General features: G+C 40.1%; 2 protein-coding genes and 1 non-coding gene across 6 annotated transcripts; 2 read left to right on the top strand and 1 right to left on the bottom strand.

Annotated features, from left to right (window-relative positions):
• The first annotated feature begins 6,397 nt into the window (after positions 1 to 6,397).
• LOC129511133 (cytochrome P450 1B1) lies at positions 6,398 to 14,689 on the top strand. The gene is made up of 3 exons (XM_055327666.1): positions 6,398 to 6,511; positions 6,926 to 7,969; positions 10,874 to 14,689. Exons 2-3 carry the CDS (start codon positions 6,927 to 6,929, stop codon positions 11,460 to 11,462), a joined length of 1,632 nt encoding a protein of 543 aa, XP_055183641.1. The 5' UTR covers positions 6,398 to 6,511; position 6,926; the 3' UTR covers positions 11,463 to 14,689.
• A 29,634-nt stretch (positions 14,690 to 44,323) lies between these two features.
• RMDN2 (regulator of microtubule dynamics 2) lies at positions 44,324 to 106,482 on the bottom strand. 4 transcript variants are annotated; one of them, XM_055327677.1, is made up of 11 exons: positions 106,153 to 106,286; positions 98,504 to 98,971; positions 75,379 to 75,553; positions 74,210 to 74,312; positions 70,396 to 70,456; positions 64,449 to 64,524; positions 63,503 to 63,580; positions 58,309 to 58,407; positions 52,662 to 52,715; positions 52,252 to 52,332; positions 44,324 to 44,663 (listed from the first exon to the last, which is right to left on the bottom strand). In XM_055327677.1, exons 2-11 carry the CDS (start codon positions 98,953 to 98,955, stop codon positions 44,610 to 44,612), a joined length of 1,233 nt encoding a protein of 410 aa, XP_055183652.1. In that variant the 5' UTR covers positions 98,956 to 98,971; positions 106,153 to 106,286; the 3' UTR covers positions 44,324 to 44,609. The 4 variants fall into 4 exon arrangements, with proteins under 4 accessions (XP_055183652.1, XP_055183650.1, XP_055183648.1 ...); XM_055327675.1 differs by lacking the exons at positions 44,324 to 44,663; positions 106,153 to 106,286 and adding exons at positions 51,504 to 52,006; positions 106,367 to 106,482; XM_055327673.1 differs by lacking the exon at positions 44,324 to 44,663 and adding an exon at positions 51,504 to 52,006.
• Positions 61,206 to 61,312, top strand: LOC129511208 (U6 spliceosomal RNA). The gene has a single exon (XR_008664766.1). It is a non-coding gene; the product is annotated as a U6 spliceosomal RNA (small nuclear RNA).
• Positions 106,483 to 144,179: the final 37,697 nt, after the last annotated feature.

The following is a 144,179-nucleotide window of genomic DNA, read 5'->3' as shown; positions in this document are numbered from 1 at the left end:
GACTCACAAGAGAAACTGAAGAGACAATGTAAGGTCATAACGTCAGGAAGAGATTTCTTTCTCATGCTCCTATTTTCTTTTTTTTTTTAATTTTTTTATTTATTTATGATAGTCATACAGAGAGAGAGAGTCAGAGACACAGGCAGAGGGAGAAGCAGGCTCCATGCACTGGGAGCCCGACGTGGGATTCGATCCCGGGTCTCCAGGATCGCACCCTGGGCCAAAGGCAGGCGCCAAACCGCTGCGCCACCCAGGGATCCCTCATGCTCCTATTTTCTATTCTTAGTAACTTTTAAATTTTTTTTTGAGAAGCTTTAATTTTGATACAATTTCAGACTTACAGTCACGTTGTGAGAACATCACAAGGAACTCCCATTTACCCAAATTCTCCATTTATGGACATTTTTACCATGTTTGCTTTATCATTTTCATATCTCTCTCTCTCTCCCTCCCTCCCTTCCTCTCTCTCTGTCTTTTTTCCTCGAACTATTTGAGAGTATGTTGCAAACACTAATGCCCATTGACTTCTAAATACACAAGAAAATATTCTGGCCGGAAACTGGAATAATACACTGTAACTTTGTGGTTCTCACTAATACCAGACTATATGGAAAGAGCTTAGTGGGCACTCACCTTGGAAAGAGAGGAGGGCTAAGAGACTGGGTCAATAAAATTAGCAAAATCTTCCAAAGCAACTTCTCCCCATGCTTTACATGCATCAATTGTTATATCAAATTTAAAAAATGGAAGGGGAAATGGCTTTGGTAGGTAACACTCCTGGCTCTATCTGCCTCATCTAAGAGCTCTCAGGACCACTACTATTTAAATTTTTTTAAAATTTATTTACGATAGTCATAGAGAGAGAGAGAGAGAGAGAGGCAGAGACACAGGCAGAGGGAGAAGCAGGCTCCATGCACCGGGAGCCTGATGTGGGATTCGATCCCGGGTCTCCAGGATTGCGCCCTGGGCCAAAGGCAGGCGCCAAACCGCTGCGCCACCCAGGGATCCCAGTACCACTACTATTTAATATAAAGGCAGAGAATCCAGAGGATCACTGCCAGTGTGCACAGTGCTCTGTCAATCCTAAAGCACACTTAAAATGTTAACATCTGTGAAAAGAGAATAGGTCTTATTGCTCAGTGGCATAACTACAAGTGGTAGCCCCCTGCATTTATATTAATGCATAAAATAACAGTGCAGCCCACAAATGAGAATTTCTTAGATTAGAAGAAATAAGAAAGTTTTGTTTTGTTTTTTCAACTCCGTGCTTCTTACCCTGTGTATTACCAGGGTACCAGGAAGGAAGCAGAAGTAAGTCAGGTGGGGCCAGGATGTTGGTATTACTTCCTCAGAATCCTCTCAATTCCCAGCATATCATTCATAGCTTCCTATGGCTCATCCCTCTGCCATTCTCTCAGTCACCTTAGTGTATCTCTTGATTTCTGTTTCCCTTCCCACTAGCATGGGTCTGATGACTAATTCTTGTGCATCCCACATATCAAAAACTTGCCAGGGACTGTTCCTTCTATTCCACTCTCATCTCAGTACCTGTGCCTATGTGTGCTTGGAGGGGCTTGGAAGAGCACAGCGTTCAGCCACAAAATTGACATTACACTGGAAGATTATGTTAGAGGGAAAGCCCATCAGGAAAATGGACTTCCAGCCTGATGACGGAAGTGCTGATGTTCCTGGCTATGGGCTCCAGGTGTAATGCATCTATCTGATTTGCTGATTTAAAATGATGATGAAAGGGGCACCTGGGTGGCTCAGTCGTTTATGTGTCTGACACTTGGTTTCAGCTCAGGTCATGATCTCAGGGTCATGAGATAGCGTCCCGAGTCAGGCTCCAGGCTAAGCACAGAGTCTGTTTGTCCCTCTCTCTACTCCTCTGCTCCTCCCCTACTTCTCTCAAATAAATAAATACTTAGAAAAATAAAATGATGACCATGACTATAATAATATATCCTTCAGCCCAAAAGGTAGTGATGGGCAAAAGTGAGATACACGAGGACTGAGGCAGATTTTTTTCTTTGGCTTCCTGACATGTTCTCTCTTCCTCACATCTCTCTTTTCCTCGTATCAGACCTAGACCGTTGGCCACAGGGTGGCCTGATGCTGGCTGCGGACGTCAGAGTCTAGTGTCTTGTATAGTGACCCTGGAAGAGAGATATTCTCTTTTTCTTGGGGTGGTTAATTTGAGGCTGCCAATGGCCAGCCTCTCCAGCACACAAGGAAAGTCTCCAGAACAAAGCCCAAGCAGAGATCAGCATAACAGAGACTGGGGAGAGCAGCCCCAGATCTTTCCATCCTGTAAGGTACCACATTATCCTTCCCTGCACATGAGCCAGTGCATTCTTGTTCTGCTTAAACAAGCTTAAGCTGGATTTCTGTTCTTTGGAATCAATACAAAATAAGGTATTTTAAACTTCCACTTTAAACTCTCTCTCTAGCTTAGCTGTTCTTTTGAAAGTTATTTGCATCAAACAATTCAAGTTTGGGATTTGGGAGGGCAAAATTCCCATATCCTGTGCTGTTGATTGAAAGGAGACCTTAAATACTACTGGCTTTGGTGAGAAGTTGTGTTGATAAGTAAAGAACCTGGTGTGGATTCTCACTATAGGGAGAATCTTGAACTGAGCTGGGGTTCCACAGGGCACACTGGATTTACCCTATGTCTCCATCAAGTACCAGATGGGTCCTCCAACAGAGATCTGTGCCACCAAATCTGAGAGAATCTGAGGTCTGCAAATTCTGAAGAAGTTGTTACCATAGCCAGTTATTTTGGTTTGTCATCATCAATAAGGACCTGCCCTTTTTCATATATATAATTTTTTAAAGATTATTTATTTCTTCATGAAAGACACAGAGAAAGGCAGAGACATTGGCAGAGGGAGAAGCAGCCTTCCTGCGGGGAGCCTGTTGTGGGACCGGATCCCAGGACCCCAAGATCATGACCTGAGCCAAAGGCAGACGCTCAACCACTGAGCCACCCAGGTGCCCCAGGACCTGTCTTTTTAACAGTATGGGCGCAACTGGTTACTCTGCATTTTAAACCATGTCCTAGAACAAGAACTGAGCCCATGGTATCATAGCTTGGAGGATATGCTTAAGCTATTCACTATGGCAAGAAGGTATGCATCTACTTTGTCTAAAAACTATACAGTATTATTCAGGAATTATTAACAGGAGGTCTTAGGAACAGCCTTGGGTTATACTTTTGAAAATAGTAATTTACTTGGTTTAAAGGCAACTCCCATTTGCTCTGTTTCTGGTAGAGATACTAGGTTAGAGGCTTTGAGATATGCTGATAGCTCAGAATTGGCATAAGCCCATGGACAATTCCAGTCTATTAAATTAAAAGCCTACTGAGAGATTGATGGGTGCAGCAATCTTGAACTTAATTATTAGGCAGGGGTTTTGCTAAAGCTGGACATTGTAAGGTTATGAAACTCATTTCAAAGGATGTATAGGCCAACACAATTCTGGGAAACCAAAGCTTATTCACCCCGTTGCTCAAAAACAACTTTATCATGGATTGGGGTACTCCATTATAATGTACGAAATCATTTTGGGAGAACCTCTCAAAAAGTATTGAATGGAGACTTTTACAATAAGTATTTTCTGGGACGCCTGGGTGGCTCAGTGGTTGAGCACCTGCCTTGGGCCCAGGGTGTGATCCTGGAGTCCCAGGATCGAGTCCCACCTCAGGCTCCCTGCATGGAGCCTGCTTCTCTCTCTGCCTATATCTCTGACTCTCTCTCTCTCATAAATAAATAAGTAAAATCTTAAAAAAAAAAAAGTATTTTCTTATCAGGTCAGGTATTTTGTTGGTTTCAGGCTCTCACAAAGTCTATTTTCAGACACCTCGTCATGCGTCTTTAAAATTTAACCATTCGGGGCACCTGGGTGGCTCAGTGGTTGAGTGCCTTCCACTCAGGTCCTTATCCCAGAGTCCAGGGATCAAGTCCCGCATCGGGCTCCCCATAGGGAGCCTGCTTCTCCCCCTGCTTATGTCTCTGTGTCTCTGTCTCTCATGAATAACTAAAATCTTTTTTTCTTTAATTAACCACTTATTTCAAGGTCATAGTCCCCAGGTCTCCCTCATCCAATTTTATTGCAAAAGGTGACCACTCGATTTCTGCTTTGTGATCCTCAGAGACCCCACTTCTGTAAACAAAAACAACCATTTGAAAAAAATTCTTCCAGCTGATTTTTTTTTTTTTGAAGCAGGAAAGATGGCATTTGTGCTTTTTTTTTTTTTAATCTGAGGATTTCCTTTCACAAGAACTTGTACGATGGATCTGCAATGGGACTCAGATTCTGGATTTACCTCTTGATAGCTGGTAAGAGGTGAGGAGGGGTGAAAACCATCAAACATTTCAGTTACTTCCTTGAAAAGAGGAATCATTTAAAATTATATTGTATTTTTTAATTTTTACTTTTTTAGAGAGGGAGGAAAGAAGGGCAGAGGAAGAGAGAGAGAAAAATCTCAAGCAGACTCCATGCCCAGTGGGGAGCCAGACATGGGGCTACATCTCACAACCCTGAGGTCGTGACCTCAGCCTAAATCAAGAGTCTGAGGCTTAATAGACTGAGCACCCCTGAGCCAGGCGCCCCAAGATTACCTAAGATTATATTGTATGATTGTATCATTGCAGTGTGTGTGATCTTGGTTAAGTCACATAACCCCTCTGAACACCAGTTTCCATATCTATTAGCTAAGAAACAAGTGAACAATAGAGATTCTCAGCACGAGGAAAACTCAACGCGCAGGACTGTCACGAGGTCAACGCCCAACTTTTATATGGACGCTTGAGGATCCCCGAGGCCTGGAGACACAAGTCCCTCCTGGTTAGCTACCATCCATCCCATCCTTCCGGGGCTCGCCCTTTCCCCAGCCTTCCGAGAAGACCTTTTTCTCTCCAGGGGCTTGAAAATACTTTGTACCAGCCAGTGAGGAAGGGCGCAGCCCGCGGGGGAAGGTGCCGGCCGAGCACCCCCGGCTCCCCATCTCCCGATCCGCCTACCCGCCGCGGAGTCTGGGCGTCCGCCTCGCCGGCCAGCCGGGGTGCGGCCGTGCGTGCGCCGCGGAGGGTGGTGGCGGCTCGCACCCCGCCCTGGGCCGCCGCCGCCGCCCCAGCGTGTCAGGTGCCGTGAGAAGCGCCCAAGGATATGACCAGAGCCGACGACTTTCCAGAAGCCGCGCACGCAAGGCACAGCTCCGCACGCAAGGGGGAGGCGACAGCAGAGGAAACTTCCAACCCCATAAAGTTCAGAGGCGCGAGATCGGCGCGCTGCTCCTCCTCCCCCCCCTCGGCCCTCCCCACGGGAGCATCCGAGCGTGCTCCCTCGGCTGCGAGCCCCCGCCTTAGCCCCAGCGTGGTCCCGGGCTCCGGGCCGCGGGTCCCCGACGCGGGGCGGTGGGCGGCGCCACCTGGGGGCTGCTGAGCGGGAAACCGCGACCGGCTGCGTCCCGCTGGCGCTGGCCTTTGTGTGCCGAGCGCGGCCGGGGCGCGGGGGCCGGGAGCGGCGTCCTTCGGGGACTCTCGGTCTCGCCGCACGAGGTGGAAGGAGAACCTGGCGCGCCGGGGGGCCTCATCCGAGGGGCGTGTTTGCAAGGAAGTTACAGTAAAATAAAACAGCTGGGGATGCTGTAAAGGCAAGCCGCCGCCGAGACCCGGCTGCCCGCGTTCCCCAAACGGACAGGTTCCCTCTCCGGGCCCCGGCGCCCAAGCATCCCGGGCGGGTCCATCTCGGCAACGGAGCTCAGGCACCGAGAGGGGACGGGGGGTGTCAAGCTCCCCGGGAGGGGGGCGCGCTCCCCCCCGACGGGCAGGTTCTGTTCCCAGCGCGCTTCCGGGCAGCAGCGGCTACGATGGGGAGGGACGGACTAGAGTGGTTTTCCGGGAAACGGGAAGTCCGCACTGCCGCTCGCAGCAAAGCCGCCAGCCACCGACCGAGGCCGTCGGGGAGCATCGCGGCCGCCTGGCGTGACCGCGCTAGCGCCGCGACCCGGGTCGGGTCTGAGCCCCTGGAAGCGTCCCGCAAGCCCCGCCCCCGCAAGCCCCGCCCCCCGCCAGGTTCCGCCGCCGCCTCCGCCGCAGACCTTAAAAGCCAGGGAAGCGGGATGGCGCGTTTTGACTCTGGCGTGACTGCGTGCAGGCGGGCCACGCCCCTGCGACAGCAGCTGTCAGCCGCGCGGGGTCCTGAGGCTGGGAGCTGGCTGCACTCGTCGACCCCCCGTCTCAGTGCGCACTCTGTGTGGAAACCCCCGCTTTGCCGAGGCCCCAGGTGTAGCGGGGCTCGCGGCAAAGGAGGCCCCCTCCTCGGTCCCCATCCCAATCCCAGCGCCCCTGGCTCGGAGGCTCCAGAGCGGGTGCTCTGGCTCCCAGGGCAGCAGGTGTCCAGGCGAGGCCTCCGATTTCCTGGGGACTTCTGGCCCTCCTCAAAGGCCCCAGCCCTATTACGGAGCCGTCCATCCCGCGCCGCCGGAAACCGCGCCACCTCGCAGGTCAGTCGGTCCGCGGAGCCGCCTTCCCGCGGCCTTGCGGGGCGGGGGTGGTAGGCAGTGAGAGGGAACTGCGCGCCTCCGCCTGGATGCCCTCCGGCCTGCCCCGAAGTGCTGGAACCGTTACACAGCTGGGGGTTGAGGTGGGGACGGAGAGTCCGGGTCACGGAGAGGCGGAAGCATGCTCTTTCCCTTCTCCTTTAGGGGACGGGTTTGGGATGGGAAGAAGCGTCCTCCGCTGCTTCCCCGGAGAGCCCGCCCCGCCCCGCCCTGCCCTGCCCTGCCCTGCCCTGCCCTGCGCGCGACCTCCTCGCTTGCCCACGGCTCAGCGTAGCCCGACGCCAGGGGTAGGGGCGCGGGGCGCCCGCTCCTTTCCCTGCACACCTGAGGGCCACGCCTTCGCCCCTCTCTCTCCAGCATGGCCACCAGCCTCGGGCCCGACGCCCCCCTGCAGCCGAGCGCGCTGACCGCCCAGCAGACCACGCTCCTGCTGCTGCTGTCGGTGCTGGCCGCGGTGCACGCGGGCCAGTGGCTGCTGAGGCAGCGGCGGCGGCAGCCGGGGTCCGCGCCGCCCGGCCCGTTTGCGTGGCCGCTGATCGGAAACGCCGCGGCGATGGGCCCCGCGCCGCACCTCTCGTTCGCGCGCCTGGCGCGGCGCTACGGCGACGTGTTCCAGATCCGCCTGGGCAGCTGCCCGGTGGTGGTGCTGAACGGCGAGCGCGCCATCCGCCAGGCGCTGGTGCAGCAGGGCGCCGCCTTCGCCGACCGGCCGCGCTTCGCTTCCTTTCGCGTGGTGTCGGGCGGCCGCAGCCTGGCTTTCGGCCGGTACTCGCCGCGCTGGAAGGTGCAGCGGCGCGCGGCGCACAGCACCATGCGAGCCTTCTCCACGCGCCAGCCGCGCAGCCGCCGCGTCCTCGAGGGCCACGTGCTGGCCGAGACGCGCGAGCTGGTGGCGCTGCTGGCGCGCGGCAGCGCGGGCGGCGCCTTCCTGGACCCGCGGCCGCTGACCGTGGTGGCCGTGGCCAACGTCATGAGCGCCGTGTGCTTCGGCTGCCGCTACAGCCACGATGACGCCGAGTTCCGCGAGCTGCTCAGCCACAACGAGGAGTTCGGGCGCACGGTGGGCGCGGGCAGCTTGGTGGACGTGCTGCCCTGGCTGCAGCGCTTCCCCAACCCCGTGCGCACCGCCTTCCGCGAGTTCGAGCAGCTCAACCGCAACTTCAGCAACTTTGTCCTGCACAAGTTCCTGCGGCACCGCGAAAGCCTGCAGCCCGGGGCCGCCCCCCGCGACATGATGGACGCCTTCATCCTCTCGGCGGGAACCGAGGCGGCGGAGGGCTCGGGCGACGGCGGCGCGCGGTTGGACATGGAGTACGTGCCGGCCACTGTCACCGACATCTTCGGCGCCAGCCAGGACACGCTCTCCATCGCGCTGCAGTGGCTGCTCATCCTTTTCACCAGGTAAAGCCTCCCGAAGGCGCGGGCGGGCCTTCCTTTCCTGCCGGGTAAGGGTTGGGGGGGGGGTCGCGGTAGGATATGCTGAGGTCTCCACGCACGCCCAGAGTCTGGGGTTTCGCGCCAGGTCCCCACCTCTCAAAGCTGAGGTCGCGGCGCGATAGCGGGGCTCGGGAAGGAAGGCACAGCGCGGGCCGAGAGCGCGCGCCCCCGCCCCCCGCCCTCCACCCAGCCCCAGCGGGGACCCTCCCGCCCGCATCTTTGATCTTGTGGTTCGCTACCTCTCCAAGTGGGGGACAAAGCTATGAGAACCCCCTGAAAGGCACGACCTTTTAAGTGTCCGCAGATCAGCCCCGGATCTCTGCCTCCCTGGTACAGCAGAAGCAAAATTGGCACCGTTCCGAAAGAAAGGGCAACGGGAAACAGGTTAAGTAAACCCAGCAGCCAATCGGCTGGGCCGGCCCTCGGCGCAGATCGGAGCTGCCAGCCGGCCGCGCGTCCGGGCTTTGTTCCCGGGCGCAGGGAGCGCTCGGAGGCCGGCCCCGCCGACCGTTACCGGCACGGGAGCTTTAGGAGGGCGGCCAGAGACTAGCAGGTTGCGCCGGGCGTAGGGAACCGCCGCGCTAGTTTGTTAGAAATCCCCGGGGAGAGAGCCGGAGCGCAGAGCAGCGAGCGCCTCGACAGGCGCACGGGGAACCCGGGCAGCGCGTGCGGGCGGACTCCTCTGGCGCTCGGCGCCCCGCGGAGGCGGCCTAGCCTAGCCCCCCGCGGCGCCCGCCGGGACTAAGGTCGCAGACCCTGGGAAGCTCTGCGCGCAGGGAGCGAGCGGGTTGCTGGTATAGGGTGTTGCCAGACTCAGAAAATGAAAAATAAAATGTACACAGGGCATATTCTTGCTGAAAGATTAACTATTGTTTACCAGAAATTTAGATTTAGCATAGCAGCCTACTTTTGTCTGGCAACTCTGCTCCAGGAGCAGGTGTCTCGCTGTCTTACTTCACTCACGGCAGATGTTGGTTGCCTTGAAGGACCTGGGGTCCTGCTTGTGCCGTTTCTTGGCGCAGAACGAAGTGGAGGGGGATGCCGAACTTGCTGGCAACCCAGAAATTGGAAGGCAAGGGCTGGTTCTTTTCTTATTAGAATCCTGCAACCTGTAAATATACGTCCTTAGATCCTGTGCGACTACTTTCGTAAGTCGAATTTTTGTGTATTTAAAATTGCTTTCCAGTATTAAGAGCGCAGAAACCCCATATGGGCAATGAGCAGAAATCAAATTAAAACAATTCGATAATAGATCAGGAAAAAGACATCCTTAAATGATATCAATAGGTCCTTTGCATCCCACCATGAGCTTGTCATCTTCTGAAACTTCGTTTTTTTTGTTTGTTTTGTTTTGGTTTTTTTCCCCATCAGAAACTGAACTGGCCAGCAAAAGTAAATAAAACAATTTTGGAGTCACTCTAGTCAATATAGCTGATGAATACATTTTTCTTCTTTTTAGTGAAAACACAGTATGAAGGAAGTTGGCAAATTACACTGCCCATTTTGGTATGCGTTTAAGCAAAATACAACCATGGCCATTCATTTATGTATTGTCTGTGGCCGCCTTCACAGCACAAGGCAGAGCTGAATAGCTGTGACAGAGGGAGGGTTTGGTTGGCAAAACCTAAATTTTTAGTATCTGGCCTTTCATGGAAGAGTTTGCCGACCCCTGAAATATGAGGAAGCATACTTCATGAAGTTCATGAAGAAATTTTTTAAATCACCCATAATTTTATACCATACACGCTTACATTTTTTTCAGAGATGCAATAATTGTTTACTTAAAAAAAAACTTAAGACATTTTCATTTAGTGTAATGGACATTCTCCCATCTTTTAAACTTTATTTTAGTGATTTCTGATGGCCGCCTAGTATTTTTGTTATAATAGCACCATTACGTATAATCGCTTCTTTTAACATTGTTGATTGCATTTTTAAAATTTCGGTGATTGTTGTAGTTACATATTTTTGTACCTGTTGTTTCCTGCGCATACGTTTCTAGGCGTGGATTACTGGGTTTAGAAAGTAGGGGAGAGTTACCCTTCTGCATCTTGCTTTGTACTCAGATTTTGTTTTCCAAAAGGACAATACTATTTGTATTGCCAACAGTAAAGAAGCATTACAGTTTGTACCATAATCTTTCTAACATTGGGAATTTCCTTTTAAATTTAAATTTTGAGGATTTGTAACTTTATCTATCAGGATAACCATTGTGTGCGAGAGCAGTGTGTATGCTAGAATTTATCCCAGGAGATGAGAGAAGAAAAGGGTCTGCTTTTGGGGCTGCGTTTTTGTTTTTCATGGGCCTTGGATGCTTTTGCCTCTTTAGACTCTTTGCCCCTCAGAAAATCTTAATGACATTTTATTACTACATTGGAATAAAGATAAATATGTCAAATTACATATTAAAACATTTTCTTTAACAGTTTTTTTTTTTTTTTTGGTGTATGTTCTGATTTTGAAGGAAACAAAAACATTTTCACAAGCCCCTGAAAAATTTTGCAGGTCCTTGGCATGTCTGCTGTGCCTCATGGAGAAGCTGGCCTTGTCTGTTAGGAGCTTTTTCAGGCTAGAAAACTTCAGACTGTTTTTGACTTACGATAGGAAAGAGAGCATTACCCATATGAAACTAATTACGGGAAATATAACTATTGATTTATCCATCCTGTGATTTAGTGAGAAATGAGGAAACTGTTTTGGATTTTTTTTCTTTTTGGCGGGCTGTAAGTACTAACTCATTAATGAAATAATTCATTAATTCAGTATTCATTCAGATAAAGAAAGTGGAATTAAAGTGCCATGTGCTTTCTAGATGAAAGAAGAATCGATTTCCCTTACTTATTTTCTCCTGTATTAACGACCAAACAGGTATCCACAAGTGCAGGCTCGGGTCCAGGAAGAATTGGATCAAGTCGTGGGTAGAAACCGGCTGCCCTGCCTGGATGACCAGCCCAACCTGCCCTACACCATGGCCTTTCTTTACGAAGGCATGCGTTTCTCCAGCTTTGTGCCCGTCACCATTCCCCATGCCACCACCACCAGTGCCTGTGTCTTGGGCTACCACATTCCCAAGGACACAGTGGTTTTTGTTAACCAGTGGTCCGTGAATCATGACCCAGTGAAGTGGCCTAACCCAGAGGACTTTGATCCAGCCCGGTTCTTGGACAAAGACGGCTTCATTGACAAGGACCTGGCCAGCAGCGTGATGATTTTTTCAGTGGGCAAACGGCGATGCATTGGGGAAGAGCTTTCCAAGATGCAGCTGTTTCTCTTCATTTCCATCCTGGCTCACCAGTGCAATTTCAAGGCCAATCCAGACGAACCCTCAAAAATGGATTTTAATTACGGTCTGACCATTAAACCCAAGTCATTTAGTATCAACGTCACTCTCAGAGAGTCCATGGAGCTCCTTGATACTGCCGTCCAAAAGTTACAAGCTGAGGAAGACTGCCAGTGAGAAACCAGAAGCATGCTAAAATTTTACAAGTACTCAAGTTTTGGGGGGATAGGGAGTAGAATTTTCTAGCTCCTCTGGGCCACTCTCTCAATTAGCCTCTAAAGTGAGCATGAACCAACTGATCCTCAGGTGATGTGCTTTATGCGTGTGTGCTCAGATAAGCACTAGGCTCCGAAGGAGCTCCTGGAAGAATCAAAGAATGAAAGGATCCAAAGAGTTTTTACACAATATCGAGTTCTGATAATAATGTCTTGAGGGAGCATGTACACACACAAATGACCTAATGAAGAAGAGTTTTGGTAACCATGCCTTCCTGTACGGGATCCAAGCTTGATGTTCTGCGTGCTGAAATCTGCTCCAAAGCAAATTGTAGTTAGCCAAGTTTCAGAATATATTGCTGAATATGCAAAGACAAATAATTTCCATGTAAGACATGTGATTGAGGGTAATAAGGGAAAAGGGTAAAGACCAGGAATTCCCCCTTTCTCACCTCTTCAATAAAAAATAGCTTAGTTAGGCTGAGTTATCTATGGATGGATTTATCTTTTTGCCTACTGTTACGCTTTCTTTCTTGGGGGGTAAGTCCTAAAGTCATTTACTCACAAAGAAATTAATGGTGGTTGGGTCACTGATTATAGTAGCTGTTCCAGTGATGTATTCTGAATTTTAAAAGTATAAGTTGTTAAATTGTAAAAAAATTCCAAGCCAAAGTCATATCTCTGTTGTTGCCAAAGTACAGTTTCAATGATGAGCAAAAAAAAAAAAGGAAAAAAAAAAGAAAAAGAAAAAAAAAGATTTAGCAGCCTACCTAAGCTTTATCTTATATGATTATAATGCACTGATTTCAGTCTTATAGATTAAAAAAGTCACCAAATACTATTCAATGTATTTACATATATAATTATCCATAAGCAGTATGTATTAGTTATTGTATTATTAGGTAGTATTAGTTATTTTGGTTAAGAAAAATTTGAATAAGATATTCTTTCCAAAAGAAAGACCAATCAAAAAGTAGAATTCAACCAGTTTGGGCTCAAATATGTGAAATGAGCCTATTTTGACATCATGGAAACCAAGATGAAGCAAAATCCATTCTCTCATCTGTAACTTGAATGAGAACTGAAAAATCTCAAAATTGGATCTGTAAGATGTATTCCTTATTACTTTACAACATATTTTCTAAAATGATATTCATAATCTAGATTCTTTTTATGAAATCAATGTAGTTACTATAATTCCAACCTCTTGGCATGCTTACATTTTAATTTTAAAACCATTCTGCTTGTTGAGTTCCAGTTGAAGTTACTGGAAATCTGACCAGTAGCCTATGCAAGGCAGAGAAATTTAACCTGTGTCTGCTTGATGAATAGTGAAAAATGCAATGAATTATCTGGATGCTCTCTTTATTAGAGAACCAGGGGGAGGTGGATTCCCATCATAAAAGGCCTAGTTTCTCTTTTAAGTTTTTTAAAAATAGCATTCATGTCTGTGTTTTGGAAAGTCAGAATCAGAAGGTCCTGTTGGGAGACTGTTTTGAAGATTGCACCACATTCCAGTGGAGCTGATCAGATCTGGTGTGCTGCTCAGGATGGCCGGCCCGGGAGCAGTCACTTTGCTAACTGTGAAAACATAAAGCCTGAAGGAAATACGTATGTTCCATTTATGTAAAGAGCCTGAAAACCTTAAAAACAAAAAACAAAAACAACACCACATACTGGAAGATTGCAAAAGTTCAAAGTGAAGGTTGGAGCTTTAACTTTCATTGCATGTGAACTTGCAGAGGAAGGTATACTGTATCCTGAAAGCTTACTGCTTCTTACATTCTATTAAGCTTTTGGAATCTTTTAATTAACATTATAAAGAGAGGAATGTCTGACATATGTGTGTTGGGGTGGTGAGAAAAAACAAAAAAAGAAAAGGAAGAAATATGGTTAAGCCTTTCTCCACTCATTCCAAATTAATTCATCTGAAGCACAAAATTTGAAGTATGAACACTTAGAAGAAAGATGATTTGTAGGCCGATGTTAAATCCCAAGTAGACTTTAAAAAAAAAAGATCTATTTTGTAATTTGAAATTCTTTTATTAATAAAAATTTCATATAATTTTAATCAATAAAATCTCATAGCTCTGCCTCTTAAGTATGGAGAACTGTGCCAGTATTTTTAAAGGCACTAAATCCACCTGTAGAAATCAGGCTTACCCAATACCTTAAAATTTTTTTGTCACCAGCCATTCTAAAACATGACTACCCCCCATCCCTAAGCAGGGCTGAAATAGTGATTGTTGGCTGCCCTAGCCCACTTACTCTGAGACATATGTGGTACCAAGAGTAATCATGTACCAATCTGGATGCCTCATTAAGTCAACCAAGTCCAGATGTGCTCTAATCTGTGCGAATGTGGGCTCAGTTTGCTTGGCACTTCTAGCAATGGAAAAGCTGTACTTTATAGGAGGAAGTAAGGTGGGCTCTTGGAGGTCACCTAGCTTATTTAATACAACTATTTTATGTTTTATAATCTAGTTAAAGGAAGGATAGCAAAACCAAAAACAAATTAAAACAACCAAACTTGGAGGCCACAATAATCAGGCTACTGGTTTAATCAGAAAACCTTATTTCTTCCCGAGAAAGAAGGTATTTGCTGGTCACTATTGTAGTCAGAATATCTACTCCAGATTATTGTTAACAGTTCAAGTATATCGTTTATTAAATACTTCCTTTATGTATTGAAGCTTTGACTTTGCAAGAAGATTGCTTTTTTTCCAAACAAAAAGATGTCTCAGGTTTGTTTTGTGGGTTATCTGAAAGCTTTTTTTTTTTTCTTTTTTTCCTCTGAAAGCTTTCATGTCTCAGAACTTAGCCTTCACCTGTGAAATGCTATTACGGCCTTAATATGTCCTTATTAGATCTATATTAGATCAAATAGTTGCATAGCATTTATATTAATTTTATATTTTTTAGCTATGACACACTGTGTGATACTCTGGTAGATGCTTATAGCTCAATGATAATTTTTTATTTAATCTTTTCTTATTTTTGTATTTTATCATGTGTGCTTTTAATATGTACAGAACAACTATAATACATAGTTGTAACTGAAATACATTTCAGAGGCACAGCGTTAACATGTACCTTTTACTGTTTGATATACCAGATTAAAAACATTTTGTATCTGTAATTACCTGTAACCGGACACCTTTACCAAGATAATAAAAATCACTCTTATAATCTTGTTATGGAATTTTACTTTATGTTGTAGCAAGTATGCTATATCTTTTTCAACATGCATCCATTCATTAATGTATCTATTCTTTTCAACTACCACTTAAAAGTGCTTAAATTAAAATGTTGCATTATAAACATTTTATTTGGCCATTTGACATTTTAGGTTGCTTGCTCTTTTTAAAAAATAGGCTTTCAAAAAAAAATAAAAAAAAATAAAAAATAGGCTTTCAGCATTCAGTTTCCTACCAAATTCCTAGTCTCTATATTTTTGAGTTTATGAGAACCAACACAGAAGTTAAATTTCAGTGGCAAACATCTAGAAAAGTGGGAGTTAATTTTTAATTTTGAAAAATAGACCAGATTGAGATTTTAAAGACTCTGATCTTTTACTACTGCTTCATCCAAAAAAATGCAGAACACATATTTGTCCCTCAGCAGCACATCAGTCCTTTCTGTTAGTATTTCATTCATTTATTTTAAAACTTCTGTTTATGTATGTGTGTGTGTGTGTGTGTGTGTGTGTGTGTGTGGTGGTTTTGTTGTTTTTCTTTTTTTTGAAAGCTTTTGTTTTCAGTTTGGTTGCTATACATTCATTCATTCATATTTAAGGTACGTGTGCTTTAATTAATAAATGCAACTCATGTCCAATAAAAGAAAAGAGGAGAGCATTCTGTCCTGTAGTATGTGGAAATATTTTCTGCTGACCTTTTTACCGGGTAAAAGATGTGACTTCACAGAGCCTCTGCTGTGATTCTCCAGGCTCTCACTGCCCCACCTGCACAGATGGCAGGGTGTACGGTGCCAAGGGTTCTTATTGCTTCCAGACCTAAGCTCCCATTACTGTGAAAACAGGAAAAGAAATCATGAAGTACAATCGCACACGGTGTCATTGATACTTCGGCTTGACAACATTACTTCAGCAACTAAAAGGTATGGCTATAAATTGGCTTAAGAGAATACTCACTTGTTTTCCAAATCTGCTAACAGAAGATCTTCATAATGGCCGTACAATTTTAGGATGAGTGAAATAAATTTTCCATAGGAGAAATTTTAACAAAATTATGATTAGGGTCAGGCATTTGCAAAAAACGTCAAGCAGAGTTGAATTCTACACAATCAATCCACTAAAATGGAAGGCGGGAGTGCAGGGCAGAAAATGACTGTAGCTTTAGAAAGAAGACAGCCGTGATTGCTGCAAACGCATAGGGGTTATTTCTGTAACCTCAAAGCCAGTCCATTTTTCTGCAGCAGTTCGGCTATTAACACCCCCTTATTTTGCCTCAGTGACTCACATGCTCTCTGCTTTCCAGTTCTGACCTTCTAGCTCTAATTCTTAGAGAAGGGAAGAAAGAGAAAAGAATACATTCAGAAGCAATTATTTTTAATGGGAAAGACTGGAGAAAATCCAGTTTAAATAGCTATGGGCAAGCTATAGGCAAACAACAGCTTATGCCTGTAGCTCCTAATCCACTTACAATACAAGCTGTGTGGTCTCCACTGACACTTCCCAACATGTGTCAGGTATGGGGGGAAGAAATGCAACTAGAATATGTTGAGCACTTCTTAGGTTTGAATCACCACGCTAAGCAGAATCGCACCACAGTTCTGTGCAGGAGGCAGTAATGTAATATATAACATGTCACAGTTAGACGTGGCAGTGTCTGGACGCTCCCAGAGATGAACTGACTCCAAAGCCCATTGTCCTCGTGCTGTTGTGTCACCTTCCGACCTGGCTGTGTTTGGGTGGATAGTCTGGTCTATTTTCAATCCCCATGATCCTTGGGTTTCACAGCAATGCATTTCCTTTGTCTAGGGCACATTCCACACTATAATCAGGGTGTAACTGACATTGTGAAGTGCCAGAAAGGCTCACAACATTCCTCTTTCCTGAGGAAAGCGTCCTCAAACTGCTCCTTACTAAAAAGAAAGAAAAGGAAGGAGGGACAGAGGAAGAAAGCAAAGGAAGAAAAAAGAGAGAAGGAGAGAAAGAAAGAAAGAAAGAAAGAAAGAAAGAAAGAAAGAAAGAAAGAAAGAGAAAGAGAAAGAAAAAGATCATACTTTGTTTTGTAATCTTAAAACCCCTATCCTATAAACCTCTTTTTGGGCCAGGGATCCTTGCCTGAGCCAAAGGCCATCCATAGGAAGGAACAGTTGCCTGTGAAGTGGCCTGATTCAAGAATTCTCTCTGATAGGGGTGCACCACACTGGATGTTAGCTCATGTGACCAATCAGAACATTTCGGGCTCTCAGCGAACTTGTGTAGGGTAAACAGAACCACCAGAGAAAGTACAAAACCGAGGAATGAATCAGACAGGTGTGTTGACGGGAAGCCTGCCTTTGAAAACAGTTTCCTGGAGCTACTGGAACTGGTATGGGACTACTTGAGATCCCTTTGAGCGATAGGCTAAATAAACTAACTAGCTAAATAAGTATTATACTAAATAAACAACACAATATTGCACAAATTGCACAATATAACAGCACAAACCCAACAGCCACGGAGATGCCCTTAGATCAGAGCTAAGAGTCACTCCACCAGCCTGAAAAATCTTCTAGGCTCTTTAAAAATTTTTTAATTCTGTTTTTTCTTCCTACCTGCCTATTTTTGTTTCTCTCCCTCTTTTGGTGCTAAATGGGTACTTTTTGTTTGTATGTGTTCCAGCAAATTTCGTATTATTGTTTTGTATACATGTGGTTTTAATTTATGCAAGTACTCAATCTCATCCTGTTGCTTCGTCTTCTACTAGTACGATACTTTCAATATTGTCTAATCCCATGGCTTCTCCCCACTGCCTAGTGCTTCCAGGCATTCATCCACCACATTTTCTCTATCCAAGTCTCAGAAATGGGCAACCAAGAGGCCTCTGACTTCGTGTATCCCCAAATAATGCTGCAAGGAACACTTTTGTACATGTTCCCCTGTGGACCTGTGAGAAGTCTGTAATATATACACCATAACCACGATCAGCACTGTCAGGCCAGCAAGTCTGGGTCTGTGTGATTTAGGGACTGTAAGCATGTTCTCCAGGATGCCACCCAGCCACACTCCTGTCAGCCGTGTGACGGTACCTCTACTATATGTATGCCCCTATCAACATGTGAATGACCTTATTTTTTTTACATGAATTATACCATTTAGGAAGGTATCATGCATTAAATTGATTTTTTTTTCAAAGAGACATCTACCCTCATATGTCAATACATCTTGTAGATATATTTGTAGTTCTATCACCTCTCCACTCATCCATGGTACGTTTATTAAAAGCCACCGGGTGCCAAAAATTTGCTATTGATGATAGTTTGCATGTAAAATTATGAATGAACGGAGGAATGAGTTCTATTAAACCTGCTTCTCAACACTAATGACACCATCTTTGCCCTGCCTCCATTCTCAATCCGTGCCCTTAAGTCTGACCAGGTTCTCTTCCCTGCTGTAGGGATGAGGTTGGTTAAGGTTCTTCTGAAGGTTCTTCTCGAGGTTCTCTCTGACTCACTCTAAGCAAGTAGAAATGCCAACCCTGGGTCTTCCTCCTGTGGTATGAACAGTGGCGTTCAAACATGTTTTACCGTAATCCACAGCATGAGCTATATTTTGTATTATGACTTAGTACGTACCTATTGTGTGTGACTATGTACTCACATACTTACATCAGAATAGTCTTTACCATTGTTTTCTGTGATCTGATCTGTTTTCAGATCTACTTTATTATTTTTTCATTAAAAATATGCTGTAATGAGATACCACCACAAACCTTTGATTGAGGCCAAATGATCATGACAAAATGCTAGAGACAATGTGAAGCTACAAGAGCTTTCAAACATTACTGGTGGGGAGTACAAGCTGGTACAGTGTGATCCAGCAATCCTACTCCTAGATTTTATCCTAGAGAAATGAAAATTCATTCACATAAAGGCTTTACATTAATATTTATAGCAGCTTTATTCATAACACCCCAAACCGGAAACAACCTAAGTGTGCTTCCACAGGGGACTGGCTCAACCAACCTTGGTATATCCATACAAAGGAGTGACACTCAGCAATAAAAAGCAATGAACTCAACTGATTTACACAATAGCTTGGATGAATTTGGAGGGAATACCACTGAATAAAAGAAGCCATCCTCAAATGGTTATATACTCTGTGAATCCAGTTTTGTAACAGTCTCAGAAAGACAAAAGTAAAGTGATAGAGATGGATCACAGGTTGCCAAGGGTTAGGGGCAGAGGGAAGCTGTGACTACAGAATATGGTGGAGTTTGGGGGTATTTGCTGATTGTGGCAATATAGTTACACAGAGCTATACGTGTGTTAAAATTTCTAAAACTATACTTTAAAATAGACAAGAATATTTTTGAGGGAGAGTTGGTGCAAGTGATCTTCAGTGAAGTGTGGGTTGGCAGATAGTAAAGCGGGTTCTGGCAGACAGAGTAGCACCAACAAAGAAGGTCAAGTCCAGGTGTGCAAACCAGGGTCATGGCCTGTGTTAAGTCCTTGTTGACTGAGGGGAAAGGGTGATGGCAGGCTCTCAGAGCAGAATCGGAAAGAAGGACGCTAGTGTTTGTGATGAACAACAGCAGCTAAAAGCCATGAGTTGGAAGGTGCCACTGGGTACAATTTAAATTCAATACTGTAAGTGTTAATGGAGCACCTACTGTATGGCAGGCACCGTTCTGGGCACTGCAGATATAACAGCGAGGAAGATACTTGGCTCTGAGTCCTTGAAGCTGATCTTCTGGTGGAGGGGGCATGGAGAGAAAAGAAAGAAAGAAGATTTAAGTTAGGAGTAAGTGCCCTGGTGCGGTAAAGACAATGAAACAGAGTGGGGTGTGTGTGTGTGTGTGTGTGTGTGTGTGTGTGTGTGTGTGTGTGTGTGTTGGGGGACTCGAAAATAAGTAGTCAGGGAAGCCCTTCCAAAGGAGGTGGCAAGAAGAAGTAGAATTAAAGACAAGTATCCTCTTCCTCCCACCCTATGTGAAGGAAGTAACCGGCACTGTGCTTTCAGACATAAATTAGTTACCTTAAAAAAAAAAAAAAAAGCTAGTTACAACTCATTAAATTGATTCTATGGTCACTAATGAGTCACAGGCCACAGTCAGAAATAAAATAATTTCAGCACACCCAATGACAGATGTTGTAGGCTAGCCCTTAGTCAGTTTTGGCTTTTGGTTTTGCCACATGGCATCTCTCTGGTCCACACCGTTTCCTGCCTTTGACTCCCAAGCTCATTTAGATCGTAGTCCTCTGGGAGCATTGAAACAAGTCCTGGAGCATCACCAGCGAGTAGGCTCTCTATGTATGTAAATATATAGGCGCTAACATGCTTGACAACGATGCTTTGAAAAACACAAGTTAACATGGCCTGCGGATTCTTTGACTTTACAAGCAGCGAAGGATTTCAAATGGATTCTTTGGAGCACTTAATGGGTCTTCTGGAATATTTCACAGACGCTACCTCTGGCCCTTGAAGGAAACTTTTATTGTATCTGATTGAAAAGGATTTCCACCCTAATTTCCGTGGGCTTGCTGAGAAGAGCAAGGAGTCTGTGCCCAGGATCTTGCATCCCCGGTATGGTGCCGCACATCTGGCAGTGCTTTCTTTGTGTGCCTTGCTTTGCTGTTGTATCCCTCAGTTCTGGCTGTTGTCGAGGCCCTGGGACACCAGAGCGCGGGTCACACCCAGCTTGAGAGTTTGCACAGCCCCATCGCCCACGCTTGGACAAAGTTGCTGGAGTCCCGTCGGGCTGGCAGGCTCTGTGCTGGTCTTTCTGACGCCTCCTCGGGTGCTCATCCCCCACATTTCACTGTTGCCCCACTTCAGGGAGCCACTGGGGCGCCTCGGTTCTCCTACTGCCTTCCTCTGCAATCATAATTTTATTTACTTTTATTTTTTAAAAGGTTTGTTTTATTCTTTTGAGAGAGGGACAGAGAGCACAAGCAGGAGGAGAGGCAGGCGGCGGGGGGAGGTGGGGAGCAGACTCCCTAATGAGCAGGGAGCCTGACTCAGGGTTGATCCCAGACCCCAGGATCATGACCTGAGCCGAAGGCAGAAGACGTTTAACCATCTGAGCCACCCAGGCGCCCCAGCAATCCACATTTTAATTTAAGACTCTGCTTCTGCAATTGCCACAGCCTCCGAGTAAATCCCGTTGGCCCTCTGTTTTCCTAGCACTTGGCATTGACGTTGAGGGGAAAAAACGGGGAAAAACATGCTGGACAAAGAGGTGGAAGAACAAGGTTGATTTTTTTACTGTTGTGTTTTCCAACGTGGTTTCCAGAAACTCATTGCCGCAAAAAGCGGAGCGAGCCTGCTTGCTACTTAGTTTTGATTTTTAACTTCAGGAGATGGTTCTGGAAAATACATATCAAGGCTTTGTTAACAAAATCCAACGAAAGCTATCTTCCCTTCACAGGGCCCTACCAGGCTCCTTTTCTTTGTGACTGTGTGGCTGGGGGTTCAGTCCATGATCCAGAGCTGCTACTTGGCTCTGCAGTGTCAGCTCCTTGGGCACTTTCTCTGCCCAACCTACTCCCTTGCCCCTCTCTCCAGTGAGCTCAGCCCTCAGCTGCTTGAAGAAGCCTACTTTGACCACCCACCAGACACTCTCAGCTCACCTTATCTTACTCTACTTTTCCTGTGTTTCTGTTTTTCTTTTTTTTTTTTATAGCACATATCTCCTGCTAATGTAACATAAATTTAACTTTCCTTTTGTTATGGTTGATTGTCTCTAAAAGACCTCACTCCACAGAATGTAAGGATGGGTGTCTTTATGTTGCTTGGAAAGTAGAGTATCCAACCATCTTGCTAGGTTTTCTACACAACACCCGTATGATCTGATCACTGCCCTAAATAATCCATTCACGCACACACAAAAATAGTTAATGGATGTCATATAGATATGTGCTGTCCGATAAGTTAGCCACTAGTCACGTGTGGCTATTTAAATTTAAAGTAATTAAGGTTGAAAAAAATTAAAATTCAGCTCTTCAGTCATACTAGCCATATTTCAGGTGCTCTGTTATCCATGTGTGACTAGTGGCTGCTGTTGTGGACAGCACAGATATAAAATGGTTCCGTCATAGCAGAAAGTTCTATTGGACAGCACTGCTAGAGATGAATCAGTTTGTCAATCCATTGGATTTTTTTCTATTTGAGTGGTAGATATCTATTTAGTGTCTACCTGGAGTAAGGTACCATGATAAGAAATACATGTCACTCAGGAAGAAATCAGAGAACTTGCTTCTTTCAGCAAGTGGGTCTGAAGATAAATATAATATGAAAAGAGATGTGTATCAAAAGCCTTGAGGTAGATACAAATAAAGTACTGCAGGAATTCAAAGGAAGGAGAGTTTATATTTTCCAGGTCAGGGTAGGAAATCAAGGAAGACTTCTTGGAGGAGGGGAGTCTGAAACAGAAAACTGCCCATTATTTCCATTCGAAAGCACAGAACACTCAATACCTGTGTACAGTAATAATCTGATGGGAATGTTAACTCCAAACAAGGAGGTTATTTTTCTTTTAAAGATTTTATTTATTTATTAATGAGAGACACAGAGAGAGAGGCAGAGGGAGAAGCAGAGGGAGAAGCAGGTTCCATGCAGGGAGCCTGACGTGGGACTCGATCCCGGGTCTCCAGGATCAGGCCTTGGGCTGAAGGCAACACTAAATCGCTGAGCCACCAGGGCTGCCCACAAGGAGGCTAACAGTGATAGTTCCCATGGCCTCGAATTCTACTTTTACTTCTCTCTAACCTTTGCCTCGGGACAACGAATCCCCCAGAAACAAAGGCTTCTGGTCTGGATGTCCTCTGCTCCCACAGAGCTGGGAAAAGCAGGTGAAAACAAACACTTGAATGGTTGCTTCCCTGATTCTTCCCTCTGACTGGGAGTTGCAATGCAGGGAGAATCTTCTCCTAAGGCTGCTTCCCCTTGCTGAACAAAGCTTGAAGTCTTGACCTAAAGAGCTACATTGTAGGATGATGAATGATTGAATGTAATTTTTCAGATATCTGAGATTCTCCACCTGGGCTCATTGACCCCCTCTCCTGAGCCCACAGGTACTGGTCCTATTAGCCTGGCCTTCACTCACAGGTGGAGAATCCCATACTCCTGGTGGAAAATGAACTCAGCGCAAAGGAAAAAGGCATGTGAGGAGCACAATTATTTCTACAGAAAATAAATTTCTAAGAGCTGGTATAGCTCTCTAATGCCATTAGTACAATTTGAATACTTCTCAGAGTGCTTATTCTGACATCGCTCAGATAGTGGACTCCACTGGCCACCAGTCATCTAGACAGATACCATCTTGTGTAGTTTACACCAGAAGTCAGCAAACCACAACCCATGGACCAAATCCGGCCCATGGCTTATTTTTTCCCACCTTTTGAGCTGTGACTGGCTTCTATGTTTTTAAATGGTTGGTAAATATCAAAAGAAGTATAGTATTTAGAGACACATGAACATTTTAAAAACCTTGGAATTCCGTATCTATAAATAAGGTTATGCTGGAACCAACAACACTCATTTCATTCGTTTGCTTTTTGTCTGTGACTGCTTTCCTTCCACAGAGGCAGACTTGAGAAGCTGTGACAGAGACCATGAGGCCTACAGAGCCTAAAATCTTTACTGTCAAACCCTTTACAGAAAAAGGTTGCCAATTGGGGTCTCTACCATCAACCTCTCGAGGCACCAGCAGATATTGATCGTAACTTCCTCCTGTTCCTCAAATGCTCTATGGTTGACAAAACACTTCCCCATGTACCATTTTCATTTTTGTCATCAATTGTCTTGGGCTCTGGCTTCCTGGGCTGCTGCTGCCTGTCTCACAGACAGACATGAACCCACAAAGCCAACACCCCAGGGGAGCTCATTAGGGAGCAAAAACAGGTGACAGGCATTTTTTTTTTTTAACCAAGGCAATATTCCAGATTGTCTGAAAATGTAGGCATTTAATCACAGACGAGAGAACACAAGCAGTTACATTCAGGCAACGTTCAGACCTATGCAGTGTAGTGACATCACTAAAACAAAATGAAAAACTAGATTGTGGCTTCAGGACTTGAAGATCTTTCTCAATTATTTTCCTCTCCCCAAACTATTTGGTTTCTGTAAGTTTACATAATTTGAAAGGTTGCCCTTCACAGTTTTAATGCATACCCTGAGATAATGCAGTCCAAACAAAATTCTTACTCTTATATGGTCACAGGGGATACTCTGAAGAGCGTTTTTTAGGAATTCTCCTGTTGTCTTCATGCAGAGCATAGTATTTTTAAAAAAGATTTTATTTATTTATTCATGAAAGACGCAGAGAGAAGCAGAAACACAAGCAGAGGGAGAAGCAGGCTCCATGCAGGGAGCCCGACGTGGGACTTGATCCCAGATCCCAGGATCATGCCCTGAGCCAAAGGCGGACACTCAACCACTGACCCACCCAGGCATCCCCATGCAGAGCATAGTAAATCAAGTATAATCTTATCTGAATTCAGATAATTTATTCACACCCAATGTATGCTTCTAACCATTGTTAAGCACTGTTAGCTTTTGTTATAAGAGAAAACTACTATAAAAACACATTTCCTGATTTGGTGATCGTTATTCTCTGTCCGAGGAGACACACTCAAGCACCCCAAATACCGTGGGATGGATGCGGCAACAATTTCTTCTGAAGTGCAGTGGGAATCAAAGTTAGAAAATACCTAATTCTCTTAAGGAATGTGAGGGGATGAGGGTTGGGAATGGCTCTGCAGAGGAGGCTCCATGTGAGCTGGGCCTAGAAAGATGCTTAGGGTTGACCAGAGAGACACAATACTGGGAGAGGGAGGATGAAAAGGTCCTGGATTGGCGCTGAGGTGAGGAAGGGCCCGGCGGTCTGTCTTGTTCCTGCTGGGCCTTCAGTGCTTGTGATGGTGCTGGCGCCTCGCACGTGCTCAGTACATACCCGCTGGCTGAATGAATATGATGTGCTTGGGGGTAGTGACAACCCAGATGGAGTGAGGGGTTGTTTGTATGCTTCATAATATGCTATTTGGAAACCATTGCAGAGACCTGATGAGACTGACTTTTTTTTTTTTAAAGATATTTAAAATTTATTCATGAAAGACACACACAGAGGCAGAGACATAGGCAGAGGGAGAAGCAGACTGTCTGTGGGGAGTCTGATGTGGAACTTGATCCCAGGACCTCGGGATCACAATCTGAGCTGAAGGCAGACGCTTAAACACTGAGCTACCCAGCTGCCCCAAGACCGACTTTTAATTTGACTTTGCATGTGACTTTCACGTGTCAAATCACTCATCTTGCAGCCCCTGGAAACAGCTTGTACTCTCTCTTCAGGAGCATTTTTGAAGCTTTCTTCTGTTCTGGCACATGTGGTAGACATTGTGTATGCATCTGACATTCCTGTGAAACCTCCCCAGCTGCTCAGGACACTTCAGCTAATAGTACTGAGATACCCAAATGTTAACAGTAGGCCAGTAACAGCTACCTGTGGGCTGTCTGGTCTTAGGTAAGACCGGCTGTGCATCTTTGGCAATTGTATTTGGAAGGCATTGTTCTTTCTCTCACTCAAAAAAACCTATCATGATTCAAATGAGAAAGTTTTTATTACAGCAATAATCTTAAATCAACTGCTCTCAATCAATCAACCAACCAACCAATCAATTATTTATAGCATGCCAGGGAGGGGCAGAGGGAGAGAGAGAGAGAATCCCAAGCAGGCTCCAATGTGGGGTTTGATCTTAAGGCCCTGAGATCATGACTTGAGCTGAAATCAAGAGTCAGTGGTTTAACCTAATGAGCTACACGAGTGCCCCTCACTCATTTATTTTTTTATTTTTTTTTTAAAGGTTTTTTATTTATTTATTTACGATAGTCACAGAGAGAGAGAGAGAGAGGCAGAGACACAGGCAGAGGGAGAAGCAGGCTCCATGCACCAGGAGCCCGACGTGGGATTCGATCCCGAGTCTCCAGGATCGCGCCCTGGGCCAAAGGCAGGCGCCAAACCGCTGCGCCACCCAGGGATCCCTCACTCATTTATTTTTAAGGGACATTATTATTTGTATTTGTTGGTACTTTATTTTATATGAACAAAGTTCTTTCAGTCTTTCGGTGAATTAGGATGTAGTAACAGATTGAGAACCAGTGCTTTGTATTACAAAGAGCCTTGACATTTATAGATTTGGCAGTCGTGGAGTTAGTGACAGAGGATCCATTCGATATAGTGATTTTTCTGAGGCACAAATTTGAATCCCATGGCTAGCGAGACTGGAGGATGGAAATGAATCCATTAGCTAGTGAACCCAGCCCACGGCCCACCTGCTCATGTCAAAATAGTATTAACATTTTCTACTTGACTTTAGAGTCCTGTAATTCTCGGGAACTAATTAAGAAAAAAAGTTTGTAGAAATGTCCCCAGAACAAACAACAATTGCTGGTGATGACAATAAAAATAGAAGTCATGAGACAAAGAAGGAACCTCAGGTGGGTTCGTCAGTGCTTGTGGAGAATCATTAAGAATATGAAGGTCACTCAGAATTTCCATTTCCACTTGACTGCATGGTACAGAGGGCATGTAAAACTCTGCTGCCATTCACAAACCCCTCCAGACACATCCCACCTGACCGCGAGGGGTCAGCTCTATCTTCAACACTCCCCAGCAATTTGGTTTTGCTATGAATCTGCATGACCCTGAAGAAAAGGGTTGGCAAATCAAAGATAAACATCAAACCAGACTTGGTCTAATTGCATAAATTCCAGGTTGATGAAGCCTGAGCTAATGAGGTTTCATGCCCTGAAGGAAGTCTTAATCCTTGTCACTGGGCTTGGGGATGTCTTTCCTGAAGAGGCTGACTCCCCAGGGCACAGCCGGCCTCGTGAAGTCACGTTCTAACTTGCCCTCCCTCTCTGCATATCCGATTCTGGCCCTTAAGAATAATGTGCCCTTTGTGATACTTTCCAGGTAATTCTTCCAGGTGGAAGATTCACAAAAGGAAGGGATTACCCATGAGCCTTCTTTGGATGCTGCTTCTCCTCTCATTTCCTTCTGATACATAGACATCAGCCATGGTGGGGTGGGGGATGGTTGTCTAATTTGAGTTTAAAGTTGGACGAATATCTCACAGCCAGGAAGCTAGACTCAGATTAAGAACTGCTATTCAATTTCAAAATATGATGCTTCTACTAAGCATGTTGGGAAGAAACCATAAATAACGATCCTGGGCCTAATCTCCCGAAATAAGAACTCGTTTCAGTTTCTTAAACTCAGATCTTTTAAGAAGCAGATTGATTTCGAGAGTGGTTCTAACTTTTTAAGGTCTTTTTGGATCGACTGTTTTTTTTGTTTATGTAGATCCTATAGATAACAACACAAATCACAGTAATCCAATAGAATGATGAGTTATACCAATACAGTAGATAAGGTAGTGATGGTCCTCTGGTCTTTCTTTAGGAAATATATGTGGTATTCTTGCAGAATCATGTTTTCTCTTGGTTCCAAGTTCGTAATGAGGTGACCAGGAGCTCTATTAGAAATAATTGAACCATGGGGCGATATCCAGGGTAGCCCTTCTGCCCAATTTAGAGACTAGATTGCAACCCCATTGATCAGGGCAGAGGCCCTATGGAGTTTTTCAGACTCCACGAGAACATCTGAGATCTGAAAACAATGTAATGGACTGGTCATATTGCTTGCCTTTTCAGGAAACATAGAGGAGAATCAGAGAAACTGGGGCTGTATGTGGGGATGTGTGGAAGGAGATGTATGATCAAGGGATGTGTTTTGTCAAAATAGGTAATACTTAGGCAGGTGTGTGTGCTGGCAACAGCGGTCCTACAGGAAGAGGAGAGGAATGAGGCAGGACAGAATGGAGCTGGTTGTAGGAGAGAAGTCCCTGGGAAGGCAGCAGAACACGGGGTGCCCAGCACAGGGGGACACTGGGCCAGGGACATGGAGTTCATATAAGGTGGGGCTAAGAGCTTTCATCAAATCTTGGATTCAAATCTGGTCTCTGTCAGTGTAGAAATGTGTGTGAATTTGTGCGAATTAACCTCTAGAAGTGGCCATCCCTTCATGTGTAGAATGGAGGGAGTAAGATCTCAAATTCAAGTTCCTACCCCTGAGTCATGCATGCATGCGCACAAATCACTCATCTGTGATGAAAAATGACATCCTCAATCTTTCCACAACTCACCTTCTGGTATTCTCTGTCCTCTCATCCCACCTTGGCCTTCCCCCCACTTGAAACCTCTCATTGCTACTGGCCCACTGGGCGCCAGAGGGCCAGAGTCCTCACCTGCCTGGGACACGATTGTGCTGGAAAAGCAGAGAGCCTGGCTGGGAGAAGGCTGTGGCAGGACAGCCCGAGGAGAGGAGGGCAGGCGGGGAAGTGGGGAGGGGGTAAGTGGGGCTTGCTGTGTGTTTGTCTGACACTGCGCTGGGCATGTTCACATTCCTCGTCTCATTTAATCCTCACAGCAAGGCCCGATCCCTGGTGTCCGGGGGCAGGTGGTGAAACAGGACCCATTAGGGCCTTAGGAGGGCAGGGTCAACCCCGCATCTGCCCTAACCCCTTGGGAAGCAAACACAGTTCAGCCTCAGCCAATGGACAAGTTTGTGGCAAGGCAGGAAGAGGGGTCTTCCTTCATCTGCAAACCTGATTCCTTTGTGAGTGGAGGCAGGGCCTTCTGGTTAACAAAGGGAGTGAAAGGGATGGTGAATGTTTCCATCAACACAAAAGTGATGTATCAGAGGAGCAGGGGGTGACTTAGGAGGGTCTGTGCCCTTTAAGTAAAGGAAGTCATGGCTTCTGAGGAAGAAGTGAAAAAACAGGAGTGCCTGAGGATGCTCAGGGAAAACTTTACAGACTGCGTGTCACCTGCCAGCCATGGCCAATCTATGGATTTAGGAATCAGACAGTTTTGAGTTAGAATCACATTTTTGTGACTCACTAGTTCTATGGCCTTAGAAAAGTTTGTTAGCCTCTCAGGACAATAGTTCCAGCACTTTAGAATGAGAACACTCCCAAATGACTAAAACCCTAAAGGACAATCCTAAAATGAAGATTGACTTTTCCAGGACAATTGTATGCATTAATATTATATATATATATATGTGTGTGTGTGTGTGTGTGTATATATATATATACACATATATATATGCATCTGGTTTTTAATTGTTGCTTTAAAAAATCATTACTGTATTTTCGTCACTACTTAAAAATTTCAAATCAAGTTTGAGTGCAAAAAACTGCGCTCCCTGTTTGGCTTCTAGGGGACATACCCGAACCCGAAACACGGGCCTAACCCTTCTAGTGCTGAGGGGAGTAGAACCTCTCAGGGCAGGGCTGGCAAGGGAAATGCCAAGAAATGATGCCCGGTCCTCTGATATGGACTCCAGAATCGGGTCTGGTTAGACCGAAGTGTCTGCCTCTACCTGTCCAAGGTCAGCCTGGTACTCTCAACCCTGTAGGGGTCCAAGAAGCTCCCAGTGCCCCCCAAAAGACTTTTACCAGGTGCCTACAATGTGGCAGGTTTTATTCTAGATGCTGTGGGTACAGAGACTAAAGACGTGTGGTTTCTGTGTGCTTGCACCACAGCTCAGGAAGGTGGAAGGAAGCCACCGACCATGCCCCAAATGTGGAGGCCCTTGCCCTGCAGACCCAGACGGCCCCGCGTGCGGGGAGCAGACAGCAGGCTGTAGCCCTGAGCCACGCAGGAGACAGTTCTGAACTTCCCAGAAAACAGCTTACACAACACGGAGTATCAGTTTTCTCCTTGGCTCCTTCCCCTCTGTACCGAGATAACCGAACCAGTTACACAGAACACTCAGTTTATTTGATTGTTGGGAAAAACCGAAAACACCCCAAGGGAAGGCAGGTCAAAGTGGCTTGTGCAGAGACTGGCAGCTAGTGGTGGCCTTGCTCAGATGCTCCCTGCCCGCCTGGGGACGAGGGCTGCCTCCCTGCAAGGCTCCCCCCAACAAGGCCAGGCTGAGGCCCTCCAGCGGAAAGTCCCAGAAGGCCTCCTTCTGGGTTTGGGAGACTTCTGCTGGCTAAAAGGAGCCAGTAAGCGCCTTCCATGTTCTAAGGGCGGGAAGAAATGGAAAAAAAGGAGAGGAACGACGCAGAACAGAGATGAGACAGAGAGGGAAGGTAGCCAGCGTCCTGGATGCCAGACTCGCAAGCGAGGTCAAAACTACCAGGCTCCAGAGCTCTACAGGCTCACAAAACACTGCAAAGGATTCCATTTCATCTTCGGTTAGAGTTCTCTTTCCCTAACAGCTCTTTCTGGATGCGCTGGCCTGACTCCCAGCTCAGGCCGCGAGCTCTGTCCCACAGCGGGAGTGACTTAGCCTCAGGGAGCTGGTGTTTTCTCACCTGTAAAATGGGCATAAGGACCTCGTGCGGAGAATTAAAGGACCAAAGTGTGTAAAGCATTTCACCCAGTATCTTCGGTGAATAGTTGGTGAGTTTCCTGCCTTGAGTTTCTTTCAAGCTCTCAGTAGCCAATGGGAAACTGAAAATGCTATCGAACAAAATATATGAATTCGAGAAAGACTCACCAGGATTCTGAACTATTTTTGAGTTCCAATTAAGTCAAGAAAACCGACACAGATTCCCCAGCTATGTGTGCAGCATGGTATTGGTAGTACCACCAAGGTCCTCCCCCAGGATTTGCAGACTCCTTGGATGCTGCCAGGCCCTTCTCCTGGGCTGCTGGGCAGTGAGCTCGTTGCCCGGCCTGTCTTTGTAGATATTCACTCAACAGCCAGAATCTAGAGGAGTAGTCAACAAGCATTTACCACATTCTTTTTTTTCCCAAGACTTTATTTGTTCATGAGCCACACACACACACACACACACACAGAGAGAGAGAGAGAGAGAGAGAGAGAGAGATACAGAGAGAGAGAGAGAGAGAGAGGCAGGGACACAGGCAGAAGGAGAAGCAGGCTCCATGCAGGGAGCCAGATGTGGGACCCGATCCGGATCTCCAGGACCACTCCTCGGGCTGCAGGCGGTGCTAAACCGCTGAGCCACCCAGGCTGCCCCATTGACCACATTCTTACGTACGTGGGGGCCACTTTAGTTACATGACAGGATTCTAAGCATTAAAAGCAACATGGAAACATCTAGGAGAGATGTGAATAACCGGCAGAGGCTCTGTCTCCGCAGGAAGGAAGCTGAGAAATCCTCTCCATTTCAGTATGTCAATTGTTTTACTTGCGTTTATTTGATCTTTCTCACAAAATCTTGCATCATAGGGATTTTTAGCACCATTATATGAATGAGGAAACTAAAGCTCACAGAGTTAAGTCACTCCTGCAACTTTGTGTATGGATCAAGAGCCAGGTCGGGATCTGAGTCTGATTCTGAACACAGTGCTTGTTTCTTTTTTATATCATGCCACCTTTCCCTGGAAGCCTAAGTTTAGGGGAAATAAATGAACTCTAGAGATAAAGCAGCATGTTCTTTGCTATGCAACCCTTCCTACTCTTTCTCTGGAAATAGATAATGAAGCCACCAGGACCCCCAAGGTAGCCGTGGCCAACAGCACAGTGGATTTGGGGCCTAGTTGCTTCTCATCAGACTTTTGCATATCTGCCAGGTCTGTACAGCACATCATCTCTGGCTCTGATGTTTCCCCACAGGAACCCGAGAGTCTGTCTCTGTATGTGTTATCAGACCAGCTAAAGAGTTACACATGTCAGCGCAGAAAAAGAGAGCTTTGATGTTGGCTTTCCTGGACGGAAAGCCTCACTGCTCCCCTGCTCTGGCTTGAGCTCTGCGTCTTTCATCAAGTTCCGCAAGACGCCTTGCTGCCTGCCAAGACAAAGGCAAATGAAGCAGGACGCTCACAGGGTGAACGCTCTCCCTGGGACCTGCCTTTGGACGGGGTGCTGATTATTCCATGGCTCCCAACCTTAACTTCCTTTGGGGGAGAGTATCTGAATTCTTGCTGGGTCTACATAGCCCATGGCTCCTTTAGAAATAAAAGGTGACAACAGTGAGAAGAGTGCGTATTCCAAGTAAGGCTCAACTCAAAGTGAACACTTGCCTCTGACCAGAATTTGCAATGTGTATTCACATTTGTCATTTCCATGCCCTTCTTAGGGGAACCCTATAGCTGGTCATAGCAGGAAGAAGTATCCCCAACAATGTGTACTTGGCTTGCTAATCACCCTGAGCCATGCCTCTGGGCCCCTGGTAAGAGTGTCCTGCAGGTGATGAATATTCCTGGGTGACACCTCAGATTACTCTGTGATGAGATCTCCATGGTTCTCCATCACCGGCACCTCTTTCCTTATCCTCAAGTTGGGCCTATCAACAGGGGTCCTCTGGGTGTGTGCCCAGTGAGGCTCTTTTCCCACTTGTCCTCATTCCCTCTGAATCTTGAATTGCTTCTTGGTTGGTATACTTTCCCTGCTGTGGTATTCAGGGCGAACAAGTGTCTGAACTTCACTGAGCAGTTATTGCGTGTCACTCCAGACACAGTGGTGCACGCCTGGAATGTGATGATCCCTATGACACCTGCGATGCCCAAAGTGCGGCTGTGAACAACTGTGCCATGGGAGGATGGATTTCAGGATGCTGCTGCTTCCAGCTGGGAAACAAGTTTACTGTCTTTTCCACCCATCTTTCTTCTCCATCTTTCCCACCCCTTTTTCTCCCAAGGGCTCATTTACTATAAAATCCATTTTATGTGCCCCCTTTATTGTATATTAAATTTGCATGTGTATCTGGGTGTATTTACAGCCTCTCTGTTTCACTGATCGGTTCCTGTATTCATTCAAAAATATTGCTTTAATGTGTGGAGCTTAATAACACATTTTTTCCTATCTTGTAGGTATGCTTGCCCTTCCTTTCTCAACCTTTCAGAGTCTCCACAGCTCCTCTTGCTGTTGTTTTTCCATTTGAATCTTAAGACACAAAAAGAATCTTGTTGGGAATTTTAATGGGAACTGCTAAATTTGAAGATTAACTGAGGAAGCTTTGGTAACTTTAGGATGCCGTCCTTGTAGTCAAAATACAGTAAGTCTTTCTACTTGTTCAAACCTTTGAGGTCCTTCAATTTCTGCTTGTCCATCAAGCACGGTTCCTACAGTTATTCCTAGAGATTTGAGTCTGTCTTGTAGTTATTGTACATAAGGCCTGACCTGCCATTACATCCTTGAACCAGCTACTTGTATTTGTGATGGTTTTTGATCTCTACACATTGGCTTGTTATTGCATGAGTCGTAGCAAACTCTCTCTGTTTGAAACTAGTTTTTCAGTTACTCTTCTCGGGTCTTTCATGTATACAGGCTGACTTACCTAAGTAATGATATTTATTATATTCTGTTAATATATTACTTCCAAATGGACTCTGTAATTTAAAAATTTGTCTTTTTAAATTAGAGCTAGCACCAGGGCATATTCAGTTGGTTAAGTGTCCAACTCTTGATTTCTGCCTCTGGTCATGATCTTGTGGTTGTAAGATTGAGTCCTGCATCGGGCTCTGCACTCAGCCTGGAGTCTGCTTGAGATTCTCTCTCTTTCCTCCTTCTGCCTCTACCCCTGTTCATGCTCTAGAAATAAATAAATAAATAAATAAATAAATAAATAAATAAAAAAAAATCAATCTTTAAAAAATTCAAGCTAGTACCTCTAGAACAGTATTAAATAATAGTAGTGATAATGTCGTCTTTGTCTTGTCCCTGACTTCAGAACAAATGTCTCTGAACTCTGTGTTAGCAGCATGATGAACTCAGATAAATATCTTTTATCATTTTAAGAAAGTATCTTTTTATTTCTATTTTGTTAGAAATTTCTTTTAAAACCAAGAAAGGAGGCAATCCTAAACTTTGAAAAGTTCTACATATGTGTATATTTTATCATGAATATTTTAAGAGTTTCAATATTTATAATTTATAAATAAATGAATATAAATACGTTGGAGGATGCCAACTTTTAAAAACTGAATCAAGAACACAATTGAAAAAGCTTGGAGATCAATGGGCTTACAAGATTGTATAAAATTACTTACATTAAAATATTAACATTTACCATATACAATTTAGCTTTTTGTTTTTAAATACAGAAGGCACTTGAGGATCTTGAATGCTCTAGGCTCATCATTTTGGATATTGGTTATCTTATCAGTTGATAGAGGATTGGCTAATCAAGCATCAGTCATTAGAAGGCCTTAGTTCACCTCTGAAAAAGTCTAATTTCTGCGGCCCTCTGAATGTCCTCTTCTACATAAGATGGTTTCAGTGAAGCAGCAATATGCTGGGTTTCCCCAGCCACACTGCCAGTTGTAGAGGCACCATAATATGACAGAGGAGAGATAAAGGGTGGGCCTGACTCTCTGAAGCATACCTTGGATAAATAGAGTGACCTGGTGGAAAGATGCTCTTCCTGGCAGAGGCAAGGTGGTGACACACCTATGGGCAGACCACTCAAAGGATGGGAATGAACCAGACCTCATAAAGACTCATTGCTTCAGCACAGTGGGACTTCCTGTTGGGGCCACTGCCAGAAGTCTTCTTGAGTAGAAGATTCTGACAAGTAAAGAAACACAAGTATTCTTTGTAGTCATAAAAAAGGAAAAAAATGGCTAGAGGGATAAACATCTCAACCAACAAATTCTTTTTATGGGATGTCTGGCTTTCTGCAAATTTTTACTGAACCAAGACATGTGTTCTTTTTAAATTAATACATGCAGTGCAAAAACTCAAAACAATATGCTGATTTATTCCATAAAGATAATTCCCAGGCTAACTGTGGTTTGTTTTACATTGTCAACAAGAGTAGGGAATTGGGGGAGGAATCTTGTAAAGTCCTGGAGATGAAAAGTTTGGGTCCACATGGAATGACTACTCTATAATCTAGAGTAAGTTCAACCTCAGCCTCCTTCCTTCCCTTCATGTTCCTTCCTCCCTTTCTCCCTCCCCTCTTTTCTCTCTCACTCCTTCCCCTCCCCCACCTCTCTCTATGTAACAAGCATATATGTTGAACATTGAAAATCTAATTTAACTTTACAAGTACTCATTGAGCACCATGGGAACACAGAAGCAAGATAAGATGGAGTGCCTTTTAATCTACTTAAGGAGGGGAATACATGTGTGTATAGGGTTGATAACAATTCAAAGAAATACAGATTTGAATAGCAAAATAAGAAGCATGGACTGTGTTGCAAGAGGTCAGAAAACTCATGACTGGTTGATGGGATTGTACCAGTAGGGGTTCCTGTAAGTATAGCAGGAAGTATAGCAGAGCAAGCAGGGGAAGAGGGACGTATGATTTATCTTCCTTCTCCCAGTATTGTTCCAATGTCACAGGCTCAATCTACCTGCTAAAGTTTCTATACATGGGGCTTCTGAAGATCTGTTTTGATGACCTCATCTTGGGATGAGGGGGCAAATTAGAGCTCCTGTCAGCTTTCTTATGTGCTACCAGTGTTAAGGCAAGAAGGAAAGAGTAACAACCTACCAGCAAGTGACAAGGATGCTTTTGGCTATCAGGATGCTTTTTGGCTGATTATTGAATTTAGTACCATCTGCTGGTCAGAACAATTGAGTCAAGGAAGAAGATGCCCAATGAGCACATGAAAAGATGCTCAGCCATTAGGGAAGTGCAAATTAAATCCACAATGCAATGCCGCCTTACATCCATTAGAATGGCTAAAATTAAAAACAGGCTGACAGTGCCAAGTATTGGTGAGGATATGGAACTCTCATGCATTTCTGATGGGAATGCAAAAGGATGCTGCCATTGGAAAAGCAGTATGACAGTTTCTTGTAAAGCTAACATATGCTTACCATGTGACTGACAATTCCATACCTAGGCTTTGGTCTCCACCTTCCAAATAAAAACGTGTCCTTGAAAGACTAGTATATGAATGTTCACATCAGCTTCATTCATAATAACCCCCAACTGCCAACAACCCCAAATATGTGAATTGATAAGCTATTTTTTAAAAAAAGATTTTATTTATTTATTCATGAGAGACACAGAGAGGCAGAGACATAAGCAGAGGGAGAAGCAGGCTCCATGCAGGGAGCTCAATGTGGGACTCAAACCAGAGACTCCAGTATCAATGCCTTTGGGCCAAAGGCAGATGCTCAACTGCTGAGCTACCCAGGTGTCCCTGATAAGCTATTTATGACACTCCAGTTATATGATATTACACAGCAATAAAATAGAATGAACTATTGATATATGCAATACCATGGATGAATCTCCAAAGTATGCTCAGAGGAAGAATGATTCCATTTATGTGATATTCTAAAAAACAATTAACCTATAGTGCTAGATAGCAGATTTATGGTTGCCTGAGGATGGGGTGGGGGCCAGAGATTGAGTGGGAAGGGACAACAAGGGAACTTTCTGGAGTGATGTACATATTTTATATCTTGATTGTGGTAGGGCTTAAACTGGTGTATAAATTTGCCCCACCTCATCACACTGTACACGTAAAATGAATGCATTTGGTTGTATGTAACATATACCTCAATAAAGCTGATTGAAAGAAGAAAAGGACCCCTCCTCTGATAAATGGGCTTGCGGGACAGGTGAACCCCAGTGAGGGATAGCACTCACTTCTGAGAAATACCTGGGGGGTAATGGGACAGTGAACATCTCATCCCCACATCTGCTATGGGGCTGTACAAGGATTGAGACTGAGTGGTAGGCTGGCAGTCACGGCACACAATCTCCTTGGTTGGATATTTCTTTTGAGACCCAACTCAATTAATTGGCTCCTCTCTTGAACAAGAAACTTAAGTTGGGGTCTAGCTAACTGTGGTTAAAAAAATCATTCCCCCTGGGCCCTGTGCATCCTGCAGAGGGTCCCTGCCCAGAGCATTTCCAGTCGGAAACAAGGTGAGAGATCAGAAGGAGACAGGCAGCTTTTGCATCTGTGCCCCTCACAAGTTATCCTCTCTGTAAAGAAAACTGGGTGTTAACAGGACATTGCTGAGTTTGGGAAAATCCAAATAAACTTCTTCAACCTTGAATTTTTTCGGCCAACTCAGTGAGTCACATTGGAACAGTCTAGATGTGGGGAGGGGAGATTTGCAACTGTGAGATCGATCATAATCTCCACTAAGTACATTTTGAAATGTAAATTATAGTTATGGAACAGTGAAGATTCACATAATTACATCAGAATTAAAAGGGAAACAAAGTATGAGCAGCATCTTGCAGAAAAATTACCACAACCAGATGTATGTAAATTGTTCCCTGAGTAGAATAAGGCATCTCTCCAGGACATTCCCATGAATTTCTGTTATATGGACACTGAGCTCCCTACCCAAAGCCCATCTTAATTACTATTTTCCTTTCCAATGAACCATTTCTCCCACTGTGGGAGATATGTGTGTGTCCTTGCTAAATTAACAATTACAAGAATTTCCAGAAGTCTATCTTTGTAAGATAGACTACCATAAGCACTTTTCAGTAAAAAAACAAAAATAAAAACAAAAACAAGGGAAAACGAAAGAGTTCCTAAACACATTAAATATAAAATGGTTTAAAGCTGATTATGTGGATCTGAATATGATTTCTTCCCTCACTGCACATGCCAGGGCTGGGAGTCAGGGGACATGGGGCCCATCTCCACTCTCTCATTAGCTGGATCCATGATCTCCAGCATGTCTAACCTTGTTCCGGTTTCTTCTTGGTCAAGATGCCACCATGTCCTACCAATCTCAGCAATTAAAGAGTTTGCAAGGAAATGTTACATCTAGTGTTAATACTCTGAAAAAGTGGAAGTCTGATATGAATATAAAGCAGAGATTTTTTTGCATTTAAAAGACAACTTTTAAAATGTTATAAACATATGTGCCATCACTATATGTACGTGTTATAGGATCAATCCCCAAAGCAATAAAAATCTTGTTTTCAAATTTTCCAATATGTTAGCAACAAGCATAAGGGCTAAGTGTTCTCCACGAGCAGTGCTCACTCTCACTGGGTTGTTAGGAACAGTTCTCTCTCGCTGCTCTAAATCAGTTTAAGTTCAACACTGGGGTATTGCAGGAGTTATTTTATTACTAAGTCAATAGACTGCAAAGTGAAGCCTAGAAATGGAATATGAATTAAAACTTGAAAAAGAAAAAGAAAGCGATTGGGTCATAGAAACGCCATAATGATGAAGCCTAATATATGATCCATATTCCATTTAATGCAGGTCTAGTAAAAAATAAAATGGAATGCCCAGGATCTGTGTCATTTTGGGGGGAGTAAGAGAGTACTAGGAATTTGAAGTCAAGGGCTGGTCTTGGCATTGCCTCAAGCTTACGGCCTCTGGCCAGTCCCTGAGCTGCAGGGCTGCTTCATTTCCTGCCCTGCTCTGCCTCCTGCCCTCTGCTTGCTCCCTGTCCCATCATCTCCGAGGGCAGAAATGACCCTACATTTTCTCTTTTAGGAACCCTAGGAACTGTGAAGCGCTTTTGTATTTCTTGTGTTGGTGAACACACGATAACTCAGTATATACTGCTAGACAGGCAAGTGAGTAATCCATGGTCCTTGCCCTTGCCTTGCAGGAGATCTGATGGAAGGACACAGGAAGTGCCTTGCTATTTTGAGGAAGGAGAGAGCATATTGAGTATTGAGTTATGTGCATTGGGAAGGTTTTATGGTAGAGCTTCCAACACTTGAGCCAGGCCCGGGGGGGGGGGGCGGGCGGAGATGTGCACAATGTGAGGCTAGATGGCAGGACCCTGAGAACATGACCTGAGCTGAAATCAAGAGTTGGATACTCAACCGACTGAACCACCCTGGCTCCCCTGACTGGGACTTTTTAAAAATGAGAACAGCCAATGTTGGGTTCCAGATGAATTCCATACACACTATGGTGGGACTAGTCTACCTCACTGGAAGTGGCTGGCCAACCAGGGCTCTGCTAACAGCACAGTTAAGTGACATTAATAACTCCTAATGCTGTTTCTACTTGCAATTTATAGCAGATTCTTTTCCCAGTCAGGTTTCTCAATTTTAAATTAGTTGAGTTGGGTAAATATATATTCAAGAAGGAAGAAAGGTATAATTTAATTCTTCATATCCAAACTTTGCCAAAGCTTAATAATGCTGTTTAAAAACAAACACAAATTATCTGAGTTGTAACCAAAGTCTAATTAAATAATTTCATAGTACAATTGCTCAACTTGTTTTATATTATAGAATGGAATGGGTACATCTGAACATCATAGAAACTTGTTTTAAAAAGCAATTTAATATGTTTGCATTTGTGGTATACAAAATAATGGTTTAGAGGACTGGAAAGTGCTCCAGAATTACAACTCTCTGAAGTTACAATTTCTGTTTTTCAAAATCCAAAACATGAACAAAATGTATGACCTAATTTTTTTAAAAGATTTTATTTATTTATTCATCAGAGACAGACACACACACACACAGGGAGAGAGAGAGAGAGAGAGAGAGAGAGAGAGAGAGAGAGAGGAAGAAACATAGGCAGAAGGAGAAGCAGGCTCCCCACGGAGTGTCTGATGTAGGACTTGATCCTGGGATCTGGGATCACACCCTGAGTCAAAGGCAGATGCTCAACCACTGAGCTACTAGGCATCCCAGACCCAGTGGTTTTCAAGTTATTGGACAGTAGGAAAGAAGGACAGTAATCAGTCCCTGAGAGATTGTAACAAACAAGATAAGCCCTACAATTGCTCGGGATCCCTGCCTTGAGAGACTTTCCAGGCAAAAAAGTGGAGCCTGAAAGGAGTCTCACAATCTCCTTAAGGAGCCAAATTGATCAACAAAGTCCCAATCAAAATCCTTGCTAGATTTTTTTTGAAATTTTAAAAACTGATTCTAAAATTCATATGGAAATGCAAAGAATCTAGAATAGACAAAACAAATTTGAGAAGAAATAAAGCTGGAGGAATAACAATATCTGACTTCAAGAGAATATAAAACTACAGTAATCAATACTGTCATTATCGGCATTAATATTGATAAATAAATTGATGGAAAAAATAGAAAGTACATACATACATGGAAAACGATTTTTGACAAAGGTGAAAAGGCAATTCTGTGGAGGAACTATAGTCTACAACAGATGGTACTAGAAAATTGTATATCCATATTCACAATGAATGAACTTTGATCCATACCTTACACCATATGCAAAAATTAACCCGGAATGGATCCCACATTTAAATATAAAACCTCAAATAAAAAATTTTTAGAAGAAAATATAGGAGAAAATTTTTATAATCTTGGATTAGGCAAGAGTGTTTAGATATAACACCAAAACAACATATATGAAAGTAGAAATTGATGCATCGAAATAAAAAACTTTTGTTCTGTCAAAGACATTGTTAAAGAAATTAAAAGACAAGCCACAAAGAGAAAACGTTGGCAAACTGCATATCTAATAAAGGACTTTTATCATACAGGATATATACAGAACTCTCAAAATTCAATAAAAAAGAAAACCAGTTTCTCAATTAAAATAATGGATAAAAAATTTGAATAGATACTTCACGAGAGATAATACAAATGGCAAATAAGCACATGAAAAAATGCTCATTGTAATTTGCCATTAGGGAAATGAGAATTAAAACCAAATTTAAAAAATGCAAATTAGATATTCCTACACATGTAGAGCCGTAGCTAAAAAATTATGGAGAATGACCATACCAAGTATTGTTAAGAAGGTGGAGGAAGTGGAACTCTCATTCATTGCTGGTGGGAACAAAAAACGGGATAATCACTTTGGAAAACAGTTTGACCACTTTTTAAAAAATTTAACCATAGATCTATCACATGATCCAGCCATTCTACTCTTCATGTATTTATCCAAGAGAAATGAAAGCATGTGTTCATTTGAAGAATTTATGTGAATATTCATAGATTTGTTTGTAATAATCAAATACTGGGAACTCCCCAAATGTTCATCAACAGATGAATGGTGAGAAACAACTGTGGTATATCCATGCAATAAAATATCCCCAGCAATAAAAAAGAATGAACTCAGTATACACTATGAGATGAACAAATCTCAAAATAATTTTGTTGAGTGAAAGAAATCAGACAAAAAAAGAGAGAACATAATGTATAATTTCAATTATATAAAAGTCTAGAAAATGCCATCTCTGGTGACAGAAAGCAGGTCAGTGGTTGTTTGGGGATGGGAGGTGCAGGAAGAGGCAGGAGGGAGAGGTTGCAAAAGGGTCTGAAGAATCTTTTGGGGGTCATGGAAATGTCTGGGGGTGATGGTCTCAGGGAAACATGTATATCAAAACATCAAGTTATACACCTCAAGTATGTGCATTTGGTATGCCAATGATACTTCAATAAAGCTATTTTGAAAAGTTACTGACTTTAGCCACCGAGAGCAAAATCCTGGTTTGGGAGCTGCAAGTCACGGAATCTCAAGACGTTAAGTATACTTGGTTCTAACATGTAACTTCTTTAACTGTAAAATAAAATATTCCTGTTAACTGCCCAACAATAGGCCATAAAGGCTCTACGGAGGTTCTCCCTCCACACAAATCAAATGGAACAAGTCACTGAAAGCAGATTTCACAATCTCCTCTCTCCCTCCTTCCTTATCTTGGGAAAGGAGATGATGGGAATACGAAAATAATATAAGGCAAGATACACAACAGGTTGTTGGAAATTTATGTGACATTAGAAAATGAGTATCAATATCCAAAAAATAAATACAAGGAAAAAAAATTTTTTTGCTCTCTTCTTTTCCTTCTTTCCTTACCATCTCTCTCTACCCCCATGCTCCCTCTGCCCCCCACTACCCCGGCCCCGTTTGCAGGCAGGATTGCACAGCAGTTCAGACTACAGTGTGGGACTGGAGCAGACTACCCAAGTTCAAATCTAATTAGCTGCCCTATCTGTCAATAGGGTAACACTGAAGGTTCCTTCTTATTGGGCCACTGTGAGGATTAAATGAGCTAATGTAGGGAAAGCACTTAAAAAGGTAGAACCACGGGTTAACACCATGCAAGCGTTACCATTCTCAGAGCCCCTAATCTACAACAGACATGTTGGGCTCCAATCAGTTAAATATAAAAAACCCTGGGCTCACAGAAGACGGAGGAAGGCACAAGGTCCCCGACCCCTTCCCTGTTAATTTTGCATCAGAGTTTAGACAAGGAAGTGAGAAGGCTGGTCTAGAAGACTGTCTCTGTGGTTCCATCCAGCTGTTAACACTGCTCCTTAGAATTCAAAATTACACAAATATTATCAAACGAAAAGCCTTTTGACCACTGTAAGGCACAATGGGGTCTTTTTCATGTTCCAGTGAAGATCATTCATTATTTAGTAAGAAAGATAACTAACCTTGCAAATTAAACGGACAGGACAATTGCTAAAGTTTTAGCAGAACACCGACTTCTTTAATGTGTTATGAGAAATTTTAACACACAGTTTATTATCTTCCAAAATCAAATATATTCGAAATTGTGGATCAGATCTTCTCCTTTTCAAAGCTGAGCATGAAGTCTCTTGAAAGTTTAGGAGTTTATGTACTTTGCAGTAGACGGCACACCACTAGGTTGGCTTCAGTGACCTCTCCCACCCCCCAAATCATTTCAGAAGTGCTCTGTAGCCATTGGCGTCTCCCAGGTCAGCAGCGGGAGTGGAGAGTGGAGTAACCATAGAAAGAAAGCTACAGTCAGTTCACAGGACTCACTTCATGAGAAATTCACTGGAGTAAGTGTAACAATCACATATAGTGCTGCCATCTGAGAAAAACACTCTGCTTTTAAAAGGGGGCAGATTTAATGTGGAGGCTGTCTTCAGTTGTGACCTCGCCATCAGGGCTTTAATGTTAATTTGAAGGGGGATCCAGTATAACTATGAGGAGGAGGGAGATTTCCTCTGCTAACATCCTACTGAAGAAATTGTCAAGTGTGTCAGGAATTCCTAATGCTTTAAAGAGTCAAGTAACTTTCAGGAATGTTACACTCCCAATGGGGCATGTCCTTATCCAGAAACTGGATCACTCAACCCAGGGACATCAGTCTGTCTGCTGAAGACATATTGACTACAGGGACCAAACAGGAATTTTGTTTAAACAGAGATGGATTAGATGGTCCTCATAATTCCTGGCAGAAGTCTTTGCATTGCTCTTTGCTGGGATGAGCTGCTCCCACAACATGGCTGATTTTGTCTTTTGCTGATAGTGACAATCACCTGCCTCAACTGGCCCATTCTTTTAGCTGTTTAGAGAAAACCAGAGGCATCCATAGCCTTGTGGACACTATGTATCTGTGCAAAGACCCGCCAGACTTCTGTCCTTCTAGCCAGTAGGGTCAACATTAGACCTATTGTCAAGAGTTTGGGCCAGAAGCAGTTAAACTGATTCGGGTACCTTGATGGGTCGCTGTAAACGACCAGAGGGAGGAATTAGCTTAGTTTGATTAAATGCCATCTCTAGGTCAGGGCTTGAAATTTTGAGTGTATCAATGTATGTGTGTGCCCCTGTATTTGGGATAGAAAATAGGAAATTCAAGTTTTGATCTGATTTCCAGGATGAGGTTGGTTAAAGTGTAGTGAGGAATCTTTATAGATCATTGCTAGTTAAGTTCAATAAAAAAATCCTTTTAGTTTATTAATCAGAGAGTGAGACAAACCATAAGAGACTCTTAATCATAGGAAACAAACTGAGGGTTGCTGGGGAGAGAGAGGAGGGGGGATGGGATAACTGGGTGATAGCTGTTAAGGAGGGCACGTGATGTAATGAGCACTGGGTATTATAAAAGACTGATGAGTCACTGATCTCTACCTCTGAAACCAATAATACATTATATGTTCATTAATTGAATTCAAATAAAATTAAAAAAAATTTAATTATCCATTACAATGGATAATTAAAGTATTATTTTGGTAGAGAAAAAAATGGGAAATACAAGAAATAAAACCTAACTCCACAGAAATATGAACTGCTACCAGATTAGTATCTTTCCAATAGATGTTTTTCTGCAAATATTTTCATATAGTTGAGATGCTTTGTATACACTATTTTGCCTTGTACTTGCACTTAACATGCTTTGTGCATTTCACAATTTTTGGAATTTTTTCAATGTCAAAATAATACCCTGTTGTAATTATTTATATTTTAACATGGTAAACTGCTTTTCTATTGTTGCACAGTGTTTTGCCATAATAAATAATGCTGTTATAAATATTTGTGCATAAATATACTCTTTCTCTTTAGAGCTATTTCATTGAAATCACCTTACAAGATTCATATCTCTCTATTCATATCTCTCAAGAGCTATTTCATTGAAATCACCTTACAAGATTAAAGAGTTAATACATTTTTAAGGCTCAGGATACATTTTACCAAATATTTGTGTCAAAATACCCTTCTGCCAGCTGTGGTGGAGAATGTTTCAAGTCATGGCATCATTATTAGCACTGAACATTTCTGGAAAGAAAAAAAAATTCTTGCTAATTTGATGACAAATCAGTATCCTACTGTAATTTTATTCTCATTTCTGAGTACTAGTTACAATATATTTACTCTTTTGTTTTTCCTCTTCTATCAATGACTTGTTCATGACCTTTGCCTATTTTTCCCATTTTTCATACATAGTAATTAAATTTTGTTTTAAAAAGTCTCTACTGAAGCAGAAATAAAAGAATCGCTAGGGGTCATTTTATTGAATTGATTTAAATATTTTATTTAAAGAAATATTCTGAAGACTATAGTTTATTGATAGGAAAATATAATCATACATGTTTAAAGATAATTTTGTACTGACATTATGGGAAGTTGATTTCTTCAAATAACATGATTAGTTTTGTCTACTTGTGGAATGCATTCTGAAGAAATGTGATTTTACCTTCAAATCTGAGCACATCATCCTTACATCAAAAAAGAAAAAAGGATAATAAAAAACACAACTTGGATTAGTTTGAATTTTAGTAGACCACATCTGATTTGTTGAAGAGTAAGTTCTTTTATTTACCTCTTCAAGGAAGTGCTTATTTTTTTCACTTCTTTCTGTGCATCTCTATCCTATAAAAAAATACAAATACATAATGAAATTTCACACATTGATCCTGCTACTCTGGGTACTTGGAAACAATTTTTGGAGGAGTGAGGTGATACATTCTAAAGGACCATTACAAAGAAATTACATATTTCTTAGAACCAGGCATGATTCAGATCTCTGAGAACACATATAATGTGGAGAGCTATTTCTAGGCTCTTCCTCTACCAGGTTTGGAGTGGTGGGATACAGGAAAAAGAGAGCCCTCCCTGTAGGCTGACATGCTGGATCTTACTAGTGTGCTAATGGTAACACTATTTTCTTCTTCAACTGTATCATGTGCAAGAAGTCCTAACCCTACTAGGAGAGTTTGAAGAAATGTGAGATTCCCCTGCAAGATCCAGACTAGCAAATACACATTTCATTACTGACTTTATCAAGTAGTTTATATTTAAGATGAGAAACCAAGTATATTTTATAGTACTCCACATGTATTGTTATTTCTTTAAAACAAGAGTGGAGGTTGGAAACAGTGGCGATAAATTCAGATGGCAGGGAACTCCCCTACACTTTTGCATTTGACATTTATTGAGAGGCACCTGTGTCAGTAGGTTAAGCATCTGCCTTCAGCTCAGGTCATGATCTTGGGGTCCTGGGATTGAGCCCCACATCAGGCTCCCTGCTCAGCGGGAGTCTGCTTCTCTCTCTCCCTCTGCTCCTCTCCCTTGATTGTGTGCTCTCCCTCTCTCTCTCGCTCCCTCCTCCCCCTCAAATAAATAACCTTTAGAATTTAAAAAAAAAAATACCCCTTGGTCTTTTCCCCTGCCTTTAGGAAAAAGGTACACAAGGCTCTCATCTCTTCTCTCCCTCTAGTACTCAACGTTTCAGCCATATTGTACATTTGGTTCAATGCTTTTAGGCATATTTCTCAATTCCAAGCCTTTGCTTTTAGTGTCTTATAAAGTAGGGCCTGTAAAAAAATTTAAAAAAAAATAAGTAGGGCATGTACACCACCGACATCAGTATCCTGAAATATCTGAATCACATAGCGTGTGTTTGTGTTCATGTTTCCATTCACCCTTGCCATGTAGATACATATTTCAACACTGATATAATCATTAGAACACATTATTTTGTATTCTACATTTTTCAGTTACATTTTCTGTTTGAACAAAGTCTTTGTAAATTTGTTTAGAGCTGCATAAAAAATAGAAACTAATCAGCTTTCAATAGTGATGAAACAAAGAGAAAATGGCCCAATTACTCAGCATAACATTTCATGATTGAAGACAAATGCCAGTGTATTAGATTTTCTATCAACAACTTTTATTAATCTACTGAGGAGGGACTATCTTACTGCCCATTACATTTTACCATATTCTGCATTCAACATTTCCAAGAATGCATTACAGTTCTACCTTTTTACATGACATGATCTTCAGTGTCACACCCTTTGCCAAAAGTCTAAATTATATGTTGAATTGCTAAATTGTGTTCTAAAGGGTTCTTGATCGTTTTGTTCTCCAGTAGGAGTTTTCTTACATAAATGGCAGATAAAGGCATTCCTACTTTGACTAGAAGCCTGAGGGACTCCCCCGTGTGAGAACTTGAAGGTATGTGTGATCATTGAAGACTTTCCTTCATTTGTGATACCAAGAGTGTTTTATTCAGTAAGAATCCTTACATGTCCTGGAATGTTGCTCTATGAGGAAACAGTTTCTCATGTTTATTTCATTGAATTGCTGCTCTAACATAAATTATCTGGTATTTCTCAAATGGCTTCCTCCTCCTCGTAAAGACTTGCTGTTACCCATCTTGTTTTGCTTCCAAAGCTTGAGGTTTGGCTAAAGGCTGTAGGGTGTCTCCCCTGTGGAAACTCTTGTATCTATAAAGGTTAAAGCTGAGGCTGAAGGCTCTTCTACACTCATTACATTTATAGGGTTTTTCATGATGGCTAAGGTTAGAGCATCAGCTAAGGGCTTTACCACATAGATGACATTAGGATAGTTTTTCTGCAGTGTGAATTCACTCATGCTGTTTAACAGATGAGTTGCTCCTGGAGGCATTTCCACACTGATGACAGGCCAAGGGTTCTTCTCCTGTGTGAGTTCTCTCATGTAAACAAAAGTTAGTTCTTCAGCTGAAGGGTTTGCCACATTCATTACATTTGTAGGGCTTCCTCCAGTAACACAGGCTAAGTCAGTCATAGTGGAGCTATGGCTCTTTCCCCAACCTCATTATATTCAAAGACCTCCTCTCCAGTGTGAAATCTGAGGGAAAGTAGAGCCTGCTAGAGAACTGCCTATATCCATTCATCTATTCATTTTTCTGCATATGAATTCTATGCTGATCCTTGAGTGATAATCTCCAATTAAAGTTTTTGCCACATTGGTTACACCCATATGATGCGATACTCTCCTGCATGTAAGTTTTTTCCTTCATAACATGTCAACTGCACAGCTATGTGATTAATTCTGAGGTCTTCATTATGTTTCAAGCACTCGGTATATTGGCCATTTTTGTGCAAATGTCATCTTCTAAGGATTTGGGTTATGGTTTTGAGTTCAGGTTATCCTTTCTTCCCCAGATTCAAACTACCCAAACCATTCTGTTGAGACAGCACACGTTCTCTCCATAAAACACTGCAGTTTCAGATTCTGGGAATACAAAGTTGTACACATGCATGAATCTAGGCCCTAGAGGCCACGGGCTGACATTTTCAATATCAAGTGCAGTTTGATGAGCTAAGAGCTCCCTGAAAGGGACAGAAGACATGTCACAAATAACTATCGTGCCAGAAAGAGATTTATAAACACCACAGGAAAGAAGCACATATGGGAAAATATGTCAATACTCTCTGCCAAAAACTTCAGATAAGTAGGAGAGAGAAAGACTTACTTATATTACATTGTTATACTCCTGGCATTTGGAGAATGATTATCAAACATCAATTTGATTAGACAGGGTACATGTTAAGAATGGCTGATTCCAAACCGATGCTGTGTCATCAGTTATTTTAAGAAAATTATTAAAAGGAGGTCTAAGAAACTTCTTTCAGGTGTCTTTAAGATCAACTTAAAATATACAACCACGGCCATTATATATGGAGAAAGCTCAATGAATATTCTAGAATGTCAATCAGTAAAAGATAAGAGTCCAAAGAGTAGAAATAGAGGAGTATAGACACAGTAGCACTCTCCGCCTGCAACTCATGAAAATGTCTGTTCAGAGAGTGGGAAATCTCTGTCCATCCTCTAGTGGCCTAATTAATTTCTTTTAAAATGTACCAGGAGGAATGAATTCTCAAGGCATGGATAGCACAAATGAGTTAATCTATAAGAAATAAGTTCAAAACAGAAATAGATAGGCAAATCAGAATTTCTAACAAATGGGAGACCTTGGACAACAGTGCTGGATTTCAGTAAGTGACCTGCTCATCACACTAAGCTGTGGTATTCCCTTAACAGGAAGGCAGGATGAACATCTGTGGATGAATTATATTTTATAAACTTAACTGAAAAACCAGTCTCTTAATTTAAAAATCAAATACGAGGTCTTAATTAAGACAGAAAATTAAAAGCAGGATTAGGAATTGTATTACTAAGAGTGGTTACTACTCAGAGGGATGATTCTTAATCTATGTAACAGCATGGAGATACAGCCCAGGATTTTAAACAACACATTAACTTCCAAGAACTTGCTAGGCAGGATGAAGTATTCCTAACTGTGAGCACTCTCAGAGTCCTCTTCTTCTTGGACTTGTTTCTCACATATTTTATTTACTGCCCTATAAGAGTTTGCCTTAAAAGAGCAATTAATGTCACTTTCAAATATTACAGAAATTTAAGAACAGTTTGTTTCTTTACCAGATTAGCACCTCCCTTGTCATAAAACATGATATGACATAGTACTTTTTGAGCGGAGCTTTTGCAGCATACTCCAGGTCAGTATGACTTGGACCATTCCTCCAGGCAAAACAACTCCCAGGCTGCTGGTGTGGTCATGACTTCACTCATCAAGCATTCTTACACTGCCTTAGACACAGGATCCCTTTTATTTTAAAAACGGGATGTTTCTCAGGACCTGAGATTACCTTCCTAGGGTCAAGAAAAGTCCACATGAATAATAAAATACCGCAATTTCAAGTTCTGGGAATCTAGAGCTGCTCACATGCATGAGTCTGGGCCCTAGAGCCCAAGGGCTGATGTTCCCAGTATCAAGGGCAGTGTGATGAGAGTTCCCTGGAAGGGACGGAGGACATGTTACCAGTGACTCCAATGCCAGGAAGAGGTTACAAGTGCCATGAGAAAGCAGCCTATAGGTCCTGCGAGGTCACCGGAGGGAGAGAGAGCACTGATGGCCAGGGCAAGAAGGGGTGTTCAACCATAATTTGTGGCTCTGCTAGACATTTTGGGTATGAATAGACTGGTCAGCAGAATCACTAGCCGGATATATTTCAGTCAGGAAAAGCTTACAGAGAGAAGGGGTACTACAGATAACTCTCCTCAGCCTAGTTTCTAATTGAAAAAGAAATTGAGATATTCCTGATAGGACATTTACTACTTAAAACAAAACAAAACAAAACAAAATCTCCTAGAATATACAAATGGAAACATCACTGGAAAAAAAAAGTAACATGGAAAATATTCACTACTGCTGTTTTATTACATAAATATTTCCACAGTGCCCAGCTCTCTTAGCTACATTCATAATCAGTCTTATTTATTAGCAGTACTGGCACTATTATTTTTATTTGCAGGGTATTAGTCTTCTGATTCTTCCTACCATGAATGAATGCTTATGATCTGCCAGGCATGGCAACTGGTGCTGGGAACAGAGGAGTGAATGAAACACATCTAGCTGTGACTCTCATGGAACAATCAGACAAATAACTATGCAACCACAACCCTGCTAAAAGATATGAAAGAAAAGTACAAGGTACTTTCTTGCCTGGGAGTGTCAAGGAAGTCTTTCCTAAAGAAATGACATTTGTGGTGAGGCTTGAAGGGTGAGTAGCAATAAAGGTAGTAAAGGGAGTGGAGGGCTCAGGACGGGGGCGGAGGGTATTACAGGAGGAGGCAACAGCAGGTGTAAGGCAGGGAAGAGCAGGGTGCAGAGGTGGGGAGAGCGGGGAACATACATCAGAGCCATGATGGACATGCTAAACGTTTCGGACTCTGAAGCAGCAAAGCAACATACTGAGGTTTGTTTCATCTGTTGCTTTGGCTGCTATTGAGAGCCAAGAATGACCAGGAGGGAGGAAGAAAGCTGTGAGACCAGTGGGAGGCAATGTAGTTTGGGTGAACTTGGGTGTATCCTGCTTGGAGTGGTGGAGTAGAGCAAGAAGGCAGTTGGATGACTCATGGCATGTTTTAGAAGAGGAATTCTGAGAACTTGGGGACTGGGTGGATGTCTGGGTTGAGGGCTGAGGGAAAAGGAAGTATCTAGGATGATTCCCAGCATTCCCAACTGATGAATGAACGTGCCAATTAGTAGATGGGAAGATGGAGAAAAGCAGATCTAAAGGCCTGATGATGAGTTAAGTTTGAGATATCTGCAAAACCTCCAAGTAGAGATGTTACATAGGAAGTCGGATAAATAGGTCCAGAGCTCAGAAGAGAGGTCTAGAGATACAAATCTGAAGACTCCTGGCAGGTAGATAGCATTTGAAGTCATAGAAAACAGGCTTGTGAGGTAGGGAGGAGGAAGAGTGAGAGGAGAGAAGAGACTTAGGGACCAAGGACCAATCCTTGGGGGTCATTGATATTTAGCCCTTGTGGGAGCACTCTAAATTTCATGCACAAATATTTGCATGTCAAACCAGGTATTATGCCTCATTATCATACTGTGTTCTAATCTCAAATTCTTTTTTTTACATTTTTAAAATTTAAATTCAATTTTCCAACATATAGTATAACACCCACTGCTCATCCCCTAATCTCAAATTCTAATAAGAACGCATAGGCACTCAGTTTAAAATGACTTTATGTAACCTAAACTGACATAATCTAGGAGAGGTGGAAAAGATGGTAGGGTCCCCATCACTCATATGGAGCAAGCAACCACAGGAACAAAATCTATTTTCTGCCCCCCAAATCTATAAAGCGTCTTCTGGAGAAGTGCTGCTACTGATCCTGCGCTGTTGTGCTCAGTACTGACCAACAAAACCAACTCAGGGATCTGAGTTGGAAGGATGATCGACCTTGTAGGAAATCCCAAACATAGAAGTCATCTAAGACATTGTGCAGGTGGTTGCTGGAAAGGTCCATGGCGCCTAATAAGTCCTGTGTACAGACGTGGGCACTCCTGAACCCTGAGGCTCCCGGCAGGTCTTGTCCCCCCACCACCACCGTCATCCTTATTTCCCATGACCATCCTGAAAACCCCCTCCCCTCCAGGCGAACAAATCTTTGCTTTTCCACCTCTATGCCTTTGTTCATGACCTGAGATGTACTTCACACACAACTCCACATATATCTTCAAAGCCCACCTCTGATGCTACTTGATCTTTTCTAGGTGAAAATAATTTCCATATTCACTATTTACATAACCAATTGCTTGTACCTCTCTTAGCACTTTAGGCTTTCCACCCTGAGCTACAGTTATTTGGATATATAAATTATATTCTAGGCTGTAAGTTCCTAGAGGGCTGTGGGTATGTCTTATATGTTTATATTCAAGATCACAACAAATAGTGGAGCCACTGTTGCTCCAACAGAGGGGAAGAAGGATGCTTATTTCTGAGGCATTTTTTCCTTTTTTTTTTTTTTTTAAACATAGGCTCCACACCCAGTGCAGAGCCCAACATGGGGCTTGAACTCATAACCCTGAGATCAAGACATACTTTTGAAATTAAGGGTCAGACACTTAACCAACTGAGCCACCCAGGTGCCCCTAGAGGCATTTCTTTTAGATGTGATTCAGAGGATGATAACGTTTGGTAGTATGAGAAGGGAGCAGGAAAACATTCATCTATTTTTCTTTTGTTCCCACACCACCAATATATGGCTCATAGGAACACTGAGTGGGGTGTTTACTCTGAAATTCCTAAAACAGAGCACATCCAGAATCCTGAATTAGTGAACAAAAGGACAAGAAGCAATATGATAGTTTCTTCTTCATTAGTGGTAGGTTTTCAAAGACCAACATAATGTTAATATATTATTTTAAATCCTCTTCATGGTAGAAGATAGCCACACTCTGCTGTGGGGTTGAAGTTGGAGATTGAAGATGGCAGCCATGTGGACAGTCCTCTTGCTCCAAGGTGGGCAGCCTACTTGTCCGTTGCCTATCACAGTTTAATCATTGGCTTCCCAGAATTAGGCTTTCCTCCTTCGTTCTCAGTGGGGCTTTGCCTATTCCCTGCTGGCTAACATTAAACAGACATCAGGATGTTTTAACTGCTAGCCCATGATGTGTGTGTCCCTTAAAGATACAGGGAGTCTTCTGGTAAAGGGTTACCTACAGCAACTTTAAGAACCTCATAGGATGTGTTAAATACAAAACGTTTTAGTGTGGAAGAAAAATCCAGATTTATCTAAGCCAGTTGTTCATGTTTGAAGCCAGAAAAGTACTAATAATATAACAGCCCTCATTGTCACTGTTGGGACTTACCTCTTTGGTAACACAAGGAAGCAACACTGCCAAATTACAAAACTTCACAGCGTTATCTGCTTGTTCAAGATCAATGTAACACTAGAAATGAAAAATAGTCAATATGAAACACAATCACATCTTTATGTAATGGACTCAAAGTGATCTCAAAATAGCAGGCTTCCTGGGGCGCCTGGGTGGCTCAGTAGGTAAGCCCTTGGACTCTTGGTTTTGGCTTGGGTCATGATTTTGGCATTGTGGGATTGAGCCCCATATAGGGCTTCTTTCTCAGTACAGGGTCTGCTTGAAATTCTCTCTCTCCCTCTCCCTCTGCCCTACATCCTACTCGTACTCTCTAAATAAATAAAATCTTAAAAAAACAAAACAAAACAAAAAAAACCCCAAGCACCCAAAACAGTAGTCTTTCTTACCTTGGCCAAGTACAAGTAATTGGACTTAGAAAAACCAGGGTGTAGTTCTTCAACCTGATTTTAAGAGAAAATAGAAAAGAGAATAACGAGCCAATATTGAAACAACCAGCAAAGATGATATATCTTAATAAATCAAATATTAACCAAATTGTCCTAAAAATTTAGGTTGATTATGTTACATTAGCATCATTTTATCAGTTCAATATCTTTTAGATAGAAATACAGCTTTTGAGGTTATACAGCTCATAGGGCTCATGAAACAATGAGACACAATACATTAAGATTTTGAGATTCCTTTGTATAACCTATCCTTTCTTTTCTATTCTTCTCAAAAACAAAAACAATTGGTGATACACTCTCCCAGGACAAGTCCTATACAATTCACAATCTATTTAGGAAATGAGTAGAGGATAACTGGTATCCCATGGCTAGCATCCTCCACTCCACTGCATTAGTACTTGATTTCTTAGGATTTCGACACATCTCATGAGTTGAATCATATCTGAAGTCCATCACATCAAGTATTTTGAAAGAAGAGACAGACTTGTGAAACAACCAAAGTAGCAGACCTACTTGCAGATTTTAATAAGTGGGTATTATGCAGGCACTTTACTCCTCATCTACTAAACTCTTATGCACCAGTTCCCTTTCTATATCTCTGGTGAATAAGAACTTTTTTTCAGGCATCTGGCACTGCTACCAGAAAGCACTTCTTAACCCAAGTCAATCCTCGGTCAGAGTCAGCTTCTGCTGTTGTAAGGGCCTATGCAAATAAGCTCCCAATCTGACCCTGGAACTCAATCCAGAGAGATGCAGAACCCAAGAGAAGAAGGTTTCTTTAAAAAACTTACAAAGATGGGGTTGTTTTACAAGATACAAATAATATGGACATTTTTAAAATTAAAAAGTGGAAGTTTCTTTGTACTAATTTCATCTTCAATTTCAATCTCATTCCCCAGGGGTAACCAGTATCAACAGTTTGACATGCATCCTATCAGACCTTTTATCAAGTAAACACAAATTTTTTAAAAATTCACTTTTGAAAGAAATTAATAAGGAAACATTTCTACATATTGGTCCAAAACTTTTTTCCCACAACATATCACAGACACATTTTTTTTTGTTAGCATACACAAATCTACCTCATTGTTCCTAAGAGCTGCATTTCATACACATATGCCATAATTAAATTGAGCATTCTCTATTAGAATTTTTTTTACTGTTACTAATAAGGATCAATGAACATACTTGTTCCTATATGCTTGTGCACATGTGTGATCATGTCTGTAGGACATATTTCTGGAAGTTGAATCACTGAATCAAAGGATACATACATCTTAAAGATGGAGGGGAAGCTAAGACCTAGGCATTCCTGTGCTAAGGAATGCACATCTTTAGTAAAGAACATTTATTGTCTATAAAATTCAAAAGGCAAGGATTCTAGAGGAGGTGGAGGACAAAGTCTCTTGGACTAGGGAACCACATTGGGTATAACTCTTTAGGATCAAGTAGATGAACAGTGTATGGATCTGGCCAAGAACTTGCTAGTGAGATCACAAGGCTGCCAACAGATCAAAGACATTGTCAAGTCCAGTCCTAGCCAGAGCTTTGAAAAGCCTGGAGAGTCATCCATGGTGCTGATGGATTCTGGTTCTCCTGCTCCACTCCTGTCCCATTACTTTCATCTCAACTCTTTGAGTCTAATAAGTGCATTTCTTGAGTCACTCTAATAAGAAATACCTCAATTAAACTTTGTTCAGTTGTACCTTCTATGTCTAATAGTTGCCCAGCTCTGTCCAAATCCTGTCTGGAAAATGTGCTCCAACATATGAGCATAAGCAGCTTATTTTTTTTAATGTTGGCATTTTAATTCTGCATACATACCTTAGCACTTATGTTTAATTATCTGTAAGGACTATAAATTAGAACATCTCTTTATGTGCTCATGATTTTTTTAAAAAGTCAAAGGAATATATACAAGCTACTAACAATACCAACTTCCTAAAATGGAGCAGAGTCTGAGTTTTTACCAAATGGCTTACCCGAATAACAAGGAAGGTAGTGTTGCTCAGTAGAATGTTCTAGTTAAGGAGCAGTTTCTAGCTAGGCTCTTCGAACACTCTATAATAACACTGGGCAGAGAATATTGTGGTTGTTTACTTGGTCTTGGCTGTACAAGTTCCTGGAGGGAGGAGCTGTGTTGATCATTTCTGTATCCCCTACATTTGACACCCTGGTACTAAGTATGTGCTTAAAAAGATTACTGAATAAACTAGGATTATTTTAAGAAATCTCATAACCTCAAGCAGAAGCCCTCCATTGTATCAGGACACAGATGAAGGTTCTGCAGGTGGTAAAACCACTAAGGGAGATCCAGGGATCATATGTTGCAAAGAGTGGGGGAGACCAGGGCCACCAATCCTCCAACATTGCCACACCTGTTACCTACTACACACACTCAGGTACTGGTCCTGGGCTGTCAATCATGCCATAGACTGTACAAGAAGAGCTTTAAAAACACAGATCAAGTTTTAAAAATACTTCCCTTATGACTGAACAAGTCCATTCCCAGGCACTTACCAAAGAAAATTCAAAACATATCTACATAAAAGCTTGTATATGAATGTTCATAGGAGCTATATTCATGGTAACCCCAAACTGGACACAACTGACATGTTTACCCTACCTACCAATACATAAATGCATAAGCAGACCATGGTATGTACACAAAATGCAGTATTACTAGGCAGTAAAAAGGAACTACTGATACATTGATAAAATGAATGAATCTCAAAACATGTTGAACAAAGGAAGCTGATATACACAAAGTACAAGCTCTATGATTCCATTTATATAAAATTTCAGAATAGGCTAAACTAATCTATAGTGACAGAAAGCAGATCAGTGGTTGCCTGGGGCGGGGAGTGAGGGAAATTGACAATAAAGGGGCAAAGATAACTCTTAAGGGTGATGGAAATGTTTTATATCTTAAAATGGTGATGGTTACACAAGTATATAAATTTGTCAAACTACAATGATCTGTAGACTTCAAATGGGTGCATTTTATTGTATATAAACTATACCTTAATATATTCAAAGATTCTGAAATAATTAGTCTGGGTTGTGGCCTGAACTGGCCTTTTTTAAAGCTCTCCAGATGATTCTTGTGTATAGCCAAATTTGAGAACCACTGCCTGAGGGAATCATGCCAGAATTTTGGATGAGGTGGAAAGCATGCTATAGTTTGAGAAAATTCCCACAGAGGATTCATAGATGACTCCTGGCCAAAAACCACCTCCCTAGTGGCTGTGATGCTGTGGAGGATCAGATTTCATCAGTTGGAGGAGCTATATAATAATAGCAGCTAACATTTATTTTTAGTTACTTAATGTGCTAGACCCTGAGCTAAGAAAATTTTACATATTAATTTATTTATCTTCACAAAAACCATATAAAGTAGGTATTATTATGTCTGCTTTATCGATGAAGAATTTAAGACTAGGAGAAATAAAGAAACATGGCCAGGTCATACAGATAGGAAAAGGTTCAGGTCTCAGACTGTCTGATTCTAAAGCCAGTGCTCCAGATCTCTACAAAACGGAGCTGGATGGTCTGGGGACACATTCCTGGCCCCTGTGAACCCTCTTTGGAGGGACAGAGTTGGGGACAGGAGTCCTACAGTCTGGGTTCCAAAAACATGACCTCCTGCTGGGACCACAGGTTGCAGACTCCCCTTGGGTGTGGAATCCAAGTTTCTTTCTCACCTTCCACCTCCCAGTTTTCTTACATCCTTTCAGCCTTTACCCTTAGCACTCTGGACTCCTCAGCACCCTCAGCTGTGGCAGCTGATGCAGGAAGAAGCTTTCCTGATGCCTTCTCGCTCCTTAGCAAACACCAAGAAGCACATTTTCAGATGGAATCTAAGTCATGACTGAATTGTCAGGTCCCCAAGATGGTTTGCCACGGTGTTGACAATTTCATGGAGTTAAAATTCTTACTAGGTGTGGAGTACTCTCTAAGCAATTTCCTTGCGTTTACTTATTTAATCTTCACAACACACTATATGACTCAGGTACTGTTATCTCCATATTATTGATTAAATTGAGAGAGGGGGTAAGAAACTTGTCCAATGAACTGGAAAGGGGCAGAACTGAGATTTAACCAGGTGGTCTGGTTCTAGAGGTTGTAATCCTTACCTCTACATTATTGGGCCTCTGATCATTTTTTATTTATCTGGGTAGTATTTCAGGTATACTAGCAACTTAAGAATTTCTGCGCAATGTCCTAAAAACCTGAGCCCCTGCTTATAACTTTATAATATGAATAAATGAGTTTCAAGTCCAAATGATATTTTTCCTAATTAGCTTAGTGTCTTCTATTGAACTATTTATCTTAAATATACCATGATCTTAAATTCTTATAAAATGTAAAATAAAAGAACAAATTCTCAGGGGTAGGAAAAAAGGTGAAGAAATTGGAATGATATAATCTTAGACTACATTCATATCTTTGGCCTGCCACTGTGTAACACTAAAAAAATTAAGTTCCTGAGGTACTGATTTCCTTTCATAAAACAAAAAAGATCATGTTAAATAAAAACTAAGACATGTCTGCCCCTTGTGCTTTTATACCCTGCATTCTTTTCCATTGGGCTCATACTTGATCTCAGAACACTTATTTTTTCCACAGAGCACTGGAGGTAGGCACGAACGAACCATTCACTCAGTAATGGAAAGTATAAATGAAACCTATTTGTGATCTGAGAATACATATTCTCTAAATTCCCTTTCAGTTCTATAAGATCAATCCCTAACATGCAACAGAAAAATATGAGCATGTACAGCATGTTGGATAACACAGTCTAGAGCCTGATTTTGTCTGTCTGTTGTTACAAATCTGAAATAGGTAGGTCAGGAAAGAAAAAAACATCTTAGGGTCTATAAGATTCTATAATTGCTTCCAGAGAAAGACACAGGGATGAGCCCATGAGGAAGCTGACACACACATATTACTCTTCAGAGTTTTATTAGCATAGCAATTATACATTTTAAGATAGGAATGAAAATACTGGTTTGGTCTGATTCTCCAAGAATATTCCATAAGACTATCTGCAACTTATGGGATGGCTTTTAAAATAATAACTCTTCCTTCTGGCACCTTTTAGTTCTTCAAGATTTATTAAAAAAGATTTTACTTATTTACTCATGAGAAGGCAGAGACATAGGCAGAGGGAGAGCAGGCTCCCTGCAGGGAGCCCAATGTGGGACTGGATCCCGGAACTCCGGGATCACACCGTGGTGAGCGGAAGGCAGACGCTCAACTGCTGAGCCACCCAGGTGTCCCTAGTTCTTCAAGATTAAACTGGCTCTCTAGTAGGCTAATTAGGAGTATTTGGGAACAAGTCTAATAATCACAAATGCTTTTGCGTATACTCACATGACCTGGAGAGCTGCTCTTGGATTTGGTAGTAAGGGCCATGCGGCTAGGACCCAGGGCATAGCTAGCTGCTTTGGGAAGCAGTTTGGATATGCTAAGACTAGGGTTCAACCACAGCTCCCATTAGAGAGCTATTCATGGAGAGGAGTAGGAGGGACTGGTACAGGCAGCAGCCTGTTTGATACTGAAATAATGGATAGACAAAGTATACCTTAAGGAAATTTTGCAAAGCTTCTTCCACTGTTGAGGATGGTATTTTTCCAAACAGAGTAGCAGCCATTTTTTTCTCAATCCAGCTCAGTTTGGAGACCTGTAAACACAGAGGCAACATCATTCTTAGGAATTTGTGCACATTTTGAATAAATAATCTCTCCTCAGATGTTTGGTGTATGTACGTATATGTATATATAAATATCCTTAAATAACATATATGATAGAGATCACCTTTATGACATTAATATTCTACCCTTTTTTTTAATATAGTTCTAACAAAATATGAGCTCTAAAAGCACTGGTTACCAAACTGACTTGGAACACTCATGATAAGATTTGTGTTCAATCAGAGAAAGGGATGGGGAATAATGCTGATCCTGTTTATTCAAGTGATTCAAGATTCTGGGATAACCACCCAGTATTTCTTTGCACAAAATGTAGGAGCTACTAGACCCCATCTTTGTTCCTTCCTGATTACTCTGTGCTATCAACCTGACCCAGAACACAGCATCTCAGAAATGTACATAGAACAAGGATCCTCAACCCAGAAGGAGTATAGAGTGAGGGCCCAGTATACATATTTACAATCCAGAAGAAAATTTTTTTAAACAATAACCACCAAAATTAAATTTCATATTATCATTTATTTTTTGCTTCTTTCCCCTCCCCCATTTTAATTCCAGTATAATTAACATACAGAGTTATATTTGTTTCAGGGATACAGTATAGTGCTTCAACAATTCCATATATTACTCAGTGCTCTACAAGATAAGTGGACTCATAATCCCCTTCATCTATCCCCTTAATCCCCCACCCACCTCACCTCTGATAACCATCTGTTTGTTCTCTATAGATAAGATTCTGTTTTCTGGGTTGTCTCTTTTTTAGTTCTCTTGTTCATTTATTTTGTTTTCTAAATTCCACATATGAGTGAAATCATATGGTATCTGCCTTTCTCTGACTGACTTATTTCACCTAGCACTATAGTCTAGATCCATCCATGTTGCTGCAAATGGCAAGATTTCATTTTTTATGGCTGAATAATATTCCATTGTATGGTATAATATACCACTTCTTCTTTATTCATTTATTGATGGACACTTTGGTTGCTTTCATAATTTGGCTATTGAAAATAATGCTAAAATAAACAATGGGGCACATGTATCCCTTTGAATTAAAGTTTCTGTATTCCTTGGGTACTCAGCAGTGTGATTACTGGATCATAGGGTGATTCTATTTTTTAATTTTTTGAGGAACCTCCATATTATCTTCCACAGTATCTGCACCAATTTGCATTCCAACCAACAGTGTATGAGGGTACCTATTTTTCTACATCCTCACCAACACTTGTTATTTTTTGTGTTTTTGATGTTAGCCATTCTGATAGAATATCAGAAGTGATATTTCAATGTGGTTTTGATTTGTGTTTCCCTCGTGATGCTGAGCATCTTTTCAAATGTATCCGTTGGTCCTGTGTACTTCTTTGGAGACGTGTCTCTTTATGCATTCTGTCCATTTTTAAACTGGATTATTTAAGTTTTTGAGTGTTGAGTTGTATCAGTTCTTTATGTTTTTTGGGTACTACTGATATGTCATTTGCAAATATCTTCCCCATTCAGGAGATTGTTTTTTAGTTTTGTTGGTTGTTTCCATTGCTGTGCACTTTTTATTTTAATGTATATCCAATAGTTTATGTTTGCTTCTGTTTCCCTTGCCTCAGGAGATATATCTAGAAAGATGTTGTTATGGCCAATGTCAGAGAAATTACTGTCTGTACTCCCTTCTGGAATTTTTATGGTTTCAGGCCTCACATTTAGGTCTTTAGTCCATTTTGAGGGTTTTGTTTTGTTTTTTTGGTGTATGATGTAAGAATGTGGTCCAGTTTCATTCTTCTGCATGTAACTGTCCAGTTTTCCCAACACTGTTTGTTGAAGAGACTTTTTCCCATTGCAAATTCTTCTCTCCTTTGTCAAAGATTAATTGACTATGCAATTGTGGGTTTACTTCTGGGATTTCTATTCTGTTCTATTGATCTGTGTCTATTTTTGTGCCAATATCATACTGTTTTGATCACTACAGCTTTGTAATATAACTTGAAATCTGGAATTGTGATACTGCCAGTTTTGTTTTGATTTTTCAAGAATGCTTTGGCTACTCAGGTGGTTCTATACAAATTTTACGATTGTTTATTCTAGTTCTGTGAAAAATGCTATTGGTATTTTGATAGAAATTGAATTAAGTCTATAGAATGCTTTAAGTAGTATAGACAGTTTGACAATATTTGTTCTTTCAATCCATAAGCATGGAATGTCTTCTCATTTCTTTGGGTCATCTTTAATTTCTTTCATCAACTTTTTATGGTTTTCAGAGTACAGGTCTTTTACCACTTTGGTTAAGTTTATTCCTAGATATTTTATTATTTTTGTAATTATAAATAGGATTGTTTTCTTACTTTCTCTCTCGTCTTTTTAGAGATATAATGGATTTTAGAAATGCAACAGGATTTTGTATCCTGTGACCTTACTGAATTCATTCATCAGTTCTAGTAATTTTTTGGCAGAGTCCTTAGGGTTTTCTATATATAATATCATTTCATCTGTGAATAGTGAAAGTTTTGCTTCTTCCCTACCAAACTGGAAGCCTTTTATTTCCTTCTCTCGTCTGACTGCTGTGGCTAGGACGTCCAGTTGAATAAAAGTAATGACAGTGGACATCCTTGTCCTGTTTTTGATCTTAGGGGAAAAATCTCTCAGTTTTTCACCACTGAGTATAACATTAGCTGTGGATTTTTCATATAAGGCCTTTGTTATGTTAATGTATGTTCTCTCTAAACTAACTTTGTTGAGGGTTTTATCAAGAACGGATATGGTAAAAAAAAAAAAAATAACGGATATGGTGCCTGCTTCGGCAGCACATATACTAAAACTGGAATGATACAGAGAAGGTAAGCAAGGCCCCTGCGCAAGGATGACATGCAAATTCGTGAAGTGTTCATACTTTTATATATAAAAAAAAGAATGGATATGTACTCTGTCAAATTCTTTTACTGGATCTGTTGAGTTGATCATATGGTTTTTATCTTTTCTCTTAATAACAGGATGTACCACACTGCTTGATCTGCAAATACTGAACCAACCTTGCATTCCAGGAATAAATCCCATTGATCATGGTCAAAGATTTTTTGAATGTATTGTTGGATTTGTTTTGCTAATATTTTGTCAAGGATTTTTGCATCTATGTTTATCAGAGATACTAGTCTGTAGCTCTTTTTTATTGTCTATAACTGGTTTTGGAATCAGGATAATGCTGACCTATTAGAATGAATTTGGAAGTTTTCCTTCCTATTTTACTTTTTGGAAAAGTTTGAGAAGAATAGGTGTTAACTCTTCTTTAAATATATGGTGGAGGGGATCCCTGGGTGGCTCAGCAGTTTGGTGCCTGCCTTCGGCCCAGGGCATGGTCCTGGAGTCCTGGGATCGAGTTCCGCATTGGGCTCCCTCCATGGAGCCTGCTTCTCCCTCTGCCTGTGTCTCTGCCTCTCTCTCCCTTTCTCTGTGTATCTCATGAATAAATAAATAAAATCTTTTAAAAAATATATGGTGGAATTCACCTGTGAATACATCTAAACTTTTTTTTGTTAGAAGTTTCTGGATTACTGATTCAATTTCATTGCTGGTAATTGGTCTGTCAAAATTTTCTATTTTTTCTTGCTTCAGTTTGGGTATTTGGGTAGTTTATATGTTTCTAGGCATTTATCCATCTCTTCTAAATTGTCCAGTTTGTTGGCATATACTTTTTCATAATATTCTCTTATAATCCTTTGTATTTCTGTGGTGTCAGTTGTTATTTCTCCTCTTTTGTTTCTGATTTTGTTTATTTGAGTCCTCTTTTTTTTTTTTGATGAGTTTGAGGTTTATCAATTTTATTGATCTGTTCAAAGAACCATTTCTGGTTTCACTGATCTGTTCTATTTTTTTCTTTTTTTTAGTTTCTATATCATTTATTTCTGCTCTAATCTCTATTATTTCTTTCCTTCTCCTGGATGTGGGTTTTGTTTGTTCTTCTTTTTCTAGTTCTTTAGGTGTAATATTAAGTTGTTTGAGATTTTTCTTGCTCCTTGAGGTAGGCCTCAGTTGCTATATACTTCCCGCTTAGAATCACTTTTGCTGCATCTCAAAGATTTTGGATCATTGTGTTTTCATTTTCACTTGTTTCTGTGTATTTTTTTTATTTCTTCTTTGATTTCTTGGTTGATCCATTCATTGTTTAGTAGCATGTTATTTAACCTCCATGTAGTTGTGGTCTTTCCAGATTTCTTTTTTTAGGAAAGAAATCTAAACAAATAATGCACATCCAAGCCCCAGACTCCTGTGATGTTGGGTCAATCGTTTTTAAGCCTGAGGGGTCTCCTACCTTAATGAAGATTCATATTCTTAATATTTAAAACTGGCATAATAAAAATTGCTTACAGAGCTGTTTCAAGGGTTAAAGGACATAAGAAATAAAAAGTATAAACTGCACATTTGTTACATAGCAGGTGTTTAGTAAAAAAGCTTCCTTCTCCATTCCTAATCCTCAAACCTCAATTAAAAACTTCCTCTTTTGCTTATGCTAATTTTCGCATTCAGAAATAGCATTTCTCTTCAGCATAATTTTTTCATGCATCTCTTAAGATAGATTTTCACATTCTGTTAATTTTCTATAAACTAACATCATTTAAGACACCGGATTTTACACTCGCCAGCTGCCTTGATTTATTTCTATAGATTTCATGTGCCTTTCTAAATTCAGTTCTTTGAAGACAAGAACAGTGGGCATGTAATTTATGCTCAGTATACTCTGATAAATGAAAAAGTCCTCTCATAAAACAAATAGTAATGTGCCAATATAGGACACATGCATGTAGATGATTGGTCACCACCTGAGAGCACGAAGGAGACAAGTGATTGCTGCAAGGGGAAATAGAGAGATGGTAAAGGGAAAAAATTATATACTGTATGTAACACAGTACAGAAAACACAGTAACACAGTACAGAAAGAAATCAATCATAAACTCATAAAATATGTATGGATTTTACCATTTTCCTTATAGTAGGCACTAAGTAAAACACTTAAAGAATAAGGCACTGAAAATATATCACGTAATCATAGTGTATTTAAATAAGACTTATAGATAAAAATATTCAACTCACAGTATAACAGTATCTTCCTTTGAGGTAATACAAAAAGGGTTCTTCAGGTAAAAATTGGATTGCTTTATCTAGATGTTCCTGAAAGAAAATTCAAAATAAGTATCATCTCTCAGATTTCAAGCAGTGTTGAATGGAAGTGTACCTAGTAAGTTCAAGGGGCTTTACATGTTGTTTGGTCCTCCTCCTCAATCCCTATCATTAATACAAGTAAGTCTTACCAATAATTCAATTATCAAAAATGATTGCTCACAAGTAGAACCAGACTTTGACTATGATTTAATTAAGCTATGGATAATTTAAAGCCAAATGTGACTATGAAAATAGAAAATATCTGGCTGACATTTTTGTCTGCCCATGCCTTGCCTAGCTAATACTTACTATTAGGAAGCATGCTTGCAAATATCAAATGATTAGGATATAATGGAGGAAAGAATAGCAGAACTAGGTGGTGGAGGAATCTACTCCCCTGACATTATTAAATGGTTTTAGAGAGCTGGAAAACAGATTCTGACCATTTATATTGAGTTATCAAAGCTAACGGCACATTATAAATGATGTACACATACATTACTTATTTTATTCACTTATCATGTTAAGTTTAAGCCTTAGATTGGATTCTATTCCTTCCACCAAATCAATATGCAAGAAATGTTAACTAATTAGTCCTAGTCATGTTTATGATGTTGGTGAGCTCATGACCAAAAGACTAATCCCCCATCTTTGAAAAAGTAATACTCATCTACTATGTGACTTCTTTCACGATCCAGAATAATTATCTTCAATCTCCCAAATAGTTTTATTCTTTTTGCACAGTACTATGTAAAGACTGTCACTTCATTTAAATAAAAAAGATAAATTCCTTGAGATTAAATTGTTGAATAACTTGATTTATATATTTAAGGGGAACATACAGCTATATTAAAATATTTTTAATTTTAAGAAATACCTTGAAGCGATGTCCATAGTTGATTTTGTTTTGTAAGCCCTCAAACTCAGATACATAGCCACACAAAACTGCATACCTGAAAAGGATAAAGACAGTGGATAGTGTGTGAACTTTTAATCAAATACCACCAAATATAACATTTAAAAAAATATCTCTAAACCATTCATTAACACTTGACAGAAGTATTCATATAGAGGCAAGGGTCCTAAAAATAAAAAAATACTTGACACTACATGAGGCCAGTTTCCTCATCTGTAACTGGGGATACTGACACCATCCATCTCACGTGTATGCTGTGAGGGCAAAACACTTCAAACACACAAAATTGCTTAGAGGACTACCTGGCACAGAGTGAATTCCAAGAAATATGAGCTGCCGCTAACACCAATATTGACATCAAAGTCACAAAGAGGCTCTCTGAAAAAGCCTAGTCACACAAGTAATAAATTGAAAAATATATTGCATCATCATATCCCTATTCCTCCTTAATAAAAAAAAATTTCACAGCCTCCCTTAACGTCATTTGAAAACAAAAATAAATATCATGACTAAAACAAAGTCAAAGGTGACTTCAGAACACATTTTTCTGAAAAATTCCCTTCAATTCCTTTAATCCTGCCTTGTTAGCACTGCATACTAGAACAGGGCATCCCATGAACTGTTTACTTTTTTTTTCCACTGAGAATACAAAAAGTTACATTAATAATTCTTTGACATACATTCTGTACAATATTTGTTCAGCAATTTGCTCACTCCAAAATCGGGGGATATGTTATTTTTATATCCAGAATGTTTCTGTCTGTGCCAAGTCTCCAGAGTATTTCAGAGTGTTTCTGTCTGAGGAAAAATATTCATTTACCTAAGTATTTCAAGAGTAAGTATTAATTATTACTTTCATTGTCATAGCTGAAATGGAAGATGTAATTTTGGGTATTTATCTCATCATTTCTGTGGATAAGCATAACTTTCAAGAACAAAAATGAAGTGAACAATTTTATTTAGGACAGTAAGACCATTCCTGAACACAAAAGATCACATAATTCACACAACTTAGGACAACCAATAAAACAGTCACTTTTCAGTGCTGACTTGTGTGACCTCTGAATTTTCAGTTTCTATATAATCAACCAAATCTGCTACAGTAGAAACAAGAGTGAAGACCAAATCAACCTATCAAAAGTGGTCTGAGAACATAACTAGAGTAGGAGATATCACAAATTCTATGATCAGACTACTTTACACACACATCTCTACACCCATCAGAGATTGAGCATGTAGGAAAGGATTACTGGAAAAACACTTGTGAATTCCCTTGTAGAAATGCTATGATCACCATGTTCTCTTGACGTTCTCTCTCTCATTTTGTTCTATCATTCCTCCTAGGGAGTTCCAGAAAATAGAACAAAATTCCATACAACTACATCCCCACATTCCCCCATTTCTGTTATGGGCATTATCATTTTCCAACTTATTCAGACTTAAAGCCTTAGGTCATCTTTTTTTTTTTAATAAGCTTTTATTTTAAAATAGCTTGAGATTTATAGAATAGTTGCAAAGATGGCACAGATGGTTCCTATATATGCATATTCAGTTTTCTCTACTGTTCTCATCTTACATTACTAGAGTACATTTATCACAAGTGTACTGATACTATCAAACAATACTGATACCTAATTTTTACAATGTACCAATATTAATATATTATTAACTAAACTCCATGCTTCATTCAAATTTTCATCTATTTTTCCCTAACTTAAATTTTGATGCTTTTCTCTCTATCCCTCCTTCCACATTTATCCGTATTATCCGTATGTGAAGATATTTGGAATTACTATTGTCATTTATCATACACTCTGTTCCTCCTAATTTTATGTTACTTGCAACTTTCATAAACATACGTGTTATATCTTTACCAACTGACAATTTTACACAACATACCAGTGTCTATAATGAAGACCTGGAGCCCTAGAATCACCTCCAGATTGACAAAAATGTTGCCAACAGTTACTCTGTTGAATAGCTGAGGCTTGAACCCTCCTCTCTATACAGGTAACCCAGAGACTTGCCCACATTTCTACATCTTGTCCACAGGAATGTTACACATAAACTTACCTTAATGCCTTGTTTAAATCCAGATATACTAGCTCACTTGCCCTATTCTATATGCTGACAAAGAAATAAAAAACAAATCACGCCACATTTTTAGAAAAATTTGTTGGATCTTTTTGAACTTCCTCCTCCAGAGACTTATGGAGCAACCCAAATATTTGTGCTGGAATCAAAAGAAAGGAATCTATGTTTGCCAATCTAGAATGGTGGGATCAATCATCTATTTCCCAAACATTAGCATCAGAACGACTTAGTGCACACCACTAGGTATATACAGTGCTCTCTCAGCACACTCTCTTCAAGCTATTCTGAGTGAGGAAAAAAAAGGAAAAAAAACCCTATGACTTATGAATTCCATTATATGAAATATGTACATTTTCCTTGTAAATAATATCATACAGTTTTATGCTTTTCATATTTTTTTTGAAGTCTGTTTTTTATTTTTATGTTTTTTGAGCTAAGATCAAGAGTTGGATGTTTAACTGAGCCACCCAGGCACCACTTGAAGTCTGTTTCTTTAAAGTTTAAAATATAAAAAAATAATAATAATAAAGTTTAAAATATTATTTATCTTCCCACATACCCTAGTTCAAAGTTCACCTAATCAGTTTTTCTCAAAGGATCATCACTTCTTTTCTGGCAATTAGTTCCACTTATGTCTCTCTCTGTGTGTGTGTGCATGTGTGTGTGTTCTTTTATGCTGTTCATCTTTTAAAACGTAATTTAAAATTTTATTTCATAAACCATCGCAAGTGGATGGGAACGCTAAAGTATGTTATTTCACAATATGGTCTATTAACTCCATCTAGAGGTCATTCTCATCATACATGCTTTGACAAAATCTCTGTGTTTTCTTTGCATTGATATTGAATATATCTTTAATAAATGACCAACACTTCTGTTTCCACAACTATCAAAATAACTCCATTAGTTTATTATTTTATACTATGAGAAAGCAGTAGAAAAATAATGTAATAGAAGAATTACTGAGTATCTAAGAATAAAAAACCTGGTTTTTGTTTTTCTATTTATTGTGTGACTCTTGCTTACTATTCAGCATGACTCCCCCACCCTCACCACACACACCCTAGGCATACTACCTTGCTCATCCTTATCTATAAAATGGAAACAGGTTGTTCTGTGAATCATGTGCTGCAAGGCATATGGATATAATTTGTGAACAGTAGAGCTCAACAAATATGTAAGACATTATTTGTAATTAAGGTCAGGCCTATTCAGCTGAAAAACTGCAAATCCACAGTGACTTTACTCTTTTGATTCTGGAAGTATTTGAGGCTGAGTATAACAAAAACAACAGAATTTGTAGCAAACATTTTCAGCTTTGAGGTCAGATAGTCAAGGTTGCAACTATTCAACATCATTGCTAGGCACAAATCCATGGGAGTGGCTGTGCACCAATAAAACTATTTATGAAAATAGGCAGTTGGCCCAGGGCCATAGATTGTCATTTATGCTGAATGAATGAGAAAATGTCTTAAATACTGAAAAAGACTTTTTGATGATATTTTCTTACAATTAATTATGGAATCAGTTAACCTAAATTTTAACCATGGCTCCTCAAGTCAGTTTTAATTTCTCTTTTTTCATTATGCGAAACCTCTACTATTTAAATGAATGAGAACTCTTGTATTTATTACATATAATACATTCTAAGAACAAAGATAAAATTGCCATTTGGATTTATTAAATTTTATCAACTGATTAATTTTAATATTCTTTAAATTAAAAACTGATACTGAATAAGAAATCATGTGTAACACAACTGATCATTACTCTGTGTGTGTATGTGTGGGTGTGAGTGGGGTTGTGTGGGTGTCCATAAGATTTAAACTTGGAGTTAAATAACATAGTTATAAACAAGGCAAATCCATTCACAACAAAAAGTGAAAGAAGATGAACAAAAGAAAAGTAGTCAGATTAGTGCAGGCCAACTCGGTTACCTACCAGGGCAGAGTTACATATACTTTCTTCTTAAAAAATGGATTTTAAGGTACTTGTGAAGCCTCCAAAGAAGACTTAACATTGTTCCTCTATGAAAATTTCAAGTTTACACAGATAAATGCCCCCAGATTGAGGCTTAAAATCAATTGTACATTTTAAATGTGATTCTTCATGGATGCAGATGTATGTATGGGAGAAGGAAGAGAGCAACAGAGGAAGAGCAATGCAGCGGGAGGGTGAGGAGGAGCAGCTCAGAGTTAAAAGTAGGGATTGGGAATTCTTTCTGCATGTAAATCTGACCAACCAGCTCCCAAACACCTCCAATATCAAAGGAGATGAGGAGTGTGTGGTTTGATCAGTACAAATTCATTGCAGTTACAACTAAAAGTAGAACAACAGAAGTACCTGAATGCATACATATATTAATTTATTAATACTAATGTGCAAAGTAGATGAGAAGGTATATTTGGCTGTAGAAATAACAGCCAAGACTGTTGCATACTGGGAAAATGATCTTAAAGATATGTACTAGGATGTTAACTACAAATTTACCTTTCTCCTAAAGTTGTGGTAGAAGCCCCAAGGGCATAGAAGAATACTCTATTAGGTGCTTCAATTCCTAAAGCAAGATGCTCTTGCATGCTCTTGTATGATATGCTAAGGAAATGATCCACAGGTCTTGCCAGGCTTAGCCCTTTACCCTTCTCCAGGCTATAGAAGAAGAAGGTAAAGAAGGATTCCTGTAGATAAAATTGTTAGGGGACTGTGGATTCCACCTCCCACCTTCTCAGGGGAGGGGCAGAAGGAAGGCTTGCGCCTCATCTTAAGCCAAAACGAGGGCAGATCAAAAGATCTGGTTTTATTTTGGCTTGTGTCCATTAGGGGACAGAAAATAGGTTACTTGACTCCTAAGCAGAAAAGCTTTCAGATAAGAGTGTGAGTGGAGCTCCCCCTGCTGGTGGTACAGTAAAGAAACTGGTCTGCTTTGGGAAAATTGGTTTGCATTTCAGAGTCAGCTGGTGGAATGAAAATGAATTTCCTGTGGGGCAAATGTGGACCAGCAGTATGGGAGCCATTCTGAGAGAGACTGTGCCTAAAAGTGCTCCAGAAGAATAACAAGAATCCTGAGAAGGGGTGGATTTCCAGAAACCTAGGTCTGAGAGAAGGGTCATAAATTAACTTATCATTATCTTCCTAGCACCTAACGTACCTGTATTGCTGTAAGGAACTAAAAGATGTTGTAAAAACGCAACCACAGGATGTTAATTTAAAATGATATCTTTCTTTTTATTTGTGTTTTATAATTCTAAACACAAAAAGGATCCAAAACAAAACATATTCAAGAATAAATTTGTTTCCCCAAGGATCCTCACCTACCAAATGAATTCCCTGTGTTTGAGCTTTCTTATATACCATTATATTTCTTATATTAAAAATGGCTTCTCAAAAAAAATGGCTTCTCTTTGACCTATAGAATTTGTACACATGGACTCATTAAGGTATAAGAAATGAGTGACGTGCTTTTATTCTTTGAAGCATTCTTCCTATATTTCATTTAGAAACAGGACATCACTTCAGTATTTGTTTTCAAACAAGATGTTAAATTATATTTAATTAGAATTTAACATGTTCAAAGGCACTGCGCTTGCTAGATTCACTTATGAAATCTTCAATGAAAGTTTACTTTGGATATATTTAGAATATGCATACTGCAAAACACATGAGAATAAGAATAGTTACTGTGCTATCTATTAAATATACTTTTCAGTGAACATGACAGACAGGTTAAATGGGTCAATAATATCTTAAAAATCAATTGTAACTTAGGTTGAGGCCTATGAGAATTTAAAAGACTGGATAAGTTCTTTGTACTTACCACAAGTGACAATGTCCATTCGTGGGTGCTCTAGTAATAGCTCTTTCTCCTAATGTCTTTCCTAAGAAGACAAATGTACTTATGTTTAGTACTTTCATGTGAGTTGGTGGGGAGGAGGTGGATTATTGAATTAAGTCAGTGGTTCCCAAAATATGGTCCTAAGACCAGAAGCATCATCTGGGAACTTGTTAGAAAAGCAGATTTTGGGCTCCAAGGGAGACTCATTCCATAACAAGGTTTGGTCTCAGCAATCTGTTTTAACTAGCCTCTAGAGATTCTGCTGTATGCTCAAGTTTTAAGCTCACTGGACTAAGTGATGTAACCAAGTGCAAGAAAAGTCATTCAGTCATTATTTAAAAGTATTAATTTAAGAGATTGTTTTGTAATTAACCCAACCAACATCTACCACATGCTTTGTACGTGCCATATAACCTCTAGGAATAAAAAGTCAAATTAAGACACAGTTTTTGACTTCCAAGGTTCACGTTTTAGTAGAAAGTAGGTATATAAGCAAATAAAACACATGCAAAAACTAAAAGCAAGATGAAAAAAGAGAAAGCATGGCAGAGAAGAGAGTGACTAACTCCATCTAAAGGGAAGGCTTCCCAGAGAAGTGCTTACCTAATCATGCACTATTAATAATGAACAGGTTCTGTACATAAATAATCTTCCCAAATCATTTCACTTAGTTTTAGGATAACTTTCATAATGTCATAATTACTTTGGATAGAGGTTTGTCTATTTTCCTGAAAAGTCAAAATTCTTGCAACAAAACTGAACATTCTGAAAATCCTTCTCAAAAAGGGGCTGCTTTGTTTTATGCTATCTCCTTTTACCTTGTTCCATTTTTTTGTTGTTGCCTTGAAGAGAACATCCATTGATCTGTAAAAATGTTCTTCTAAATAAGTGGTTGAGACAATCTTTATAAATAAAGATCTTTTATTCTAAACTATATTATTTGTTAATTTGTTAAGGTGGTACACTCTGTATTTTATAGCTCTATCCATTAAGAGAACCATTCTGTGTAGAAATCTATCTGAACTGGAAAAAATTAAAAAGTGAAGTGTTTTCATACTGATATTACATTGTAGACCTATATTAAAAGGGTATCTTTTAAGTAAATGACTGAAAAACAGTTTAAAATGTACATTTAAATATTAAAAACAAAAAAATAGATACATATTAAAAACATAACCAACATTTTAGCTGCTTTGCCAAAGGAACAAAAATAGCTTTTAGTGCACTACCACAAGCCTAACATAGAGGAGAGTCCACTACCCTGAGAATGTAAAAGGAAGCTGGGTAGTATATAGACTGGTTTGGCAGTCTCATTTTTGCAGCTGAAGTCTGAAAGGAAAGCTGTTTTCTGTACAAAATTATACTTTGTGATCTATTTGAGGCACTTGTATTGATTATTTAATTCTGGAAATTATAATAATATTCCTTTAGATATAATATTCATATTTTATTTGGAATACAAATCATGATCAGAGTACTTCAAAAGATGCACTGCACCCCAGCTACACCCCAGCTTGAGGACTCTGAAAGAATTCTGCGCTCCCCAGTGATCACATCTGCCCTTAGTATAACAATTTTAAATATGCTATTATGGGGAATAACATTTAGCACTTCGTCCTCCCTCACGCCGAGTTCCAGTGTCCTCTAACACTGGTCTCAGCTCAGTGCACTCTGTCATCACTTTTCCCAAGAACTTACGACCTGAACCCTTAAGTATGATGGGCTGTCTCCATGAAGATCTATCTAGTAAGTTCCTTAGCATAGCATCCTCTTAATCACATTCACCTCCCTCCTCTCTCCCTTCTCTTTCCCTCCACTTCCTCATTTTAACATTGTTCCTGGACACACTAATTTCACATAAATATTTCTTAAATGTACAAAAAATATTTTTAATATATTTCAATATCTGAACAAATGCATTTGAGGCTTTCACTCTTTTTTCTTGATATTTTAAATGTTTCTCTCTTCAAAATATATCATATTCCAATCTATGCTCCATTTTGTCCCTTGATTCCTTCCAGCTCATTTCTTTTTTCAATTTTATCACCTCATACATTAACTCAATTAAACTTCTATTCCATTTAAAAATAGAGATCCCAAGTAATATCACCTATGTGAAACTCTTACTTCCCCAGGAAAGACTCCTGGCCCCTGCCATCACATTCTTTCTGTTATTACTCTTAGCATCCTGCATTCTCTTTTACTCATGGTGGGTTTCCATCTGCTTCTTTAAGTGTATGGTTACTTCTATAATACTGCTCCCCTCACAGAGCTATCAGTTCATCCAGAGTCTGAGAACATGTGATTTTGCTATCATTTCTACCTCCTATCACACACAGGAGGAGCCCTGATGCCTGGGGTAGGAGAGGTGCTTATGGGAAATAAAAAGAACTTAATACTGATACTGTGATTTTCTCAGTAGATACGAACATAAGCCAGTTTTTTCTCTTTGTGCAAAAAAAGAAAATCTACAAGTAGAAGGAATATAATTACAAGGAGTTTGAAGATACTACCTTCCTTCTTGGAAATAAAAATGACAGGGAATGAGATTGGAATGAAGTCTGTAGTATCATCATGTTTTGCTGTTTCTTCCTTGTGCTACCTTAGAGAAAGTAAGCTTGGAAAAGGGGAAGTTTGGAATAAAAGAAGAATTAAATAAGTTTTGATGTCAGATTACTCTGCTAAAACTCAGAGAAATGGCAGCTAAGGGGATTTTTGCAAGAAAGAGTTTTGATATTAGGTGAGAGTCAAGGTGAGATATATATGCGTAAGAGATTTAACGTTCTGGATGTTTTTCTTTTGTTGTTACTATGGAGAATTTCAAAAATACACAAAAAAGTATAAAAGACAGTATAATGAAATGCCATGTACTGTATCCTTTAGTTTAACTGATGATCAACTCAAGGCTAATTTTGTTTTATCAAGATAAATTAAAAAAAAAAAGCACTGAAGTCTGAGTAGTTATTTCTCTGCAGCAAATAAAGTTCTACCTTATGGAATCAAGGAGGGTTATTTTTATTTTTTTTTAAATATTTTATTATTCATGAGCGACAGAGAGAGAGAAGCAGAGACACAGGCAGAGGGAGAAACAGGCTCCATGCAGGGAGCCTAATGTGGGACTCGATCCCAGGACTCCGGGATCATGCCCTGGGCCGAAGGCAGCTGTTCAACCACTGAGCCACCCAGGCATCCCTCAACCGCTGAACCACCCAGGCATCCCAAGGAGGGTTATTTTAATTCTGCTGAAGACAGCTATCCTCTGCCTCTTATTGCTCCTCATATATTATCTCTTAAATGTTTTGCCTTTCTGTGATTTTATAAACTTTAATATCTGAAATTTGAGTTTTTCAGTTGCCTATTCTAATATGCTCAAACATTTTTAAAGAATGTATACTTCTGGGGTGCCTGAGTGGCTCAGTTGTTTAAGTAAGCATCTGCCTTTGGCTCAGGTCATGGTCCCAGCGTCCTGGGATCAAGCCCTGCTTGGGCTCCCTGCTTAGTGGGGAGTCTGCTTCCTCTCCCTCTGTCTCTGTGTGCTCTCTCTGTCTGTCTCTTCCTCTCAAATAAATAGAATATTTTTTTTTTAAAAAAGAATATATATATATATATATATCTTAGTCCTAAAAAAACCTTTCTGTCCTTAGGCTTTGTATATTTTTCAGTACTAGGATATATTAAAATAGATAAAACATATTGGTTTTAGCTAAGATAATTTAAATTTAATTAAAATTCATTAATAGGTTATTATAGATAATGATTGTCATTTGAGGATAATCAATCTTTACAAAATACTTACCAATATTGGCAAAATGTTTCTTTTCTTGTGCATTAGTAGATAGCTCATACATGTCTCCATAAGCACGAGTTAATCGCCAAGTAAACTCTATTTCATCTCTAAACTGAAAAGAAAAGATAGAACTGTATATTAGATTAACTCAGTAACTTGGCCAGGCTATATGAATGTTTTACAGTACAACTTCTAAAAAATTTAGGCTGGTGAACTGGAATTTATAGATGACTGAATCTACTCATGTGCATATAACATTTTAAATTCAAATATTCATGACTACAAAATATGATTTAATATAGAGTTACATTTGGATCTTAAAACTAATGAATGTTATCCAGATACTACCTCTACAACATGGAAGAGAATTGATAGGTGCCAGAATCTTTAAGTTTTTCCTGGGTTGTAGTCTCTTCTTATTTTCCTTTCTAAATTACTACCTTCAATATAATGCCCCAGTGAGCATTATAGATCACATATAGTCAAAAGAGCAGTCACATTTCTAACCTAAATTACCTATAATCATAATCTTTGTATTTAGAGTTGCTAAATCCTCACGCAAAGGGTTTAAGACTTAAATTGCTCATAGGAAGGAAAGATTCATTGCTCAGTGGGATACTGAGAACCTCCTTCCTTCTTTCCTTCCTTCCTTCCTTCCCTCATTCTCTCTCTCTCACTCTCTTTCTTTTTGGTGGTAGTAGTGGGAGGGATGGGCTTTCCCAATTCAGCCCAACGTTAAATGCTAAAAAATGATCATTAGTAGAAATACACTGAAATACTGATGGCTTATTAGTTACACTATAACTATAAGGCAGAAAATTTATTTTTTTTTGTTTTTTTTTAAGGCAGAAAATTTAATATGTAGCTTTTCCTGTCCCAACAGAAGCAGTAGGTCTTACTCTTTATGCTATAAACTATGTATTAAATATGGCAAATTAATAAGAATCAAATAAAGATAGATGTGTATAATCATACATCTGGTTCTCATTTTCATGATCTTAGGGCCTAATAAATTCCTATAACTTACTTTTTAAAGATTTCAGTCAGATTATAGAAATATTTTGCATCAACTATTTAGCTTGTGTAAACTGTAACACAGTTGTTAACAGTCATAACATGAATGGGATAGCAGATTAAAAATTAAAACTATATAAACATTATTGTCTCATATCTCTTACCTTTTCTTTGTGATCACAAAGTAGTTCAAAACTCTCCATCTTGCCACATTCATTCATACGTAAATTATCAGCCTTTTGAAGAAGGACATCTAAATTTAATTCCTCTATGTGTGTATTAAATGCCTTAGAGACTGGAAAACTCTGTTCTTCTGTGTCAGTATTAGCTGTAATATACCTAAAATTGCAGAAATAATAATAATCAAATCTCTTGAAAGTTACAAAATAACCAGAGTAATTCTTTTAAAATATAAGCCAATATCTATGAGTATAAGAACAGATGAGTGACTGATGAAATAAAAGAGGCCAGAGGCAGATCCAAACATATATGGAAATGTGTATGATGGAGTTGGCATATCATATCACTGGAAAGAAAAGTAAAGGAATGGGCTGGAAAAAAAATTCCTATGGAAAACAATGAAATTGAATCTCTACCATATAATATAAAAATAACTGTGGAAGGAATTAAGTATTAAAATTTTCTAAACCCTAAATAGAAACTATAGGTGAATACCTTAGTCTTTGGAGTAAAAAAATTTTCTTAACCAATATATGAAAACATTAACTATAAAAGATTATTAATTATGAATGATTAAGAAGTTTGGCTATATTAAAATGAAAAACTGCTGCTAATCAAAAGACACTCTCAAAAATATAAGAACACAAATTGAAAACCAGGAATAGATGTTTTGAAACACACACAACTAGAGAACACTGATACAAAGAACACAAATTCTTTCCTAAAATTAGATGATAAAAACACAGTGAACTCAACAGAAATATGCTTGAGAGATATAAATATATTGGTTTCCCAAATGAGAAAATACATACAGTTAATAAGCATAAGAGAAGATGTTCAATGTTCACTAGCAATTAGAGAAATACAAATAAAGACCACAAAGAAATATTGACAAAATGTAAAAAGTCTGACAATAGCAAATGCTGGGGACTGTTAATCCACAGGATCTGATTTGAATACAAACTGGTGCAGCCAATTGAGAAAGCACTTTGTAGTTATCTTCTAATATTGAACTTTCACATACCCTAGGACCCAGTAACCTGGTCTTTTGCAGATGTGAAAAAAAAAAAAAAGGTATGTATAATAGAGACAGTAGTACTTTCAAATAGCAAACACCAGGAAACAACCTATATGCCCATCAAAGAGTGGATGAATACTACACAAAAATCAAAATGAAAGAAATACACTGATGTGCAAAATATGGAGGAATATTAACAAATTTATTATTAAGTGGAAAAATAAGCTCTTAAAACTATACACAACACAATCCCCTTTCAAAAAAAATCAAAATTAAATGTGCATCTTAAGGCATATACATATACATGCAATAAAATGGTATATTAAAAAAGGAAGCAACAAACAGTATAGATTATACATTCAGGATAATAGTTACCTTCAGGTGAGGGAAGAAATGTGTATATATGTTTATCCAATCATAATAGTCCATAACTGGAAAGTACCAAATGCCTGTTAGGAATAGGAAGCTTATATATTGTGGTAAAGTAACACAATGGAAGAGCATTTAGTAGTGAGAATAAATGGACTACAACCACACACAACAAAATGGATGAATATCACAAGATAATGTCAACTGAAAGATGCTAAACACAAATAAGTATGTAGTGTGTTATTTATATTAAGTAGAAACATAATTTTAACTAATGTATGCATTTAGAAATCAAGGTGGATTATACTGTTGGTGCCAGGGAGTGACTGAATGAAAGAATGTTGGGAATATGTGAGGTACTGATAGTATTCTGTCTCTAACTATGGGTTCTGACTTTACCATTGTATTCAGTTTGAAATTCTACCTGTGTACTTGTTGTTTGTATGCTTTTCCACATGTACTCTGTATTTCATAAAGTTTTAAAAGAATTTAAAAAAATACACCTCACATGTAAAAGAATGTAAAAAAAAGAAAAAAAGCAGAAGTCATCATAAACACCATCAGGAATGAAACAAAGAACCATTGTTACTACAAATAGAGCATGGATTTACATAGCAGACTACCATGAACAATTTTATGCTAATAAATTTAAACTTTGAAATGAAAGGCAATCATCTAGAAAAATGTAGTTGGCTAAAACTGTTCAAGAAAAAAAATCAATTTGTTCAGAAATAAAAGGTGCTCACATTGAAAAGAAGTAATCTCTAATCACAGATGATATCATCTTGTTCATATAGAATCCTAATGAATCCATAAAAAGTTATCAGAACTAATAACAAGTTCAATTGGTTTGTAAAATACAAGATCAACTTATAAAAGTCAATTGTATTCCTATACATCTAGCAATGAACAATCCAAAAATGAAATGAAGAAAACAATTTCACTTACAACATTATTAAAAAGAATAAAATTCTGGGGCACCTGGGTAGCTCAGTCACTTGAGTGTCTGACTCGTGATTTCAGCTCAGTTCATGATCTAATGGGTGGTAGACTGAGCCCCACATTGGGTTCTGCACTTAATGGGGATTCTGCTTGAGATTCTCTCCCTCTGCCTGCCCCCAAATAAATAAATAACCTTTTTTAAAAAAATGGATAAAGTTCTTAGGATTGAATTTTTTTTTAATTTTTTTTTAATTTTTTTTTTTTTAATTTATGATAGTCACACACACACGGAGAGAGAGAGAGAGAGGCAGAGACACAGGCAGAGGGAGAAGCAGGCTCCATGCACCGGGAGCCCGACGTGGGACTCGATCCCGGGTCTCCAGGATCGCGCCCTGGGCCAAAGGCAGGCGCCAAACTGCTGCACCACCCAGGGATCCCCTTAGGATTGAATTTAAGAAACTATGTGCAAGACTTGTATACTGTAAACTATCAAACAATTGTTGAAATTAAAGAATAGGATCTAAGTACATGAAAAGAAATATAATGCTCATGAACCAGAAGATTTTGTTATGATGACAGCATTCCCCAAATTCATCTACAGATTCAAAGTAACTTCTATTAAATCTCAGCTGACAATATTTTCCCCCCAAAGCTGACAAGCTGATCCTAAATTCCATATGGAAATCCAAGGGACCCAATATAGTCAAAATAATGCTGTAAAAGAATAATTAAGTTAGAGAATTCACACTTCCAGGTTTCAAAATTTATTAGAAAGCCACAGTAGTCAAGACAGTATTGGCATAAGGATGATAGACATATGGAATAGAATAGAGATTAAGGAAGGGCCTATTAAAAATTAAGAGTCCAGAAATAAACCTTTATGATTATGGTCAATTTGTTTTGACAAAAGCATTAAGACAACTTAGTGGAGTATACAATTTTATTTTCAACAAATGGTACTAGGACAAATAGATACCCACATGTAGAAGAATGAAGTTGACACTTTACCCCACACCATATATAAGTATTGACTCAAAATGTATCAAAAACCTAAATGTAAGAGCTAAAATTATAAAACTCTTAGAAGGAAACAAATATTTGTGACCAGGCACTAGGCAATCGTCTAGCACAAGTGACAAAAGAAAACATAGACAAAAGAGATTTTACAAAATTTAAAACTAATGTGCTTCAAAGGAAATTTTCTTCATCAAGAAAATGAAAGGATAATTCACAAAATGGAAGAAAATACAAAATGATATATTTGATATAAAAAATATAAAGAACCTTTACAACTCAATAATAAGAGACAAATAATTCAATTTAAAATGGAAAAAAGGACTTAATAGATATTTCATCAAAAGATAATAACAAATGGCCAAAGAACACATGAAGAGATGCTCAATATCATTAGTCATTAGGGAAATGCAAATCAAAAGCACAGTGAAATATCACTTCAAACCTCCTAGGTCAATGACTGTTGACAAAGATGTAGAAAAACTGGAATCCTCCTACATTTCTTGTGGGATTGTAAAATGGTACATCAAGTTTGGAAAACAATTCAGTAGTTCCTTAAAATGTTTAACATGAGTTATCATATGACTCAGCAATTACACTTCTAAGTACACAGCCAAATGAACTCAAAGCATATGTCCACACAAAAACCTGTATAGGAATGTACATAGAAACTTTATTCCTAATAGCCAAAAAATGAAAACAATCCAAATGCCCATCATAGGACAAATGGGTAAACAAAATGAGTAAACAATGGAATGTTATTTGGTAATATAAAGGAATGAAGTACTAGTGCATGATACATGAATGGACTTTGAACACATTATGCCTACTGAAAGGCCTGCCACATATGGTAAGATTCCACTTCATGAAATGTACATATTAAGCAAAGCCATGGAAACAGAGAGTAAGAATAATGGTTGACAGGGCCTGGGGATGAGGGGAGATAGACAATGTGTGGATACAGGGTACATAGCCTTTTTTTTTTTTACTGATGAAAGTGTTTGGATATTAGTCAGGATGGCCTTACAACTCTATGAATAAACTAACCCCCCACCAAATTGTATACTTTAAAAGGGTGAATTCTACAGTATATGAATATATCTCAATAAAAATTTTATTTTTATAAGAAAAAATCCCAAAAGGTGTGAGTATTCCTGCAGCCATTAAATAAATTAAGCCAGATTCTATATATTATTTCAACACACACACACACACACACACACACACACACGGAAAGAGGGAGACAGAGACAGAGATTGAGAGAGAAAGAGAGAGGGTCAGTTTCTTTCATGGGGAATTTTACCAAATATCCAAAGAATTAGATTTACTCATATTCTTCTAAGGAATTCAAAAAGAGGGAAGGAACACCACTTAGCTTATTTTTTGAAGCTGGTAAACCTGACACCAAAATCCAACCCGGACAAGAGCAGAGATGAAAATTATAGACCAATTTCATATATAAATATAGATGTAAAAATATCAAAGACATCAAAAATATCAAAAAACTGTAACAAACATGAAAGAATGCATCATAACCAAAATGGATTTCTCCCAGGAATTACAAGCACAGTTTAACCCTAGAACATTTCTTTAGCACAACAGGATGTGAAAAATTGCATGATCATTTCAGTGGTTACCAATTTTTTTTTCAACAAATTCTGTTCTATTTTAGGACAAAGAAATACCAAAGCCATAAACGGAGTAGAAGGGGACTTCTGAACAAAAAGTTATATGCCAAAACTATAATACATTTCACACTTAATGGTGAAACATTAGAAGCATTCTTAAAATAAGAAATAAAGAAGAATGTTTAATATTGCTTCTATTCAACAATGTACTACAGGTCCTGTTAGCACAATATTAGAAGAAAACAAAAATTATAAGAATTGAGAGAGAAGAAACAGAACTATTATTATTCGGAGTTTATGGAATAGAATACAAAACCCATCAGAATTTACAGATAAGTAAATAAAACTAATCAACATTTATGATCAATTTTTGAAAATCAATTATGTCCCTATATCTATAAAACAAGTTAGAGAATCTAATTTCATAAAACATTTACAGGAAAAATATAAAGTACCTAAGAAAAAAATTCCACATAGTTTTTTTTCACTTTTCTATATAAAATTACAAAAATATTATCTGAGGGCAATAAAGAATATCTAAGTAAATGGACAAAGATACCATATCCATGGATAAGAGAAGTTAACATTAAACCAATTTCATATGGCCCCAAATTTAACTATACTTTAATGCAATTCCAATCAAAACCACAATGGGGGCAGCCCCAGTGATGCAGCAGTTTAGTGCCGCCTTCAGTCCAGAGTGTAATCCTGAAGACCCGGGATTGAGTCCCACATCAGGCTCCTTGCATGGAGTCTGCTTCTCCCTCTGCCTGTGTTTCTGCCTCTCTCTCTCTGTGTGCGTCTGTCATGAATAAATAAATAAAATCTAAAAAAATAAAAACCCCACCAAAATGGTTTTTCCTATGGAACTTACCTGATTCTAAAATCAATATGGAAGGGCAAGTGCAAGAAGAGCAAAGACACTTTTAAATAACAGCTATCAGGACTACAGTATATAAAAGATAAAGCTGTAAGAATTCAACATGGTATTGGTATTAACAATAGACAAACTGACCAATAAAACAAAAGAGAACATTAAGTTAGTCTTTTCTCCACATTTAGAAACACTCAAGTGTTTTCCTCCTTTGCACAAGAATCTTCTACTTATTACTGAGCATTTATCAAAAATTATAAGAAAGTTTTAAAAGCAAATTTAAAAAATAGGGCATATCTAAATAGGCTTGGGAAAATTCAAACATATGTATTAATTTGGGGTTAGAGCTTAGATTTGTAGTAGGGCAAAAAAAAAAAAAAAAAAAGGCAGTTCATAGCCTATCTGATGTCAAACAGAATTTTCCCACAGTCTTTAAGCAGGTCTGGAGAGATTCATCCTTAAATGTTAAAATTACTCACAAGCATTTGGAATTTCGTATACTTTTCTGGCCCTATTTTCTGCTCCCAATTTGAATAAGTACTATGCCATTTCCCTTATCCTTTCATTTCTTCTGCATAATCAATTGCTTACTTCAATGGCAACAACAGCATCTCTGAAGGTATCACTGCACAATTTAAAGGGAAGATGACATTATTTTCTATGAAAATAAGGTGGTGTGTTTACAAAATCAATCTGTGTTGCATCAGAATAGGCCTACCTACAGTACTGTGCCATTTCTCTATATCAGGCACCCTGATCTAGTACCTTTTGCTCAGCTTTACCCGATACCTCATTTCCCAATTTTTTAAAAATATAGATGCCAAGGGAGACTGAAGTCAGCAAGATAGCACAGAGGAAGCTCTAGGCCCTCATTTCTACATGGAAACACTAGATGAACAATAGACAGATTGAAACAGCTTTGTGGGAGATTTAGAAGCCAGTCAAGGATTTGCAGCAACCAAGAGAATGCCAAATCAAGAAAAAGCCATACTCAAAAGGTAGGAAACTTCATAGTATTTTTGTTTATCCTTGCCTCACCTCTGGCATCATATTACATAGATGGAAAGTTTCCAATTCCCAGCTCCTCCCCTGGGACAGAAGGAAAAGAGTGGAACTTGTTTGCAATGTTTTAGCATGTCTAACCGCTTCCTGAAAGACTGTTTTCTGTTTTGCTTGCCTCAGAGCTCAGACAGAAATGAAGGCATCATTTCAATATCAGATTGAAGGTGGTTGAAAGCAGTAGCAGGTACTGTGGCATATGAGAACTACAAAGGGTCCTACAAACTCATGGGTGACTCCATGCAAGACATTATGGGGAGAAGAATACAAGAGATTATACGGAGAGAGATACAATGAGACATCTAAAAACAGGGGTAAGACTCACTGAAATTAAGATATTTTAAAACAGTCATGTATATGGGATAATTAGGGAGGGAAAAAACCACACACACACAGGTCCAGGGAAAACTAGTGCCTAGAAAAGACCTGAGAACACTGGGCTAATTAGCAAGGGTCTTCTGCTGCATGGAGCCAATCAACATAGGCTAGGATATATGGCTGTTTTTCCAAATGTGCAATTTTCTTTTCTTTCTTAAAGTAGGCTCCATGCTGAAGCCCCACTGTGGAGTTTGAACTCATGACCCCAAAATCAAAACCTGAACTAACGTCAAGAGTTGGACGCTTAACCAACTGAGCTATGCAGGCACTCCAAAATGTGCAATTTTCAACAAAAGATCACAAACCATACAAAGAAATAGGATAGGAGGGACAATTTAAATGAATAAAATAAATTTCCAGAAACTGACTCTAAAGAAATACAGGCTTTAGACTTATTAAGACAATAATTTTAAAATAATACTTGTAAGTGTACTCAAAGAGCTAAAGGAAAACATGGAGAGGGAGCAAAAAAGAAATCAGAAAAACAATATATGAACAAAATGAGAATACCAACAAAGAACTAGAAATTATTTTTTAGAATCAAACAGAAACTCTGGAGCTTAAAAAATAAGTTGAAAAATTCACTAGAGGGAATTAACATACTCAAACAAGCATTATAAAGAATTGGCAAACTTGGAGACAGATTTTAAGTTCTTGAATCTGAAAAGCCAAGAAAAAAAAAAAAGAAAGAAATGAAGAAAAGTGAACAGAGCCTAAGAAACTCTGTGGAATAACATAAACGACCAACATACATATTATTAGAATACCAAAAGAAGAAGAGAGGAAGGGGTTGAGAGCTTATTTTGGGGATAATACCTAAAAACTCCCCCAAATTTGAGGAAAATATGGATATACAAATGTAAGAAGCTCAGTGAATTCCACGTAGGATAAATTCAAAGAAATCTACAACAAAGACACACCTTCAAACTGTAGAAAGTTAAAGACAAATCTTAAAAATCTTGAAAGCATCAAAAGAAAAACTACTCATTACATATAAGGGATCTCCAGTAAGATTATCAATGGATTTCTTAGCAAAAAAAACTTCTGGCATGAAGGCAGTGGGATAATATATTTAAAGTGCTGAAAGGAAAAAAAAAAAGTCAACCAAGAATTCTATATCCAGCAAAACTGTCTTTCAAGAATAAGAGAAAAATTAAGACAATGCCAGTTAAACAAAGCTGTGGCAGTTCTTTATCTTTAGATCTGTTCTCCAAGAAATGATAAAGAGAGTCCTTCATGTTGAAATGAAAGGATATTGGCAGCAACTTGAAGTCATATGAAAAAATATGAAGTTTTTTGCTGTAGCTAAATACATGGATAAATATAAATACCAGTATTATTATAATTTTGGTTCAGAACTCCATTTTTTATTCTCTTACCTTATTTAAAATAGAAAACCATAAAATAATAATAAATTTATCATTATACATATTTAATATATAAAGATATAATTTGTGACATCGATAACTAAATGAGTAGAGCTGTTAAATGAGAAGTTTTTCTATGCAATTGAAGTTATGTTGGTAGCTGTTTAAAACAGATTGTTATAACTTTAGGATGCTACATGCAATGCCCATGGTAAACACATGGAAAATATCTACAGAAGACACATAAAAGGAAATCAGAAGGGAATCAAAATGTGTCATTACAAAAAAATCAAGTAAATACCAAGGAAGGCAGTAACAGGAAATGAAGGCCAAAAGCATATAATACATACAGAAAATAGTAAAATAGCAAAAGTGAATTATTCTTTTTTTAAAAGATTTTACTTATTCATGAGAGACACAGAGAGAGAGAGAGGCAGCGACAGAGGCAGAGGGGGAAGCAGGCTCCCTGCAGGGAGCCCAATATGAGACTCAATCTAGGGACTCCAGGATCATGCCCTGAGTCGAATGCAGATGTTCAACCACTGAGCCACCCAGGTGTCCCAAGTTATTCTCTATTAATCAATTTAAATTAATAATTTTGGGGGTGCACATGGATGGCTCAGTTGGTTAAGCATCTGACTCTTCATTTCAGCTCAGATCATGACCTCAAGATACTGAGATTCAGCCCCACATTGGACTCTGCATTCAGTGGGAAGTATGCTTGAGACTCTTTCCCTCCACTCATACTACTCTCTCTCTCTCAAATAAACGAATCTTAAAAAAAAAAACAAAATAAATTAATAACCATTTGGTAATTCATTTAAATTACTAATTAACTAATTTGTAATTAATTTAATAAATGGATTAAATTCCCCAATAAAAAAACACAGGTTGGTAGAATAGATTTTTAAAAATCAGGATCAACTACATGTTGTCTATAAGAGACTCACTTTAGAACTGAAGACACATATGAGTTGGGCATAAAAAGATGAAAAAGATGATTCATGTAAATAATAAAATAAAATAGGGTTGGCTATACTAACATCAAACAAAATGACTTTAAGTCAGAAACTTACACGAGACAAAGGAGAAGATTACATAATATAAAAGACTCAATCTGCCAAGAGTATGTAATGATAATAAACATATATGCACTAAATACTAGCCATTCTAAATATGTGAAGCAAACACTGACAGAATTGAAGAAATCAACAGTAACATAGTAACAGTAGACTCTCAATCTCTCTCTTTTAATGATGGATAGAACAACTCCATAGAAAAAAATCAATAAGCAGGGATCCCTGGGTGGCGCAGCGGTTTGGCGCCTGCCTTTGGCCCAGGGCACGATCCTGGAGACCCGGGATCGAATCCCACATCGGGCTCCCGGTGCATGGAGCCTGCTTCTCCATCTGCCTATCTCTCTGCCTCTCTCTCTTTCTCTCTCTGTGACTATCATAAATAAATAAAAATTAAAAAAAAAAAGAAAAAATCAATAAGCAAACAGAGGTCTTGAATATCATTATTGATCAATTTGACCTAATAGACATATATGGAATACTCTACTCAACAATAGAAGAATACACATTCTTCTCAAGTAAACACGGAACATTTTCCAGCATACATCATATATTAAACCACAAAAGAAGCCTTCATGAATTTTAAAAGCTTAAAATCATACAAAGCCTCTTTTCTCATTGCAATGAAATGAAAGAAGACATCAATAGCAGAAGGAAAACCAGAAAATCTACAAATATGTGGAAATTAAACAACACACTTAAACAACAAAGGAGTCAAAGAAGAAATCACAAGGGAAATTAGAAAATATCTTGAGTGAAAAGAAAGTGAAACACAGCATACCAAAATGTACAGGATTCAGTGAAAGAAGTAGTAAGGGGGGAATTCATAGTTATAAATGCTTTCATTAAAAAGAAATATATCAAATCAACAACCTAAATTTATAGCTTAAGAAACTAAGAAAAGAGCAAACTAAACCCAAAGCTAGCAAAAGAAAGGAAATTAAAAGATTAAAGCAGAAATGAACATAATACAGAATTTTTTAAAAAAAGAAAATCAATGAAACTAACAGTTCTTCAAAAAGATCAACAAAATTGACAAACCTTTAGCTAGACTATGAAAAAAGAACAGAAAATCAAATAACTAAAATCAGAAATGAGAACTATCACTATCAATTTTACAGAAATAAAAAAAGTTATAGGAGAGTATAATGAAAGATAATATGCCAACAAATTGGATAACCTAGATAAAATGGACAAATTCTTAGAAACATACAACCTACCAAGACTGAATTAAGAAACAGAAAATCTGAACAGATCTATAACTAGTAAAGAGACTGAGTTAGTAATCAAAAATCTAACAAAAGATCACAGAACCCATGACCACATGGCTTCACCGTTAAGTTCCACCAAACAGTTAAGGAATTAACCAGTATTCCTCAAATTCCCTAAAAAAATTGAAGAGAAGGGAATATTTCCTAACTCAATCTATTAGGTCATTATTACCCTGATCCTAAACCTGTATAAATACAGAATAAGAAAACTAGACCAAAATCTTTGATGGCTATTGATGCAAAAATCCTCAAAAAAATGTTAGCAAACAGAATTTGAAAACAATTAAAATGATTATACACCATGACCAAGTGGAAATGCAAGGATGGCTCAACATATGGAAATCAATGTGATACACCACATTAACAGAATTAGGGCAAAAAAAAAAAAAAACCCACATGACCATCTTAACTGGCACAGAAAAAAAAAACACTTGGCAATATTCGACACTCTTTCATGATGAAGATGTGTAACAAACTGGGCTCCATGCTAGGTGTGGAGCCTACTTAAAACAAACAAAAATGTGTAACAAACCAGCAACAGAAAGAAACAACCTCAATATTAAATAGAGGCCATATGTGAGAAGCCCATAGCTAACATCATACTCAATGGTGAAAGACTGAAAGCTTTTCCTCTAACATCAGTAATAAGACAAGAGTGCCTGCCTTTGCCAGTACTATTCAATACAGTACTAAGAGTCCTAGCCAGAGAAATTAGACAAAAAGAAGAAATAAAAGACATCTAAATCAAAAGTTGGAAATAAAATCTCTTAGCAAATGACATGATCTTCTATGTAGAAAATCCTAAAGATTTCTCTCTCTCTCCTCTCTCTCTCTCTCTCTCTCACTCTCACACACACACACACACAAACTGTAAGAATTAATAAAGTTAGCAAAGTTTCAGAATATAAATCAACTTGTAAACTCAGTTGTTTTGTTTCTATAAATTAACAAGAAGCAATCTTAAAAACAAAGAAAATGACTCTATAATAGTATCAAAAGGAATAAAATACCTAGGAGTAAACTTAACAAAGGAGATGAAAGATTTGTATACTTAAAACTATAAAACATTGATGAAATAAATTAAAGAAGACACAATTAGAAATCCCATACCATGGATTTGGAGACAAATATTGTGAAGATGTCAATACTACCCAAAGCAATTGATAAATTCAGTGCAATCCTTCTCAAAATCTCAACAATGTTTTGTGTTAAGAGAAAAATCCATTCTAAAATTCATGTGGAAGCTAAAAGGACCCTGAATAGCCTATACAACTTTGAAAAAGAATAAAGGTAAAAGTCTCACACTTCCTGATTTTAAAACTTATCACAAAGCTACATCAAAACAATGTGGACTGACATAAAATCAGATATATTCATCAATGGAATAGAATAGAAAGCCCAGAAGTACTCTCACATATATGGTCAAATAATTATTGACAGGGGTGCTAAGACCATTCAATGGAGAAAGGGTAGTCTCTTCAACAAGTGGTGCTGGGAAAACTGGATATTTACATTCAAAAGAATGACACTGGACCCCCTCTATACAAAAATTAAAAACTAACTCAAAATGGATCATTTACTAAATGTAAAATCTAAAATTATAAAACTCTTAGAAGAAAGCATAGAGGAAAAGCTTCATGACATTGTTTCTGGTAATGATTTCTTGGATGTGACAACAAAAGCATAGGCAACAGAAACGACATAGATAAACTAGGCACCAAAATTAAAATAGAGAATTTAGACATCAAAATTAAAATGAAAGCTTGTGCATCAAAGGACATAATCACAGAGTGAAAGACAGCCCACAATGGTGGGAGAACAGATTTGTAAATCATATATCTGATAAAGAGCTAACATCCAGGATATGTAAAGAACTCCTGTAACTTGACAACAAAAAGCAAGCAACCCAATTAAAAAAATGGGTAAAGAACTTGAGTAGACATTTTTCCAAAGAAGATATACAAAAGGCCAATAAGCACAATACTCAATGTCACTAATTATTAGGGAAATGCAAACCACAACGGGATACCACCTTGCACCAATTAGGATGGTTACTGTCAAAAAAAAAAAAACAGAAAAGAACAAGTGTAGGCGTTCATGTGGAAAAACTGGAATCCCTGTGAACTCTTGGGGGAACATAAAATAGTGCAGCTGCTCCTGAAAAAAATGGCAGTACCTCAAAAAAATTAAAAATAGAATTACCATATGATCCAGTAATTCCATTTCTGAATATACAAGCAAAGAATTGAAAGCAGGGTCTTGAAGAGATATTTGTACACCCATGTTCATAGCAGCATTATTCACAATAGCTAAAAGGTAGAAGCAACAAAAGTGTCCATCAACAGATGAATAAATAAGTACAATGGGATATATACATACAAAGTAATACTATTTAACCTCGAAAAAGAAGGAAACTCTGACATAAACTACAACATGGATGAACGTTGAGAACATTATGCTAAGTGAAACAGAGAAAAGACAAGACATTACGAAAAGACAAATACACATAATTCCATTTCTTTTAAAGTACCTAGAGGACTCAAATTCACATAGAAAGTAGAAAAGGGGTGGCCAGAGGCTCGGGGGATGGGGGAGGGGAATGATTGTTTAATGGGTCGAGAATTCAGTTTGGAAGATGAAAAAAGTTCTAGAGACAAATAATGATAATGGTTGCATAACAATATGAATGTAATTAACGCAACTAAACTTAAAAATGGTTAAGATAGTAAATTTTATGTGATCTGTATTTCACTACAATTTAAAACACTGAAGTAGAAAAAAATTTAAGACACATGCTAAAAGGTGGAAAAAGCACAAAAGTAAAAGTAACATCTTAGCCCAATGATACAGGTTTAGGGGGCATTTTATCATGATAAATAATTGAAAATAATGCCAATTTCTTCCTTCTACAAGGACCAACTATATACTAATGTAAGTACTTTTAATTGTTTATATGCATTTTTCCTTCATTATTTGTTCTGAGAAATATCTGTGTAAACTTTAATGTAATAGAAAAAATTGAAAGATATTTATGCAAAAATAAAATTTTGGGAGACACTTTTTAAAATAAAAATTTTATTTAAAAGTTTTTTAAAGTAAAAATTTTGGAGAAAAACTGAAAAATATTCACTCTGAAAAATAACGACTAATATATGAATTTATTACCTCTGATCTCAGAGTTCTCTGAAGTCTCAGACGTGCACATACAAATGTGCATTAAAATTTTTTAGTTAAAATACCAATTTTAACTATATTACATTTCAAATATTCTACAATATATTCTACATATTTCAACTATAATATTTTTTTATTTATAATTTGATCCTTGTATTAGTAAAAATATCTGTCAGTGGGCTATCTGTACCAACAAGGCCAATATAAATGAAAATTTGTGCATTACTTAATATAGCTCTATAGATGACATAGGAATACTGTCTGTAATGACTAGAGTAGGATAAAAGAAGATGCAAAAACTCTCAGAGAATGTGGCACATGTAGAAGACTTCTATATCAGTGCTTGATGTTATTTTCAGACCACCAAAATATTACAATAGTCATCCAGAAATTTGAGACAGGTCAACCTGTCAGCAGTCAATCTGTTAAAAGCCTGAAACAGATTAATAATCTGTGACTTCCAAATTCCAGTGATGTCAATAAGCTATCTTTCAAAAAAAAATACAGCAATTAAAATTAAATTTAGACTGCAAAGTGGAAGTCTTTTTTTTCGAAAAGGCAGTGAAACTTAGTGAGATAGGAGACTTCTAGGAGGGCTGAGCCATGACTTCTACAGTGTGTCTGGTGGAAAAATTTCTGATTTGAGCTACCCTTCTAAGAGAGGGGAAAGTCTGAGGTGACCTTATTTTAGGAATTGCAATAGATGAAGATCTGTCTTCATTTTGAGATGAAATAGCAATGTTTTCATCTTCAAAGGAATCTGAAGCAACATCATTCTGAGGTGGAATAAAGCGAGTAGCATTTTTATAAAGTGAAGAAAATCCAACATTACACAAAACAAAACAGGGGAAGTTACTCTTTGAGAGGGATGCTGCTGAATCACAGGTAGAGAATGATCTGTACGGTGACTTTGAGAACCAGGATGAAAGGAAACTTTCCTTAATTGGCCTCTTTCTTCAATGTTGGTGGCAGTTTCATTTTGTTGACAGGAATAGGAAATAATAGCTGGAAGAGAAAGGATGGTTGCTGTGCTGTGTTGACAGGTGTTTCCACCAATGGTGTTCGGAAAGGTTGAAGGATTAGCTTTTGCTCCCAAACTCATAAAATGTGTAATATTATATCCAGGAGAATGAGAGCTTAGGTATTTTTCAGCACCACTAATACTTGAGTTTTTAGAAACTATTTCATCTGGATTAAAGATGTTATGCCCACTTGATTGAAGATCAAAAAAACCAGCAATATCATAACAGGAGATTATACTTAGTTTAGGGGCAAAGAAAAGTCTTTGGGATCTAAGGCCAGGATAGTTTGAGGACGATTTCGAATCACCGGAGTTTCTTTTTTCTTGAAAGTCAAAGTTAGCTCTACCTTGTTGATGGTCAGGGAAAATATTGCTTTTCTGTAATTTGGCAAATAAAGAATGTCTTCTTCCAAAGAAAGATGTATTTGATGGAGAACATAAATTTTTACTTTCTCTACGTGAACTGACATTAAATACTGCAGATAGATGAGCTCTTTTAGGATCAAGAGATAGAGTTCGATGAGTAAAAGAGGTTCCATGGTGCAGGGAATCTGAAGGAACTTGATCTGCAGGATAATTTAGTCGGTAGTTCTCATCCTCTTTGTAGTGGCTAGAGTGAAAAAAGTGTCAAATGAGGAAAAAATAGGGAGCAGAGGTGGAGACCTGCCAAGACTCCTGAAGAGTAATATGCACTTTATCAATATGGAAACAATAGGGAATGAGAAAATTATGGCAGCTGAATTGATGGTCACACAGATGTATCCCCCCAAAATGCCCTAATCTAAAAGATTATCTCTACCTACACAGTACCTGCCCAAACAATTAAACCTTAGGAAGATCATTTAAAGATTCAGGGAACTACTATATTTAAAGGAGTGAAGTAGAATAAATTTATGCCCTGTTGACTAATACATTTTAAAATATTAACCATGGATAAAGCAGACCTCTCTGGAGAGAATACTTCAGATAAATATCCATAGTCCAGATATTCAGTTACTGTAGGAAACTAAAGAAAGCATTAAAGCTTGATTTCTGAACATGTCCATGTTCTCGCTATTAGCACATGAAACATGGGAAGAGGGGGGTGTTCTTTTCTTTTCTTTTTAAAGGCTTACCTTAAGCATTTTCCCATATTGAATTTAATCCAAATTAAATCTCTCCTTTCCTTCCTAAGCCATCATCCTTAAGCCATAAAATGCCCTGTGTAGGTGGAACAGGTCAGAAGACTGAACACTTAAGTTGCAGTGTAATTAACACGGCAACAGCACAGAATGTCATGACAGCAGACTCTAGAATCTCATGACATCAGGTTTAGATAAAATTGTTCTGTGGCTTGCCTTTCTGAGAAGCTACGAGTCACATGATGGGGGAATGTATATTCTAACCTCACCATGTTCAAGGAGTCAGCCAATAAATCAAGGGACAAGAAAACAGGATGAAGGCAGTAACATATATAATATCTACATGATCTTTTGCTTGGGACTGTCTCTCTCACTAGCCGCCCTACACACCCCTGGCCTACTAATTCATTCTACCTTCACACCAACACTATTCACACCAGTTTTTTATACCCTTCAGTGATATGGAAAAGTCACCAATACAAACTTTGGTCCAAAAATATATGGAGAAGGAAAACAAAACAAAATCATACCTGATCAACATCACTGCCCCCAGAATGAAGTAAGCTTCATCTTCATCGGCAATAAAGCATGCCATCTGATCGTGTGGGCCACATGCACAGATTATGGAGATTGGCTATACTACTGTTTCTAACCCCACCCCTTAAAACAACTCCTACTCATTTAAAGACAAGGGTAACAGAGTTATCTGGAAAGAAATATTGCTCTCTCCTTTTCCAAACCAACTTGGAGCACTATCCATATAATAGGTATGTGTGTCAAGTCACTGATGACATAAAACACTGCCTCGAATATAAACTTTTTTTACTTCTCAATGTCCTGAATACCCACTACCACCTTGTGATTTTGTTCCCTTCCTAACAATCTGCTTTGGGAAACCTTTGAACAAATCATTCTTCAAAGGCCTAACGCTCTCTCTTTTTCATCATATAATTGTCAGTTTGGTAATCTGATTTCACCCTACATATAAGTTAATACATTAATCGGTTAATGTCTCACACACGGTTCTTAGGTCAGAGGGAGAGGACTTTATTATGCACAACAAATCCAGCAGTAAGATCGCTGGCATATTTGAGCTGGTTTTCCCAGACCCCAGTTCCCACAAGGGCAATGCAGAGGGCCCCGGAGACTCTTGCATTTACACTGACCCATTCTTTTCTTTGAATGCTGAACTTAGGGAACCCACTACTTTTACCCCAACCAGTAAGAAAATTTGCTAAATGTGCTTTTGGTTCTGGAGGGGACCATCACATCATTCCTCACGGTTTCTCCCCACAATCCTGTCATATGGCCTAGACAAAGGGTGTTTGGTCATGCAGACCTTACACCCTTCACAAACATGAACTCAAAATGGAACAAAGACTTACATATAAAATGCAAAACTATAAAACTGCTAGAAGATCACGCAGGAGAAAACCTAGATAAATTTGGGTCTGGCAATGACTTCTTAAATAGAACACTGAAGGCCTGCTCCCACTTCCTTGATCATCAGTCTTCTGTCTTTCCTTAAAGGCTCACCCACCTCTGCCCTCTCCCTTAGTACTGGTTCCAAAAGGCTCTGCACTCCACCATTTCACTCTTCTCATGCAACATATTCTACCTAAGTAATGCTATCCATTTCTATAGCACTCTGCATCATACACATACTGGTGGGATGCCCAGCAAAGGAACAACTTCCCCTGAAGAAATGCTTCTTTTGCCCTTCATCGGCTTCCTTTCACAGGCTACCAGTGAGTGCATGCTCATGCTGGCGATGGCTTCCATCTTTTGGCAAGTCCTGCCCAGGAAGGTTTAGAATGCAAGAGGACTTGGCCCTTAACTGATCTGTTCTTGGCTTTTGGGGCTCTGGTTAAAGCTAGAACACAACATCTCTCTTTAACATTTTGTTAGTTTTTTGTTTTGTTTTTTTTTTTAATCTGTTTGACTTGAAAGACTTTCTTTTGTTTCCTAATGTACATGGAGAGCCTACACAGTGCCTGGCACAGAGTGAACACACTCATTGAATGAATAAAGAGGACACCAACTGTTAGTGTTACCTTCCTCTATTGATTCATTTTTAAAAGAAATTTATAGATGAGGAGACCAAAATGCAAATGAACTATGAAGAGATGCCCAATCTTACTAGTGCTTGGGGAAATGCAAACTGAAATAATAATTAGTTACTACTTCATCTCCATCAAGTTGCCTAAAATTAAAAAGTCTAACTATAAGAATTTGTATGGAAAATAAGAATTCTCAAATACTAGAACACCCTGAAGAGTAGTTTAGTAATACAAAATAACACTATACTTGGCCGATAATTCTGCCTCCACTTCTAAGTATATACTTTAAAATTATTCCACACGTGCCTAAGGAAAAATGAAGGCATTGTTTAGAAGAACCAAAAAATGGTGACCTAAATAAACATCCATCCACAGGGAAATAAATTAAGGCATATTCATACAATGGAATGCAGCATAGCAATTGAAAAGAATGAAATAAATTTACTTACATCAATCGGAAAAACCTCAAAGAAACATTTGATGCAAAAATGAGTTACAAAATGTTATATACCATATATCACCATTTATGTAAATTTTAAGAACCAAACATGATTTATTCATTTCTGATGTAAACATACACATATAGGAGAAAAATCCAAACTTTCAAAGGAAGACTCTACCAACTTTAAGATAATGGCTACCTCTGAGAGAAAGGACTACAAAAAAGGATTTCAACTATGTGGTAATATTTCATTTTTGAAAATTCTAAACCAAAAACAATTTTTTGTATACAAATGTGCTCTTCTACAACATGAAAGAATACCAAAGCACCACATCATGAATACCTGAATTTGTCTTTCTCTCAAGGCCTTGAGAAATTGAAGTCCAACAGTAAAACTGACTTGGCAGAAGTAATAGAATAAAAAAAATGTAAATGAATAAAAAGCAAAGACTATATTTGGCTCATGAAATGAAAATTTAAGTTTTTTCTTTTTTAAGAATTATTTATTTGAGAGAGAGAGCGTATGGGTGTGTAAGTGACCAAGGGAAGGGGCAGAGGGAGAGAGAGAATCCCAAGCAGACTCCCTGTTGATCATGGAGCCCAATGTGGGGCTTGGTCTCACAACCCCAAGATCATGAACTGAGCTGAAGTCAAGAGTTGGACACTTAACCAACTGAGCCACCGGCACCCTAAGAATTTAAGTAGTTTTAAATAAAATCTCAAAAACCTGTTTCTGTCTGTGGTCTTGCTGGCATCACCATCCTCTATTATTTGTAGAGTAATATCTAAGGTTCTAGGTATTGTGGCTTGTATTATAGCTTGGTGCTCTTTTGGTGGTAGATTTACGGGGTTTTTCTTTTCAAATAATCCTAATTGTGCCTGTTGACACTATCTGAAGCTATCATATGAACTAAACACTATAAGGAAAATACCACAGTAAAAAAAAAAAGAAACAGAAGGCCCATAGGGTCACTATACAACCCTGATTTTCCTAATAGAAGTGTCTCATTTTGAAACACATCTATTCTTTGTAAAGCTCACTTAGAATGAAGAACTATGAGTTTATCATGGGATATGACTTTAATATAAAATGGAATAAGATGGAACTTTTGAAAGAGAGGTCTCTAAAGCTTTACATAACATTGTCATATAATAACTTTTTAAGCTCGTGGTTTGATAGAACAATACAGATAAAAGCTGACAGAGAAAAAGCAGTGAGCAGCTTGAGAAAGAAAATGAGCTAAAAAAGTTTTCAGAAATAAGGAAGGGCTTCCATTTAAGCTGAAAACACTGATGTGAACTTATAACCTTGAAAATATTTAGAACAATTTTTCTTTACCCTGACCTAAAATGGGCCCAAACAAGCTCTCGTATCACCCTGCCATGTCTACACACCAAGATGCTGCTGTCTAGTACTATTTGTCACTGAAAGGAACCAACGCTGCCAAGGCAGTGACTGACTCCAAGTCATGGAGCAGGGGAGAAAAAAATCAGTTGAAACATAATATTATCAAGAAGCACAGATGCTTTCCAAGACATTCACACTAGTGCTAAGAAAAAAAAGGCCCTCTGATGGCCACAGTATAGGAATCTAAGCCTCAGGCACCATCACCCCCACAACCAAGATAAAATTAGCTAGGTCTAAAAAGGCATAAATCCCTTTGTCCCTAATGATACTGTGTACTAAGACAGGCATGCAGAAGATACTGTTTGCAGAAAATGCATTCTACTGATCTATCCACTCAAGTTTTTGACACTACCTAAGGACATAATTCATTTTCTCCCCTTTTCTTATATAGAACAGTGTTGGCAAATTGTGACTGTCATCTTCTTTACTAAGAGAAGTCAAAAGCTCCAGAAACCTTTATCAAAAGTTAAATCTAATGTATGGAACATGCAATTATCATTTGATGTTTTAATTTTGCTGCAAGGACACTGTTGTATCAAGGATACATCTTACGTTAAATATGCTAATGGGGCTAAGACTGTATCTTACCATGACCAGTCACTTTGTACTGTGGGAGGTTTATCAGGACAGGCAATATAAAATTTACACAAATATACTTTATAAAGACCTTGTTTTTAAAAAGTACATTATTTATTTTAAAAGTTTGTCTCTAGGTTTTTATTTAGAAAGAGGGTATTAAATCTTTGTGTCTTATTCCTCTCTCTCAAAAAAAAAAAATCCACAGTAGGTGTTGGTTTGCTTGTTTTGTTTATTTTATTGAAGTATAGCTAAATAGGAAAGTTTCCCTCTATTAAGAGCCATTTACTATAATCTAGTCCAAGTCATGAGGGCTCCCTTGCCTCAATTCTAGTATTCTATTGCTAACAAAGGCACCCAGGATTGAGCAAGAAGGGGCAATGATGTAGGCAACAACCTACATCAATCTTAAAGTTTTTCTTATTAGCTGTCTGTGACTATTATTCACAAATTTCACAAATCCTTCCTGAACTCACATAAACAATTTATGCCTATACTATTACTTGAAGTTAACTAAGTCCCACAGTTATCTTCTTTTCATTTGTCCCAAACATCTTAAACTTATCAAAGGTTGCCTCTCTTCCTAGAATTTTAGAATTTCTTGAACAAGCCTGTGCTCACCCTAACCCAGGTCTTTTTAGACTAAGGTCCACTCAGCCTTTTGGCCTCCACTCCTTTACCAGGACTGCCGTTTCTTCTCTCGGTCTAGGGGATCTTCTCTGGCTAGTCCTTAGCTCCACTATGTCCTCTTGAAGATGAGATTGCCAAAGTTGAACACAGGATTCCTTAGGAGGAAATGCCATAGATTTACATAAAGGTATAACCATTGGTGATCTTCAAGAACTCTCCCAGATGTCCTATGTTGTGTTGGGATCTTTGCTCCTCATTAGAGTACTAGGTTGCTATTCTCTATACCCTTAATAATTAATAGTGCCTTTTTCAAGTTACAGTCCTGGAGTATTTAGAAATATTGTGAATTCCTTTTAAACATCCCACTGCCAGTTTTAAAATCAGTCTACAACTTGTTGTTCAGGAACACAAATGTTTAAGACCTTCCTGTTATCTAGATCTATCGTTTGTGACTTTTCTCTATCTGAAAGATTTTTCATAGTTATGTCTCCAGTTCATACATAAAAATACTAAGTAATTCCAGTCCTCGCATGATGTCAAAGACTTGATCAACCATTTACATTTCTTTATGTATGAAATCACACTTTTATCCCTACTCTGTTTCCTCTCTTCTTCCCTCTCCTTCCTTCTCCCTTCAGATCCCTTCTCCCAATTCCATGGTGACTTAGCAGAACATTCATTCATTCGTGAAATATTTATTGGTGTCCACTCTGTGCTAGGTACAAGAACAATGTGTTAAGAATATAACAAAGAAAACATAGTGTCCCTGCCCTAAAGAACATCTAGTGATTATATGCTTGCCTTTTTTATTCTTCAAAAACACTAGTTGAGCATGGGTTTGTTTTTTAGGTTTTGTTTGGGTTTTTTTTGTGTGTTTTTTCTTAACTTATAAATCATGTTTTTCTTCTAAAAGAATATTATTTAGGGATCCCTGGGTGGCGCAGCGGTTTGGCGCCTGCCTTTGGCCCAGGGCGCGATCCTGGAAACCTGGGATCGAATCCCACATCAGGCTTCCAGTGCATGGAGCCTGCTTCTCCCTCTGCCTGTGTCTCTGCCTCTCTCTCTCTCTGTGACTATCATAAATAAATAAAAATTAAAAAAAAAGAATATTATTTATGTTCTTGGTTTTAGAATTCGAAGGATTACCATTGAGGATGGTGAGGATGAAACTGAATCACTTGTACATTCTCAAATCTTTTTTAGGTCTGCATTGCTCAATTCAGTAAGCCACTAGTTCCATGGCTATTTAAATTAATTACAATTAAATGAGATTAAAAATTCAGTTTCTCAGTTGCACTAACTACATTTCAGGTGCTTAATGGCTAATGTAGCTAATGATAATTGGCAGCATAGATTTGTTGGACAGTTCTTACATAAGGGGTCACATGGTAGCCACATATAAAAATAGGCTACATATTCTGGCAAAAATTACTGACTTTTTCATTACTCATATGAGGTCACGAGGTACTAGTCATTTACTTATATTCTTTTCGTCAATGTAAACTATCTTAAATATAGACCACTACTGAATAGTTTTAATTATGATGTAACATATAATCATTTCTTTTTTTATCTTATTAGTAGCAGTATATATACCTGGAAGTACATAATGAAAGAACCTAAAATAATAGCAATAATGAAATAAATAATTCGACATGGGAAACATCATCAAGAAACTTACCCTCCTTCACTTTCTGCTTCCTCTGAACTATTACTTGTTGCAGAACTTTGAACTGTGGTAAGCCTTCTTTTTCTAGCTCTGTGCTGAGGACTTATCTTATGAACAGTTATCTTCCCTCCAAGTTCACCTTGTATATATTCCTCCAGCTTTGGAATGGTTTCTTTAAGAACTCTGATTTCCTCTTTGAGTTCTTCCATATTTGTCAGTAATTCATTTAACTTCTCCAATATCTGAAGCTGCCTTCCTTGAAAGATTGCTGCTGTTCCTTGGCCATTATACATTTCATCTTGAAAAGTCATTGAATCAAACTTACTACCCAGGGAAAGAAATTTAGGTAAATTCAATGTTTTCCTGGATTTACGAACCTTGTGGTACCACAAAAGAAGCAAGCTGATTCCAGTAGTTCCCACCATGATGCCAAGTATCAGCTCTTTGTTTGTGGAATGAGGCATTTCTTGGGTTTTGTTTCTAAAATTGAAAGCACAAATGTAAATGAGTGTTGTTTCTGTCTTTGCCCAAGACAAAAATATTAAAGCTTTCTCAATCAACAAAAGCCAAGTCTACACCATAGACACACCCACCTAAACACACACGATAAATCATAAACTAAAATGTATTATAAGCAAAATACATTTACCTCTAAAATGTATGTGGCCAATAGAAATATTTACTTTAAGAAAATCACCAAAGTCCATTATAAAGTATCAGTTTTAATTCAGAATTTGTATTCTATATGACTGGCCTGAAATTTACTCTTTATCATATATTTTTAAAGAGTATGATAAATAATAGTAAAAGCATCATTATACATTTCTGGGAAAATAAAACTATTTAAGAATTAAAATTGTGCTTAACTGTGTTTGAGCCCTTTATCTATATAAAATCAGTATGCTGACTTCTGAGTCTTACCTACTCTTTAAGGAAGTCCAAGGAACTTTTTCTTAGCACCTAATTCACACGTATACTTAGAGTAATAAACATATTAAAAGCTCAAGGATTTGGAATGTAAAATATATTAGAGAGCTCTGTCAAGTTTGGAGCTCACCTCATCTCTGTTTTACTCAGCAAGGGGAACAAAAATGCTGACACATGCAGGCTTCATCTCCTTTCTCCTTTTGACCCAGAATGCCTCTGCTCCTTACATTTCTATTTCTGTCTGAGATCTTAATGTTATTTTTTTTCAAATGATCCTTTTTTAAAAAATAACAAAAATGCCCTCTTCTTAATTCTTTTCTCTGAACTTTCACTGTTTTGCACTCAAGGCTCAAGCTTTAGCCTGCCTAATTCCACATAAACTCAGCTACTTTGAACGCACCATAATCTTTCTTTGGTATATCCCATCTTCACTAGTTTTATTGTTTATCTCTGTTCTTACAATCAGAAGGCCATTAACAAGAAACAGTAACATAAAGCCCCCTTTTCTTCCAAGATTTTAAGATAGCAGTAAGTATATTAGCAGTACAATAAACTTCTGTGGTTAGAGCAAAATATAGTGAGGCTTTTTTACAGACTTTGAGGTTCCAAAAATTATTTTCTCACCAATATCCACTACATTGTAAACAGGTAAACATCTGTATTAAGTTTTGTTAGCAATTTGAGAGAAATGTTACAAGTAATGGTATACTATCCATTACAGGAATTTAAATTCACAAAATTTTTGTTTTGTTTTTCTTGACACCTCTTCAAGCAGCATACTAATGCAGCACTGCCATCTTTGATTCCCAAGATAAAGGAAACACATGAGGTAAATCCTATGACCTCCCCAGATGTTTAATTAGAGGCAATTTCTGGACTATGGTGCTGGAAGGGGAAAACCAAACAAAGCCTAGTAGTCTTCTGAGTTGAACAGAGAATAGAGCTCAGAGAAACTGAAGCAACCTAGAATTTGTGTGGCACGGTACTGTGAGCAAAGTACGTAGAGAAAGAGCTCTAGTAATATGCATAGGAGTCTTCTTAAATCTTTAACTGAATATCAGTCTGAACATGTACAGAGGAAAATCCCATTAGGCCAGGCAAAAAAACAATTTCCAGGAATAGAACAAATACCAGGAAGCTGTAAATGGAACTATTCCTAAAGACTATACAAATTGCCACTAGAGTAGAGAGTATTTATCAAATATCTGAGGATTTCAGTAGAGATCTCAAAAGGGTAATGCCTTAGAAATGAGGCCTAATTAACCCAGAGTTAAGATCTATTTAGAGTTGTTCTAAAACAGATTAAAAATGAGCCTCCAAAGGATCAAACTAATTCACAAATAATTTAACTGCCTTCAAGAGAAAGTCCAACACTCTTTAAAGGAAATGAAAAATTCAATAACATAAAATCACAATGTTGATCATCCAATCAAAAATTACTAGATATGTAAAGAAGCAGGAAAATGACAGAGATGATGGAATTAGCAGACAGGATGTTAAAACAACTATTACAAATATGCTCACTATTTAATATAAATATATTTTTTAAAGATTTTATTTATTTATTCATGAGAGATACAGAGAGAGGCAGAGACATAGGCAGAGAGAAGCAGACTTCCTGCAGGGAGTTTGATGCGGGACTCAACCGCAGCACCCAAGGATCACACCCTGAGTCGAAGGCAGATGCTCAACTGCTGAGCCACCCAGACATCCCTATTTAATATAAATATTAAAAATATGTTATAGAAAAACATAATCATGATGAGGAGAGCAACAGAAGTTATTAAGCAGAACCAAACAGAATTTCTGAAGATGAAAAGTAAAATATCTGAAATAAAACTGTATTAAACGGGATTAACAGAAGAAAAACCATGGTGGGAGAAAAAGTGAGCAAATCTGAAGACAAAACAACAGATACCATCTACTACAGACTAAATGTTTGTGTCCCCTCTAAATTCGTATGTTGAAATCCTAATCACCAATGTAATAGTATTAGGAGGTGGGGCCTTCAGGAGGCAGAGCCTTTGTAAGTGAGATTAGGGCCCTCATAAAAGAGAACCCAGAGATATCCCCCCACTCTTCTACCATGTAAAGTTTTACAAGGAGACAGTGCCATTTATGAACCAGTGAGCATCTTAATATATATATATATATATACATATTAATATATTAAACACAGCTTATAGCAATATCAAGCAGTCTAAAACATATACAGTTAAAGTTACAGGGAAGAAAAAGGGTAAAAAAATATTTGAAGGAGGGCACCTGGGTGATTCACTGGTTGAGCATCTGCCTTTGGCTCAGGTCATGATCCTGGGGTCCCAGGATCAAGTCAGGCTCTCTGCAGGGAGACTGCTTTTCTCCCTCTGCCTATATCTCTGCCTCTCTCTCTGTGTCTCTCATGAATAAATAAAATCTTTAAAAAATATATTTGAAGGAAAGATGGCCAAAAAATTTCCAAATTAGACAAAAATGCTGACAACCAGTGATAAAGAAGAAGTGCTAAAAGTAGTCAGTGGGAAAAAAGTGACATATCATGTACAGAGAAAAAAGGATAAGATTACAGCAGTGATTGTCTCAGAGACATCACCTTAGAAACTATTCATGTAAAAATACAATGGAGTGACACCTTTAGAGTACTGGAAGAAACTGTCAACCTACATTTCCATGCGTAGTGAAATATTTTCCAAAAACGAGGGTAAAACAAAGACTTTTTTAGACAAAGAAAAGTTGAGAGAATTCATTGCCATCAGACAAAGACTACAAGAAATGCTAAAAGAGGTCCTTTAGGCAGAAGGAAAATGGAAATAGATGAATTAAAACAGTAGTGGCAAGTAGGGTAAATATAAAAGTCATTTTCCTCACTTTAAGATTTCTTTATAAAATCTTTGCTTATTATAGTAAAAATGATATTTAACCTATTATGGGGTTTATAACTTATGTAGAAGTAAAAGGTTAGAATAATAGTCCAAAGTATGGGAGGGGACAAAATAGATACACTGTTGTAAGGGTCTTAGATTATAATGCAGTGTCATAATAATAAACTAAAGATGTACAGTCATAAATCCAAGGGCAAACATTAAATAAACAAACAACAATAACAGCAAAACAAAAACAAAAACAAAACCATTAAGGTATAAATAATAAGCCAAGAGTGGAGATAAAAATGTAATACTAAAGATATTCAATTAGTCCAAAATTAGTCAGGGAAAGAGGAAAAAGAACAAACGGGCATACAGAAAGCAACTAAGGAGAGAAGAAATGATGTCGTGACTATATTGGAAAATGGTGCCAAAAAGATGTAGAAATAACAGCATTTCTGTTATGGGAATGGACAAGATCCAATTTTTTTTTCAAAGGAAGATAAAATGATGAAGTAAAGAATCAGAGAATCACTGTGGCAGTAAACTTGAGAAGGCAGAGGGATGGGTGGTCTGCAGTGTACAAGTACTGACGTTGACCTTTGATGGAAACACAGGCCATTCATTCATAGAAACAAAAGAAAAGGCAGATTATGTGAGCAGATTCAGGAAGGTGGGTAGATGTGACAGTGGGAGCTGATGGAAGTTCTCTGTAGTTGCTTCATTGTTCTAAGTGAACTAGGAAACAAAATAAACAGCTGAGAGTGAGAACAGGGTAAGGCGCACTGCAAAGATGCAGATTCTGAATTCAGCTGTGTACGTGAAATGTGCCTTCCTATGGTCTATATCCCATGATCTCATATACTTAAGCAAGGCATTGTTTCTTATACTCTAAATGACCAACTAAATGTGACGTTTCAAATGATGCCCTATGGGAGAAGGAATAATATTTCCAAGAAGTCTCCCTAAAAGAAATGTCTCATTAGATTCTGAAATCTTACAGTAGATGATATGCACTGAATGCAGGGAGTATCCTATTTCGATGCTCCACTTCATTACAGGTGTCAGTGTAAGAGAGAAGGATTAATGATTTTAAAATGATAATTTTCCAGAAATTACCTCAGATGTTGGTGAATATAATATCCAAAAGAATTAAGACTCCTTTCTAAAGCCAAAGATTCTAATAGCAAGGCCATGTGCTTAATCTTGCCTGCCTGACCTCGGGGAAGTTTGCCTGGAATTAATTAAAAAAAAAAAAAAAAAAAGCATTTTTACCTAATTGGTAGAACAGAACTGTAAGTCTAACCATTTGTCCTCCCCTATCAAATGCAGGAGACGTGCCAGCAGTAGATTAGGATCAGTTTGTAACTTCAGCTGAATAATAATTATTATTAGCTTTACACTTTTATTTCCACACACAAAAAAATCAAACTAAATTTTGAAAGATTATTGCAAAAAGGCAACAGATAATAAGAAAAGCTGTTACATGCCCAGGATTCCCATTAGCATCACATCTAATAACCATGCATCAAGCTTGATCTTGGCTTCTTGTCAATAAAAAGATTAATGCAGCATGTTCATATGCTAATCTGGAGGTCTATTAAAAGAAATCTTCTTATTGTGATTGCTTTCATGGTTCATTCCTGCTGGGCCTTCCTTGAATTTTACATTAAAAAATATAGCCTAGTTTGAAATTCTTTTCATTTGATAAATTAAATAAATAGGAAGTCAAAGTCTATGTAGGAAGGCGATCTCATCCCTGAGACCATACCAGGTTTAAATAGGTGGCCAGGAGCATTAATTTTTCTTTGACCTTTTGCTTAGGAATTATACCAATTCCAAATTATCTCTTGGAGGCAGGTCCTATTATTATCTCTATTTTGTAGATAAGCAAACTGAGGCATACAGTTGTCATTTACCCAGGGGCCATCTGACTAGGACAGGAAAACTGCTACCCTGATAACTCTTAGATGTACTGCTGCATGAAGATTCAGAATCAATAAGGACATGAAGGAGAATGCTGACTAGGCAGAGATGTTCAGAGGTGAAATGGGATTTTAGAACTATAAAAATCAACTACAATCAATCAATAGAGCAGGTATTGCTTTTAAATAACCACAGTTAGAGACTAATAGTACAAGCTATTATCAAAATAAATGTGCTTCTAAGCCACCAATTTGAAAAATGCCACTCATTAAAAATAGTAACTAGCAGGGGCTCTTCAGTGGTATAGCCTGTTAAGTGCCAGACTCTTGGTTTCCACTCAGGTCATGATCTCAGGTCTTGAGATCAAGCCCCTCCTGCAGCTCAGAGCAGAGTCTGCTTAAAATTTTCTCTCTCTCTCTCTCTCTCTCCCTTTCCCTCTGCCCCTCCACTCCACACACTCTCTCTCTCAAAATAAATCTTTTAAAAGAAACAGTAGTTAGCAAGGTAATAAATCAGAACACTTGCTTAGCGGCGGTATAATTTCAAAGGTTATATTACATTATTTAAGTAACTTTTATATGCGTAATTGTCAAATTAGAATACACCTATACTTTTGTATAAAAACACAGTAATCAAAAGATGTATTGACTACATAATCAAATGCTAAGTATTATTCCCATTACATGTGTTGATTTGTAAGGTGCTAGTAATATTGATAGAAAATGACACATTATTTCAACAAAAATTATTGGCATCTAAAATTAATGGGTAATATATAATTAAGTTACTAGCAGATGAGAACAAGAATCCTACTGAATAAATCAAAATTTTAACACTAAAGAAATTTCTACATTAAAAATAATTTGGGGGAGCGTCTGGTGGCCCACCTATTTGGCTGCCTCCAGCTGACTGAGGTCATGACACCAGGGTCTTGGGATGGGGCCCAGTTGGGCTCCCTGCTCAGTGGGGAGTCTCCTCCCTCTCCTGCCCCCCTTGCTTATGCTCTCTTTGTCAAACAGATAAAATCTTTAAAAAGTAAAATTCTAGAAAATGGAAATTGTGCTTTACACCAAGGTTGTTACTGTGTTCTCAGCAATATCTAGCACCTATATTCATTTAATTCATCAGCAGACTCTTAGCGGGAAGCACATAAAATATTTAACTCTGGTACTTGGAAGATGTAGGAAGGGTTTTGTAAGAACGATAAAGGCACATCATGGGTGACACTCGAGTGTGAGGTTTGTTTCCCAGAGGATTGGATCTGAGACCTGGAAGTGGCCATCAGATCCCCGACGGCGGCCCGGGTAATCTAACCCTTCCTAAGTGAACTCTAACTCTATTTCCTCAGGGTCTCACTACTTTTCCTACTCTAATAATTTCTTTTGAACTCAAGGGCTTGCTGATGTTTGGCGTATCTGCAAACGTTGGTGGCACTCCCCAGCCCTCCTTTGGTGTGAGGCAGGTGGAGAATCGGACGGAGGGCAAAAGCCGCCGCAACGGGGTGTTCGCGGGCGGCTGGGAGCGAGGGCCGCGGCGCGAGGCCGGCGGCGGCGCAGCGAGCGGGGGGGGTCCTTGGGCTTGCGGGCCCCGCCGGGCCGCCACGCAGCACCCGCCCGCCCCCACGCACCCAGGCCGGCGGCGTCCCAAGGCCGGCGGCGTCCCAAGGCCCGCGGCCGGCGTGGACACACCGGCCAGTCCCAAGGCCGACGCTCTCAGACGCCGGCCGACACGGCAGCGCGGGCGCGGGAAGCTCTCGCCGCCGCTGTGCCCCGCGTAGTGTCGCCGCCGCAGCCGCAGCCGCCGCAGCCGCCGCAGCCGCCGCAGCGAGGACGCCCCGCGGGACCCGGAAGTGCCGCCGCCGCGCCGCCGGAAGTGCCGCCTCAGCCCTCCGCAGCCCGGCCGCGTCCCCGCCCGGCCGCCGAGCCTCCAGCCCACCCCCGCACGCACCTGAGCTCGCCGCGCGGGCCTCTCCGCCGTCGGACACCGGGGACCTGCGGCCGGGAGCCGCGCGGCGGGCGGACAGCAGCCCCGAGCCCGCGGGTCCCCACGGCCCGCCCCGCGGCCCGCCGCGTCCTGACCCAGATAGCGGAGGCGCCGGGGGAGGAGCCCGCGGCCGCTCGCCCTGCGGCTCCCGCCTCCTCGGGCGGGGGGTTCGACTTACCCGGGCGGGCTCCCAGCGCACCTTCCCCAGGAGAGACCGCTCCGCCGGCGCGTGGCCGGGACGCCGCCTCCCCCGGGGCCCCGCGCCGGCCCGGCGCCTTCCGTCCGGTCGCCGCAGCCCCGCACACCCGCCGGCCGCGGCCCCCCGCCCCCCCCGGGTCCCCCGCCCCCCGGGTCCCCCTCTCCGTCCCCCTCCCGGGCACGACCTTGACGTGTGACCCGCGGTTCTGGGCAGCGCCGAGATCGCTGTCATTAGCGGTCGGGGCCGCAACCACGGTTTCTTCGCTTTAGCTCACGTTCCAGTTTAATGACTGAAATCCCCAACCGCTATTCTTTTTTTTTTTTTAAGATTTTTTATTTTATTTATTCATTCATGATAGAGAGAGAGAGAGAGAGAGGCAGAGACACAAACAGGCTCCATGCCGGGAGCCCGACGCGGGACTCGATCCCGGGACTCCGGGATCGCGCCCTGGGCCACCCAGGGATCCCCTGCCCCCGCCGTTCTGAGCTGCTGTTAGCTCAAGACCGCGGCCCTCTCGGGTCCGTAACGTTAGCGACCTTACCAGACCTTACCCAGCTGCATGGTCTGTGGTTGGTACGATGAAGGCAGATCTTGACAAACAGAAACAACACACTCCTTTCCGTATTGCCCTCACTTTGAGTTTTAAACGTAGGCTTGCGGAGAACTTAGTTTGGATTCCAAATTCCCCACCAATGTGTACTAAGTGGAATTAAAACCGGAACATTCCTATTTATGGGAGAAAAAAAAAATCCTGCTCTCTGAAAAATAAAAAGGCTCATTTTATAATCCATACAATGCTGTTTACCGACGGGGATTCTATAGGATTCCTGAGACTCTAAGGTGTTTGGAGTTTCAAGCAGGCCGCATTAAAGAATTCCGTAAGCCTAGCCATAGCCACGGTCATTTTGTTGAAATAAAGTTGTATTTTGGAATACAGCAGGCTAATACTTTTAAGATTTGAAACTAGAATAGCCCTACATTCCAAAAACCACTTTCATCTCATTTATGGTTTGCAAGGATGTATTACAATATAATCCTAATATTTGCTTTATTTAACCAGAATACAATAAAATATTATTGTATTTATGTATTATACGTATAATACAATAAATGTATTATACATAAATACAGTGATGCGATTATACATAAATACAATACATATTATTGTAATATGTATTGTATTTATCCTGTTATGCAGGATGATAATAAGTGGTTTTTGTTTTTTTTTTAATTAGAGTCAAATGCAAAAGAAACTATACTGTCGGGGATCTCTGGGTGGCTCAGTGGTTTAGCGCCTGCCTTTGGCCCAGGGCCCCATCCTGGAGTCCTGGGATCCAGTCCCACGTTGGGCTCCCTGCATGGAGCCTGCTTCCCCCTCTTCCTGTGTCTCTGCCTCTCTATGTCTATCATGAATAAATAAATAAAATCTTAAAAAGAAAAAAACTATACTGTCTCTTCTGTAGTACTTAAAGTACCTATCAATTTAAGCTTTTCCAGAAGCAGCCCTCTGAGCGGTCTACTGCTGCGGCCTCAGCACACAGCACAGAAGAGGTCCAAAATAAAAATGTGGAGTATAGGCTGAGAACAAGGCCTCACCCCTCTCTGCTCCTAGAGGAGGATGGCAGCTGGTGCTGACTGGTTAGTCAGGTTCAGGAACCAGGGGAAGATAACTGTGGACTCCTGTGTGTGTACATGACACCTGTTCCTTTGCCTGGCACCAGTATCTTTGATTCTGTTCCTGGATCTGTAAAAATTACATGAGATGTAGAAACAGAGATAGTGGTAGCCGTTGATCTTTGGTAAAGTTCAAACTAAATAGCATAGAGAGGACCTACCCTTGCCAGGCTAACTAAAAAGAAGAAATGACTCCTGCACCCTTATTCGCAGAATAGCATAAAAGGAACTACAACAGCTAGGGGAGGCTGCAGGGAACAACCGCTAGGACTTTCCAAGTTGCTGATCATCATGGACACATGTTTGTACTCCCCCAAAGTTCATATATTTAAACCCTAATCCCCAAAGCGATGCGATTTGGAGGCGGAGCCTTTGGCAGATAATTGGGTTACAGGGTTGGAGCTCTCGTGAATAGGATTACTGCTCTTATAAGAAAACTAAGAGGCCAGAGGTCTCTTTTCTACTATGTGAGGGTACAGTGTCTGCAACCTGGAAAAAGGAGTCTTACCAGAACCTAGCCATACTGGCACCAGGATCTTGGATTTCCAGCCCCCAGGACGGTGAGAAATAAACGTCACTTAAGCCACTCAGCCTATGGTAATTTGTTATAGCAGCTGGACCTAATTAAGACCCTTTTCTCCATCACAACTAGCACAGTGCTACAATTATCTGGCCCTTCACAATTTGTCCTCACTGGCTTTTCCAGCTCTTCCCTACCAGGCATCATCCTATGCTTTAGCTATAGCCAAACTGCCATATCCTCTTTCCGTAAGCCACAGATTTTCCAGTCTCTGTGTTCTTTTCAGATGCACTCTGTGCCTCGAATACCCTACTGTTTACCACTTGCCAAAAACCAACTCATCCAGCAGATTAATTTTAATCTGCTTCCATTGAGAGGCTACTCTGTACATTTTCCTCCTCCCCAAAAGATGTATCCATCCATGCCCCCATCAAAACTTTCGTGGAAGGATAAGGATTTCAACAAACCCGAAACCCTTCTCTGACTCCTTTCATACACATCTCTCTCATACACTTAATTATTACTGCTTGGTCAGTGACTGTTGGGTCCTTGAGATTGAGAATCTTTTCAAAGCAAGGATGTATCTATCTTGATATCCCAGTGCCTGGCACAGTGCACATACCCAATGTTAAATAAATATTTTGAAAAAAAAATTTTAAAGTAATATGTATAGTGAAGAGAAAAGCGTTAAGAAATGTGTAGTCCTTCCTGTAGTAAAGCGTGTGTTATGGGTTTATCAGGTTTTTTTGTTTTATTATTACTTCTTGGGTTTTATCTGTGTTTTTATTCCTGGAAGCAATTGAATGACCAAGTTTATCTTAGCCCTATAGCAATAATTAATCTAGTCTGTAGTTAATTATTCTTATATTTCCTTATGTAATCATTTCCATTTTTTTTTTGTATCACCTATCAGCTTACTCAGGGAATGGACCATTAAGGGCAAAGGAACTATTTAGTTGGAAGGCAATCAAGGGTTTTGCTTGCATTTCCTTGAGAAGATATACTCTCCTTTTGTTCTAGAAATTTGATCTAGATTTTATTTTAAGGCTCAGGAACTGGTGATGGTCAGGTATTACCATTTACATTCCAATACATTATATTTTTGCTCTTCAAGTTAATTTACCACCTGAATTTCTGTGAACTGCAGATTGAGCTATAAACGTTAAGTACTACCGTCACCCTCAACTCCTATCTCAAAAGAGCAACATCTACCTTCTTCTCCAGGCTTGGGTCAGAGAAGTATTTTGTTGCTAAATAATTGAAGAAATTATTTTAAAATTAAGAACACACTAACCACGAAGAGAGAGAGAGAGCATGCATGCAGAGATCTATGGCTGGCTGTGCAGACAAAGAGCAGCAGTGGAGAAGCCAGCCAGGCACAACTCAAACTCCAAGTTTCCCAAATCAGATCTGGAGACCAGAGGAGAGCCAATAACAGCAACAACCACAGCATAAAATAGTGATTGGGTCTTACACCCAGTTCCTGTTTCCTTCTTCATATGGATTGTCTTACTCCATCTCCTCAGCAATCCAGTGAGATCAATAACATTACAGGTAAGGAAACAGAGGCTTGCAGAGGTGAAGAAACTTGGCCCCAGTCACAGTCATTTTTAGAGGCAATAACCAAACTCAGCATTGTCTGAGAGCCTTTCCTCTCAATCACATCCTGTGAGTCCAGCCTGGATGGCTGGCCTCGATGCCTGAAGAACATTCGAAGGAGGTTCATCAGAACACCTTTCATAAGCACAGCACAGAAATTTGCACATGATATTGTCCTGTCTGCATCTTCCATGTCACTTAACAATGGAGTCTTCACTGCTCCATTTACAGGAGGGCCTGAATCTCCAGATCAGAGCATCTTACCCATGGGAGCTTCTCAGTAGGGGTTAACCATTATCTCTAAGCCACAGGGTACATACAGAATTATGGTGGGTCTAGCATGTTCAGGTTGGTGTAGGAATAGACTTGGGGACAAGAAGAAAAATAATACTGTGTCTAATGCAAGTGGGAGTGTTTTGGAGGGCATTTTTCCTTTTAGGGGACACCTAAAATACAAGAAAATTACCCCTCCCCCCAGTTATAAAAGTAGTATGAGATTACTATGGCCAACTTGAAACTTCCAAAGGAAAAATGCTGTCTTTGAAAAAGGCACAAAAGTTAAATAAAATCTTAAAAATAAATAAATAAATAAAAAGGGCAGCCCAAGTGGTTCAGGGGTTTAGCACCGCCTTCGGCCCAGGGCCTGATCCTGGAGACCCAGATGGAGTCCCACATCAGGCTCCCTGCATGGAGCCTGCTTCTCTCTCTGCCTGTGTCTCTGCCTCTCTCTCTCTCTCTCTGTGTTTCTCATGAATAAATAAAATCTTTAATAAATAAATAAATAAATAATGAATAAATAAATAAATAAGAAAAAGGCACAAAAGTAAGTTTATTAACTGTTTCCACAAGACTAAGGAATGAGTGTGATAAACTATTAATCATTTAAATATAATAAAATAGTTGGCCCAATATTCCTGTGCTGAATAAAACTTAAATGGTATTTTTTTAAATTTATTTATGATAGTCACACACAGAGAGAGAGAGAGAGAGAGAGAGGCAGAGACATAGGCAGAGGGAGAAGCAGGCTCCATGCACCGGGAGCCCGACGTGGGATTTGATTCCGGGTCTCCAGGATCGCACCCTGGGCCAAAGGCAGGCGCCAAACCGCTGCGCCACCCAGGGATCCCAAAACTTAAATGGTATTTAAGAAAAATATGTACAAAAGAAAAATTAGCAACAATATTTATGTAACACTACTTAGCAATCCAGTGTTGACACCATTTATTAAAAATATGATGACCTCATTGAAATATGGAATTCTTATTAGAAACTGTTGGTTTAGCTAGAAAAATTAAGTTTTTGTTCAATGAAAGAACATTTTCAGAAAGGCGTATACTTTGCCTGATTGATACCAACGTTGCTCAATGATCAGCAGTTTTCCTGGGACACTTGAAGATAAGAATGAAATCTCTTCAGAAATTGCAGAAAGCTTTCTAAGTCACATTTTTACACCAATTTCCTGTAGTCAGCCTGTTCAAAGCACGGTCTTGCATACACTTGAAAATGGAACTCAACAGATTCAGAGCAAAGAGGAGTCTTGCCCCTCCCTTCTGCATTTTTTCTTCATCTTGAGAGATAATGTTCAGGGACATTCTTGATGATTTGTGTGTCAACTTCAGAAGCCAAGGTCAGTTTCCTCAGGGCAGGTTCAAAATAAAGTCAAATGTTCATCAGTTAGGCAAAATATTGTTACTATATATATATATATATATATATATATTAGTTAAAATAACTGGATAGTTTTAATTATACATAAGTAGAAAAAAGATTTCATTTAGAATTTGGGTGGTAAGTCAATTTTGTTCAAGGTTCTTCTGGAGAAAATTTAGGTTAGCAGTTTCCCAGACCCACTGTTCTCAGACTATATAAAGACAAGTTATTTTCTCCTTAGAAGAAAATCTCTCTCAAAAAATTGTTCAGTAGAGGCAGCTTCTTGGTATGCAAATAAATATATAGCAAGAGTTCACTCTTAGGGCTCAATAGAGACATTTTTTTAAAAAAGATTTATTTATTTATGATAGACATAGAGAGAGAGAGAGAGAGAGAGAGAGAGAGGCAGAGACACAGGAGGAGGGAGAAGCAGACTCCATGCTGGGAACCTGACGCAGGACTCGATCCCAGGATTCCAGGATTGCGCTCTGGGCCAAAGGCAGGTGCCAAACTGCTGAGCCACCCAGGGATCCCCCACAATAGAGACATTAATTCATCAACCATTGTTAAAACTTTATCCATTTTATAAAGATTGTAATTCCATCATTATAATTAAGACACATAGAAAAGTGAAAAAAGTGAAACTAGAAAAAGATGAAAATTGAAATTCACCACTGTTATGATTTTAGAAGAAAGCTTGCCTTATAAAGGCAAGTGACTAATCCATAGTTATTATGATCCAAAATAATTGTAGTTAGTTTGGAGCTTGGAACATATCTTATGAAAACCACGCTATAAATTGTGATTTGTTTTCTAAGTAACCCCACAAAATCCTTCATAATCTATATGAAAACATACTATACGGTTTTAGCTGAATTCTCACTTAGAACTGTTGATGACAGGATATCACCAATCTGTAGCCATGGCCTTAGCTGTTTCCACTTAGGAAAAAAAAGGGGGGGGGGAGCTTATCCCCGCCAGCTGCAGTAGCTAATAACTTTCCAATGAAAAAAGAGACCCCCATCTTCCAGGTATGGCATCTGCTTCCAGGTATGGCATCTGCAGCTACTTAAAAAAACAAAAACAAAAACAAAAACAAAACTTCGTACCTCCAACCACAGACTTTGATGAGTTTTCTAGCAAGAAAAGAACTGGGATCGCTGGGTGGACTCTCCATCCAGGCACAGGGCTCTTTGATTTATCACCTGAGGCAAAACAATTCTTCCCTGCTCCTTTAAAAATAAATAAATAAAAGACAATTCCAATAGTAGTGACATGTACTCTCTCTCTCTGTAATGGGAACCTCCCATTTCTCAAACAGAAGGGCACTGGGAGAAACTTTTCTTCTAGACATAATGACAGGTTAGTCACTCATGGTCTAGGAAGACACCCCAAGGGGTGTCTGTATTTAATAAATGAAAGACTGTTAAACTAATTTTAACCATTTAGATATTCACATAGAAAAATATAATACAACTTTATAGAGTGACAGTAATTTCTAATTGCGAGATGCCAACTTTCAACATAAAGGCATTTTTATTCTTTTCCTTTACTAAGTATCTACAATTATTATTTTTTTCTTAAAGATTTCATTTATTTATTCATGAGGGACACAGAGAGAGAGGCAGACATAAGCAGAGGGAGAAGCAGGCTCCCTGCTGGAAGCCCCATGTGGGACTCGATCCCAAGACCCCGGGGATCACGACCTGAGCCAAAGGCAGACACTCAACCACTGAACCACCCAGATGCCCCAATATTTACGATTATGAAGACATGACCAAAAATAAGTAGCATTATTTTCTCCCCTTTTTAAGGTGTAAACACTGTAAAGATCTTTCAGCAAGACAATATAATTGCCACTATAGCTTAGGTTAGGGCTTCAGCAGCATCAAACATCTAAAGGAAAAATGAAAATTATAGTTGGCCTAAATACTTTAGTACCACCAATTATCCTTCCTTAAAAATCTTCTTAACCCTGCCTCCCCTCTGGTGTTTCTACTCTATCTCACACCTGGCACTACCAAAGACTGTAAAAGAAAACTTTCCATTCACAGACTTGTCTTCCTGATTCCCCTACCATTTATCAGCCCAGTGCAGAAACCACAAAAACTGCTCTTACAAAGGGGACAAAGTTCTCCTGATTTCCCAAATTAGTGGCTTTTGAATTCTTTGAAACAGGACTTTCAACCTCAGTGGTAATACAGGCTTTTGGCACTTGAGAATTATGTGTTGTAGGTTGTTTAGCATATTCATGGCCTTCACCCAGCAGGTGCTGGTGGATCTACATTGAGTAACCCAGTCAAACACAAGTACATTATCCTAAAGAATTAAATACTCCATGGGCAGTCTTGTTAAGCAATGCCCTGACATGGAAAGAATGTGATGTGAGTTCTTAATTTCTAAGTTTAGGTCATTTTTTCTTAAAAACATCAGCCATGTCTTATTCATTTTCTACCTTCAATTCTTGACATTCAGTAATATACACTTTGAATGAAATAGATAGATGGATAAATTAAAATGCTTCTGCATCTGAATTCCTTACTTTTCAACCTGAAGTTTTGACAAGTTTACACATATGTAACTGGCCTACCTGATTGCTTTAAATTTTTTTTTTTGTTGTTGTTGTTTTTAATTGGTTAATCCCAGGTAAAGTGGGTTACAGAAGAGAAAGGCCCATTGGTCATGGATTATGGAACTGCTGGAAGGCTAAGAAAGGAGAACTCAAGTTCCCAAAATTAAATGGAATTTTTTTGCTTCACCCCAAAAACCTAAATTTTGCCTAAAGCTAACTCTGTTTATCAAACTACTTTTCTCATCAGAATTATACTATCCAGTGTTTGGAATTCTTTCTAAATATGTGTATAGTTCCACAAGATTTAGTGTTACTGGTTTCTGCTTTACAAGGCCCACTAAGTCTTTTAGGTAGCATTTGTAATTAAAATGGTAAACTGAAAGATTGGGATATTTATGTGCATGTACATCAGTTGGGGTGCTTGCTTATTTTATAGATTCTCTGACCACCAAAACTTCAGATTCTTAGCTCTGAGATGGAGCCCAGGAATTTGCATTTCAAAATATTATTCTGACTTGATGTTGCATGGACCACCCTTTGAGAAACATTGCATGTAGCAATAGGGATGATGAATTACTGCTGAATTTCTAAAGTAAAAATGAGGGCAGGCGGCCTTATACTGGAGGATACACTGTTAAATCTGTTCTTTATTCATTTTTGGTGTTTTATGCAAAAAGAAGTTCAAAGACAATATTGAAAGAAATCAAATGAAATTCATATTTGGGAAGTTGAACCTCATTAGGAGGTTCTTCTTGCAATTTCTCCTGCGAGTGAGTGAGAGGGAGAGAGGGTACAAAGATAAGGAAGGATAAAAAAGGACCACATTTGCTACAGGAATCACTGAGGAACCATTCTCAAGATTCCAACTCAAAGAGAATATGCCTGTTGGTACTTTTTGTTTATCCTGTCCATATGGTTTAAGGCACTTATTAGACTCAACTTTTTGAGATCATCAATTAGATCATTGAAAGTAATACACAGGCAATCCTTAAGAGTTGTGGAAGAAAGAAGAAAACCATAAAGAATGAAAATCTAGGTGGAAACGGGGTGACAAACAATAGTACAGAAGCTCACCACCTTGTGCTCATGTAAGTTTGCAACATCCAAATATCCAGGATAATAAGGAAGTCATTTATTTGGTCTGTCGTGGTACAATGCAAGAGCCATCTAAATGCACTGCAAACAGAGTTCCAGAGAAACCTCTATTAGGAACAGATCCAGAATGGGAAGCAAGGCGTTGAGAGATGTGGAACAGGGAGCTGGGAGTCAGGCGTGTGGACCCCAAGAAAGAATGAAGCATTTACCTCTGGAGAATGGGATGGAGGGGAAAAGGAAGAGGTGTCTAACACTAATTCCAGAGAATCACAGCAGGAAAATTAGAACACAAATTAAAATATTTTTATTCCATTTTCACAGTTTATGGAAATTAGATATCTTTCTTATGACTTTTAATGTATTGCTTGGCTGCAAGTAATAGAAAACCAACTTGACATGCCTTAAACATCTAAGGTTTTTCTTTCTCAAGTCTCAAAAAATCTGGAGATCTGATTGATTCAGCATCTCAACAGTATCATTAGAAGCCAGATATTTTCCTTATTTCCAGGCTGCAACTCATGGCACACTGACTTTCATCCTAGGCCTGCATGCTCATGGCTGCAAGAGGCTGCCACAGCTCCGGGAATCATGCCATCTCACAACTGCTTCAAAAAGCAGGAGGGAAGAGGCTATCCTCCTGCATCTCTTTCTTTTTATGATTAAGGAAAATTTTGTCCCAAGGCCATAACTGCTCATACCCATGTTATCATTGAAAGGGAGCTGTTTTAGAAAAACAAGTAACTGTCATTTGCATGTCTGTTGTAGGAGATGAACTCTGTCAAACAGCCAGAATAGGAAGGCTATCCGTGCAAAGAAACTTGTGGGTGAGCAAACAAAACTGCTTCATGAACAGATCTGGTGCCTCTCCTCAGATGTTTCAATACAAGTGAGTCAGATTTCTAAACCTGACTTTATATTATAATAGCTCAGGCCCAGATATTTCCTGTCTCCTGAGAGTAATTCTCTCTGATTAACTGATTTAGAGAACGGGGTGCTGATCATGACCTAGCTCTCCTGCTAATGTGCTTTTGCACTTGAAAGAGCAATGCCTGTTATGAAAAAGGAGAATGTGTTCCAATATATCATGTTGCCAGAAACATAATTAGCAGAGGTCTAATAATAGAGGAGGTCAAGAAGGAGTTCTGTTTTGTATAAATCACATTTGTATTCATACAAAAAGAGCTTTTACTGTTTTTTCCTTTGTACGCATATAAACAAATTTCCCATTGGACATGAAACATTTGTGGAGGTGCTCTATATCTAATGACACTTTAAAAAAAGAAAAAGAGATTCTGGCCTTCAACAGTGTAGGAGTTAGGGCATTAGTGCATCCTTTGACAAGTCTACTACAACATCCTTCAGTCAAACAAAATACTGCTAGTACAGCAGATAAGATTTGCAGTCATAAGATTCAAATATGCAGAAATGTCACTTGCATTCTTCATCTGTCACTGAACTCAACTGTGGATCTTTTCATCTTGGCTGGCAATGAAATGGTAGGGATCAAAATCGCCTATTATTCAAGGCAATTCAGTTACTTCTAGATTTTAAGTCTGGGAATCTTCCACTCTGATGCACCTTCTCTCTCTGTCTCTGAGGCTGAGCTGAGGGGAGGCTCTTGGGGAGGCTCATGTATCATCCTGGCACCTGGCCAATGGAGCCATGCTCCATTCCCATTCACTTCTCATGCCAGAGAGCTTGTTTTCTGCCCCTGAACCCTGGCCTTGGGTTCAGGCTCTGGCTGCAGCGGCTGGTGACCCCGGCCTTTGGTTTCAAGGTCTAGCATTTGGTTTCTTTTGTGTCCCAATCATAAGCTTTTCTGCTCTCTGTCCTTCCCAGCACTATGCTCCCTACCTCCCCACTTCATCCCTAGGGGTTCTAGAAACTCTTGCCCACTTTCCTACCTGGGTGGGGTAGCAGAACTTTCTGAGACAAACCGGTCTACTCATAAAAATAATAGTGACACAATAGAGCACAGATATCTAAAGAGAGACTTCCTGACCACACCAGATTTTCCAAATCCCTACCTTCCGTTAACACACTGGTGTGCCAGTTGTGGTTATCCTTGAGGGAAAACAAGAAATCAGCCTCATTTCCAACAGCACAAGCATTGCTCTGGGAAAGTAGGAAGAATTTGATCCTCTCTTCTTAGATAAGGGAACAAAGTCAGAGATAAGATAATGTTGCCTTGAGGGAAAAAATGTTTGCTTTCAGTGATTTTCCTCCTGGGAGCCTGACTGGTCTGCAGGGATTCACTACTCCGCTGAATCACTGTGGGTTTTGGTGCCAGTGATCTGTGCATTTAAAGCATTCAGCTTCTGAAATGAATACTAAGTACCTCCACATGGAATCAACGTTGCCAGGACCTCAGTGACGTGGGGCTGTGTACTGAAACTGAAGTTCTTGTGTTTTAAAAAATAAAGCATGGAAAGAAAAAGCTGATGGATAGTTTCAGTTTCCAAATGTTCTTTCCTACAGGCTAAAGGGTTTTGAATGATGACCATCTATGTTAAATACACACCATGTGGAAGGTTGAAACTTAGGTTAGAAAGCAGGTTTGCATGGGTGTCGAACTCCGAGGAATTTTTATGGGGATGGTGGTGGCAGGGGTTGTTTATAGTCTTGGGAGCTGGCTTGATGGAACAAATCTGGGAGGGAGAGCTGAGTGGCTGTTCCAGCTTCTGAAATCCATTTCCTTGGTGACTTCAAGCGAGTCACCTTAAAAGACAGTCATAGATGAGTCAAGGACCTAGGCTTGAACTTGTATGGAGGACCAAAGCCGACAGACTCATTAGTCCGAATGCCTGGAGCTTCTCCGAAGGACGGGCAGCGTTACAGAAAGAGCAGGTGTGACTATCTTGTGCCTTCTTGATGAACCTGATGGTGACCTATCAGTGCTGCAAGAGGCCTCTATGGCCATCCAGCCCCACCCCACCCCTAACCGATGAGGAACCCAGAGAGGTTAAAATAACTTAGGAGGGTCACAGAGATGGGAAGTGCGGAGCGGGACCCCTAACTCAGGTCTCATGGTTGCTGTGAGGATCCCGGTGTCCTCTGTGTCTAATGATGAATCAAGAGTTTATTTTGTGGCTAGAAACAGCGTGAGTGCTCACAGTGTTCTCAATAACCTGCCAGGCTCTGTGTCCTAGAGATCAGAGGGATGACTTGAGGAAACATCCCCAGTGAGCCAGGCAGAGGCTGCTTCCAAGGGTGCGTTCTACCAACGCCGTCATCCATAGGGATGGGCCATCTCACAGGCCTGGCGCTGCCACCTTCACGGGCTCCTCACCCCAAGTGCTCCCTGCTCCTCACCCCGGAGATTTGGCTTGGAAGGGCAGGAGGAAGAAAGCACTGAGTAAGCAAGGCAGGGGGGAGGGTAGGAGCAGAGGCCTAGGGGGGGTGGAGGGGTGGGGGGAGGAGTGTTGACTGTGGGCCCTGAGGGTGTCACACCTGAGCCTATCAAGAACATCACTTTTTTTTTTTTTTTTTTTGCTTTCTTGTTTGTTTTGTTTTGCTTTCCTAGGCTGCTTTGAAGAGTTGCTTTGAGGGATTCAACTGTTAGATCTGAAGCATGTCCCCGAAGTGACACTGGATTCAGAAGCACAGTGATAGCTGCACATGGAAGCCTTAGTCCCCAGACTCTGTTGGACAACAGATGGATGTGCGGATATGTGGAAAACTATCTGCTGAAAGTGTTAGTGAGGAGAAAGCGGTGGGAAGGGGAGGGAGGGAGCCAGCAGAGAGCAGACAGAAAGGGGGTTCCCCTCTCCTGATGGAGCAGGGTTGTGGCCCACCTGATGGACAGGAAGGGCTGGTGATTCCTGGGCTTGAGGGTGTGGTTCCAGCTGCTGGCCCGGGGCCCTGATGGAGTTTAGAGGAAACGGACAGGATGGAGTCACACTGGAGCATTTTCCAGGTTGTTCCAAAAGGAGCTTTTGGGCAACAGATACTTCTAAGATCTCCAAACAACTCTGCCCCGAAGATACAGCCCTTGGAGTCCTAATAGGCCTGGATTTCATAGTAAATAATAAGTATATTTGCTAAGTACTTCCATGTGTATGAAATGTGATAAGCATTTTTTCATGCTCTGTCTCATTCAATAATCACAACAAGCTTTAAAAGTTAAATATTATTATCCTTGTTATACAGGGGAGGAGACTGAGGTTTAGAGATGTTCAAACAGTGTCCCAAGACTATCAAGCATATAAGCAGGCAGAGATTCCAATCCAATTCTTATTCTAAATTCTTTTGGGGGATGCCTGGGTGGTTCAGTGGTTGAGTGTCTGCCTTCCGCTCAGGTCATGATCAGGGGTCCTGGAATTGAGTCCCGTATGAGGCTCCCCACAGTGAGCCTGCTTCTTTCTCTGCCTGTGTTTCTATTCCTCTCTCTGTGTCTTTCATGAATAAATAAATAAAATCTTAAAAATAAAAAAATTATTTTTCATCATTACATTATACTATCTTCCATTGGGCAAGTTATTGGCTCCTGGGAGCAAAGTAAGAATTTATTCACTCGGGATCCCTGGGTGGCGCAGCGGTTTGGCGCCTGCCTTTGGCCCGGGGCGTGATCCTGGAGACCCGGGATCGAGTCCCACGTCGGGCTCCCGGTGCATGGAGCCTGCTTCTCCCTCTGCCTGTGTCTCTGCCTCTCTCTCTCTCTGTGACTATCATAAATAAAAAAAAATAAAAATAAAAAAAAAAAAAGAATTTATTCACTCAAGAGGGGTCAATGACCACATACAGCAAACTCAGGATTCTGATGGGGTCTAATCTGGGGACAGAGATTGGGCAAACTGAGCAAGGACCCTACACACTTGGATTCTGTCCCTGGGGTTGGTTCCAGGCTCTTCCTTTGAGTTATACCAATTCTATGACTTTTCTGCATGAACCCACCCATTCCAAGCTCTGTCAGGAATCAGAAACCCTGACTGATTGGGGAAAAGAAAGAGAAAGGGAGGAGGATGGAGGATGGGGGTGAAGAAGCAGGCACTGAGTGTGTTCAATGCAGCTTCAGGGCATTCATCTGCCTCAGGGCTGCATTTCTCTGTGGCTTTCGATTCTCAGCCTCTTAATAGCTCTGGTCTTGTGGAAGCCAAAGAGCAGGATAGAATAGTGCAGGAGGGCCCAGGACCAGGGAGGGTCTAGTTAGACCAGAAGCTTGTTCAGGCAGAAAAGGAGACCAGGTAATTTGCGCAGGGGTGTGCAGATGGTGCATCCAGGTGGGTAAGCAGGATACAGAATCAAGCCCTCTCTGTGGGCAGGGAGGACCAAGCAGCAAGAGTGTCTGGAGCAGGTAGGAGAGGTTTTTGGGTCCATGAGATTATCTCTGTCAGGAGATAGGACAAGCTCGGTTTAAGTTATAAGCAAGTAAGCCAGGCTAGAGCACTTAGGACTTCAAAGAGAAAAACTAGACAAGCTAGTGGGCCCTAGGTACTGTGTTTTGGCATCTAGTTCAATTGTACAAGTCCTCAGAGCTGGCACCAAGCCTGTACAGACCACTGATCCCAAGGCAGAGTCTGCACCCTGGCTTATGTTGTCTGGTTTACTCTGTTCCGTTTGGATGAAAAAACTGGCCACGAGAGTGCAGTAGGGAGCCATCCCTGAGGCTGTGTCCTGTGGGGGACTGGGTGCTCTCAACCTTGGGCAAAGTGACACAGATTCCTAGGCTGCATCTTAGGACATTCTGATTCAGTAGCCTGATGGGGGCGGAGGGGAGCTGGGGAGGGTGAGGGGTGGCTGGCAGTCTGTAGTTTTAACACAAGGCTCACAGGACTCTGATGTGACAAATCTACAGCTGGCATTTTAAAATGTTCTGAATCTTCTATTCAGCTCCCTTAACCCAGGACGATTGTTCAGAGAATAATACCTGTTAAAATGTTTTATTGAGAAAATAGATCACATAACAATGAATATCTAAAACATATGCTCATTTCAAAGAAGAATAATGAACGAAAAGCTGTGCAAACACCTGTTAAGTTGAGAAGTAGAATGTCGGCAGCACCTTAGAGGCTCTTGTGTGCCTGTCTCACTTCACATCCTCTCCCTCCCTCCAGAGGTAACCATAATCCTGAGGTTTGAAGAATCATCCCCTTCCTTCTCTTTAGAGCTTAACACCTCTGGGTTTTTGGTATTTTTTTTAATCCCTAAATTACATATTATTTAACTTGGGCTGATTCTGAATTTTTAGTAAAAGGAATTATTTTTTTCAGTTAACAGTAGGCTTTTGAGACAAATCCATATAGACACAAGTGTTTGTATTTCATTACCATGTATGGACATGCCCCGCTGGATTTCTCTCCTCTCTCTCTCTCTCTCTCTCTCTCTCTCTCTCTAATATTTTCAAGTAAACTCTACCCCTAGAGTGGGGCTCAAACTCATGACCCCCCAAATCAAGAGTCACATGACCTACTGACTGAGCCAGCCAGGTGCTCCCATCTCTCTCAACAGACATTATGGAGCATCTAGGTTTCTCCCTTTACATTTCTGTGAATATTCCTGTACCTGGAGAATTTTGCAAGGGCTTTTCTAGGATATACATCCAGAAGTAGAATTGCTGGGTTTTAGTATGCATAGTAAGCATTAATCATAAAAAAAACCTGATAAATCTTTAAAGATAATGGAAAGGCAAGCCACATCCTGAGATAAGATGTTAACAATACAAAATACCGATAGAGCACTAATATCCAGAGTATACAAAGAATCACGAATCAGTAAGTAAAGGGGAGACAACCCGGTAGAAAAATGGGCAATAGTCATATGTGCTTCAGAAACAAGGAAATCCAGAAGGCCACTAAAAATACTAGAAGATGCCCAACCTCATTAGTTATCAGAAAATTGCAAAGTAAAGCCACAAGAAGATATCAGCACATAGCTTATGGATTGTTCAAAATGAATCAACCCGTATTAAGTGTTGTTGAGGTTATGGGACAATAGAAAAATCCACTCATTGCAGAGTAAATGGTATAATCACTTGGAGAAATACCCTTATTGAACTAATCCTCTCAAGACTGTGGTCTTACAGCATAGGTTGGAGAATGCAGTGGAATCTGAAAAGCCAGGTGCCCAGTGCTGAAGTGGGGCTATGAAGGGGAACTCGTAGGGGGGATCTCTAGGAAGCTCTTGCCTTGGTGTAGCTAAGGCCTCTGTGGGTTCACAGCCAAGCATCTGATGAGAGGCCCAGGCTGCCATGGCTCAGCAGGGCCTGTAGTCTGGAAGAGCTAGACATGTAACACAGGAGAGGAGCGTACAAGCATCTGATGGACCCTCCAGGGCACCTTATCATGAAGACTGTTGAGAGAAATGGCTCTTGCTTCAATTCCTCCCACTTCCCAAATCTTGTCCAAGTTTGGCTTTTGGCCAACTCTAACTGGGACATATAGGCAAAGGGATTCTGGGAAATGTGGTTTCCACTGTATTCGTTTCCTATTACTGCTGTAACAGGTCACCAGAAACTCGGTAGCTAAAAATGCAAACTTAGTAGCTTACAATTGCTGAGGTCAGAAATCCAAAATATGTTCCACCTGGCTAAAATCAAGGTATTGACGGTGCCTCACTCCCTCTGGAGACTCTGAGGGGAGTCCACTTCCTCATCTTTTCTAGCCTCCAGAGGCTACCTGCATTCTTGGTTTGCGGTCCCTTCCTCCATCTTCAAAATGTGCCACCCCAACCTCTGTTTCTGTTGTCATATCTCCTTTCTGACTGTGATCCTCCCGCCTTCCTCCTGTAAGGACCCTTGTGATTATATTGTGCCGACCTGGATAGCTGGGATAACCACCCCCATCTCAAGATCCTTAACTTAATCATGTCTACTAAGTCCCTCTTGCCACATAAGGAAACACGTTCACAGGTTCCAGGGAATAGAACATGGGTGTGTGATCCAGATCATCGCAGCAGCACAGCTCAGCTGCCTTCTTACCAACTGGAGCCTTTTTTACTGGATGAAATTTTTCAATTGAAATTTTTCAATTTGCTCACCTAGGTTCTCCCACAGAGTCTGGTTCTCTTCTTTCAGGGATGAGTTAGACTGGTAATTTATAGATCCTCTGGCTAATAGATCTTTCCAGTCTTTCTTTCTTCTCCAAGCCTTGCTGCTATCCCACTTTTTAACATACCCAGCCATATCCCGAAGATGTGGGAATCCTTTTTACCTTGTTTTGTTGAAGGTGTCCTCTGCATTTTTCTTTCATCATCCTTGTAGCTATGTCTGTTTTTTATGATCTGAGGGATTAAATAAAACTCTACTGCCACCAGTTCTTGCTGCCTGAATGGTCTGCACTATTGCATTGGTTTTGAACCCATGTGTAGACTACTATTTTTTTTAAGTGAAGTTAGAAGATGGGTATGATAATAAAGATTAATGAAGGTTTTCAAAAGACCTTTTCTGAAGATGGATTTCTTAGCCAATCTCTTCTCAGTCCATCCCCTAAATATGGCTCAGCACTAAACTTCAAAGCTGAGTAGCTACTTATGCTACTAGAAATAAAATTGGGTATGAGGGTTATGTGGCCAAGATATCCCTCCATTATGGTCAGAAATGAATTTGCAAAGGTTTAGGGTCATGATATTTTCTCAGTTGAAGTATCAGTTTCAAATACCTATTTTAAAGATTCTCAAACAAAGTGGTTTGATTTCTTGGTGTCTTATAAGTATTTGGTTTCACTTCAATCCAAGTGAGATTTTAGACTATGAGCCACATTGAAAGAATCCCCTGGACCACCTACCTCAAAACTTTTTCTTGCAACCACGGAACACACACACACACACACACACACACACACACAAACATACACACCCCACCACCACCACAACCACACCATTTGAAGTGTCTGCTTAGCATGTGACCTTCATTGTGGTTATAATCATCAAATATCTATTTCTGTACACTTTTTATGGAGAATTCAACTCTCTTGCAGAAAGTACTCTTTGAACAAAACCTACTCATTGCATTTGGGCTACCACAGACCACCTGGAGGGCCTTCAAAGACCAAAGTTTCAGAAACTACAATTTAGAGCATAAAAAGGAATCATGGTGCCTTGAGTTGAGGAGAACCAAAAAGATACCTGGTACAAGCTCACCCCAAGTTTGAAAACTAGCAAAGCACACAACTTGTACTGGTACAAATATATTTTTAAAAATGTCTTAAAGGGATTAACTATGGAATCCAGATGTCAGCTAGGATCACCTACTCTTTAGAGATTTAGGCTGTGCTCCTGCATGCATCAATGTTTTCCTGTTTTGTCTCCCCCTCAACCTGGAAACTCAGACCCTTGGAAGTTTCTGTAACTGGTACTTCCACTCAATCATCTCTAGAAGTTAATGGCATCAGAGAGATGTCAAAGGGGTCATGGGATGCCACACCTCACATCTTCCCTCCTCCTCTTCCTCCTCCTCCTTTCCTAATTCCACCTCCCACAGAGGTGTGGCTTCGGCACCAGTCCTCCCAACCTGGCCTGGACTAATCTGCAATGAGTGGCCCTGGTGAGTGTTTCCCCAACAACGATGGGCTTCCTGTAAAGAGAAGTTCACCTACCAGCCACTGAAAGAACAGAAATGTCTTCACCTCTTTATACATATGGCAAGCAAAATGATCATAAAACCAGGGAACTACATGAAAAGTTATTCAGTCTCTTTCTCCACAGAAGAACTTCCACACAGAAAGCCCAGACAGGCAAGGACAGAAGTGAGAATGTCTGAAGCTGCTCTGAATCCTACCCTTAGCAGGCTTAGCAAACTTGCGTTACCCGAATCTTTGCCACTCCCAAAGCTTCAATCAGAATACGCTGTTCTTTCTTCTGTGTTTTTTTTCTTATTCTTTTAAAATTTAAATTCGCTTCTGGGTTCTCTGTTCTGTTCCATTGATCTATATGTCTGTTTTTGTGCCAGTACCACACTGTCTTGATGAACACAGCTTTGTAGTACAACCTGAAATCTGGCATTGTGATGCCCCCAGATATGGTTTTCTTTTTTAAAATTCCCCTGGCTGTTTGGGGTCTTTTCTGATTCCACACAAATCTTAAAATAATTTGTTCTAAGTCTCTGAAGAAAGTCCATGGTATTTTGATAGGGATTGCATTATACGTGTAAATTGCCCTGGGTAACATTGACATTTTCACAATATTAATTCTGCCAATCCATGAGCATGGAATATTTTTCCATCTCTTTGTGTCTTCCTCAATTTCTTTCAGAAGTGTTCTATAGTTTTTAGGGTATATTTTGAGAACCATTTGAATGGTAAATGGTTCTCCAACCTTTTATTTTCAGGTTGTAGGTGTCCTTCTGTCTAAAATGAGTCTCTTGTAGACAGCAAATAGATGGGTCCTGCTTTTTTATCCAGTCTGAAACCCTGTGCCTTTTGATGGGGTCATTAAGCCCATTCACGTTCAGAGTTACTTATGGTCAACTAATATACGATAAAGGAGGAAAGACGATCCACTGGAAGAAAGACAGTCTCTTCAATAAATGGTGCTGGGAAAATTGGACATCCACATGCAGAAGAATGAAACTGGACCACTCTCTTGCACCATACACAAAGATAAACTCAAAATAGATGAAAGATCTAAATGTGAGACAAGATTCCATCAAAATCCCAGAGGAGAACTCAGGCAACACCCTTTTTGAACTTGGCCACAGTAACCGGAGAAGGACAAACAGTGTATGTTCTCATTCATTTGGGGAATATGAATAATAGTGAAAGGGAATATAAGGGAAGGGAGAAGAAATGTGTGAGAAATATCAGAAAGGGAGACAGAACATAAAGACTTCTAACTCTGGGAAATGAACTAGGGGTGGTGGAGGGGGAGGAGGGCGGGGGGTGGGGGTGGATGGGTGACGGGCACTGAGGGGTACACTTGATGGGATGAGCACTGGGTGTTATTCTGTATGTTGGTAAATTGAACACCAATAAAAATTAATTTATAAAATTTAAGAAAAAATAAAAAAATAAAGAGAACTTAAAAAAAATAAAAATAAAAAAAAATAAAATTTAAATTTGATTAATGAACATATAACATATTGTTAGTTTCAGAGGTAGAGATCAGTGATTCATCAGTCTAGTATAATACCTGGTGCTCATTACATCACGTGCCCCCCTTAACGCTCATTACCCAGTACCCTGTCCCCCCACCCGCCTTCCCTCCAGCGACCCTCAGCTTGTTTCCCATGGTTAAGAGTCTTCTATGGTTTGTCTCCCTCTCTGATTTCATCTTGTTTTATTTTTCCCTCCCTTCCCCTTATGACCCTCTGTTTTGTTTCTTAAACATTCTTTCCAAATCCTGGGAAATCTTCTTCGCCATGAACTAGATCTGTCATTCTATTCTTTCTCCTTGCTTATGGGTACACATCCAGAACTTTCTATGCTAGGTGTTGTGTTTCTTTCACTTGTCAAAACGGAACGTTGCGACAAACTGTATTTATCAGCAAAGAAATCAGTTAAGTTCTTACAATAAAAGAAGAACGGGTTTTTGTATTTTTCATTAGGAGTTTCATGCATCTACGTATCCTTTTACCGACAAGGCGGAAAGTGCCTGATACCGGCTTACATTTCCTTGTAAACTCCCCCTCCCTCCTCTGGCTGCCTGAGAAATGAACAGACATCACTAAGCTTGATGGGGCTGCTTCCCACTAAGGCAGACAAAAGAGGGCCCTATCTTTATTCAAAGGACTTTAGGAAACAACATAATGCAAAAGGAAACATTGGATTTAAAGGCTGAGGACCTGGCTTCAAAAGGAGTGCAGGCAGGTTATGGCAACTCTGGGAGTTTCTTTGGTTTCCTTGTTTGTAAAGTGAGTAATAATCATCACTGCCCAGCATGGGGTTGCCATGAGAAGTGAATACAAGTGTGCCTGTGAAAGTCCTGTGCAGACTGCAAAGCATTGTACAATATTGAGATCTTAAGCCAGGGTCTCACCATTAATACAAGCCATATATCCAAAAAGGATGTAAAAGGAAGGAGAAGTGGATGCAGTTAATTCTCTGAGTCTGCAGGTACATTTTTATGGACTTGAGCTTCAAATCCTTATCTGCAGCTTGAATTTTGATACAAATTTTTTTCTTTATCTTCAACAGTAGCCTTGAGTTTGCAATGGATTGGCCTCAGCCTGGGTCAGCTAAGTACATCTGAGCAAGCAGCTTCACTCAGCCCTCACAGAGGAACGTCCCACTGAACCATGAATTGTCCAGCGTGGATGTGTTTGCGTCTCCACAGCTGTGGATTCCAAGCCTGTCTCTGTGGATCATGCCTTTTTCTGTTTTCCCGGGCTTTGCCTGAGCAGTGTACCAGTGCAGAGACGGAGACACCATCCGGACAGCCAGGCTGGGTGATTTTGGGCCTGAGCAAATCTCCATCTCCCCACCCAGCCAAACCCTCTGGGAGGGCCACCCTCATATTCTATTGTGGACTCAAGGAGGCTGGATTGCCGGATATGGCAGGGACCTGACTAGGGTGGGCATGGCAGTGACTTACCAAGTCTACAGGACAGGTTTGGGTCTGGAAGTCCCCTGCTGAGTCAGGCTTTAGCTCTTTGTTGCTGGATCATGAGAGATGCAGGGGCAATGCGAAAGTACAGAATGGTTTGGATAGTGAGGGTAGGGAGGTTGCAGGGGAGCCCTTAAGGAAAGTGTGCCAGCAGCCATCTACCCACCAGGAGGAAAGTGTTTTAATATTAAGACCTGGAATACTCTTACAGGGACACACAGACTGAATACCAGCCCAGAGATTGAGACACCATCTAGTCTGTCCCCTTGGCTTCACCCATGAGCAAGGTGAGTAACTGGCCAGGTCACTTTTCCAGCAATGGTCTCTTTGCTACATTCTTTCCATCCATTTGTCCTCAATCTTCTGGGCTTCAAAACATGAGGACTGCAGAGTGCCTGGTTGCCATGGCAACCAGAAAACAGATGCTATGCTGGGACATCCCTTTATTTAATCAATTAAAGTCTTGTTACTGGTGCCTTTGATTTGATTTCCTAATGCTTCCTCCTGTTCCTTCGTCAGGAATTCACATCAACACAACTTTATTAAGTAGCCACTGTGTAGAATGGGCTAGATTGTCCAGGAGCTTCAGAGGGCCAGAGAGCCTCTGGCTTTAAGGAGACTGCAGGGAGAAGCAGACAGAGGTGTTGTCTGAGGGAGGCCAGGAACTCCTAATGAGCTGAGCGGAGAAAGGGAGGAGTGTTCAGTCAGGAGCCCCATAGCAGGGAGCCCCAGCCTGAAATGGAGACAGGCAAATGGAGTCTGGTAAAGATGCACTCATTGAAAAAAAGACACGTCTGTAGATTTATAGGTGGAATGAGGCGAAACAGGGAACTCAGCACTGAGAGCAGATACAAATGGTGGCAGATGGGTTAGGCAGTAGTTCTCCAACTTTTCTTGGGAGCAAATCTTATGCTAAAGCTGAAAATATACAAGAGATTAAGGCAGACCTGTGAGGTGGGGGTGGGGTCAGATGGAGAACACCAGGGAGGGGCAGGCCTCCCAGAGCACAGTTTGGAAACCATTGGTTTAAAAGAAGGCCCTTAGTGGCTGGCAGATCTTACAGGAGGATAGCTCGTGCACTGGTCACCTCATTCCAGCGTCCCCACAAGGAAGGCCTCAGATTCCCCCGACCCTGAGAGATTAACATGGATCGGAGACTAACTTTGGAAGACTAGAATAAACAGCAAGATGTCAGCAACTGGGTTTTCAATGGACTGGACTCTACATATTCTTCCTGTCGTTAAACTACGTGGCAGACTAAATCATAATCAGAAAGCACTTTACTACCTACCCCAGCATAAGAAATCATGGTCACTGGTCTAGAAATATTCAGTCTGGATCTTTGGCATTCTCCCTCCGTATAGACATGCATCCGTGGCAGGACATAACCAGAAGAAACCAGTACAAGGGGGAACTAAAGAAATCAAATCTTTAATTGCATCCAGCTAAAATATCCTGATATTCCTATCTTGTTATTCAGTAGACTCCAAATATTATGGATTGTGTATCTCAATTAGAAAAAACTGTTGGAAAAAAAAAAAGAAAAAAAGAAAAAACTGTTGGAGCCCATATCCCCAGTATATGTATGTTTATTTATGAATTATGGGTACTGTCTACTGATACTTTGAATATTAAATATGAATAAGTTTAATTAAAAATAAAAAAAATTCTAGTATTTTCTTTCTTCGTAACTATGGAATATTTAAATGCTCTTTGATGAGAGAAATGGATTTAGTGTCCATGGATTTCCTATGTGTGAACCTCTTTTCAGTGGAAAAATTCAAAACATTCTACCAAACACATAAAGTGCACTCACCTTTCTTTGGTGGGCGTATTAGGATCATTATCTACCTCACTTATAGTTGTTGTCACCACAGTATGTAGAAAGCGTGATTCTAAGCTTGTAACTCATGTGTGTACCCTTTGATCTTATCTAACATTGAACAACTTGCTGCCTTCCTTATTTTTACATGGAAGTACAATGACTGATAGACATATTGAAGACATCAAACAAGTAGGTGAGTCTGGCCATCTAGTTCATATCCATAAGAAGCTGGGGTGAAGGTGGTTTTACTTTGCAGAAACACTATGAGCTCTTGTCACAGTTCAAACATTCTGGAGTCGATAGAACTTTTTCCCTCGATAACCATCATGCCTCACCAAGAAACAATTGTTTTTGTTATGGATCAGTGTCCATATTAGCACATAATAAAGAGAATGATTTGGGCTGAACATATCGACCTCAATGTGATTCCATTTTTATTATATCAATAAACACATCAAGTAGTTCAGCCAAATTTTTAAGAATTTTAATTTTCATTATTTTTATTTTTTCTTAAGATTTTATTTATTTATTCAAGAGAGAGAGAGCATGAGCTGGAGGGAGGGGCAGGGAGAGAGGGAAAAGCAGACGCCTCGCTGAGCAGGAAGCCTGACCTGGGCTGAAGGCAGATGCTTAACCGACTGAGCCACCAGGGATTTTTAATAAGATTTTCTAGATAAATAAAGGGGTGACTGATTCACAGTCACTGGTGCAAGCTTCTTGGTACAAAGCAAGTATGAAGAAGCTTGTCTAACCTAACTTGTCAACTTTCCCTTTCCTACTCATGCCTAGGTTTAGAGACAAAGACTTTCCCATCACCTCTTTTCTATTTCCTATGTGGATTTTTATGGCTATATGGTTTTTATCTGTCAAAGAAAGAAATAAAAGCATGTGGAACAACTTTCTCTCTCTCTGAATTAAGCCTAGGTTTTAAGCTTGTGTGTTGTTACAAAAATCCTATTTTGAATAACTAAAGCTGTTATTCAAAATATCAATTCCCCCCCCCCCACTTTGCATTCCTGCTATAACAATCTTAATCCTGGAGATGGAAGATACATCAGGCTGCCCAGGGAAAAGGACACATGCCCCCAAGATGTAGAGAGAAAAGCACATTGACATTTTTAGACTTCTTTACAGGACTTGGTCAGTTAGCCACAGAGGCTTTGCAGTATACCCTACAGAGCCCGTTTGGCTGGCCTTACATTGTGACACCAGTGGCCACGTGATGCTGCAGCTGGCGGCTCTCCGAGGCCTCTCTATCTGGGTTCTCTGTCATAAAGAGTGTTTCCCCATAACACTATAGCTATGGTGGTTCTGGGCTTTGTTCTTTGTTCTTTTTTTTGGCGTTCAATTTGCCAACATATAGCATAACACCCAGTGCTCATCCTATCAAGTGCCCCCTCAGTGGGCTTTGTTCTTGAAGCCCATTGTCACCAGGGACACTCTCACCCACCCCAGGAAGTCTCCAAGTCATGAATGGTCTGTGTTTGGAATGTCTGTAAGCCCGTAGCCTTTGAAACCCAGAACTCATTTTTCTGTAGAGAGAGTGTTTTAAATGTTTGTGGATATCCAGGTCAACCCACAGAGACTCATTCAACCCCTAGTACAGGTAATGAATTTTCCCTTTGCTCTTTTTATATATATCATAGAATTACAGAATGTCAGAGCTAAAATGGAATTTAGAACATCGTGTTATATGCTGCTAACAGAGTTGTTTTCCACTGTATCCTATTACAAATGCCCCACATTCCATCTACTTTAGACATTAAGTGGGGTCCTGTGGTCTAGCCTGGAAACCCAGTCATCCTTTACAACGTCACATAGTCATAAAGCAGGAATGGTCTTGCCACAGAGAACTTCGCCTTGGCTACTTTTCTTTTAAGCCTTTGAGGCTCACCGCAAGGGCCAGGTCTTTGCTGATGGTGGCCTTACAGAGACATGACCAATACTCACACACCTTAAATCAATGTGATCATGGGAGCCCCATCAGGAAAACCAAAGGGCTCAGGTGTGGAAGCAAAGGTGTGAAGGAATACCTCCTGGCATTCATTGAGCCAGACATCCTTCCATCATAAGGGGGTCTTTATCTTTCCTGCCCTTTCTGAAATGCTTTTCCCCAGATATTGTCATGGAACACTCTCTCACTTCATCAGCTTTTTGCTCAAGTGCCACAGCTCCCAGAGGCCCTCGATGACTGTCCTATCTGAACCAGCATTTCCCTGCACACTAATTTCTGCCCCCCCCTGCACTTTGCTTTGCTCCATAGCACCATTTATTTGCTTATTTGTCAGAGTCCCTGCTTGCCATCGTCCCCACCCCCCTTTCCCCAACTCCCATGTCAGCTTCAGGAGGGGGGGATTTTGTCTGTTTTGTTTACTGTCTACCATCAGTACCCCAAACACTGTTTCCCCAGCACAGAGTAGGAGCTCAGGAAATGTACTTGGAGAAGAAAGGATGGAGTGAGGGAGCACTGTCCCAGATGCTCTGTACATGTTATCTCACTCTACTCAAAGCATTTCCAGGTGGTTAAGTTTCTTCTTTTCTAACACGTGAGTGGTGGAACACCCTTAGGTTTCAAAGCAACTTTAGTAATGCAATTTTATGATTCATATATGCATTTTATCAGTTTCTAATTGTTGGTATTTTTGAATCTCAGTAAAATCCTCTCACGTTCCCTACAGAAGACATTTGAATGAAACATTTGTCCTCAAAGGCCTTATGGAGGCATCATCTCTTTGTCCTGGGAGAAATAATATGTAACCATTTTTTTATCCATCCATCCATTCATTTAATAAGCATGAGTTCTGTCCTTGAAGAATTCTATTCCAGGAAGAAAGAAGCTTTGTAAAAAAAAAAAAAACTTTGATAACACAGTGAGATAAAAGTAACAGAGAGGTCTGTGTAAAATGCTAAGAGGACACATGGACCTGCACACTTATCATTCTTTTCTTCCTTGGTTATGGTCAAGGTTACATGTCAAACTCTCTAAGAGTCTTCCTAAAATTACTTTCTTAAATATATGTATGTATACCATGGTCAGGCAAACTTGGCACATCTACACAATATGAGATACATGTGTCAGACCACAAAGGATGGGGCCCGTATCAGTACATGATGGCCTCCAAAGTGAACATCCACAGAAATATATCAGAAGGGAATTCAGAGCCATGTTTTGTGAGTTGACAGGATGAGAACAGCTTGGGAACCAGATGAAAAATTGGGTTTAAACCTGGCTCTCACTTAGTTGGATAATACTGGGTGTGGTGCCTGCTATCTCAGAAACTCTCCCTTTCACAGAATTGCTGTAAAGATTTCCTAGCACGATCTGATACTTAGCATGTGCTTAGTAAATGTCAAAGAACAAAGCTACCTTCTTCTGCTAGCTCTGGGGCAAGTTTTACATACATCATTTAATCAACAGAAGGCCCTTTTAATTATTCATATCTCCTAAATGGTTCAACTGAGAGCCCGTTTTTTCCTCTTCCAAAGTTAGTCCTCTTAAGCATCACATAAATAATTATATTTTAATTTCATCTGGTTATTTATGTATGCTTCTTAAGGAATTCCATATAAAATAAAAATGTGTGTACCCAAATTTATATTAGCTAAGTCCCTAGGGGTACAAAATGGTCTTTCCTGGACAAGCTGTTGCAACGCTTTGTGATTTTATTTCGTGTGAGGGTGTGTGTGTGATTTTATTTCTTGACAGTAGATGGCGCTGATGATTGTCAAAAGAGACCAAATGCTGCCGTTCTTCCCCCACCCCCATTCCCTTCCTTAGCCATTAAAACAAAACAAACAACAAACAAAAAACTGAAAGACATATGTAAAAAGAAAAAAGGTTGAAATTAAGAATTTGGAACTGCCATGCAACTGAGCTGGATGTATATATGATCCATGTGTGTTTAATTTGGGACTCTAGGGGAAATCTCCACAGCTACTTGCAAAATTTCATTAACAGTATTAAAACAAGATATAGTAAAATTTAATTATCCAGGCAAACAATAAACTTAGAGTTACTTGTCAGATTTTATTTTCTGCATCATAATTTTAGGAAGAGATGAATATTAAGACAACTACCATTGTAGTTTAAAAATATATGTATTTACATGACTTGCAGAGTACTGAAGACAGAACAGAGGAGTACAGAGGAATACAGTGGTCACGATGAGCAACAAAATAAGACAATTTAATTATATGACCCTCGGGCAAGTTAACATCTTGGGACACAAGTTTCCTCATCTTGAAAACTTGCCTAAGTCACAGGACAGTTGCCTGGATGGAAGCCAGTGTAAACGCCTTGAGAATGATCATGTCTTATATCCAAATAAGCTTTCATTGATCTTTTCCACGCATTCAACCCAATCTCCTACAGGCCCAGTCTTCACATGGTGACACTAAAATCCAGAATAAAAGACTTGAATGGTGAATTTTCTCATTGGTCCATGAACTACTTAGTAACCATTAATGTATCAGATTCATGGAAAACCAGGGACTAAGGTATTTTCAGCCACAAGCAGAATGTTTAGGTTAATATTCAACTATCCAGAAAATTAAATAAAAGAACCCTGAATCCAAAGAATATCTGTTCATTGAGGTAGCCTGTACTTTCCTCTCCATTTTCACTGTCTTTTCCTCTGCAGGAGTGCGTGTGCCCATGTGTGAAGGCAGTGGGTGTGTGTGTCTGTTGGATCCACGATTGTGGGGTACAGCTCAGCAGGGGTGTACTTTAGCTCCAAGAGAAGATCATAGCCCTACAGAAGCCTCTGTGGGATTTCTCCCTTGACTTTCACAAGAGGCATAGACATTTCCTCTGCTCTTCTTCTTCTTCTTTTTTAAAATAGTTTATTGAAATATCTTTGACATATAAAAAAATAGACACTTCTCAAAAGAAGAAATATCAAATAGCTAACAGGTTCTCAGCGTCTTTAAGCATCAGAGAAATGCAAATAAAAACCACAAGGAAATATCACCTCACACCTGTCAGGGTAGCTATTATCAAAAAGAGAAAAGATAGCAAGTGTTGTCAAGGATGTGGAGTAAAGGGAACCCACGTGCACAGCTGGTAGGGATGTAAATTAGTGTAGCCATTATGGAAAATAGTATGGAGGTTCCTCAAAACATTAAAAATAAAATTACCATAGTGCCCTCTGTTCTTTTTTTAATATTTATTTATTTGAGAAAGAAAGAGAGTGCATACAATGGGGGCCTCCATCTCATGACCCTGAGATCATGACCTGAGCCAAAATCAAGAGTCAGAGATGCTCAAGAGTCAGATGCTTCACATGAACAGGCACCTGCCCTCCACCCCCCGTACTTCTTTTAACAAAAGATTCACAAATATTTGTGATGATGTATTGTCATTTCTGCTTCAGCAGCCCTGGGCATCTCATGGCACTGGTTCCTGGGCCTCAAGCTGCTCTCCCTAGAGAGAAACATCTTCCACACCAGGAACTCTAGGCAGCTAGATTTAGCTTCTCAATTCTTGTCAGGAATAAGTGCCCTGTCTCCATCCTCTATGATTTGATCTAGGCTTTCGGGACATAAAGCATCCTGACCAAGGCCAGGGTCTGGCTGGCTTCTAAAAGCCCAGGGGGCAAATTCTTCTCTCTTTTACAGATTCCATCACTCCCTCAGACAGGACTCCCTGCCTGGCCACCGTCTTGCTCCTGGCCCTGGGGAATATTCCAGCATTTGTGATTAGACAGCTGTTTCTATGGTTGTTTATTTCCTCCCACTAGACTTGAAGTTCCTGGGGGATATGATGATGCGAATCTGTCTTTTGTCCTGCTGTGTCCTCATGCCTGCCACAGGGCCCAGCACAAAATAGGTGCTCAATGAAGAGCTGCTGAATGAGTCAAAGACTGATCAGCTTTAAGCTTCCCTGGAAACAGCTAGCAGGCATCTGAGGGTCAAACTAACCCACCAAGTGCCCAGACTGACAACCTTTATGGCACTTCTCAGACTTTTCAAGACGACAGAGTGGGGAGAACTTCTGGTTGAGAGAGACTGGGTTTTAAGGCCTCCAACCCCCCCATGCTCTGAGCTCTCCAGAACCTTTCCTGCTAAACCGCCCACCCCCCAGAGGGCCCCTTCCTCCTCTTTCCTTCATTGCTCCCTGTGGGCACGGGGTTGGCATGGAACTTGATCCTAAGTAAGAGTCTGTTCTAACAGGAAGCAAATAATGTTCCTCCCCTGATGGAGGTGTTTCCTTCTTAAAGAAGTTACAAAGGGCTCTTTTCAGAGGGAAAAGGGGCGGGCATGGTGTGTGGCCACAGTGCTGTCTGCCCTGTACAGATGCAAGCACATTCTGGAGTCAGGGCCTCTGAAACGAACCCCAAAACAGAGTGGCCCAGGCTATCTGAGCCGTGGTCCCTTTATCTGCTGGTTATGAGCCTCCCTGCCCCCGGGATCCCCTAAAGTCGTTGTGAATCTTTTTCTTTTCTCAGCTTCCAGAATACAGCAGGCTGGGATTTCTTCCTGTTTTCTCAAAGTCCCCTTGCTGGATCCACTTCCTCTTTGTAATCTCTTCCACACGGGTCCCCCAGACCTGTCCTGAGGACTCTTCTCCACCCACACTCACCTTGGGATGAGCACACTGAATATCATGGCCATAAATTCTGTGTCCTGAGGAATCTGTCATGTTTTATTCCAGCTCTTGCTTTGTCCCTGGACCCCAGAGTCTTATAGCTACTTGCTGACTCTGCATTCCACTGGGATGTCTACTAGGTGTTTCACATGAATTGGATCTAAAGCTGAACTCTCTCTCTCTTTTTAGAAGACCACTTATAATGAGTAACAGAGCATTAATGTAGACCCAATAATTGATACTATGAGCCATAGTGGAAAATTAGGGGCCTTCATGTTACAGGTCAGAAAGAATGGAAGGAGGTAGCCATCTTGATGCTATTTTAACAATAATGAGGAGGTTCTAGCCAGTTAAATAAAATAAGGGGAGAAGGTAGAAGAAAGGAGGATGAAAATTATTCTTTGTAGATGATATGATTTCAAAACTGCAAACCAAAGAGAATCTAAAAGAAAATAATATGAAAAGACACTTCAAGTAAGAGTTAATTAGAAAATAAATGTGCATATATTAATACCTTGCACTAGTTCTAACAAATTCAAAATATAATGAAAGAGGTGCCATATATGGCATAATTTTTTAAAAAATAAAATACCTCAGAATCAACTTCTCAAAGAGGTGTAACATGTACATTTTGAAAATTAAACTACATTTAAAAGCAAATGACAAATCAGGAAAACAACTTCCAAGTAAATGACAAATCAAATTTCCCTATCCCTAATATGTAAATAACTCTTACAAATAAAGAACAAAAAAGAAGAATTCCAGTTAAAAATTGCAAAGGTTGGGGATTCCTGAGTGGCTCAGCAGTTTGGCACCTGCCTTCGGCCCAGGGTGTGATCCTGGGGTCCTGGGATCGGATCCTGTGTCAGTCTCCTTGCATGGGGCCTGCTTCTCCCTTTGCCTGTGTCTCTGCCTCTCTCTCTTTCTGTGTCTCTCATGAATAAATGAATAAAATCTTTAAAAAAAATGGCAAAGGTCAAAGGATTCACAAAAGAAGAAATATCAATAAATCTATGAAAAAAGTTTGGCCTTGTTAGCCATCAAAGATATACAAATTAAAACAGTAAAATGTTATTTATGCCTTGTCAAATTATAACCTTTTTCTAAAATATTGTCAGAATTGATAAGATGTGAAGAAACTGGCATAATTATATGTTGCTGGTAGGATATAACTGTGCTTTTCTTGAGGACAATTTGACAATATGTATCAAAAGTCTTAAGGCATCCTTTGACCTAGAGATTTCACTTCTAGAAATATAACCATACTCATTATAAAAAGCTTTGCTGCAGAGATTTTTGATATGAGGGAAATTCTGGGAACAACCCAATTGATGAACAAGGGACTGGTGAAATGAACGTAGTTCATCCAAAATTAAAGAGACTATGCAGCCTTACACATGACATTATGGAACATAAAGCTGAACTCTTGTTCCCACCCTCCCCACGCTCCAGCTGGCCTTTCTCTTAATCTTCCCCACCTCAGTCAGTGGCTCAGTCCCAAAACCTTGCAGTCATCCTTGACTCCGCTCTTTCCTTCATAGTCTGCATCTAATCCACAGGCCTGTCAGCTCCACCTTCAAAATGCATCCGTTATCTGACCTCTTCCCACCACTCTCGAACACCCTAGGCTTGATGGAGACCAAGCCACACCACCTCGCTCCTGGACCACCTCCACAGTCTCTCTTTTACTTTACTCTCGTCGTGCCATAGGCAATTCTCCATACGGCAGGCAGACTGATCTTTTTAACTACCAGAACATGTCCCTTCCTGCTTGAAACTATCAGGGGCTTCCCTCACACATGGAATAAAATTCAAACCCTGTGCAATTGTCTAGCCAACTTTGCTGGCTCTGGCCCCTGTGTGGCCTTCTGATTTCAGCTCATATCTCTGCTCTAGCCACACTGGCCTTCTTGGTATTTCTCAGACTCACAGGCTTGTTACTGTCTCACATTTGTGCTCATGTTCTCTCTCTGGGGTTTCCTCTCCCCAGTTCTTTGCATGGCTTTGCTCTTAAAAGTACACAAAGAGGCTTATTTGATCATGTAAGTGAAATAGCTTCCCATCACCCTCCAGGCCCTCATCTGCCTTCTTTTTTGTCACTGTACTTATGACTCTCTGTGTTAGGAGTTACCTGTCCTTAGGTAAAGGCTAGTTGAAGTAGAAAAGGAGTTTGTTAATAGACAGAAGCTCAAGGAATGGTTAGGAAGGCTCAGGAGTTTGTGACCAAGAGCAATGCGTAAATCACAGTTGGTGAGAACTCTATTGCCCTGCTGCCTAAAAGTGTGTCACCAGTACCACTGTTCCAGACACTAGCTCTGCTGTACCCACTGCACTCTTCATCCTCCTGCAGATGCTGCCACCACCAGCGAGGATTTTCTGCAGGCCCTATGCCCTTGAATCACTGGCTCCTGACCCAAAGTATGGGCTCATGTGTCTGATTTACCAAGCCTTGACCATAGGTCTTGGCTTATTCTGCAAGTGATCAAACTACTATCTGGAGATTTCTCTTTCTATGTAGTGGACCATGGGCTCTGCATCCCAATATTCCACAAGGTACAGAATCACTAGAAATAAGATGGAGTTTCAGATTCTGAGTGGCCAAAAAAGGATGACAAATACCTATTGCATTATCTGGTTTTCTACTATATGTATATTTGTCTATTGCCTATCTCCTCTGCTAGAATAGAAGGCTCACTAGGTCAAGGACTCCGTCCCTTCCTCTCTATATCCCCAGAGTCCAGAACAGTGACTGCACAGAGGTGGCCTTCCAAGATGTGCATAGACTGAATATCAGATACGCTATTGAAAGCGTTCTCAATCCTAAAGATTAAACAGTCTAGTTGTTACCATTCCTCTTTTTGGTGGTGGATGCTCCTGGCTCCCTCTTCTGACCTGTAACTCCTCCCCTAGTTCCTATAACAAAAACAAGCCAGTCTGGCCTGATGTGGCTAGAAACCACATTTCTAGGTAGAAAGTATCAGAACTGAGTTACATTGTAGGACACCCAGCTGATGCTGCAAATTGCTTGGTGTGGGGGGAAAACCCTCACACATTTGGTGACCAGAAATGAAATGTTCTCTGTGTTAAAATCAAGGAGACACACAGGGAAGAAACACTAGTAGGGAAGAACTGGGTTTTTCCTTACATAGAAGGAGGAAAATAGTTTTTTCCCTGACAAAGACACTGACATATGAAACTCCAGCATGGTGGGGAGGGGAGGATGAGATGCAAAATTTTTCTTTTTTAACTAGAAGGAGAGAAAATGATAGTGAAAATAGTGTCTGGGCTGGACTGTCTGCAAGAGAGGGATGCTTGGAGGAAGGAGAAAGAAAAGAAGCGGGGAGGGGAGAAAGAGGAAAGGAAGGGGGCTCTCTGAGGGAGAATCTGGCTGCACATAATGTCGAAGGAACGCTTCCTATATTCTATTTATAGATTCTAGGGACCTGCTAAGAAGAGACAGTGAGAGCTGGCTTAGTTGTGTTAAAAGATTCCTAATTACAGTCATTTATGAGACTCGCTGCTTAGCATTTCTAGCTAATCACTGTGCAGGCAAGTATTATCTATATCGTGAATATCTGCCAGGGTGTCTTTTGTTGTAAATTTTATTTGATTGCAACACCTGCTCGTGAAGATTCCCTCTGTTCTGGTGCAGCATAGCTGCCTGCTCAGGACTGAAACAAAGCAACCCAGAAGGAATCCTTTCTAAGAATATAGGGGGGAAATGCTTGTAAATATACCACGTAATTTTTATTATTTTGGGTGATGGCTGGTAGAAGAGGATCAACAAAGCACTGAGAATTTTGTTTTTATTTTTTCAGCTTCCTATATCCCCATTCTTTATTCTCATCACCATCACACACACACACACACACACACACACACACACACACACACACCACTCTTTGCACACTAGGTCCATGACAGATTCAGAAACTGAAGCATGTAATCTGCAAACCTCTCCATTATGGTGTTTTGCAGATGGACAGAAGTTGCTTTTACCATTTTAGAAAAAAAGTGCCTGCTACTAATAGTGCCTAGGCCACTCAGGAAATCTGTGACATATTAAACAATTTGGGATTTGGGTTAGGACAAAAGGTTAAGTTAAATCCAAGCAAAAGCATCTTGACTTGTAGCTTAGAAACGTGTGCAGCTCCTTCCTTTAGATTCAGTTTTGTGAAGTAACTTTCCAAAACACAATTTGTGGGTGTGTGTACATGCATAGCCCTGTGAGCAGTTTGGAAAGAAGCATGGCCTTCACTCTCAACCCAATGTCTGCCACTACCATCTCTCCATGGAGGCGATAAACTGGGGCAGCGGACCAGGGCTTCTCCACCAAGGCTGGAATGCAGACAGGGAATTGCATACGTAGAAAAAGAAAACAGATTGGAATCACTCGGTTCCTATGTACATTCATCAACTTCTATCCAGTCAACATTTGGCATCAGCCCGGGGGGAGTCAACCTTTCCAGGCCTGTTGTTCAGATGAAGACATTACAGAACACAAAAGGCACGTCAAGTCCTCCAACACAGCAGCAGGCCTGAGATAAAAACCAGACTTTGGAGTCAGAGTGGAAACAAGCTATACCGTTTTAAAATGTTACTTACTGTTAAAAGAAAAAAAAAAAAGTAAGGAATCAGGAATCAGAAAAATTAAACCTAAGGGCAAGATTTTAAAAATCAAGCATTTTCTTCTTAAAAAGTACGACTTCTATGTAACTTTGTGAACCCCCAATAAATGCATTATTGGGTAAGAACAAAATGATGAAAACTTAGAGGTCCTCAAGTGCAATTCTCATCTGATATTTGAATCCCCTCTTTGTGCCCCAACATCTTGTCATCTTGTTTCTGGCTCAAAACTTTAAGTGACAGCAAACCCATTGCCTGTTGGGGTAACTTATCTGTCTCTGGAGCGTGCCAGTTGAGAGGCTAAACACCCTGCTACCGTATCACCCCGTGGTCCTGACATTGCCTTTTGGGGACACACAAGTCCAATCTCTCTTTCCTGTGCAAGCCCTTCCTGCACCATTAGGAAACCCTAGTCACATGCCTTTCAAGACTATCTGTATGACCCCAAATCTACAAATACTCCTGAGTCATGGTGTCAGGTTCCCTCACCAGCCCTACTGCCTGGTTCCAGTTTGCAAATGCTCCTCTTCAGTGTAATACTGGCAACCAAACCCATGCCACAGCCTGAGGTCTGACTGGGCTTAGTATCTATCTGACATATTTTTGATCACCCAGCCAGTTTTGAACATCCCTCTCTTAGGAGCCTGGTTGTCCCCAAGGAAGAAGTCAGAACTTGCTTTGTAAGCCTCCCCTGCAGCTAAGGTTTGGCCATGTGATCCAGACCCCTCTGTTTACATATAATCACATGAGACTGTGATTCTCGAACTACAAATGTGAAGAAGGACTGCACTGAAGCCATTCTGGTAAGACTGGATGTAGTGACATCCAACATTTCACAGACAGGGCTTATGAGGTCCTTTGGTAGAGCTCAGAAATTGAACGATGAACTACTATGGTAGACAGACATGGCTACCATATTGGATGCCCATGTCCAAATCTTTATAACCTGAATATGAATATGAAACTCATGTGGCAGATGTGATCAAGCTCAGGACCATGACATGGGAGTTATGCTGGATTATTTGGGTGGACTCTTGGTGGACTCTGTAGAGTCGTCCTAAGGGGGAGGCAGGAGGGTCAGAGTCAGGGAAAGCAATGTGATGACAAAAGCTGACTTCTGACTTTCAGAACTATAAGACAATAAATTTGTGTGTCTTCAACTACTAAATTTATGGCAATTTGTGATGGCAGCAATAGGAAGCCAATACCTCGATGCCTAAGTCTTCAGCCCAGTTATGGTGGTAGTGGGGGTTACATGAAAGCAGTTCGATGCAATTCAGGTGCTCCTCTTACTGCAAAACTTGCAAATCTGATTCTCTGGCTCCCCTAAAAATTTCATAATCATTCTTCTATCATTTAGCAAATTCATTTTCTTCTTAAACCAGATCAAATACATAGGTTTCATGGCTTTCAACAAAGAATCTGGTAACTCTGGCCACCCATCACTCTACATTTGTCCTTTCTTTTTGTCTCTGAATTATCCCTCAGCTCCACCTTTGCTGCTCTATCACTCCTGCCTTAGTTACAGTTTCCACTATTCTTTACCTAGACCATTTTCATGCCTTCCTAATTGGTTTCCTTGTCTCTGGCCTCTTTCCTCTCCATCTTTCTCATCCACATTGCTGCTTTGTCATTATCATTCTGAAACTTAACCACAGGACTTCATTGACCTATTCAAAATACATTGATGATGTCCTGTTGCTAACGGGATAAAGACCAAAGTCCTTACATGGCTTAGAAGGACCCTTATCACCTTGTCTGAACCTGCAAAGCCTTTGGTGCTAGTGATATCTGAGGAGCTCTTGGACCTTGGGTAAGTGGAGCCTCATCTGTAATGTAGCAACAGTAACTAACCTTCTTCACTGGTAAAATGGTGATTTAAGAATTCCTAACTCATAGCATTGTCATGTAATTAAAGGAGATAATGCATACAAATGCGATTGGCTCAGTGCTTGGCATACAGCAGGCATTGGATTATATGTGTGTGTATGTGTCACTCCCCACCTTGTACCACCGGATACTCTCCATAATACCCCTGGATTTTATGCTGATATTTTTTTTACTTCAAAGTCCTTCCCTTCTTCTCTTTTGCCTGGAAGACTATTGTAGACTCAAGCTCAAATATTACCTCCTTGTGGAACCTTCTTTGATCCTTTAAGCAAGGTGGTCAGTTCCTACTTCGAGCACCTGATGTGATTCTGTTGCAATGACTTGCTTACAAAGTCACTTTCTCCGTGGAGAGTCTTTTCCATTTTGAGGTTGATAAAGCCCAAAGTGGCATCCAGCAAACAGAAGCCTCTTGATAAATGTCAGGCTAACAGATGAATGAAGCAATGATGAAAAGGAGAAGATTGGAACCGCCTCCTGCCCTTTCTGGAAAGTAAGATTTGGCCGAAAGCATGAAAGTTCAAACCTGAAACTTCACACGGTTGCATAGCAAATCTATATAGGTGTTCTAGGTAGGCTTGAAGGAAGTTGAAAGTTACATAATGGGTGAGTATGAAGGATTTTTAGGCACATAAAAGAATTGTTTTAAAACCATGTTTTCTTGGGATACCTGGGTGACTCAGTGGTTGAGCGTCTGCCTTCATCTCAGGGTGTGATCCCAGGGTCCTGGGATCGAGTCCTTGTGGGATCCTGCTTCTATCAGGCCTATGTCTTTGCCTCTCTCTCTTTGTCTCTCATGAATAAATAAATAAAATATTTAAATTAAAAAAACAACAACACCATGTCTTCTTTAAGAGGAAGTCATCCAGTTGCCATAGGTAATTATTTATTTAATAATTCCAAGTGTGGGCAGGGCAAAGCCTCAGTGGTAGCAACCACTGCCCAGTGAGGTTGTATCTGCAATGAAGACAAAGCACCCCAGAGCCGAGTGCCAGTGAGAAAAAGTCATTACTAGACGCACAACTATTTACATATTTGTGTACAGTGAAGTGCATCTGAATGATATTTATTGCTTTTTCACAGAAGTCAGCAAGAAGTTTCAAACAATCCAATGTATCTATATTTTCAATGTCAAATAACAAATTGCAACTAGGATCTCTGAGAAAATGGTTATTTTGTGAGTTACTTGGACTTTCAAACAAAGTATACAAAAATGGAGACTCCTCTTTCAGGACCCTATTAACTGGTCATAAAAATGTAGTTTACAACTCATCTGGGCTGTAA

Source organism: Nyctereutes procyonoides, unplaced genomic scaffold (assembly GCF_905146905.1).
Source record: "Nyctereutes procyonoides isolate TBG_1078 unplaced genomic scaffold, NYPRO_anot_genome, whole genome shotgun sequence".
NCBI lineage: Eukaryota > Metazoa > Chordata > Mammalia > Carnivora > Canidae > Nyctereutes > Nyctereutes procyonoides.
Note: the sequence above shows the minus strand (reverse complement) of the source record. Positions and strands in the feature narration are given on the sequence as shown.

Bases quoted from the DNA above. Each gene is read 5' to 3' on its own strand.
- RMDN2 (XM_055327675.1), bottom strand. From the start codon at position 98,955: ATGCCTCATTCCACAAACAAAGAGCTGATACTTGGCATCATGGTGGGA. The intron at 70,457-74,209 runs GTAAGTATTTTG...TTGTCTTCTTAG, and splicing joins GAAACATTTTGCCAATATTG to GAAAGACATTAGGAGAAAGA. The intron at 63,581-64,448 runs GTATTTCTTAAA...ATTTTCTTTCAG, and splicing joins ACTATGGACATCGCTTCAAG to GAACATCTAGATAAAGCAAT.
- LOC129511133 (XM_055327666.1), top strand. From the start codon at position 6,927: ATGGCCACCAGCCTCGGGCCCGACGCCCCCCTGCAGCCGAGCGCGCTG. The intron at 7,970-10,873 runs GTAAAGCCTCCC...ACGACCAAACAG, and splicing joins CTGCTCATCCTTTTCACCAG to GTATCCACAAGTGCAGGCTC.